Raw genomic sequence first — 135,734 nt, 5'->3', positions numbered from 1 at the left:
TCGTATCGTATCGATCTCTCTCTTTTCTACCTACACCAACCAGCAAGCAACACCACCTCCTCCGCTTCTGCCTGGCGGCCCTCGCTCCCGCCGGCGAGCATGGCGACCCACAAGCTGGTCCTCCTTTGAGCACCCTCACCAACCAGCTCTCTCTACTTCACGCTTGTAACCACGCTGCCACTTCCCAGCACCAAGCTGCATTGTACATCCAATACAACATGTATAGAGAGAGCACATTGTGAGTTTCCTTTCTCTATCCCATCCTGAGTGTGAACCCAAACATCACGTACCCCACACCCTCCTAGAGTCCCGCCTTTGTGAAGACAGTTATCAATGTGTTGTTTATTCCACTTTCTCCTGGGAAGCTCAATCTTGAATTAGTCTGTGTATATAAACTCAAGTCATTCGCCAGACCTTTGTCAACTGAGGGTCATCTTTGAATGAGTAACAGTTAGTTTGTTTGTGATTATTGTCATTGCGTGAGTAGCGATCACTGGCAACTTAGGGATATATATATATACCCGTGCATCGCGCAGGACTAGCGCCAAATCGCCACCAAAGAACTTGCAATCCTAATCCCGGCCCTCCCACCCAGAATTACAAACAATAGCCTTATATCTTATCTACAGACGTCAAGTCAAGTCAATGACTGGCGTCCCCTGACGCCACTTTCCAACGTTTGTTCCAGGTATGTTTATGTGTAGCCATTCAGTTATTCAGTCAATTGTAATGAATATCAGTGTTCATCAGTGTTCATGCTTTAACAGTTGCATTGTCATTCACCCAGTGTAAGAGAAGTAATATAACGTAAATATGTCTGTCGTTTAGACAAGAGAGTTGTTTGTGTTGTCATGCTTCCCAGTCCGTCCCCTGACGCCGCTCTCCAAGTTTGTTCCAGATTCCATTGTGATTCTTGCATCGTTCAACAACTGCCCGGATGTAGTAGATACCCAGCAGGGACCATATATGAAACGATGGCACCGATGCGGCCTGATTAATGTGCTCCACTGCCTCGTTGGGCCAGACCCCAGACTCGCCATGTGTCTGGCTACCACACACAATAACAACGGTCGTGAATCTCAATGTTCTACCCTGGGACGCACCCTGCAAGTATATGTCCAGAGAGAGTGTTGTAACATGTATGTTAGGGATAATTAGTTGGAAATAATTATCCCATGTTGGGTAGTGGACCCAGGTATCTGCTGATTTCATTATTAACGTGTATGTTGAGTAAGGTCTTGTAACTGTACTGAGAAGTACCACTTGGATGTTGAGTAAAGTAATCTACAATGAGTGCCACATACTATGTATATTGTATTGTGAGTAGGGCCAAGGAACTGGTCCTGCTATGCCATGTAATGTAACACCAGTAAGGTTGTGTGCATTAAGAGTGTAAGATCTGAGTAATTACTGTTGAGTAAAGAAATAAGAAATAAGTAAATAAGAAAATAAGTAAAGAAGAAAGTACTGAGTCTGCAATAAGCCCAGGAGTTGAGCCTGGTAGTTATATGATTAATAATATATCTTTTTCCCTTTGATTTCATATTAATAAATTTGTTTTTAGAGCACTTTAGGTATATTCATTTCTCCCACAGTATTTTACCTTTATTTCCGTCCAAGTGACTTGATACCAGAATTACCATACCCATGTGCCTAGACCCTCGACCATGCTACCAAAAGAATGTCCATGCTACCAAAAGAATAGGTGACAGAACCGAGTAAGAGTAAGAACCAAGATAAGAGAAGTAAGTAAGATAAGGGTGGTGTAGGTGTTGGAAAACACATGCGCCTTCACACTTATTAATAACTAATATCTACAAAAGAGGTAGTACTGTACAATATTACAATGCACAATCTTCACAATAGGTTAAGACAAGTTTGGTTGGTTTACTAGATTGTAACGGCACCTTTGCTTTTATAAATATACCCCTAACTCCAAGTTATTTATCAATTTATTTAACAAGTGATTCACCATATTGTTTATGACAAGATCACTGAGGTTGTATTTGTTGTAGGGCTCAAGACAGGGTCATCAGATTGAGTAAACACTGCTCGCTCGCTCCCACTCTTTCAAATCCTAGAGAGGGGCAGTTCTCTCCATAGCACTAGACAGGAAAGTTCATACTTAACAGAAGTGATATTCACAACACTTCCCTGGAGATAATTCACAATATATTCTCTCAGAATATATCTGTGTATATGTCATGATAGTTCTCCGGTGAGTCACTTTCACTACTCGCAGAGGTTTGCAGGGCCGCCCAGACAAACCCCTCAAAGTCCATATCCTCACTGTCACTATCACTATCAATGACTTGGGTTGGGTTTGGTTGTGGTGCGTTGCGAGCGAGGAAGTCCTCAATACTACGTTGACGACTAGCATTGATGTTGTCGAGATAGATCTGGAAATACGGCTCCATAAATTTCATCAGATGGTTATTAGACGCTTCATACAGATGCTTGTCTGGGTCGTTGTCAAGGATGAGCTTAATTTTCTCCAGCAACTCGATGATTTCCTTCACACAATCATGGCTTGGTCCAGGTAATTCAATGTTTTTCTCTGGTGGTGGGGGTCCCTTGGAATCCATTGTGAGTTGTGAGGGGACTAGCGGGCACAAGAGAGAACTGTATACGTGGACTGAGAACAATGAGACAGGCCCTACTAGGTCAGCGACTTCTACCCTCTGGTGGCAGGGCACGTCATGTTACATTAAACCAATAACAGCTAGCGGCGGAGGGAATGCGTGGGTGGTAAAGATGCGTGGCCCAAACACAGTCCAATACGTCATATGACGTCAGCAATGACGTAAGAGCCGCCTAATGCGCACCACTCACCGCCCCGCTTCCCGCATATGGTCGAGAATGGATCGATTGAATAAAAAATGGCGTGGAGCATCTGGACCTCGCCTCGTAAATGACCAAATTTACAGCGTAATTAAAGTATTTACATTCTGGCAGGGCACAGCGTAAATGACCAAACACGTAAACAAAAGCCGCATAAATGCAGACTATACTGTAATTGTTAAGTACTGTCATGAGGTAACAGTCTTTGTAAGGGGCTGATTTCAATTGACCCTAAGAAAACCTCTGCTACAACTATCAACTAACATCCTGGAAGAAGCATGGTAATTTTCAAGGTATATTTTTGTCATAAAAAGTGCGTCTTTTAAGCCAAAAAATACGGTACAGTATTACACCACAATTACCGACATCCTTCATGTTGGGTTGGTTAGATGGATACCAAAGAAATTCTGTAAGTTTGATCTATGTATCAACCCAGCTGGTGCTGGCACTGTATGGTAACTCAACCAACTCAACTTTATAAACAAATCACGGAGTTGACTTGAGGGAAGACACATTTTTACTACATTATATTTTGTTGTAGTGTTTCTTATTACTGTATTTGTGAGAGGATTTCCCCATTACAGTAAGTCTGCACTTAACATCGTCCCGCTTAACGTTGTTTTGGTACTACGTTGCTAACCTTTAGAGAAAAAATTCGCTTAATGTCCCGGTGATCCGATACTCCGTTGTTTTGCATCGTCACAGACTACATTTTTAGGTGCATAACCCTCTCTCGTCTGGCCGCGCTGTTCTTTCGACTTGGCTCAGTGTCTCAGTGACTCACCACCCTCCTCCTCTCCCACCCTCCTCCACTCCCGCCATACTCCTCCCTTCCCGCCATACTCCTCGCCTCACGCCATACTCCTCCCCTCCCTCCCGCCATACTCCTCCCTCCTCCCGCCATCCGCCTCCTCCGCTCCACTACCCACCACACACTCACTCTACCACCTCCGCCCATCGGTGAGTACCAATACAAACTTAGTAGTTGTATATGTATGCATTATTTTCTATAGATGGCAATGATTTTCTGTATATGTACAGTCGACCGCAATTCGGACCTTTAATCCGGATTTCGGATAAATCGGACGAAATCTGAACTGTCCATATCAAATTTCTGGTTCTGGGATTGTCCCAGTTGCAATTGGGGTTGCAATTTCAAATTCTGTGTCACTACTAAGAAATAACAAAATCCCTGGTGCACTCTAAGATTAAGAGAAAACGGACGACTCAGGCGTCCTGAAGTGAGAGAAAACGGACTCCTATGACGGGGCACTCAAATAAAGAGACATGGCAGCATGGTCACAAGAACGTGACAAAATTAAAGATGAATACCACCAGCCTGAGGGCAGCATGGTCACAAGAACGTGACAAAATTAAAGTTAAATACCACCAGCCTGAGGGCAGCGTGGTCACATGAACATGACAAAATTAAAGTTGAATACCACCAGCCTGAGGGCAGCATGGTCACAAGAATGTGACAAAATTAAAGTTGAATACCACCAGCCTAAGGGCAGCATGGTCACAAGAACGTGACAAAATTAAAGTTGAATACCACCAGCCTGAGGGCAGCATGGTCACAAGAATGTGACAAAATTAAAGTTGAATGCCACCAGCCTGATGGCAGCATGGTCACAAGAACGTGACAAAATTAAAGTTGAATACCATCAGCCTGAGGGCAGCATGGTCACATGAACGTGACAAAATTAAAGTTGAATACCACCAGCCTGAGGGCAGCATGGTCACATGAACGTGACAAAATTAAAGTTGAATACCACCAGCCTGATGGCAGCATGGTCACTAGAATGTGACAAAATTAAAGTTGAATACCATCAGCCTAAGGGCAGCGTGGTCACAAGAACGTGACAAAGCATTAAGTATCAAAGGCCTGACATGGTTTTGAGAGTGAACGCTCAATGGAGTGGGTGTTACCGCAAGCAGCAATGAGTAGGATGACACATAAAAAAACATTATGTTAGGCTGTAAGTCATGTCATGTTTATTGGGTGTGCTTGCCCGTATATAGTATGTAGAGTACGAAGATGGTGGAGATGAGAGGCCCAGAAGGAGGTTGGAGTGTGTGAAGGGAGTTTGTTTATGTATAATTATAATCACCTGACTCAGCCATAGCTGATCAGCCAGGGGGCCAGGCTATCGGGTGGGCATTTCAGTGTAGCTACCCATAACTTAGAGGCAACACCTAACCTGGCTTCTCTCTAGACTTTCAACACGTAAGTTTAACTAGTACTTATTGTGTACACAGGTAGACTGTGTCCATTGCATCATTTATCAGTGTGACAATATAGAAATATGGCAAATTGAGTACTCATTGTAAGTGTCAAGATTAGACTTATTACATAGCCATGATTGTTATGTAAATATATATTGGATTAAACATTTATGTAGGAGTGCCTATGTATGACTTATTTGAAATACTAAATGAATTGTATTCAACAGGTTTGACCGAATTATAATGTTCGTGTACAACGTCAGAAGTCTTATTCACCCTTTAACCGCCCGGATGGCGGTTATAGAGGTGATGGATAAGAATGTCTCCGGTGGGTGAGCGTGGTGGATGGTTTACCACACAGTATATGATGAAAGCAGTGCGGCGTGGGTAGGCACGTGGTACAACCCGTACCCATAATGCCTCCACATGAGCTGGGATTTGAACATCCAGGCATGACGGGCATAGTTCATCTTGACAGAAGAGGGCAACGCCCCTTCCGCATCCATGTGAACGAAGGTGATGAAAGAGTTGATATCCCTCAATGTGGCACATTTCAGGAACAATTTGCCAAGCTTCACATATGGCAACGACATTGCCAGCGACTGATCGGACTGTGGTTGCCAGTTCGTCAAATTTATTAGCTAAGGAAGTGACGTTGGACAGCATAAAAGAGCAAAGATCATACCATATTTGAGGAACTTCAGTGTATTGGTGTGCTCTGTCAGGAGTACGTTTCTCTGGTTTTCTAGTGGATGATGGTCCTGATGGGCTTTTGTTTATGACGTCCTTGTCTATGGCTGCGAGCATGGAATATGTTCAGTGAATTAAGTCACGCAATAACACTGACATTAAGATAACCATTCCTATGCTTTAGATTAGAAGGTACAGGGAGCGCTTGGAGTAAGTAATTGGTGGACATCTGTTGATATCTGTTGTTATGGACGGATGGAAGTGTTTGTCCGTGGTGGCCATATACTCACTGGCGACGTTTTGAGGGCCACTGACATTGGTAGACATCAGTTAATATTTGTAGAGTCGTAAACACCACTAGTCCTTGTCTCCGGCACTTAGGGGTCGCCGACACAGTAACCACGGTATACTGTATGTAAACACCACGGAGGTCCTTGTCACTGGCACTTTGAAGGTGACAGACAAAGTGCCCACAGTCTGGTGCTACACTGCTGTGAATCACACTTGTTTTTGTGTTTTTCCTTGGAGTACGCTATCAGATCACTGTTTGGTAACCAATCATTGCACTTGTTACTTGAATGTATTGCTGATAGATCCCAGTGTTGTGAGTTAGCGCCTACAAACACACGTGTGTGTGTGTGTGTGTGTGTGTGTGTGTGTGTGTGTCTTTCACACAGGGTGGTGAAATACATCTAGTTGGCAGCACAATGTTAGTGTTAAGGTGCAAACACTGCTTGCTCCCTCTCGCTTTCAGCTGCCGCCGCTGGCTAGCCCTCATGGCGAACAGGGAAGCAACTTGCATAAGTCTTCCCCTGCCAGTACACAGCCTCCTCACCATCAAGACTCCTACTGTGCCTCCTCGTGGCAACACATGGTAACTGGGTGCCTCGGGGGCCCAGGCTAGACCAGCAGGGGATCTCGGAGTAGCAGTGGGCCCCAGAGGGACGGTACATAGGCCACTGGCATGTGGACACGTTCTGACGCCTACCAGCCATTGCCCCGCTGCCTTGCGGATTAACCTTGGCAGGTATAAGGCTATGGGAGTAAACCCCGAACGAAAAATCTGTGGTGGAGCCCCGCATCAGGCAGACATGCTTACAGAGCTCCAACAAGACCCCAACGGCGGTATAGGCGACCACCATGGAAACCCAACGACTACACTGGCGGACGACGGCAATGCCTGGTGGACAGGCTACTAAGGCAAAACCCAACAAATTGGGCTATTGGCAGTCACATTACAACTCTCCCTCTCCCCAGTCATTGCAACACTTCAACACTTGCACCACTGGATCAGGAAAAGGGAGAGCCAAGATGTGTGGTTGCAGCCTGCGTTCCTCCCTCACCACATAAATCAACTCACGTGCAGCCATCATCCAGCTCATCATACCTCTCATCATCATCAAAACCCCTATACAGTACCCCAAAAGTCCTATGGCGATGGACAAGTGGCGACGGGGACAGGCAGAGATGACTGCTGGGAGTCTCTAGTCACAACTTTGCACATGGGCGGCACAGATAAGATGGTCATTTATGCACTGTCTGTGCGACTGAGCAGCCCTTTCGAGGAGCCACTCTGCTCACCCTACATGGGAAGGGGGCTAGAAAAGGTGCCCTAAACATGGCCTGCCTAAAAGCCAAACCTGACTGGGCAACCGCACCCAGTAAGGTCATCCTTATGCGGTTGAGAACACAACCAAAATCACAGATCCAATTCAGATTTAACTGTTACTTGGTTCATGAAAAAACCAGGTCCAGGTTGAAATATTACAAAGGAAATTGCGATGGGATGAGGGAGGAGATGAGGGGTATACGCTGGCCAGACTCACTAAAGTATAGGAATACAAATACTATGCTGAATATTATAGCCAGTAAAGTGAACCATTTAATAGATAAATATATACCCAAGAAAAAACCCAGTGCCTCCAGGAATACAAGAAGACCACAACACATGAACCATGCAGCAGTTGACAAAGTTAAGAAGAAAACTCAGTATTTTGAGACATGGGTTAATGAGCAGGACAAGAGGATGTATGCCAGATCCAGGAACCTAGCAAAGTCAGAGTGTAGAAGGGCTGAAAAGGAGTTCCAGAGAAGGATTGCATGCGAGGTCAAGTCAAACCCAAAGGCTTTTTACCGCTACGCAAAGTCGAAATTAAAAATGCGAGTAGGCATGTCGGACCCGAGGCTTGAAGATGGTAGTTTTGCAGATTCTGACCAGGATAAGGTGGAGGCATTGAACGAAGTATTTTCCTTGGTGTTCACAAGAGAGAATGTGAACAATCTTCCTGTGTTTGAGAAAAAACAATTTGACACAGCACTGACCCACATCATGTTCTCAGACGAGGGTATAAGAAATAAATTGTCAAAGCTAAAGATTCATAAGAGTCCCAGCCCTGATATGGTACACCCCAGAGTATTAAGAGAACTGTGTAATGAGCTTGTGGAGCCCCTTAAGATCCTGTTCTACAAATGCCTGGATGAGCAAAAGGTCCACGATGACTGGAAAATGGCTTATGGGAGTCCTATATTTAAAAATGGCGATTGTCACTGCATGAATAACTATAGATAGACGGGTCAATATAATATCAGACCCCCCAAAAATTCTAATAAAAGATCTGTCAACGATTTTTGTCCTACTGGGTGTAGTGAATGACAGAAAGAAAGTCTACCCAAATCTGACCTCCGGAAGTGGGTTAAAACTGGGTCAGTTCCAAGATGGCCCCCACTGACCCTGAAAATCAGGAAGGCAGCTGTAACTTCCTTATTATTAGGTGTAGAACAATAATTTTGTATCTAACCTGGGGTATTAAGGGTCAAGGAATTCATTGGTGCCAATAAAATTTCAATCCGACTACTCAGACCCTTAAATCAAAGATTGCGGCCAACAATCATGAATGAAGGTGCCAATACCAATAACTCCCATATTATTTCACCTGACAAGCAGTTTTAGGGCCAAAGAATGCAAATATCTTTTTTTTCGTAAATTTTATTGATATGTTTCAGAATAATGTATTTCAGAGAGTACACTGAAGGATTCAGTGAAAAATCTTATACTGTACATACTAATTGCAATAGTAAAAAAATAAATAACTGTCACTTTCACCATCTCAGTTTAGTCCTCAAAACTGTCCTCTAGTTCCTCTAAAAGCTGGTTGTGCTGATTGCCACAGGACGTAAGTTGGCATGATCCACGTGCAGAAGTACATGGAAGCCCATATCTTCTGCAACGGGGGGTACTGCGACCAGTTGTGCAATTGCAATGTACCATTTTCAATAGAGTGTCAGGTGCGGCATTCATATCAGACATTATGGGTACAAGTTGAGTGTCTTCAAGTCTCCAACCCCAGTTCAAAGGATCAATATCACTCTCCATCCCCATCCATATCATAGTCTGAAAGTACACCCCGGGACAATGGTATTTGGTGGAAGACTCAGTTGGGGAAAGACGTTCGGGCATAACAAATGATTTTGCAGAGACAACTTTCTTAGTGAGTATGTCATAACACAAGGCTGCCAGAGACCATGTGCTTTTCCCACCAAACATAAGAGCCATCGCTTGGCTGCCGAGGTTTTCTATGTCAGTGAGGTTCTTGCCTGGTAAAGTGAATACATTTACACAGGATTGGAGGACTGGATCACCTTTCACAAGTTTTTGGAAGGCCGATTTCTTTGCAACACCGTAAACACGGGACGTTGAATCACATCCTGTGAAAGCATGATGAAATAACAATTGTGTACACAACTCACTGCCAGAACACGCTTAAGGCAATTGATGTTGTACACTTTTGGAATGCCTCTTGACTGACTGTCTGATCTAAAATACAGTGGTTTCCCATCTGTTGTGGCGTAATGGAGAAGAAGAATTACCAAGTCAGTGTCCTCTCCAATCAGCGTGGTGGAATGTGCATATGCAGTGTTAACTGCAGCCTTAGTGATGTCCACATCAGCGTCCCCTTATGCCTGAATGACCGTACAGCCCACCTCCTCAGTTCACACTTATTAAGCTGATTAGTTGTTGCTTGTTAGTTCCCCTTGAAAGGAATTCTTCCTGCTTCCCTTCAAATTCGATTTCACTGGTGAAGTTCAAAACCGGATAATTGATGGTTTGTTCCCATCTCTGGTGTGTGTTATCCTTTATCGAGGGTCCCTGCCCCACACCCGTCAAACACAGCAGTTGCTGCCCCATAGTGCTTACTTGTAAAGTCAGCATATACCTTGGCTATTTTACCATAGGTATCTCCCCTCCTCCACTTCAGCTTGTGTAGTAAGGAGCCTCCGTCAAGCACCTATCTTTCAGTCTTCGGGATAGCATCTGATGTCGCTTCACTTGATGGTATCTTATTACAATGGTCATCGATGGCTTGGGCTAGTTGAGGCTTGTCGGCCTTTCTCAAGATGTTTTTGTCCTCATCACCTCCTCTAGACAGAGGAATTGTTGGAACAGTAAACCAGGATCAACCTTGACAGCAGAAGAATTTCCCAGGGTCTTGGCTTTGTCTTTCCTCTTGAAAGAGAAGGAAAATACAGGCTGTCCAATCATTCTGTCGATGATGTTCCTTCCAACGGATTCGTCTTCATGCACAATGACGTCTTCTTTCACCACCATACCATTGATGATATTTCTCAATGAAGGGTCAGAGGAGAAAGGTGAACATGAAATCAGCTTTGTGCTTATCTTCAAAAGGTCTGATGTGTCTCTTTCAATTCTGGCGTCGGTTGAATCTTTGTGTTGTTCACTTGTGGTGTATGTGAGATCATTGAACTCCTGCATGGCAGTGCTGAAGTCAGACATTATGGGGGCTGACATTGTCCACAATGCTCGCTGTTCTTCTGCCATCTTACTGCCATGAGTCAAGCCGCCTGTGCGTTTTAGCGACTTCGTAAGTGTTTGCTCGATAACTAGATCGCAACCGAGGCCTGCCCAAAACCGATTTGTTCGATGAATGACATGGAAGCCTTCTTGAAACTTCCTGTAAACATCTGGATGTTTGCTCTCCAGTTCACTCATTCCTTAGATGTAGAGATAGGCAGACTTCAGGTAGTTGTAGTGTCCTGCTGCAGCAAATATTGGCAAGACGTCGGAAACGGCACACAAGTGATTCAGCCAAGACTCGGTGCGATCTGCTTTGATCAGCGCTCGTGCAGTACAGAGCATCCGCTGATATCCTAGACACAACTGACTCGTTTCAGATTGAGCACTAAGTTCAGCTTTCTTCAATATTCAAGAAAATAATGCTGAAAGAAGGTAAAAATAACTAATATCTAATAAAGAAAAAAATAGAGAAAACACCACTGTTCTATACCAAATCGTTTGGGAGTGTTGACTGCCATATTGGCCGCCATCTTGGATTTACAGATTCGATGGACCAAGTCATAAATCCATTGGCACCAATGAATTCCTTGACCCTTAAAACCCTAAGTTAGATACAAAAATTAGTGTTCTACACCTAATAATAAGGAAGTTACAGCTGCCTTCCTGATATCAGGGTCAGTGGGGGGCCACCTTGGAATTGACCCAGTTTTAACCCACTTCCAGTGGTCAGATTTTGGTAGACTTTTTTCTGTTGTTTACAACACCCAGTAGGTCAAACAAGCACTGAAAAACCTTTTGTTAGGATTTTTTGAGGGTTAGGGTGTTTTTTTAACAAATTGACCCACCTAAGACCAGTGAGCCTGACCAGCATAGTGTGCAAAGTACTAGAGAGCATCATAAGAGATGCCATGATGGAACATCTACTACAAAACAACCTTGTAAAGGAATGCCAACACGGTTTTATGCTGGGACAATCCTACTTAACACAATTACTCAAGGTACTGGATGTTTAGACTAAAATTCTAGAACAAGGGAGAAATATTGACATTATATAGTCATGCGCCGGTTAACGTCCAACCGAACAACGCCCGATCGCATATACGTCCGTGGCCCCCCCCCACCCCCCTAAAAAAAAACTTCCGTGACTCCTGCTGGACCACCACTCCACGACACACTGACGGAGACACGATGATCCTCCTCATACTGGCCAGATATTATGTGTTAAAGGAATATCCTTCCTTCCTTAGGCATTTGCCTCCAGGTGTAATGTTAACCTACATCTATTGAGGATAAAATCTTTCACCTACAAATTGACAATAACACATTTGCTGTAATCAGACATATCTAGTTGCCTCAACAATTACAACTCCAGTTGCAATTGGGGTTGCAATTTAAATTCTGTGTCATTACTAAGGAATAACGAAGTCTCTGGTGCACAGCACTCTAAGATTAAGAGAAAACGGACGAATCAGGCGTCCTGAAGTAAGAGATAACGGACTCCTATGACGGGGCACTCAAATAAAGAGACATGGCTACATGTCTTGTGGACTACCCACTGTAACAGTATTGATCGTATATTTTTCATCACTTTGTAATAAACCTCGTCATGCCTATGTGTGTTTCTGATAATTTCCATAACATTATATATTTATATATTTAGTGGTTGTACAAACACAAGGCCTAACACATGCCATTCAGACTGACTGACTTGACAAGTTTTACCAACCATAAAGACAGTTGAAGCTTTAAACATCACTCACAATGGATCTTGAATATTCCAACTGTAATCAGGCATATCTAAGTTGCCTCAACAATTGCAACCCCAGTTGCAATATCAAATTCTGTGTCATTAAGGAATAACGAAGTCTCTGGTGCACTGCACTCTAAGATTAAGAGAAAACGGACGACTCAAGCGTCCTGAAGTGAGAGAAAACGGACTTCTTTGACGGGGCACTCAAATAAAGAGAGACATAGCTACATGTTTTGTGGACTACCCACTTTACAGTATCCATTTCATCACTTTGTAATAAACCTCGTCATGCCTGTGTGTGTTTATGATATTTACCATAACATTATATATATATATTTAGTGGGTCTAAATGGTCATAAAATGGGAAGCTTGGGGTTGGGTGCATGGAACCCCTATTAGAATAAATCCCATATGTTTATGTAATTTCAGACAACGTCCATTTCGGTTAACATCACGTTTTCAAGAACGTATCTAGGACATTAACCGGCGCAATAACTGTATACCTAGATTTTGCCAAGGCCTTTGCTGAGAATTAAACTGGAAGCATATGGGATTCGGGGAAATGTCCTAGCGCGGATTGGAGAATTTCTTCACAATCGCAAACAGTGTGTGGTGATTAATGGTATGAAATCGTCATGTGTACCTATGACGAGCAGGGTACCACAGGGCATTGTATTAGACCCATTGTTGTTTGTTTGCTTCATAAATGATATGCCAGAAGCTATACACTCCTCCATACAAATGTTTGCCGACGATGCCAAGATATTTAGGGAAATAAAGAATCAAACAGATTGTAAAGAGCTACAGAAAGATCTCTGTGAGCTTCAAGAATGGTTGAAGTAATGGCTGCTAAGATTCAATTTAACGAGGTGCAAGAGGATGCATCTAGGCCACACCAACAGTAAGGAGGCATATTACATGTCCCAACAGGATGAAGAAAGTGCATTAATTGAGACCGAATGTGAAAAGGACCTGGGTGTGTATGTCAACAAGAAACTTAAGTTCAAAATTACTCTGCTCACTTCTCAGTCACAAAAACATGATAATGATGATTGGGAATCAATTTTTTATGAAAAAACATAAGAAATGTTGCAATGGAAGTGTGATAGGAAATTAGTGGGTCTCATGTTACTGACCTGACCTGATGCAATGTCAGGTCCACCCACTGTAGATAAACTCTTCTCTCATTTGTGGTAGAGGTGGCATGGAGGATTAGTGGTTTCATATTACTAAACTTCTGATGCAATGTCAGGTCACCCATTGTCGGGTGGAGGATCAGATCAAAAGCACTTCAGTCACTAAAACAGAGTACAATGTGAACTCTAGTGATGTCCTCTCATTATAAGGTTAAAAAATAAATCATGATAACCGAGAAATATTGAGCTCCATTTCTTAGACACTTGTAACCAAGAAGAAACAATGCCTGGAATAAAGTTCACCAGATGGCCCCGAGGCAGCAATCTAGTAGATGACACCTCAGCTGACAAATGAAGTGAGTGATGTGTTCCATATGCTGAGTTGGCACAAAAATGTGTATGGTTAATGTGACTTTGTCTACAGTGTAAGTTGAGGAGAGAATTCAAGATATCACCATCCTTAAAGTGAATTATCATAGATAGAGGGATAATAAATAGAGGTTTACCAGTATTCTAATGAACAAATATAGTCAATTTGGTGGATTTATCATCAGTTTAATAGATTCTATGGGTATTTGAGTAATTTAGCAACAAATTTACAATATCAGTGGTGGCCATATAGAATCAAAGATGGCGGCTATCCCAACCATTGTTTGTCATGGCACCCCTTCCAATATGAAAGAGCATGTTTGAAAGTAACTATTGTATGTACCCAATTTAGTGCTTTTATCCAATGTGTCACAAATGGGTAAAAAACTGGTCCTAATAGACTTAACTATAAGAAGGTTTCACACTCGTCACTCACCTTGATACACTTGATCACCTGTGTCTGGTCTCCATAACTTGTCTCACAAAGGGACGGCCCAACATTTAACGATGAAGCAAGAATTGATGTAGGATCTGTTATCCCAGTGATTTGTGATGACTGGTGAACCGACGCTGTTGAGAATGTGTTGGAGAAGGAGGAAGGTAATATTGTTCCTGGTAGAGCATTTGATGATGAAGTTATAATGTTAGCTGATAAAACCATCCCAGAGCCATCATCATTTTCTACCAGAGAATCCACAGGTGGGTGTTTAACAAGAGCAGGTTTAATGTCTGCTGGCACAATAAATGAGGAAGGATTTGTCATCTTTTGACTTTCCAAGCTTTCAGTGCCATCCCCTGAGTTTTCCAGAGATTCTTCAGAACTTTCATTATCTGTAAAATAATAATTGCTTCGGTAATTTATTTTAATTACCCCAGCAGCATTTGGGTTATATATCCAATCTTCCCACTACAACTTTCCTTTGGCCACATTTAACAGCACAAAATACCTGAGAGTACAATATGCTACACAATATACTGTACCTGTAAACACTGTCCTGCTACTTATACAAGTAGTATCTATTGATCTATTTATCATTATATTTTCTCTTACAACTACTTCTACTTATCCATTCTTGTTTAACTTATTCATACATATGTACACACATACTACACCAACTGTCATTACTCTAAACATTTAGGCTTGTCATTACACTACATAAACTAATATACAGCTAGACCCCAACTTACGACGGGGTTAGGGACCCAAATCCAGGTCATAAGTCCGAATGGTCGCAAGTCCGACATAGGAAAAACAAAACAAAAAAATTTTAATAAAAAATCTACAATGAAATACAGTACAGTGAAAGTAATAAATAATAAGGAATGAATACAGTGTGACAGCACTTACCTTTAATGTAGTCAGCTGAATGCACATGGGGCAACCATAATTTTCTAATTATACATGGAGACTACATTAACTGGAAACATTTCGGTTAAGAAAATGTGTGAGTTATTTGAAGAAGAAAAAAATAAATGAATAAATGGTCACAACTGCGGCGGTCGTAAGTCCCGACGGTCGTAAGTCGAAGCAGTCATGGTCCACACACACACACACACACACACACACACACACACACACACACACACACACACACACACACACACATATTTATATATATATATATATATATATATATATATATATATATATATATATATATATATATATATATATATATATATATATATATATGTTATATATATATATATATATATATATATGTTGTTAGTGGGTTCTATTAACGAGCACAATTCGTTCCAGAAGGTTGCTCGTTAACCGAAACCATTGTTTCAATGGGTAATTGGTTCCAGCTCACCGAAAATTGCCTAAAATCAACAAAAAAGGTAGTAAAGTACACTTACTTTGAGGTGTGTATGTAGAAGGCCCCTGGATGATGATGATGATGATGATGGGAATTAGAATGGGGGTGGAGGAGAAGGGAAGGCATTGGGTGGAAGAGAAGTCACCCCATGGTGCCATTTCACCCATAAAATTTTAGTTCTCTTGGTGTAATTCAAGATTATTTTCTTTAAATCAACACTGCACTGCATTATATATTGTCAATATGTAAAATAAATTTCAATTTGACCAATAATTTGCTTGGAAACACAGAAAAAAAGCGTTTAGTTGAAGAGAGTCTCAAGCAAGATGTTACCTCCACTGAAAAGACAGAGAGACTGGCGCCTGTTTGGTGTATTGACAGGCTGTTTGGCGTGCATAAAACTTGTTTCCTGTACTTCATTTATGTTCGATAATTGTTAAAATTACTAAAAAATTTAATATTAAACTTTTAAAATTATTGAATAGTATAAACTTCTTGAAATTTACTAAAATAGTAAGGAATTTAAGCCCTAGAACCAATTACTGTATTGGCGGACTAATACTACAGCTGGTGGACCACCAAATGCAAGCGAAAACATGTAGAGGGTCGCTCGTTACAAACTCGTTAATCGAGGGATTGCTCGTTAACAGAAGGTAAGAATCTTATGAAAGGTAAATCGTTAACCGAAATCTCGTTAACCAAGGCACTCGTTAAACAAGGGATCACTGTATATACAGTGGTCCCTCGGTTAACGAACGCCTTGGTTAACGAAATCTCAGTTAACAAATTACCTTCCATAAGAATCTTCAATTCGGTTAACGAAAAAAAATTCAATTCACGAAATCCTTACGAAAATCACGTTTTGTTTGGAACATCAGCTGATAAGCTGAGGAGGTACTCAGCCAATTCAGTAATCTCTTCCATGTTTACATTCAAATTAATCACTATCTTATAAGAATTCCAGCAATGCAAATTAAATTCACCCCGGTCACTTCTATTAAATTGTATAAGCAAAAAACTAAAATTCAATCTAAAGGACATAAATTAACAATTAAATACTTCACACCAAAGGCGCCAACTGTCAAACATGTCACTGTCACCCCTCCCTCCCTCCCTACCCCCTACCTTCCCGAGAAACGTTTGGGGGAAAGCACTAGGCTTACAGTTTTAATCATATATAATATCTCAGACTAAAGTTAGGAGAATATAATTTGTATTGCTGGATTCCTTGCAAGAGAGCGAATAATTCCAATATAAACATCACATATTTTGCACAAAAGATAAAATTTTTGCTCTCTCTAATAAAATTCTTAAATTAGATCTAAAATTTGTATGTCTAATGCAAATTTTAGCTTCTTTATATTCAAATTAATCACTATCTTATAAGAATTCCAGCAATGTAAATTATATTCTACCTTGGTAATTTCTATGAATTTTTTTAGCTAAAAACAAAAACTCAAGTAAATAAACAAATTATACTTCACCAGAATATAAACATCTTATATTTTGCACAAGAGTTAAAATTAATCACCTGTATGATATTAAAGTAGTGATTTAAGAGTTCTAGTATATATATATATATATATATATATATATATATATATATATATATATATATATATATATATATATATATATATATATATATATATATATATATATATATATATATATATAAAGAGAAGTATAGCACAAGGTGTATATATACAGAGGAGGGTAAGACCAGGTTCACAATGGTCAGGTATAAGGTAATGACCCTACTGATCTTTAAATAGCACCTCAACGATCGGTAGTCAGGTCAGAGGGTAAGGTGACCCAACCTTCTCACCTGGTTACAAATCTTCTTAATTACAAAATTGTCCAGTTTGTACATGCCATTACTCAAATTCATGTTGAATGCTTCGGTATGTTTAATGAGACTAGATTCTATGATGTTCCTACTGTCAATTGAATTACAAGGTAATATTGAGGAGGCATTATCCCAGTCAATGCAATGCTTGTTCTCCCTCAAATGAACAAACAGAGCATTGGATTCCTGGCCTGTCCTAACACTATATTTATGTTGTTTAAGTCTAGTTACAAGATCTTTACCTGTCTGGCCTAAGTAAAACATATTACATTCCTTGCAAGGAACTTTATAAATGCAACCAATTGTGTTGTTGGGGGAGTTCTTGATTAACATTTGTTTAACAGTGCATGAGTTTTTAAATGCCACATTGATTAGTAGGGTCATTACCTAATACCTGACCATTGTGGACCTGATCTCACCCTCCTCTGTATATATACACCTGTTTTATACTTCTCCTTAGTCTGTACCCACCCCTGAAGATGTGAATTACACGAAAGCGCTTGGGAACTTCGTGTTTTCTTCTTTCCTTGTGGTTATCAGCATATACCTAGATCACGCGCACCTACAGTGATTTACTTGCATAAATGGATTCCATGAGCCACTTCTTCTACTTCTCTACAAGCTGTCCTGGACTGTCTCCTTTCGTTACTGAATACTCCTCTTCGATGATCAAGGCCCACAAATTGAAAATACGTTTGAAATTTCTCCACACATGCCTTAGTGAAAAAGTTGTGCCTAGATCAATCCTCCCACAACGTATCCTGAAGATGTCTAACCATGTAATGAGGACCAAAAGCTTTCCTGCCACAACTTAACAACTTAGCTCCCTCGCTCAAATTCACTGTGGAATTAGAGCATGACTGTAAATTGCCATTCCTAGACTGTCTGATACACAGAATACAGTGGTACCCCGATTTACGCGGTCAATTGAACCCACAGGGTACCGCGGAAAGTGAAATCCGCATAAAGTGAACAACAGAACATAAGGGATTAATTCCAATAGAGACTGGCCCGACCCCCAAACTCCACTTTTTGACAACCCAAAGCTATGTTGTAGTAAAAATATTATCTTAACTATATGATGGTATGCACACACAATTAATATAGAAGAGGTTAGGTTAAGAAAAATAAAGGTTAGGTTAGGAAAACTAAAAGTTAGGTGTAACACTTACGCTAGTAGAAGAGATGGGTCGGCATACGGGGATGGAGGCTGGTTCCGAGGCAGAGGGCAGATTACTGGCCCTCAGGTGAATCACCATTACTAGGTGCATCACCATCACTATCAGTTACAGTTGTCAGGGCTTCCCTGACAAATCCCTCAAAGTCACCTTCACTGTCACTATCACTGGCTCTGGCTGGCTGTGGTGGGTTGCGGCAGAGGGGGTAGGGATGCATGGCCAATCACAGTCCGATACGTCATATGACGTCAGTGATAACACAACAGAGACATGCACTGCGCAACCTTACCGCGCGGCTTGCCCAGGCGGAGCCGGGAGCAAGCGGGTGGGGCGAATCTAAAAATAGCGTCGAGCCGGACACTCTGCACGTATATGGGTAGATGAACCGCGGAACATGAAAGTTCGGTTCTGGCGAGGCACCGCGTATATGAGAAATCGCGTAAAGTGAAACCGCGTAAAGCGGGGTAATACTGTATTATTATTATACTTTTTTATTATATTTTCGCCCCCCAGGCTCTAATGTGGGTCAGTGATCTATGTCCAGGTGGGCTAATACACATTAAAAAAAAAAAAAAAAAAACCCTAATCATTCTGAAAACCGAAAAATTACGAAATCCGAAATGCCTCTGGCCCCAAGGATTTCGGATGAGGGATTGTCAACCTGTATTCAGTAATCAATGTAGTGTACAGTATTACATCACAATACTCATATAAATGAAAGACTGATCATGAAATCTCATTTATAACCCAGGTCTGTAATTATGGTAAGTAGGTCACATGGTACAGCAGAGCAGTAAGCCCATGTGCTGGTAACCCAGGCACTGTATTGTACACTCTCACACATTACTGGGTAAGACTAATTCATAAATGAGGTAAACTATTCCTTCAGAACCAAGTCCCTTAGGGAACTCGAGAAGTTAGTCACCTTTTAAGATTGATGGCAATGAGACAAGATGTCACATTGGTATGTGCACACTCCCCATCAGCAATACATTAAAGAACTTAATTCCAGGCTCAAACTTTCAGTTCCAACTGCCTTCATTAACATTCCCTCGTACAGCACAGTTCATCATTTGCTGACGTTACTAAAACAGATTCAAGACGAAGTGATAACAGCACAGCAGCAACATCAGAACAGAGGACAGATAATCTCGATATAAAGATATACTGTACAGTAGTTCATATGCTGACAGATGTTATATTTTAGTGAATTGTTTTCTACATCTTTTAATGACTAAGATACTAATTGTAGCAGTGGTTATTTGAATTTATGATTGAGGGGTACTCGGTAAACAGTGCTTTGTTTGTCCTCCGCACTGCTACCACGTGGTTGCCCAGAAGCTCCACCCACAACTGTGTGACATCAATGACGAACTGTGCTAACCTGATCTAACATCCTCCAGTATGGGGATTCTCCAACAATTATATTCCAACAAAATTAACACCAGAATAATAACAAAGGAGTGAAGGTAAAGTTACCATAAACAGAACTGCACAGTAGTACAGTATAACTTTACATCTAATGCTTGTTATCTTTTTCCAGGTGAACTTTTATTTAACAAACTAGTGTTACAAAATATACTGTATTAAAATTCAGCTGTGGAATCAAGAGCAATACTGTACTAGGCTTCAAAATAGCCCTTGATAAAATTATCAAGAACAATGGAGGGATCCTACTCAGGTCACTGGCCTCCTCCTCTCAGCATGGCCACCTCTAGTGGGTGATCATTAGGTAAATACTCAATGGGTTGGAAAAGCTACAGGTATTAGCTTGTTCATTACAGTAGTTGTTAGTACAGTAGTATATGCCTGTATTTATATTGATGTATGTACTGGAAGCAGTTTTTTGAGAATCTACAAAACAATTCTTTGCATCACTTGTTGTAATTAAGCATAAGAGCATAAGAACATAAGAATGAAGGAAACTGCAGTGGGCCTATTGGCCCATACTGGGCAGTCCCATTTACACCCAACCCCTATTGCTCATATATCCATCCAACCTATGTTGGAAGCTATCCAGAGTATTCGAGTTAATGATGATACTGTATTTGGTAACTTGTTCCACTCGTCCACTACTCTATTTCCAAACTAATGTTTACCATTCTATCATATCACCCTTCACTCTACGTCTCTCGAGGGAGTGCAAATTAAGATGTTTTAACCTGTCTCTGTACTCGAGGTTCCTAATGCCCGGGATTAGTCTTGTCATTCTCCTCTGAATTCTTTCCAAGGATTCTATATCCATTCTGTAATACGGTGACCAGAATTGAACTGCGTAATCCAAGTGAGGTCTCACAAGCGCAAAATATAGTTTTAGGATGATCTCACTAGTCTTGTAGCTAACATTCCTTTGTATGAACCCAAGTACTTTATTAACCTTGTTTCGAGCAAACTTTCTCGCAGTCAAATTTCTCAATAACATCGTTGTTCATCTGGTATCTGGTTTCCCTGTTTACATCTATACTGAGGACTTTACATTTGTCCACATAGAATTTCATCTGCCATTTTTCAGACCATTCGAAATTTTTTTTAGATCTTCCTATAGTTTTGTGGAGTCCTCGTCAGATTTAATTACACGATCTATTTTAGTGTCATCGCGAATTGGCTCTAACAAGATTGATGAATAGAGGAACAATATTTGTAAAACGCGAACGCGTTTGCTCTAACGCGATTCCACTCGAACGGTTGTTGTGGCTTGGCACGGGGTTATGCAGTGTTTACAGTTCACGTTCGACATCACATGTTCAATTGAGTTATGTGTTTTGTTTGTGAACAATTGCAGAAATAATGTATGTAATATTTATGTATACAGTACACCTGTATAGTACAGAATATGTAAATTGTAAAATTATAAATAAGAGAGAAAATCAAATTACATAGCGTTTTAGACCCGCGCTCTCTTTACATCACACACAGTGTTTACAGTTCACGTTCGACATCACATATTCAATTGATTTATGTGTTTTGTTTGTGAAGAATTTCAGAAATAATTTATGTAATATTTATGTATACAGTATACCTGTACAGTATATGTAAATTGTAAAATTTTAAATATGAGAGAAAAACAAAATACGTAGCGTTTAAAGTGTACTGTACAGTTCTGTCGCTTGGCGCGGGGTTATGCAATGTTTACAGTTCATGTTCGACATCACATGTTCAATTGATTTATGTGTTTTGTTTGTGAACAATTGCAGAAATAATTTATGTAATATTTATGTATACAGTATACCTGTACAGTAGATGCAAATTGTAAAATTTTAAATAAGAGAAAAACAAAATACATAGTGTTTTAGACCCGCGCGTTCTGTTTACACCAAATGATCAGTTTGAAACACGTGTGAAGTTTTTAAGCGTCCTCAGTGATTTCTGATTACTGTTTCTCCAATTTTGTGACTATGGGAAAGAAGAATATCTCCGGGAGGCGTTCTGGTGATCGCATTTCCAGTGATCGCATTTCCGGTGGTGATCGTAAAAGAAAGGCTATAACACTTGAAGAAAAGCTTGATGTTGTCAATCGTTTTGAAAATAAGGAAAGAACTTGTGATATTGTGCGTGCAACGGAAATAAAGGAATCTACTTTACGCGCCATTAGAGAAAATGCAGCAAAGATTAAAGCAAGCTGTATTGCTGGAAAAACCTTGAGTGCTAGCAAAAGTGTGAGATCACTGCCACAGGAACTTGAGGAGATGGAATGGCTTCTAAGTGTTTGGATAGAAGATCAACGAAAAAGCGACCTGGGACCAGCTTCCTCACCATTAAAGAGAAAGCCTTGTCAATATATGAGGACCTAAAGAAAAACTGCACCTGATGATGATGACGATAACTGTCAAATCCTGTCTGCATGACACCTCAACATCAACCTTCTCCCCCATCAAGTTATATTCATATTTTTTCAAGGTAAAGTGTAACATTTACTGTATGATTTCATTATTAGATATGAATGTAACATTTATTTAGACTGTGCTATCCTTTGTGTTAGGCTAACTACGAAAAATTTTCGATTTCGAGTAGTAATCTGCACCTAACCCTATTTTCTCCATAAGCCCTGTTATTTCTATTACGCGAATTTCTATAACACGATGTTTTACAAGAACACAACTATCGCGTTATAGCAGAACTGACTGTACAGTATATTATTACCCCAGGTGGGTTCGGTTATATGTTGGCTTAGGTAACAGTCCTGAACTGTTTCAAGAAAATCCTCTGATTCTAAGTTACCCGTAAGGTCGATCCAATCTATTTGGCTAAAGTTAAAGTTGCCTACTGTATAGACTTTGCTATGCCTGGATGCACTGCACATTTCATCCCAAACAAGTTACTCATTCTATCAAGATTACTCCTGTGATTAATTTTTCCCTACCATCGATTAATTCTATCCAAATTGTTTCTGTATTCCGCTCAGTTTTTATTTCCTTATTTATTTCACTTCAGATTATCCCTGACATAGATTGCTACTCCGCCTCCTTTCCTAATCTGCCTATCAGTATGGAATAATTTGTAACCTGCAATTTGGTATTTGACAGGTAACTCACATGAGTCTAGGTTTATCCATGTTTCAGTGAATGCTATTACAGTCATGCACCGGTTAACGTCCTAGATACGTTCTTGGAAACGTGACGAGAACCGAAATGGACGTTGTCCGATCATCACATAAACTTTTTTTATACTTACGTGTATGTGGAATACTATATACGTACATATACAGTGAGTTCTGCTATAACGCGTGTTTTGACAACGCGAATTTGCTCGAACGCGATTTATGAATTGAGGAACGATATTTGTAAAACGCGAACTCGTTTGCTCTAACGCGATTCCACTCGAACGGTTGTTGTGGCTTCAGTTCACGTTCGACATCACATGTTCAATTGAGTTATGTGTTTTGTTTGTGAACAATTGCAGAAATAATTTATGTAATATTTATGTATACAGTAAACCACTCACAAGGTCCTACAGTACCACTAATTATTTTATACTGAAACTTACGTTTGGTAAGCTGGATTAAAATGAAGATTACCGGTATATTAAAATAATAAAAATGTATTATAAACCAGTCTAACATACCGTAATAAACACAGCTGCTATTATCATCCCCCCTCCCCCATTTGCCAGTGACAAGAAAGGGAAAGTGACCTTGACTGTGACCACCTGTGGCTATTTTTAGCCGTCCTTGTGTTCGGGGGTGGTCAGTAATGCATATCTGTATATTTACTGATCATAATACTTATCTCTTATAAATAATTCATTTAAAATTTATTTTTTTGCAAAGAATATTCAGTAAATGACTGCATTAATTCTTGAAACTACCTACAGTGGTAAATTTAGGATATAAATAATGAACAGAAGTCACGTCATGGATTCGGAGTTTGGTCCTTAACGATCACCATAAATGTAGCCTCCCTTTGTCGCGAAACACGTATATAAATTAAAGAAAATACTTGCAGTATATTTAATATATTACAGTATATTATATATAAATAAATAAACAAATAAATTCAAATTCCTTATCATCCTGTGTCATATACAGAAATACTTGAGTCCCTGAGCGAGTACACAAAAAGAAAACGGACATCCTGGAGTGGATAGAGAACGGACATCTCTACTGGGGGACTCAAACGTTTCTCATGTTTTGTGGGCGCTCTAGCATAATATGAATAATATGTAAATTACAATTTACATATATATATATATATATATATATATATATATATATATATATATATATATATATATATATATATATATATATATATATATATATATATATATAAATATATATATATATATGTAAATTGTAAAAATTTAAATAAAAGAGAAAAACTAAATACGTAGCATTTAAAGTGTTAAAGTGTACTGTACAGTGTTGTGGCATGGCTCAATGTTTACAGTTCACGTTCGACATCACTTGTTCAATTGATTTATGTGTTTTGTTTGTGAAGAAATACCTGTACAGTATATGTAAATTGTAAAATTTTAAATAAGAGAGAAAAACAAAATAAGTAGCGTTTAAAGTGTACTGTACATTGTGGCTTGGCGCGGGGTTATGCAGTGTTTACAGTTCACGTTCGACATCACATGTTCAATTGATTTATGTGTTTTGTTTGTGAAGAATTGCAGAAATAATTTATGTAATATTTATGTATACAGTATACCTCTACAGTATATGTAAAATGTAAAATTTTAACTAAGAGAGAAAAACAAAATACATAGCGTTTTAGACCCGCGCACTCTGTTTACTCCACACACTGTTTGAAACACGTGAAGTTTTGAAGTGTCCTCAGTGAATTCTGATTACTGTTTCTCCAATTTTGTGACAATGGAAAAGAAGAATATCTCTGGGAAGCACTCTGGTGATCGCATTTCCGGTGGTGATCGTAAAAGAAAGGCTATAACACTTGAAGAAAAGCTTGATGTTTCATGACTCCTCAGCCTCAACATCACCCTTATCCCCCATCAAGTTATATTCATATTTTTTCAAGGTAAAGTGTAACATTTACTGTATGATTTCATTATTAGATATGAATGTAACATTTATTTAGACTGTGCTATCCTTTGTGTTAGGCTAACTACGAAATTTTTTTTCGATTTGGAGTAATCTGCATCTAATCCTATTTTCTCAATAACCCCTGTTATTTCTATTACACGAATTTCTATAACACGATGTTTTACAAGAACACTACTATCGCGTTATAGCAGAACTACCTGTATGTGGAATACTATATACGTACATATACACTTTTACTCTTAAATCACTACTGTAATGTGATACAGGTGATTAATTTTTATCTCTTGTGCAAAATACATGACGTTTATATTAAAATTATTCACTGTTTTACAAGGATTCCAGCAACGCCAGCAGATGGGGGAGAGAGAGGGTGGGAGCGAGCGAGGGGGCGTGGGGGAAGGGGAGGTAGTACGTTTGACAGTTGGCACAGGCCCAGGTCTAACGTGTGTATATTTATCAGTTCTTAGGTGACTAAGCTTCTCTCTTATAAAAAGCCAGTGAAATGACCTGGGTGAATATAATTAACATAGCTGGGATTCTTTAACATACTGATTAATTTGAATATAAACATGCTTTAATTTGCACTGACAAAACAATTTTAGTACCAATCAAATTAGTACATGTGCACTCCAGCTTTGCACTAAGGTCATTTATTTATTTTACGCTAGTATGGTGTGTGCATGTAAATGGATGAAAATAAATGAAGAAATTTATGTAAATCTACCCAAAATTACAGTTGAAAAACTTTTATAAAATGTACTACAGTATTGTACACTAATGTACTACATTTTTATATCTTGAGCAAAATATATGACGCTATATTCAATAATCTCTGTCTTGCAAGATTTCAGCCATGCAAATTATATTATCTTAACTTTAGTCTGAGATATTATATAAAATAAACATAAAGAAATCACCAATCTTTTATCTTGGAACATGAGGGTGGTGGGAAGACAGGGGGGGGGGGGTGACAGAATGTCTGGGGTTTGTTTGTTTATTTATTTGAGATAAGATTTGACAGTTGGCGTCGGCCTGCCTGTTTATTTATCATTACTTAAGAGTGACTAAGCTCTTCTCATAATTTTCACCCAAACGACTCTGGAATATAACTTACATTGGAGGGATTTTTGTAAGATAGTAATTTATTTGAATGCTTTTTTTCAATTTAAATTTTAATTGTTTATTCCTTGATAGAGGAAGTGGGATCCTAGTGCTGTCACTTGCTACCCCTGTACCATAACACCAGAAGCACCAGTGTCACAAGTATATACAGTACAGTAGAGTCATCCCTTGGTTATCGCTTAACTGGGACCCGCTGATAACAAAAGTACAGAACCTATGGGATTTATTCTAATTGGTTCAGGCACCCAAGACCCAACCCCAAGTTTCCCATTTTATGACCATTTAGACCCACTAAATATATATATAATGTTATGGTAAATATCATAAACACACATAGGCATGGCTAGGTTTATTACAGTGATGAAAAGGGTACTACTAATACTGCAGTCCACAAACATGTAGCTATGCTTTTTATTTGGTCCCCTCACATACGAAGTCAGTCTTCTGTCACATCAGGATGCCTGAGTCCTCCGCTTTCTCTTAATCTTAGAGTGCACCAGAAACTTTACTATTTTTAGTAATGCCACAGAATTTGAAATTGCAACTGGGGCGCAATTGTTGAGGCAACTAGATATGTCTGATTACAGCAAATGTGTTATTGTCAATTTGTAGGTGAAAGATTTTATCCTCAATAGATGTAGGTTAACATTTCTGTAGCAAATGCTTAAAAAGCCTGGCATATTCCTTTAACACATAATATCTGACCAGTATGGGGAGGATTCGCCAGGGGATCGTGGAGTGGTGGTCCAGCAGGCGCCACGTTTTTTTTTTCGGGGGGCACGGACGTATATGCGATCGGATGTTGATCGTTGGACGTTAACCGGCGCATGACTGTACAGAATTTCACTTAACGCGTCAATTGAACCCAGAGGGTCCCGCTATGAAATCCCGCTAAGTGAACAACAGAACATATGGGATTAATTCCACAGAAACCGCCCGACCCCCAAACTCCACTTTTGAAGGTACATACCTATGTTGTAGTAAAATAACATCTAATTTTATAATGGTACATGCACACAATTATACTTAAGAAATACAGTCGCTAGTTAATGTCCATTCAAATAATGGACTCAACTCCCCTCTCTCCACTACACTCCTGGCTCTTCCTCTCAGAGAAATTTTCGGAAAACCATTTAATTTAATAATAATACTCAAACTAAAGATATCTGACATTGCTGGATTCAAAGATCAGGAATATTTTGAATATAAATGTCATATTTTGCATAAAAGATAACATAGTTACCTAGAGAAAAATTTTTATCTAAAATTTGTATGTTTAATGAAAATATATGATGTTTATATTCAAATGATCACCAAATTATAAAATTCAGCAATGTAAATTATATTCTGACCGGTAATTTGTATGAATTTATGAGCTAAAACAAATATCTTCAGTTATAATAAAAAAATAATCTTAACACTATCTGTCAATCAAAGGACCCTACTTGCCTCTTCCAACAGCGCGGTCAGCCAACCCCCCCACCCCCACCAATCCTCCCTTCCAGAGTTTTAACATTTAGTATTAAATAATACCTAGATTGTTAGATATAATTGACATTGCTGGATTCCTTTAAGACCAGGAATATTGAATATAAATGTCATATATTTGCACAAAAGATAACATAGTTAATTTGAGAAAAATTTTTATCTAAAATTTGTATGTCTAATGCAAAAATATGATGTTTATATTCAAAATGATCATCAAATTATAAAATTCAGCAATGTAAATTATATTCAGACCGATAATTTGTATGAATTTTATGAGCTAAAACAAATATTTCAAATAAAAAAAAAATAATTCTTCACTGGGTAACAGATGGTCCGTCGGTCCTCCCCCACCCCCACCAACCGTCCCAAGGGATGTGATAACCACTAAATTTTAATAAATAATACTTCAAACTAAAGTTAGGATAATATAATTGACATTGCTGATTCCTTGTAAGACTAGGAATATTTTGAATATAAATATATATTTGCACAAAAGATAACATAGTTAATTTGAGAAAATTTTTATCTAAAATGTATGTCTAATGCAAAATATGATGTTTATATTCAAAATGATCACCAAATTATAAAATTCAGCAATGTAAATTATATTCTCGCGTAATTTATGAATTTTATGAGCTAAAAAGAGTCAGGCAGGGTGGGGCAACTAAAAATAGCGTCTGGAGGACACTCACGCGATATGTGGAAAAATCCGTGTTAAGTGAAAGTTCAGATCTGGCGAGGCACCAGTATGATAAAACGCGTTATGAAAACCGTTAGGGCGGGGTAATACTGTATATCGATTTTTTCGGTACATACCCTGATTTCATCCATTTTGTTTTTCATACTTCTACTGTTTGTGTTGTAGACATTTAAGTTACCGTATATGGCGGCGTATAAGTCGACCTTTGAAGCCAAATTTTTAGTGTCTAAAGATCGGGGGTCGACTTATACGATGGGTATAAAATGATGACTTCTAAAATCATGACCGTAAGTGAGAGTAATTTGTATTACAACCTTCATATTTACCTTTAATATAATTGCTCTATTACTATTATGGATGAAATAAAGTTTTTCTCAGTAGTTTTATTTAAACACCTTTTGTTATTGATGTTTTAAGAGTGTGTGTGATCAAGTGTGTGAAACCATGCAGTAGGTAAAACAAAGTCCATGTAATCTGATAAAATTGCACTGTATTGACATACAATATAAAAATATCTTAGAAAAAAAACAATGCTATTTTATTTACAAGTGAAACTCTAAACATACCCTATCTAAAAACCTTCAAAGTCAAGTTCATGGCTAGCAGACAAATGTAGGTCGTCATAAGGGTCCGACTCTGAATCACTGGCTTTGTCTTTGTCTTCGTTGTTGTTGTCCTCTCCGTCTGAACTTCTCCACAACATATCGTCGTCTTCATCATCCATCGTGTTAGAGATACCACATTTCTTGAAGGACTTTGTGATAACTTCTACTAGAATGGCATCCCAAGATTTGGCAACAAGTTCGCACGGTGAATCAAGTGGTGGCGCCCGCCTTTTGTGTACATCTTGTTTCCCTCTACCATCCACTTGTTCCACTCGGCACGATCATTTTCTTTAAATGTCTTGTTAATGCTGACATCTAAAGGTTGCAGAATACAATTGAGACAGGATTTACGCGGTTTTCGTTTACGCTTTTTGTCATTTACGTGGTAATTTGCCAGAAGCGGGATGCTTCATTTACGCGGTAAATGTGGTCATTTACGCGGAGAGTGGCTGGTGGTCCTATCGCGCCGCGACATTTTTGGATTCAAACCTCCCGCCACGTTGGGTAAGCGGCGCGAGTAGGTTGCGCAGTGTATGTCTCTGTTGCGTTATCGGTGACGTCATATGATGTATCGGAGTGTGATTGGGCCACGCAACCTTACCTCCCTCGCCCGCTAGCTGTGATTGGTTTAATGTAATATGACGTGCCCTGCCGCGGGAGGGATGAAGCCGCTGACCTAACCGCATCAGTTACTCTCCTCCCAGTCACCCAGTGTATACTGTGTTCTATTGTTCAGATAATCTCGCTAATCTCGTAAGAATGGCTTCCAATGGACCTCCACCACCACAGAAAAACTTGCATTACCTGGACCCAGCCGCCCTAAACCAAAGAAGATACGACGTGCCCTAAGTTACGACGTTAAGTACAAGATCGTACAAGAGTTAGAAAAAGGAACAAGACAGGTTGATCTCGCGAGCCAGCATGGTGTTAACGAATCTACGATCCGGACGATCAAGAAGGATGCAGCCAAGATAAAAGAACACATGAACATCACAAAGTCTGCAGGTGCTTCACTGTTGAAGTACTGCCAGAACAAGGTGCTTCTCAAGACGGATAATTTACTTGTGAGCTACTTGATTCGTCAGGCACGACGGAACATGGCGGTGGACACGCGGTCGGTTTAAGAGTACGCACGTGAACTGTACGTAGCAGTGGCACGTAAGATGGGAATTGCAGAGTCCAAACCCTTCACTGCGTCCTCTGGGTGGCTGAAAGGGTTTAAGAAGAGGAACAAGATCACCAACATTAACATTGTTGGTGAAGGAGCGAGTGCTGACCGTGTTGCGGCTAGTGATTTTCCTCCGTTCTTACGTGACATTATGGAGGAAGGACAGTACACCGACGACCAGGTGTTCAACATGCATGAATCCGGTCTGTTTTGGAAAAAATTACCTTCCAAGATCTTCGTTGTCAAGTCTGCCAGCAAGTGTCGGGGCCGGAAGTTGCAGAAGGAGCGCATCACCGTTTTGTTTACCACCAATGCCTCCGGTACCTGTAAACTCAAGTTATCAGTGATCCACAAAACCCGCAAGCCTACAAGAACATGGACATGACCAAGCTAAATGTCCACTGACTAACCGCACGTAAGGCGTGGATGTTCTCTGCTGTCCCTCTCCTGGTTTGACGACTGTTTCGTTCCCCACGTCAAGAAATTCTGTGAGCAACAAAATGTTTCATTCAAGATTTTGTTGCTCCTTGACAACGCATCAGGACACTCGCCCCTACTGTTGGATCATCACCCCAATGTAAAAGTGGTCTTCCTTCCTCCTAACACTACGTCGTTAATCCAGCCCAATGATCAAGAATTAATTTGTAATGTGAAGGCTGCATTCTCTACAAAGAAATTTAAGCTCCTGAACGACTGTACCAACACCAAGGATGAGTTGCGTAACCTGGGTGACACCGATAGCGAGAGCGACGAGGAACAAGAGTTGGCGGATCAAGAAGTTCGTGTCAAACAGTTTTGGAAGAAATTTAACGTCAAGAAAGCTGTGGACTTCTTGGTGGAGGCATGGGATCAGCTGTCTGTAGCAACGATTCATCACGCATGGCGGCATGTGTTGCAAGGTATCCCAGGTGGGAGGCAGAGTCAACCTGTGACTGGTGAGGTTCAGTCTGTTGCAGTGGCAGTGGACCTTGCCAGAGGTGATAAGGGATCCTTAGGCGACTGCCGACGAGATGTTAGAAGACGATCACGTCAGTGAAGAGACAGGCGGTGCATCATCCCGAGAAGAACACAAGTTAACGCATGGTAATGTTAAGGGTACCATCAAGTGTGCAGAAAAACTGAAGCTCATCCTTTCCAACGACCCTAACGATAACCGCTATGAAGTCTTCAATAACCAGCTGTTGCACACTATGGAGCCGTACATCAAGGTGTATCACAACAACATCAACACTAGCCGTCAGCGTAACATCACAGACTTCTTCGCCCGCAACCCACCACAGCCAGCCCAAGCCAGTGATAGAGACAGAGACAGTGATGGTGACTTTGAGGGATTTGTCAGGGAGGCGCTGACAACTATGGTGGATAGTGATGGTGATTCACCTGAGGGCCAGTAATCTGCCCTCTGCCTCGGAACCAGCCGCCATTCTCGTACGCCGACCCATCTCTTCTACTAACGTAAGTGTTAAACCTAACCTAACCTTGATTTTTTCTAAACTAACCTAACGTAAGTGTTAAACCTTGATTTTTTCTAACCTAACCTTACGTAAGTGTTAAACCTTGATTTTTTCTAACCTAACTTAACCTGACGTAAGTGTTAAACCTTGATCTTTCTTTTACCTGGTACAGTATATTATTCTCGTATTGATATTTCTCTTCTATATTATGTGTGTGTGTGCATACCATCATAAAATTAAGATGTTGTTTTTACTACAATGGACGTATTGTCTTGGAAAAAGTGGAGTGTGGGAGTCGGCCCAGTCTCTATTTCAATTAATCCCATATGTTCTGTTATTTCATTTACGCGTTTCTCGTTTTACGCGGTACAACGCGGGTTCAATTGACCGTGTAAATGAAGACCCAACTGTAGATGTTAAACTTCCTGGTATAACAGCTTGTTTGGTGTTGAGGTGGTTTAGGCACTTCTTGATATCCTTGGTCAAGTGTTGGACATGAACAAAAACACTTGGAGGGAATATTAATTTAGGCATGGTTTTCCATTTGAATACAGGTAGTCCCCGACATACGACTGCCTCAGCTTACGTCCATTGGTACTTACGACCTGCTCTGACCTTACGCCCGTCGGGACATACGACTGCTGCAGTCGTGACCAAAATTATTTTCAAATGACGCGCGCATTTTCTATACCGAAACAATTCGGTCCGGGCGAGAGTGTGGCACCCGCGTGGGTACAGCTTCCACTCAGTGGAGCGCTTAGTTGGTGTTTGGTTATTGTATCCTATACTGATCGCGCTGTGAACTTTCGTTATTATCGTGTTTAATTGACTTTATAATGACTGGAAAGCGTAAAAGTGAGAGTGCTGGTGGTGCTCCAAAGAAAAGGAGACAGGCAATTACTTTTGAGATGAAAATGAAGATAATAACATAGCATGACAATGGGAAAACAGTAGCAACAACCTCACGTGGCCTAGGTTTCTCGTACTCCACCATATCCACTATTCTGAAGGACAAGGAACATATTCGTGATGTAGTGAAAGTAACAACACCTATAAAGGGAACTATAATTTCGAAGAAAAGACAAGGTCCTATTCACAATATGGAAAAATTATTGGTGATATGGATAGAAGACCAGATACAGAAGAGTGTACCCTTAAGCCTTCTAACCATACAGGCTAAAACAAGAAGCCTGTTCCAAAGCCTGAAGGAGCAGGCAGGACATGAATGTGATCAAACTTTTACAGGAAGTCAAGGGTGGTTTGATAGATATAAAAAACGCTGCAGTTTTAGAGGATTTAATGAAACTGAAGTTATTTCGGATACTAGTAACAAGATAGTGGAGTTAGGTAAACAGCTTCAGTTAGAAATTGATAATGAAGATGTTGAACAGTTGGTTGAAAGTGTAGCAGAAGAGCTCAGTAACGAGAATCTAATTGAACTAGATGCACAGAAAATTGCAGAGGAAGAAGCGAGACAAAATGTAGAAGAAGAGCCTGCACCCCCTAAAAAGTTTTCAGAGAAACAAATGACAGAGGCATTTGCTACAATTAATAAAGGAATGCAAATGTTTGATGGCATGGATCAAAATTATGAGCGTTATGCCAAAGGTGACAGAATGATCCAAGATGCACTTGCTACAGAGAAATTTATAATGAAAAGAAAAAGCAAACTGTGCAATCTAAATTGGACATCTATTTCAAGAAGTCCCCCGGTGCTGTCTCCTCACGCCCCAGCAGTGCTGCCTCTTCACTCCCTCAAGATGATCCAATACCTTCAACCAGCAAGTTTCCAGTCCATAAACCTGTCTGAAGAAAGCGACATTGATGACCCACCCAGCCCTGTCTCCTCCTCTGCTTCTTCCAATTAATGTAGTCTCCATGTATAATTAGAAAATTATGGGGGCCCTGTGTGCATTCAGCTGACTACGTGTACATTAAAGGTAAGTGCTCAGTCACACTGTATCCATTCCTCATTATTTATTGCTTTTACTGTACTGAATTTCATTGCAGATTTTTTATTTTATTTATTTAGTTATTTAATTTTATTTTATTTATTTATTTATTTTTATTTTTTATCTATGTCGGACTTACGACCAGTCGGACTTACGACCTGGATTTGGGTCCCTAACCCCGTCGTAAGTCTGGGAGCACCTGTATTACCATAGGCTTCAGTTTTGTACCATCACTCATGAACTCAACACCACAGTGAACTTTGTTTTCTCGTGTCCTGTACTTTTCATCATGATGGTTTTTGCTCCCTTAGAATCAACTGTTTTATTGCCGAGCATATCGAAATATAGAAGGGTCTCGTCCATATTGGCAATTTGACACAGCAGAAAGTTGTGTGTCTTCCGTAGATCGATAATATACCGTTGATAAGCGGTGACTTTGTGTTCGAGGTCAGCTGGAAGTTTTTGAGCTATTTTGGTCTTCTGCCGCAACACCAAATCATGTCTTCTCATAAACCTAGAACACCAGTTTGGGGCAGCCTTGAAATTTTGACTCAAGTCTGGATTTGCTCTTGCCCACTTGGTACTTTCCACACGGATGTTATTTCTCGTTATTGCGATTCCATTCTGTTGGTGTTCACGGATCCACTTGTTCAAATGTTCTTCTATTTCTGGCCACTGAGCTTTGCCATGTCTGAAGGCACATTTTTTCTTTGCCATTTTACTAATTGTATCTTTGTTCTTCCAATCCCTCACAAGCTTTTCACTAATTCCATAATCCCTCGCTGCTGCTGCACAGTTATTTATAGAGTTGGCACACACAATAACCTTCAGCCTGAAACGAGCTTCAAACTTTGTTTGTTTGGCAGGAAGGGTCATGGCTGTCAGCTGTCTGGTCAGCGGCTGTGTGTGGACTGGTAGAATGAGCAGGAAGTCAACTGAGTTCAGTGTTATTGTGATTGTTGGGTCAGTCACTAATGGCGTTGTGTGTGACGTCATGTATAGAGTGGCTTGTTTGACTGTTTATGTATGTGTTTTGATGGATGACTTGGTCCTTCACAACACTTGACAGCTGCTGGAGTTGGGGAGTCGACTTATGAGGTAGGTATACACTATACCTCTATGACCAAATTTTTTTGCTTGAAAAGGTGGGTCGACTTATAAGCCGCCATATACGGTAGTCGTGTTCTGAGTCCTCTCTTTGTCGCGTTTAGGTTTTAACTCCCTGCCTAATTTTGTTTTGTCATCATCCCTAGCACTATTTCCCTGTAACCTTTCACTTTGTTTACCCACTCCCACTGCAGTCTCCTCCACCCCCATGCTCTTATGTTCTCCTAGCAGTTTAAAGACTTCGACATCTTTTGAACTGCCCTCTCGACAGAGCCAGCCAGGGCTGCCACCCCATCCCTAGACAGATGCACCCCATCTCTAGCATAAAGGTCCCTTCTGCCATAAAAGTTGTCCCAGTTGCCAATGAATGGGACTGATATTGACTTGCAATATCTGTCAAGACAACCATTCAATGCCAACTCCCCTTCTAGGCAGGACACCACATATGATAGGGATCCCTCTCTTTGACCTAATATGTTCTATAGCTGTCTTGAACTTATCAAGAAGCTCCTCACTCCTACACCAGCCAATATCATTGCCTCCTGCACTGAGGCAGATACTGGGTTTGTTCCCATTACCAGACAAGATATTGTCCATCCTGTCAACTATATCCCCCACCCCAGCTCCTGGCAAACACACCCTCATCCTATTTTTATTTTTACCACAAAAAGCTCTGTCCAGGTACCGTACCTGGGAATCGCCAACAATTAAGGTTTTCGTACCTTCCTTGTCAGCTTTGTCCCTGACTATGCTAACGTCCAATTCGTCTATCAAAGGACTGAAAGAGTTGATACACTTAGCTGTTGTTGTATCCTTGGTGTGTTTTTTCACCACCAGTTTGGTCGTCCCTCTCCTCACATCCTTCCATTCACCTCAGTTTTTGTCAGACACGGGCTTTCCTCGTCTCGTTTCTTCCTTCATCCTCGCTATCATTTCCTTTAATTTCAAGATTTCTTCCTTGGCCCTATAAAGGGCACAGCCCTGTTCACAAGTAGCACTATTTGCTTGATTTACCTTCTCGCAATGGCCAGAGAACTTCAGCTCATTGTTAACATACAGCTACTCCTCGACTTACGACCTACTCGACTTACGACCACCCGGATATACGACTGCCTCAGTCGTAAAATTTTTTTGTCAAATTACGTATTTTTGAGTCCCAACGTTAGTGATTGCGCTGCGTACTGACAAAATTTTTGTTTGTAATTCACTTTAAAATGGCTGGCAAGCTTAAAAGTGAGAATTTTGTGGTGCTGAGAAGAAAAAGAGACACCCATTTACGATTTTCTATGTATTATTTAATCATTTTCGATTTATTACCAATTCGACTTACGACCTGGATTTGGGTCCCTAACCCTGTCGTAAGTCGAGGAGCAGCTGTACACACCTAGGTCCTTCTCACATTGTCTCAAATAATCAGTTTCTTCATCCCGTTGGGACATATGATATGCCTCCTTACCATTGGTATGCCCCAGGTGCATCCTCTTACACTTAGTGACATTGAATCTCAGCAGCAATTTTATCGACCATTCTTGGAGCTCACAGAGGTCCTTCTGCAGCTCTTCACAGTCCGCTTGGTTCTTGATTTCCCGAAATAACTTGGCGTCATTGGCAAACATTTGTATAGAGGAGTGTACAACGTCAGGCATGTCACTTATGAAACAAACAAACAACAGCGGGCCCAATACACTGCCCTGTGGTACCTTGCTTGTGACAGGTACAGATGATGATTTCGTGCCATTAATCACCACACACTGCTTGCGGTCATGTAGAAAGTCTTCTATCCATGCTAGGACATTTCCTCGAATTCCGTACCCTTCCAGTTTGATTTTCAGCCTTCGTGGGGTACACTGTTGAAAACCTTGGCAAAATCTAGATATATATTGTCGATATTATCACCCCGTTCCAGAATATGGGTCCAAATATCCAATACCTTGAGCAATTGTGTGAAGCAGGAGCGCCCCGGCATAAAACCGTGTTGGCAATCCCTTACAAGGTTATTTCGTAGAAGCTGTTCAATGCTTCAGCTTTATCCTGGTCAGAATCTGCGTAACTACCATCTTCATGCCTCAGGTCTTATACTCCTAATCACGTTTTAAATTTCGACTTTGCAAAGCGATAAAACGCCTTTGGGTTTGACTTGACCTCGCTTGCAACCAGCCTCTGGACCTCCTTTTCAGCCCTTCTACATTCTATCTTCGCTTGGTTTCTGGCTCTTGCATACATCCTCCTGTCTTGCTTATCGTTTGACCCAACCCATGACTTGAAATTCTGGGTTTTCTTCTTAACTTTGTCGACCGCCGCATGGTTCATGTGTAGGGATCCCCTCTTATTCCTAAAGGCACTGGGTTTGGTCTTGGGTATATATTTATTGATCAAATTGGTCATTTTACTAGTTATGATATTCAGCGTAGTGTCTGCGTTCTTGTGCCTTAATGAGTCAGGCCAGTGGATACTCCTCATCTCTTCCCTCATCCCGTTGTAATTTCCCTTGTACTATTTGCACCTTGGCCTGGCCTTATCTTGAACTAGGTAACAGTTAAATCTGTAAGACAACACTAAACAGTGACTAGTGCCAACTGGGGCAAGGTGTTCCAGTTTGGCCACCATACCCTCCTCGTTTGTTATGATGAGGTCTAGTGGCTTGGGTGTTTGCTTTTTAATAACCTCAAATTATTATACTAACATATCTTTACTAATTAATAAATAACTAATCAACAATATTTTGTTGAGTTACAGTAAGAATGCCAGAGGCAGAAGTTGGGGTGTGAGCAGTCAGTTTCTCCCACTAAGGGTCTCCACCCCTCTCCACCACCAGTCTCTGTACAGAACTAAAAGAATTTATTTGAAGTGCCCTGTCACATTCAATGCCATAATATCCTGACCACTGGGGTTAGTTATACAGACTTTTTCCTGTGAAAGTCATAATTTTGAGCAACATATTATGTACAGTTGGTCCTCATATTACGCGGTTAATGTAACCCGGAGGGTACCGCGGAAAGTGAGAAACGCGTTAAGTGAATAACATAACATATGGGATTAATTGAAATGGAGTCCGGGCCGATCCCCAAACTCCACTTTTTGACGACACACAACTATGTTGTAGTAAAAATATTATCTTAACTTTATGATGGCATGCACACACAATTAATAATTAAGAGAAATATCAATAATATTAGGTTTTTTAACACTTACATTAGTAGAAAAGATGGCTGGGCACACGGGGATGGGCGGTTGGTTCCGAGGCAGAGGGCAGATTATTGGCCCTCACCTGTATCACTTGTATCAATTGTATCACTATCCACCACAGAGGCTTGCAGGGCCTCTTTGTCAAACCCCCCAAAGTTCATATAAGTCCATATCCTCACTATAATTATCACTATCACTGACTTGGGCCGGCTGTAGTGGGTGGCGGGTGAAGAACTGGTCATGTTTTGATGACTGGGCGACCTTGTGCGCACCATTTTCGCGCCTCTTACACAACATGGCGGATGGCGGGAGGTTTGGATCCAAAAATGGCGCGGCTTGCCAGCCGCTCTCCGCGTAATGGGGTTCACGACCGCGGAATGTGAAAATGTTAGGTTCTGGCAAGGCACCGCGTTAACGGTGAAACGCGGAATGCGGGACCGCGTAATATGAGGACCAACTGTACTCACTTTGTAATCAAATGTACTAAGCTAAAGGACTAAACTTTTTATCCCTTGTGCAAACTATGAGATGTTTAAACTCAAATTAATTACCATCTTACAAGGATTCCAGTAATGAAAGTTATATTCTGCTAAGTATGTGTTATTTTATAAGAGAAAACTTTAATCCTAAACCACCTTCATCATGTTAATCACTATCACCCACCACCATCTGCCTCTCCTGCTGGCTGGGAGGAGGGGGCAGGGGGAGGTGGGGTGTTGAGAGCATAGTTATCAGTTGAGGGATCAGAAGGGACTCGGGATTATACAAGACAGAGAGTTTAATTTTTTCACTTATTTTTTACTTTTTTACTTTTATCCTCTTCGCCACTGATCGGCTTGTTAGCCGCTTGGGCGATCGGTCACGACTCTTTTCCTTTATATTCTTCACCAAAAGGTCGGCTCGCTAGCCGCCCGGGCGATCGGTCACGTCTCTGTCACGCACTGTTGGCAAATACTGGGCATGCACCGGCTCCTGAATGTACCTGAACCCGCTCCAGTGTTGGTCAAGTCTTCTCTTGAAAGAGCTCACACTCGGTGCCGTCACAACAACAACTTATACAATGGCACTGACTTGACTTAGCAGAATACAACTTGCATTGCTGGAATTCTTGCAGGATGGCAATTAAGTTGAGTATAAACATCCCATAGTTTGCACGAGGCATAAAAATTTTAGTAATTAACTTAGTACATTTGAGTACAGGTTGTGATAATTTATGCATTGTGGTTGCAGTTTTAAAGCTTCATGACATCTCTAGTGTATAATGCATCTCCATATGCCCTGGTTTATTCACTAATCAGTTGTCTAAGTGCAAAAGTAGCCCTGTCAAGCCATCATGCATCAATTAATTTTAAAATATAAATTATAGTCAAATGTTATAAGACAATAGTTTAGTAGTAGTGTTAATGTGTGTGCTGTTTAAGTGTCTTGACATGTCACCTCACTCTTCCCACCCACACACCAACCATGTGAGGATGCGGCAAAACATGGTGTAATCTTTCATGATGCAGAGAACCTTTGTCCCCAGGCCCGGAGCAGAAAGGTTTGGAGTGATTTTCTCGCCATTTTCTCAGATTTTCCGGAAATTACTTTATATCATTATTCATCGTTTTTATACATTTAGTACATTCACCGAAGGCTGAAGTAGGTTGTACTGTATCATGTGGCTGAGGTGTGTCTCCGTAGGTGTGAGCGTATTAACGGAATTAATCTCGATTTAGAGAACTAGTTCACTAAATCGAGTGAAAAATAAAAAATAAATCCCTTTCCCTAAATCAAAAGTTCCCTATACAGTAGAACATCAATTTAAAGCGATTCAATTTAAGATAATTGATTTAAAGCGACACCCACAATTAAGGACAATGTTTTAATTTAAAGCGAATCTTTCCTATTTTGCGTGAGTCAATCTGGCGCATCATATTTTAAAATTCGCACCTAATGTTTCTTTGGGCAGGCTACACTGTCCTAAGAGCAAGCAGTACTGTACATGTACTCAAAATAATGTACTAAAATTTTTGTCTAGTCCAAACTATAGCATGTTTATATTCAAATTAATCACTATCTTATAAGAATTCCAGCAATGTAAATTATAATCTCCCCGGTCACTTCTGTGACATTTTATAAGTAAAAAAACAAAAACTCAATCTAAAGGACATAAATAAACAAATAAATACTTCACTAGACCTTCAGCGCAACTGTCAAACATGTCACTGTCATCTCCCCTCCCTGCCCCCCATCTTCCCAGACAGGGTTGGGTGGTTATAGGCTTACAGTTTTTATCTTATATAAAATCACAGACTAAAGTTAGGAGAATAAAATTTGAATTGCTCAAATCCTTGCAAGACAGCAAATAATTTGAATATACACATCATATATTTTGCACAAAAGATAAAAATTCTAGCCCTTTGTAATAAAATTAATTAGAACTAAAATTTGTAAGTCTAATGTGAACTATAGCATGTATATATTCAAGCTAATCACTATCTTATAAGAATTCCAGCAATGTTAATTATATTCTCCCAGGTCAGTTCATTGACATTTTAAAAGATAAAAACTTCAGTCACTCTTAAGGACAGATAAATTAATAAGCACTAGACCTTGGCATCAACTGTCAAAGATATCACCTCACCCCCCCACCCCCATCGTCCCAGCCAGTAAACAGACCATTTCACGTCCCATAATTTTAGCTGTGTTGATTAATGAGTGTTTGTTTTAATATAATACAGAATACAGCAGTACCCCGATTTACGCGGTTAATTGAACCCACAGGGTACCGTGGAAAGTGAAAACCGAGTAAAGTGAACAACGGAACATATGGGATTAATTCCAATAGAGACTGGCCCAACCCCCAAACTCCACTTTTTCCGACACAATACCTATGTTGTAGTAAAAATAACATCTAAATTTTATGATGGTATGCTCACACAATTAATATTTAAGAGAAATACAGTCGCCAGGTTAATGTCCATTCAAATAATGGACTCAAATCCACCCCCCCCTCTTCCCAGCTCACTAACTCCTACCTCTCTGATTAATGTTTGGGTGAAAACACTAGATTTTAATGTTTAGTAATAAATAATACCTCAGACTAAAGATAGGATAATATAATTGACATTTCTGGATTCCTTGCAGGTTAGGGAATATTTTGAATGTCAACTTCATATATTTTGCACAAAAGATAAAATATTTGCTTTGTGTAAACCAAATTATTACATTAGACCTAAAATTTGTATGTCTAATGCAAAATCCATGGTGTTTATATTCAAAATGATCATCATATTGTAAGAATTTCAGCAATATAAATTATATTCTGGTCGAGTAATTTGTATGAATTTTATGAGCTAAAACAAATATCTTCAGCTAATAAAAAAAAAATATTCTTCACGACACTATCTGTCAATCAAAGTAACCCACCTTGCCTCCCCCCCTCCTCACACTCAGCCAGCTGGGTCGGTCAGTCCCAAACCTCCCCCCCACCCCCCACCTTCCCTCCCTACCAGAGAAATGTTGGGTGAAAATACAGTCGGCCCTTAACATACGCGGGGGTTACGTAACAGAGATAGCCGTGGATGTTAAAAATCTGCGTATATGTGCTGCCCCACCCCCAAAAAAAAACCTGGGCCCCCCCATGTCCTTGTTTACCGTATATACCTGTGTGTAGTTCGACTTTTTAAGACCAAATTATTTTGCAAAAAATTGGGGGTCGACCTCTAAAAGGGTAATAGTTTCGTTAGGTTGAAAAATATTTACCAGTAAACAATGGAAACGACGCACCAACGCACCACCAGCTGTGAGTGTCGGAACAGTCGCCAGGGCAGATCTCTTGCGTCATCATAGCTAGCCCAAAGTAGCCAAATGCATGGTATGGTATACACAGGACGATGTAAAACAAAGTAATCATTTGTTAAAGTTTATTTATAGATACTGTACATAAATTTTTGTTCATTACATTTGAAACTTCAATCTTTAATTAAATTTTATACAAAAGAAAACTACGATACCGTATTTTCATTAAAATATTACATCACAAGTATATTTTACCTTAACTGTGACTGAATGAATATATTCTCAGAAATAAATATGGAAATGTAATATTTTGGCTGAAATGACATACATATTACTGTACAGTGGAAAGTGGGATAAAATTATGAAAACAATGACTTTCGCTTTCTTTCGTTGTTCAAAAGATTTTACCGTAATCGCTTTTCGAATGGTTTTCAGTTAAAAAACTGTTGTACTGTACTTGTACTGTATTACAATAATATTCTATCCTATCATTAGCCTTATAATCCCACAACTGAAAACCATTCGAAAAGCGATTACGGCAACATCTTTTGAACGAAAGAAAGCGAAAGAGTCATTCTTGCGTCACAATTTTATCCCACTTTCCACTGTAATACGTACATCATTTCAGCAAAAATATTACATTTCTATGTTCTCAGAAATAAATGGTAGTTTTGTTGAAACGTAATGTACAGTATTTAATATTAAAATGCAAAAATAGCTATAAAAACAATTAATACACCCGAAATATACTGGCTGGCATCTCCACTCGTCCCTGCTCCTGCTCCCGCGTCCAAGGTCACCTCACCACTCCTCCCAACTCGCTCCCTCCTCCTCACCGTCACTACTGCCGACAACAAACACAAATGTTTTGTGAATAACTGCACCTCCACTTCCTATGTACAGTACTTGTACTGAACTGTACTGTGCTGTGCATTTTTACAAACAATAAACATGGCAAGAAAAGCTATTAAAAAAAAGAGATAAGAATTTCACTTTACTGTACCGTACCTCTCCTCGGCGACAGGGCGGGGGTCATCGGGCTCATCGTCACTCAATTCCATAACAGGTGGTGAAGTGGGGGCGACTGTGGATTCAGCTGCTTCCTCACTGTCGCCAGTGATTGATGGTGTTAAATCTCTCCTTCGGTGATCAAAGAACATGGTGATGGGGAGTTGTCGTCTCTTTCTTTTCATTTCTTCCATGATGTTTTTGTATGGAGCGAAAACGTCATCCATCCCTCGCATGAATTTCAGGGCACGCACCATGGAGGGGTCCATACTATAGGCCAGGTTTTTCAGTGCCTCAATATTCCTGGTCATCTCCCCCAACTTCTCCAACGTTATTTCTTGGTGCTCTTCCTCATCCTCTTTCCCTTTCGCTTCCTCTTCCTTGCCTGAGTCTACTAACTCCTGTAGATCCTCCTCGGTCAGCTCAGTGTCGTGCTCTTCAATTAGCTCCCTAATCTTGTCCTCTGCCATGTCCCGGAAGCCTTCAGCAGCCACTTTCCTTGACAGTGCCAGGGTCTTTCTGAATATTTTCATTAAAATCCATCAAAATCATTTTCCTTGTCATCGTCTTAAGCACCAAACAGCTCCTCCCAGTCTTCTCCTTGAACAGGGCTAGAGGGTACGCGTTTTTCGAATCGTTTTCAATTAAAAAAATGTTACAGCACATGTATATTTTACCTAAACTGTGCCTGAATGAATATATTCTCAGAAATAAATAGTAGTTTTGCTGAAACGTAATGTATTTCAATGTAAAATAGGATAAAATACATGACGAAAACAAAAGACTTTACCTTACCTTCCAATGTTCAAGAGATGTTACTCGTTTTTTTAATAGTTTTCGGTTAAAATACTGTTATATTACAATGATATTATATTCATACTGTGCTTGATATACTACATTCACGGAAATGTAATATTTTTGCTGAAATGACGTACGTATTACAGTGGAAAGTGACGAAAACAATGCCTTTCGCTTTCTTTCGTTCAAAAGATGTTACCGTAATCGCTTTTAGAATGGTTTTCAGTTAAAAAAACTGTTGCATCACAAGTGAATTAAGATAGAATATTATTGTAATACAACAGTTTTTTAACTGAAAACCATTCAAAAAGCGATTACGGTAACATCTTTTGAACGAAAGAAAGCGAGTCATTGCTTTCGTCACTTTCCACTGTAATACGTACGTCATTTCAGCAAAATATTACATTTCCATATTCTCAGAAATAAATAGTAGTTTTGCTGAAACGTAATGCATTTCAATGTAAATTAGGATAAACTACATGAAAACAACAGACTTTACCTAGCCTTCCGATGTTGAAGATATGTTACTCGTTTTTTTAGTAGTTTTCGGGTAAAATACTGTACTCTTATATTAGTGATATTCTATTCATACTGTGCTTGATATAATACATTCACAGAAATGTAATATTTTTGCAACTACAATGCAATGTGTGTGTGTGTGTGTGTGTGTGTGTGTGTGTGTGTGTGTGTGTGTGTGAGAGGTTGCGGGAGCGGGCGGTGTCCCGTGTTCGGTGCCGCGCACGAGTTGAATGGCGCGCGATTTGAATATGCTTCAATTACTTCAATGTACAGAATATTCCTCCGGGGGGGCAATCCGCATATTTGCAAATCCGTGTATGCTAAACCCGCGTATGTGAAGGGCCGACTGTACTAGATTTTAACTTTTAGTAATAAATAATACCTCAGACTAAAGTTAGGATAATATAATTGACATTTCTGGATTCCTTGCAGGTCAGGGAATATTTTGAATGTAAACTTCATATATTCTGCACAAAGGATAAAAATATTTGCTTTGTGTAAACCAAATTATTACATTAGATCTAAAACTTGTATGTAATGCAAAATCCATGATGTTTTTATTCAAAATGATCATCATATTGTAAGAATTCCAGCAATGTAAATTATATTCTGGCCAGGTAATTTGTATGAATTTTATGAGCTAAAAAAAAAAAAAAATTAAACTTCACCGCGTATATGAGTAGATGCACCGCGGAAAATGAAAGTCCGGTTCTGGCAAGGTACCGCATAAATTAGAAATCGCGGAAAGTGAAACCGTGTAAAGCGGGGTAATACTGTAGTCTGGATTTACGCGGTTTTTGTTTACGCGGTGCATTGCCAGAATTAAATGTTTTAATTACACTGTAAATTTCATCATTTACACGGGAAGTGGCACAGGCAGGGTGCACACAAGGTCGCCCAGTCATCAAAACATTGCCGAGTTCTTCACCCGCCACCCACCACAGCCGGCCCAAGTCAGTGATAGTGATAGTGAGGATATGGACTTTGAGGGGTTTGACAAAGAGGCCCTGCAAGCCTCTGTGGTGGATAGTGATACAATTGATACAAGTGATACAGGTGAGGGCCAATAATCTGCCCTCTGCCTCGGAACCAACCCCCCATCCCCGTGTGCCTTGCCATGTTTTCTAATAACGTAAGTGTTAAAAAAACCTAATATTATTGATATTTCTCTTAAATATTAATTGTGTGTGCATACCATCATAAAATTAAGATGTTATTTTTACTACAACCTATGTATTGTGTCGGAAAAAGTGGAGTTTGGGAGTCAGCCCAGTCTCTATTTCAATTAATCCCATATGTTCTGTTATTTAGTTTACGCATTTCTCGTTTTACGCGAACCTCCACGGGTTCAATTGACCGCGTAAATGTAGACTATACTGTACTACAAAAAACAATGTTTTGTTTACTCTAGGAGATGGGCTGAGGTGCATCTGGGTAGACTCTCAGTCTTTTTAGTATTTTGTGTTTCTCTCAAGCACCAAACGAAATTATTCCATTAAAACAACATTTCGACTTATGCGAATTTGGTTTAAAGCGACCTCGCGACCTCTCTTGGAATGTATCTCGCGTTATATCGACGTTCTACTGTATCGGATTCTGTTAAATCGAGAACATACTATGTGTGCGTGTGTGTGTACAGTGGAGTATGGATTTAAGCGATTTTGGTTTACGCGTTTGGTCATTTACGCGATGCCTTGGCAGAATCAAAATGCTTTAATTATGCGGTAAATTTGGTCATTTACGCGGCGAGTTGCTGGAGGGTCCAGACACGCCGCGCCATTTTGGATTCAAGCGGCGCGAGTAAGGTTGACCAGTATGTCGCTGTTGTGTTATCGGTGACGTCATATGACGTATCGCACTGTGATTGGGCCACGCATCCTTTACCTCCCTTCCCCGCTAGCTGTGATTGGTTCAATGTAATATGACGTGCCCTGCCACCACAGAGAAACCATTACCCGGGTGAGTCGCCCTCTTCCCAGTCACCCAGTATAAACTGTGTTCTATTGTTACCGCTAATCTCATAAGAATGGCAGCCTCTGAACCCCCACCACCACAGAAAAACCTTGCATTACCTGGACACAGCCGCTCCAAGCCAAAGAAGATACGACGTGCCCTAAGTTACGAAGTTAAGTACAAGATCGTACAAGAGTTAGAAAAAGGAACGAGGCAAGTTGATTTGGCGCGCCAGCATGTCGTGAACGAATCTACGATCCGGACGGTCAAGAAGGATACTGCCAAGGTAAAAGAACACATGAGCATCACAAAGTCTGCAGGTGCTTCAATGGTGAAGTACTGCCAGAAAAAGGTGCTTCTCAAGACTGAGAATTTGCTTGTGAGCTACTCGATTCGTCCGGCAAGACGGAACATGGCGGTGAACGCGCGCTCAGTTCAGGGCTACGCACGTGAACTGTACATAGCAGTGGCATGTAAGATGGGAATTGCAGAGCCCAAACCCTTCACTGCGTCCTCTGGGTGGCTGAAAGGGTTTAAGAAGAGGAACAAGATCACCAACATTAACATTGCTGGTGAAGGAGCGAGTGCTGACCGTGTTGAGGCTAGTGATTTTCCTTCATTCTTACGTGACGTTATGGAGGAAGGACAGTACACCGATGACCAGGTGTTCAACATGGATGAATCCGGTCTGTTTTGGAAAAAGCTACCTTCCAAGACCTTCGTTGTTCAGTCTGCCAGCAAGTGTCGGGGCCGGAAATTGCAGAAGGAGCGCATCACTATCCTGTTTACCACCAATGTCTCCGGTACCTGTAAGCTCAAGTTATCGGTGATCCACACAGCCCGCAAGCCGCACGCTTACAAGAACATGAACATGACCAAGCTAAATGTCCACTGGCTAACCGCACGTAAGGCATGGATGTTCACTGCTCTGTCCCTCTCCTCGTTTAACGACTGTTTCGTTCCCGACGTCAAGAAATTCTGCGAGCAACAGAATGTTTCATTCAACATTTTGTTGCTTCTTGACAATGCACCAGGACACTCGCCCCTACTGTTGGATCGTCACCCCAACGTAAAAGTGGTCTTCCTTGCTCCCAACACTACGTCGTTAATCCAGCCCATGGAACAGGAGTTGATATGCAACGTTAAGGCTGCATTCTCTGCAAAGAAGTTTAAGCTCCTGAACGACTGTACCAACACCAAGGATGAGTTGCGTAACCTGGGTGACACCGACAGCGAGACGACGAGGACGAGGAAGAAGAGTTGGTGGAGCAAGAAGTTCACATCAAACAGTTTTGGAAGAAATTCAACGTCAAGCCAGCTGTTGATTTCTTGGTGGAGGCATGGGGGCAGCTGTCCGTGGCAACGATTCGTCACGAGTGGCGGCATGTGTTGCAAGGTATCCCAGGTGGGAGGCAGAGGCAACCTGTGACTGGTGAGGTTCAGTCTGTTGCAGTGGACCTTGCCAGAGAAGCTGAGCAGAGTGTTACAGCTGCAGGCTTCTCCGAGACCACCAACGACGACCTTATGGAGGTGATCAGGGATCCTGAAGTGACTGCCGACAAGATGTTGGAAGACGATCACGTCAGTGAAGATGCAGGTGGTGCGGCAGCCCGAGAAGAACACAAGTTAACACATGGTAATGTTAAGGATGCCATCGAGTTTGCAGAGAAACTCAAGCTCGTCCTTTCCAACGACCCTGATGATCACCGCTATGAAGTCTTCAATAATCAGCTGTTGCAGTGCAGTGTAGATTTAAAGAAAATAATCTTGATTTGCATCAAGTGAACTAAAATTTTATGGGTGAAATGACAGCATGGGATGACTTCTCTTCCACCCCAATGCCTTCTCTTCTCCCTTCTCCTCCACCCCCACTTCTAATTCCCATCATCATCATCATCATCAACCAGGAGCCTTCTACATGCAAACCTCAAAGTAAGTGTACTTTACTGCATTTATTTTTACTTTGTATGTAATTTTCGGTGAGCTGGAACCAATTACCCAAAAACCCATTGAAAAAATGGTTTCGGTTAAATTATTTTTCGGTTAACGAGCAACCTTCTGGAACGAATTGTGCTCGTTAACCGAGGGACCACTGTACTGTACATGTATAGAGTGGTGCCTGCTTTTCTGGACTCTTAATTTCTCATTTGCCGGAATAATTTCTTCATTCCCTTACAATGTATCCAGAATACAGTACAGTACAATATGTGAACAGCACTGATACAATATTTACTTCCAATCTGAGCACACAGTACCGTAGATATACTGGGGATGTGTGACTACTGTAATACATTACCCACAATCAACTGGGTGTTCAATGTGCATCTGTTTTATAAGTCTTAAATTGTATGACTATCAATAATTGATGGGATATTGGGTGCAGGACAGAAGACATAAACAAAAGAGTGTAAGTCTCCCATGGGAGTGATAGGAATACAGTAAGTCAAAATCTGGAGAATACTTACCGGAAGAACCTTCAGATCCATGCACAACTTGTGGTGCTGAAGATGGTGCTTTCTCAATATCATGCTTCAAGTTCTCAACAATATCCTAGGTTGTGAAAGAGAAATATTTTTAATAAATCCAAAGATTCATTGGTAACTACTTTCTTATTACTGTACAGTACTACAGGTTGTACCTCTCTAGTCCAGCAACCTTGGGACCTGACCGGTGCCGGACCATGGAAATTCACCCTTTTCCTGGATAGATAGAGACTTGTGCTTATGCTTGGAAGCACTAGCACCACTTTCTCTGCATCATGGTCTCTTTGAAGACATATTGAAGGGTTAAATGTCGTATAGTAGCTTCTCAAATTTCAGGAGTTTTTAATTCAACGTAGTTTATTGGAACACAAAAATAAATAAATAAAAATTTTGACGGCGGAAACTTGAATTTCGACGGGTTTGAACGGCCCGCCAACGCGCAGATGACGTGCATAATCGTGTAAACAGCGTCATTTCTCTTATGTACAAAAGATTCATTATTGTATATTACTGAATGTCTTTTTTATTGAATTTATGTTTAGGTGTGCAAAATGAGCAGTACAATTCATTAATAATACGTAGAATATTAAAACACACGAGGAAATGACGCAGCATTGTTTTCGTTGATTACAAAACCAGTGACTGACTGGTTCTACAAATAAAACTGAAGAAAATAAGACCTTGGTTGTATCTGTAGTAAAATTAATATGGTTGTTTTAAGTAATGTTATTTAATGTTAATAAATGGAACAATAGAAGTAGCTAACGATAATGGTAAAGAAAAAAGAGAGATCGCGTACTGCATGTAAGTGCGCACACGTGAAAACATATCATCATTACTTTACATAAGAATATGAAACAACACTTATTTACTGTTCATATATATTTTAATTAATGTTTCTGAATTTGTTTTTATTGAATTAACGTTTGTGTGTGCAAAATTAACAATACAATTTATTAATAATACGTGGAATATTAAAACACACGCTGAGACGAGACAGCTGCCGGCATTGTTTATGTTAAAGCTTACAAAACCAGTAACTGATTGGTTCTACATATAAAACTAAAGAAAATAAGACCCTGATTGTAGCTGCAGTAAAATTAATGTAAAAAAATTAATATGGTTGTTTGAAGTACCTGTAATGTTATTTAATGTTAATAAATGGAACAATATAAGTAGCTAACCATTAATGGTAAAAAAAAAAGTGAGACTGCGCGTATGTTAGTGCGCACATGTGAAAACATATCGTTATTACTCTACATAAGAATATGAAAGCAACACTTATTTACTCTGTATAGACAAGCAGAGAGAGAGAGAGCAGCCGAACTGCCAGATGTAAACAAACCTTAATTTCCCGCGGCTTTGTTTTTTTTTTTTATGGGGATTAGCCCACCCGGGCATAGGTCATAGACCCACATTGGGGCCTGAGGGGCAAAAATTTAATACTCCTGTAATAATAATAATAATTCAGATAAGTAAAAAAAAAAAAAAAAAAAAGCTGCCTATCTACCTATTGGACAAACTAAAATCGTTCCGGACCACGGGAGTTTCCGGACCACAGAATGCCGGACTAGAGAGGTACAACCTGTAATAACTTTCTTCACCACTATCAAAGTATCTTATACAAATACTTGTGCAGCACTAACTTGAACATTTGTTATTTCTCGGTAAAATGCAATTTCTGTTTGTCCATTTACGTTTAGAAACTAAAACCATTTTTTTTCCAATGGTGACATTGTGAGTATGAACACAGGTAAGCAGCAAACAGAATATTTTTGAGAAACTCTCATTACTGACCTTAAGCTTAGCTATCATCTGCTCTACAATATGCAGGTAAGTGGAGCTGCTACAATTGCTGTCATCCTCACGAATGTCATAAGTTACACTGTGACATTCTACCAAGTTTGTTCCTTCAGCCTGTAAATAAAAGGTATTACAGAAACATAGTTTTCAATTTCTTTATTTTCATTAGGAATGTTACTGTACTACAGTATACAGTACTGTGTACTTTTAACTACATTGAAAAGTCTAGTAACCATAAAATGCATTTTGACAGGGACAAGCAACTTCCTAATAAAGGTTTTTATATACAGTACAGTATCGGAGTCAGTGCTGGTTGAAAAAGCCAAACAGTTCTGTGCTCATTTGAAAATATTACAGCCATATCAGTAGCTACTCAGATGGCCCTTGGTAAACATATAAATAATAAACCCTATTTCAATACAGTACTGCACTGTATAATATTCATAAAACAACACGGGTAAATTTAGGCAATGTTAGGCTAATACTAATATTCTGGGTCCTCTTTCACTTTACTTTTATCCTCTTCGCCACTCATCGGCTCGTTAACTGCTTGGGTGATCAGTCACATCTCTGTTATGCACTGTTGGCAAGTACTAGGCATGCACAGGCTCCAGAATGTATCTGAACCTGCTCCAGTGTTGGTCAAGTCTGGTCTTGAAAGAGCTCACACTCGGTGGCGTCACAACACACTATACTAAAGCCTCAACTCCTCGGTCCCAACCATTGTGTAATACTGTATCAAGGTTTCACTGTACAGGTTGTACCTCTCTAGTCCGGCAACCTCGGGACCTGACCGGTGCCGGACCATGGAAATTGCCGGACCATGGAAATTCACCCTTTTCCTGGATAGATAGTGACTTGTGCTTATGCCTGGAAGCACTAGCACCACTTTCTCTGCGTCATGGTCTCTTTGAAGACATATTGAAGGGTTAAATGTCGTATAGTAGCTTCTCAAATTTCGCGAGTTTTTAATTCTTAACGTATTTTATTGGAACACAAAAAAATAAATAAATAAAAATTTTGACGGCGGAAACTTGAATTTCGACGGGTTTGAACGGCCCGCCAACGTGCATAATCGTGTAAACAGCGTCATTTCTCTTATGTACAAAAGATTCATTATTGTTTATTACTGAATGTCTTTTTTATTGAATTAATGTTTATGTGTGCAAAATGAGCAATACAATTCATTAATAATACGTAGAAAATTAAAACACATGAGGAAATGACACAGCATTGTTTTCGTTGATTACAAAACCAGTGACTGACTGGTTTTACATATAAAACTGAAGAAAATAAGACCTTGGTTGTAGCTGTAGTAAAATTAATATGGTTGTTTTAAGTAATGTTATTTAATGTTAATAAATGGAACAATAGAAGTAGCTAACGATAATGGTAAAGAAAAAGAGAGATCGCATATGTAAGTGCGCATGCGCACACGTGAAAACATATCGTCATTACTTTACATAAGAATATGAAAGCAACACTTATTTACTGTTCATATATATTTTAATTAATGTTTCTGAATTTGTTTTTATTGAATTAATGTACGTGTGTGCAAAATTAACAATACAATTTATTAATAATACGTGGAATATTAGAGGAGACGAGAGGCTGCCGGCATTGTTTATGTTAAAGCTTACGAAACCAGTGACTGATTGGTTCTACATATAAAACTGAAGAAAATAAGACCCTGAGTTTAGCTGTAGTAAAATTAATGTAAAAAATGAATATGGTTGCTTGAAGTACCTGTAATGTTATTTAATGTTAATAAATGGAACAATATAAGTAGCTAACCATTAATGGTAAAAAAAAAAGTGAGACTGCTCGTATGTAAGTGCGCACATGTGAAAATATATCGTCATTACTCTACATAAGAATATGAAAGCAACACTTATTTACTGCTCATATATATTGAAGGGTTAAATGTTGTACTCTGTATAGACAAGCAGAGAGAGAGAGAGAGAGCAGCCGAACTGCCGGATGTAAACAAACCTTAATTTCCCGCGGCTTTTTTTTTTTTTAAGGGGATTAGCCCACCCGGGCATAGGTCACTGACCCACATTGGGGCCTGAGGGGCAAAAATTTAATACTCCTGTAATAATAATAATAATTCAGATAAAAAAAAAAAAAAAAAAAGCTGCCTATCTACCTATTGGACAAACTCAAATCATTCCGGACCACGGGAGTTTCCGGACCACAGAACCTGTACTGTAAACAGTAGTACAACTATTGTTCAATGAAAAAATAAAACAGAAGTAGGATGTATGTATTAATGATGCATTAACAGTGTACAATACTTATTAAACATAATACAGTATTATACCAGCAAACAATATTTATCTTCTAAGAAACAAACCAATTTGTGAACAGGAACAAGTAGGTTCCACCAGGGAAGCAGGGCTACACCTTTGGGCAAAGAAGTTTAAAATATAACCTAAAACTATATTTTGACAAACTCACATGTTTATACAGGAGTTTAATTGAAAAAAAATAGTGTTATGGGGTCTAGAGTTTCTGTGAACATTACAAATTATAATTACAGTATATACGTACTGTACAGTATATCAATTTACTGAATACCCATCATGAAATTCTTTCTCGTTCTTAAATAGATAACCTACAACAAAATGATCAATGATAAAATGAGGGTAAATATTCATTTAATGGCTGTGGATAAAGACATTGCTGAGAGGGCCCGACTGTGCTCGGGAAGAACATCGACTGACCTGGCATATTTCTGAGAATGTTTTTACTCATATCTCCGTTAATACTAATTTGCCCACAAAAGAAATATATTCGTAACATTTTTTAATAATCCAAGGATAACCAAATACGAAAATCTTAACACAGTCATTAAATTAATACTAACCAAAATTATTTCTATGGAACAATATACAGTACTGCACAAAGAGAGATGATGGCAAATAATAATGTACCGAACGGTAATACTTGACGAGAGTGCTCTGGTGTTATAAGCAACCTGACAAAATTTCTCCATAGAAGATAAAACCATACAAAAGATGTAGGAGAAATGCATTTTATGTCATTTCACATTTGACAGGTGAAATGGGAGGAGGAAGACGGTAAACATGAACTTGCCATTAGCGCCAAGTTTAAACTGTAAGAGTGGTTCTTTTCACAGAAAGGAATTTTATTTTATTTTATTAAAATACAATAGGAAATAACTTAAGTATTCTACATTAGGGTAGGTTAGATTTGATAGTTTAGTATTCTTAGTTGGTAAAGGTGGAGGAGACAGTAGGAAATAATAATAACTTATGGAATTGAACCAAAATTTATGGAGATACTAACTGCATAATGCTGAACACAACAATGGAAGAGATAAAGCACACAACCTATTGGGACCTGACCTAACCTACTTAATCTCACCTCACTTCCTAACCTGTGCATTGTTATTTTGATTTTCTTACGATCATCCAAAAAACATCTCTAGAAAAAATTAATTAATTCAATGCAATATAAATCATAATAAACACATCCGATGAGATAGGCGTTCGTTTCTTGACATGTAAACAAAGACTGTGGATGCTCCCACATAGCAGATGATGTGAACCAAAACTTGGTCACAACGGGAGATGCAACAGCGCCATAATTACAGTAAATATTTTATATCTTTGTCTACAAAGGACGTAGAGACATGAAATTACTGCCATAAGATCAGTGTTCACAGTGTTTTTACCCCATTATTTATCTTTTCTTTCATGCCCTGCCAACTAAAAGGTAATTTATGATCGAAGGATCGACTAAATAAGAAAAATACTATGTATAATGTTGTCACTTAGATTTTATTACTCAGTATCATCCAAACAACATCTGAAAATTAGGGGCACTTCCATAAGTCCTTCTAGTGCTAATGGTCTCCTCCACTTTACCTCATGAAAGATAAATTATGTAACATTTGTGGTTACATGCTGAGAGTCAGGGGAGGGTTAATATTGTGGACTGACCAGCAGACAAGTTATTTGTTTTGCAGTTTACTTTCTTACTTTATTTTCATCAGCAAGTTCTGATATAATAATCATTTCTTGTGCAAATGCTTCGTGTGGTAGATAATTAGGCACCTAGGCGCACACTACGTGAACTTTGTCTTCTTGGCTGTAATGCGGCGGTGATGTCTCATCCCAGGATGTAAACGGCCAATCATATTGACGTATTTCAAAACACTCTACCGCCCAGGATGGATCAATGCCGATGCTCAGTGTATGCTTATGAGCCATTCGGCATGGGCGGCTGCTCTTAAGTCCACAAAAAAATACAATTACACTGTATCATAGTAAGTTCTTTCTGTTTAATATACAGGGGAGGGGGACTTCAGGGGACTCCAGGAAGTTAGGTAAGGTTTGGTAGGTTGGGTTGGTGAGGTCTAACAATGCTTCTGCTGCTTGTTTTTAATATAAATGAACGGTTAGGTTAGATTTAATTTAGAAATAACCACTTTTTAACACATTTGCACAAACTACAACAGTGTCCACCATAAAACAGCAAAATTGCGGCATTTTATAGACGTTTTCTATGAAAAATCGGCCACAGGCCAGTCGTCACAAGGAAAACTTCAGCCAAACCATTAGTATCTTAAACTGCTATGGGGTAATGATTTATTGAAATGATCAATAGTTGAAGTGGCGAGTGTGTGGATGGAAGCAGGTACAGTAGGAAGGCTTGACTGGTTAAAATCCAAAAATGAAGAACATGGAGGAGGAAAGAAGAGATCTGGCCATCCTTGGAGTCCTCTTCAACAAGGGAGGTAAGGCAGACCTTGCCTCAGTGTCTACTCCCTATTTCCCATATAACAGGAAAAGGTTAATTTCTGTTTATTTTCCAACAATAAATATATTGATAATATAGAACAAAAGGTAACATTTAAATTTTAATGTGTTGAGTGTTGATTGAGAAACTTGTGGCAGATGTTGATTACAGGAGCGGGGGAAGAGGAGTCACTCCCTCCTCAACCTCTAACACTAACATCCCCCTACACCTTACCTTAGCCTTGAGATCTACAGTTAAGTCAATCACCTTCTGAATAAATTCCGTGATGATATTAAAGGTGTCAAGCACTAAATGCTTCAAAGTTCCCATTTCAGCTCATAGCTTAACTTCCTCCTCTGTCCGGTGTGAGACGCAGCTTAATAAACTCACTTCCAATCTCAGGCAATGTTAACGACTTGTTTGTACAGATATCTTAAAAAAATATTTTTTTTTATAATTTTGCGAGATAAATTATAGTGTATTTTATTCTTACCTTAAAATAATAAGATTAATTTATTATTTTGTACTTATCTCATGCCATCAATGTTGGCCCAATGTTTATACAGGTTAACCAACCCTACCGGGTGTGTTGTTGTGGTGCGGGTGATGGAGGAGAGAGGCCCACGTCACCACCCACGGTTGGCACCCCTGAGCCAGCTGGCCCGCCATGCTGGAGCATCTCGCCACTTAACATACATTTAATACTTTTATAAACAAAATAAATATATTTTATTTTTTACATTTTAATGCGATTAAATTTATAAATTTGTTTTCTTTAAATATGTATTATTTTTATAAATTAGAGGTAATTATATTATTATTAGTGTAGGTTTTAGTTAATGAAAGTTATAGAAGGAATAAGAGTAAGAATATTGGAACTTGATTTGTTGTCGCCGGGTGTAGTGAAGGTGTCGCGCCGTGTGTCTCCACCTGTACTACTACCTCCATTAAGGTGTCGCGCCGTGTGTCTCCTCCTGTACTACTACCTCCATTAACCGCCGTGTGTCTCCCCTCCTGTACTACTACCTCCATTAAGGTGTCCCGCTGTGTGTCTCCACCACCTCCACTCATCACAGGCAAACATGGTCACCAAAGGGAAGCTAACCAAGGAAGAGGAACTTCTGCTTCAGGATTTTAGTAGAAATGTATCCAAGAAAAGCTCAATTATATTCTACTTCAATGCGTTAATTGTGTCTGCCATCCCCATCTGTAAGTACTAGTAAATATTGTATACTTTTGAGAACTGTGATAAAAGTATCCTATCTACTGAGGATTGACATGTTTTCTTACTTTTGATAATTGATGATATTTAGAGTAAGTTTCCTCCAGTGGTGATACTGACATATTAAGCCACAACGTAATGCCATACTGCTACTGAAGGGAGGCCCTGGATATTTGTCCTGACTGGCAAAGTTCGTATTAATGCTATTTAATTATGAGTGTGCTCTGATTGGCTAATCATCCGGTACTATTCCGTTTACACACCGTTCATTCCTACCACTAATCTATTATCATATTCGAATATGACGTCTAATGATAAGATAATTTTCATCTATTACATTACCGGCGGAAATGTATAATACCGGTGATAGCTTTCCCCCAAAAATTCTATTTTCTTCCATTAACCTCCCGCCATTATCGTCTGCCTCTCCCCCAACACTGGGTGTCTCTCGGTCTCCTTCATAAATCATGACGTGCATGCGTACCCTTACACGTCACGCGGCCAATCTAAAGGGTTTTTGCTTTTGGAACCAATTAAAATTATTTTGAGTTTAATTCGGAGTATATTTGGCCCAATCAAATTCGAGTTTTATTTTGGGTCTCATATTTTGAAATCTAAGTTCAGTTCCGACCATGGAAGTCTGCGGTGGATGTCACTTAAAGTATATGGAGCTGATTGAGAGTTTTTGGAGAAAAAAAAACGTAGAAACTATAGCATTTTTTCGATGGCATGGTGTTCTTCCAACCTCAGTAAAGTGTACTAAGAGCAAGGCAATGTAAATATCGCAAAGACCAACATATGTGGCGTTGGGTAAGAATCCCAAAATCCAACGATGAACAAGAACCAGGCCAATAAGCTGAGAAATAGGTGATTCCATCATATGGTGAGAGTCAGTTAAGTTAGGTTAGGTTTTTGTTTTTCTAGTGTTTTATATAGTGCATTATATATTGTCAATATGTAAAATATTTTTCAAAATGACCAATAATTTGCTTGGAAACACAGAAAAAAAGCGTTTCGTTAAAGAGAGTCTCAAGCAAGATGTTACCTCCAGTGAAAACAGAGAGAGACTAACTCCTGTTTGCTGTGTTAAGAGGCTGGATGCCGCGCATTAAACTAGTCACTTTACCTTCAATTATGTTCAATAATTGTTAAAGTGACTAAAAAATTGAATATTAAACTTTTAAAATTATTGAATAGTATAAACTTCCTGATATTTACTAAAATAGTAAGGAATTAAAGCCCTAGAACCGATTAATGTATTGGCGGACTGACACTAAAGCTGGTTGCCCGGTCAGTGCAAGCGAAAACATGTTGAGGTCGGTTCGTAAGAAATTCGTTAACCGAATTTTTGTTCGTTAACCGAATTGAAGATCCTTATGGAAGGCAGTTCGTTAACCGAGGCGTTCGTTAAACGAGGGGTTACTGTATAAATATATATATATATATATATATATATATATATATATATATATATATCTTGATAAAATCACACGGGAAAATGGAAACAACGGACCACCTTAGCTTTCGTCTTTATTCGAGACATCTTCAGAGGCAACTGGATTACATGGACAGAGAGAGGCTTAAATATACAGGGTGACCTTATTAAACATGAGGTCAGGTCATAATGATGTCATCCAATAATCCCCACACCAACACACACGTAGAGGAGCTTAAGAGAAGGGGGGTGACGTGACTAGTCAGGTCAGGTCAGGTCAAAAATAAGGGACCCACAAAATAACTATCATACATCTAGATCAAAGGTTTTCAAAGCATTTTTAACCTTGTGCCACTGACAAATAAATTTATGTAACATATCAGTTTTGAACTGACCATCACTTAGGTTTATTGATTTTAATTCCTTAATCAAACTAACTTCAACCAGAAGTCTTTCTGTGACACAAGATGATTTAAATACTTCTAAGCTTTTTTCCCAAGCAATGGGGTGATTATTATTCCTAACATGAACGAACAAGGCACTGCTTTCAGATGCTGTTCTGATATATATATATATATATATATATATGCAAGTAAATCACTGTACCGGCTCCAATCCTGGCTATAATTTACATTGGTTTTACATAATCACTCCTGAAGATGTGAATTACACGAAAGCGCTTGGGAACTTCGTGTTTTCTTGGATCATATATCTCCATGTACGCATATATATATATATATATATATATGCATATATATATATATATATATATATATATATATATATATATATATATATATATAATATATATTATATTTTATATTATCTGTTATATTATATATATTATATATATATATATTTACTAAAATATATTTATATAATATTTATACTATATATGTTATATATATTATATATAATATACGTTATTCACTGTATATATATATATATATATATATATATATATATATATATATATATATATATATATATATATATATATATATATATATATATATATATATATATATATATATATATATATATATATAAACTGTCTCATAAGTTGGGTACGAGTTATCTTGTACTTAATTGGGTAAGACTTGACATGTTCTGATGGGTACAAGTTGTCCAACACTGGGTGGGTGGAGATTTATTGGTCTAATATCTGTGGCGTTCCTCACTTATCCAATTTTTTCTGAAACAAACATGTTTCCAAGAGTCTTCAAGGGTTGAGGAATGTATATATATGAGGTAGAAATTGGGTAAAATTGCTGTTTTAGCCAATATGCCTAGTAGTTTAGAAATTAGTCTATTCTGTGTATTTTGGGGTTATTTAATCGAATTTGACATTTATTTCCCAGTGAAATACTCGTCTTAAACCCCCCCCCCTCCCCCCCCAATGAATGGAAAAACTTGAAAATTAATTTCTGACATTAGTTATTCTTTGTCCCCTGGTTGAAATGGGGTTAGAAATATTCCAAATAAGTAGATCTATGGGTTGGGGATGGTTAAAACAGTTGACAATAATACCAGAATTTGCCTGAAAGTACTGTAAGTGCTTCTATGCGATTTGAAGATGTGCTGAACTGTATAATAACCGAACTTACTATGATATGGTGTAATTTGAGTTTTTTCTGGACGAGAGACCAGCCGGCAGCATCGGCGCTTATGCAGTCTGGGCGGCAGAGTGATTTCTTATTGAGATGGCGGGAAACGGCAAGCCATGGTGTCGAGGAAGTGATGAATGTTTGTTTCCAATCAACAACTGACTTGGCACACAAATGCAGTTTTATTTCACAATATTGCTGTGAACAATGATTTCTACTTAGAGGAACAATGCCGTGGTCTTTGAAAAACCGAAGGGTCTCGTTGTATTTATCCCTAAAATTGGAAATTACCTCCATAAAAGACCCGCGACAACCTTCACACGTCATGCTGAAAATAGCATCAGCGGGAACTTTGGCTGTCACGGCAAAATATCCATTACGTAAAAAATTAATGATTTCCGCTGGATTAAGATTAGTCAGTGGACATGAACAGAACTCCAAATTCATTTAGTAGTGTATGAGGAAACTGCTACCACCAGGAGTTGTTTGATTTTGTTCATTTTTCCACATGTTCTTATTTTAGTAATTTATTAGAGGAGACTTCTACGTGAACCTAATAGAACCAACCAAATAAACCTAGCTAACTTCCTAGATGTGGGGCTAACCTCTCCCATATTAAAGAGAAAGTACTTATTTTGATATCTGGTACCAAAGAAAGCAACTTTGTTGAAGCATCATGGTGTAATTTTACGTTTTTTATGGATGTGAGAATACAATCGGATCGAGTGGGTTGGTTGTAAACTAAATGAGCAGTTGACCACGCACACACTGACCCAGCAGATTTTTTTAGGAGTATTTATTGTAAATAACTATTTTCTTCATGTGCAAAACACGTATAGACATAATTTTAGTGTCATATGATCAGTTTTTCACCATGTTTTACCCTGCAATTTCCCTCATCCTTCATGCCGTGCCTACAATTAGTGATTTATGGTCTTGGATAGTGAAAAATAAGTAAATGACATTATCACTTGACAGAAGTGCAAAGAATGAAAGTTAATCATAATGATGAGATATATCTATTGCATGTGTTGAAAATACCAGATTTCATGGTTGTACAAAACTGAAATAATACCAAAGTTTTACTTTCGGACAACACAGGAATTTTATAAATTTTATCTTTGCAGTCAGTAGTTTAGACAATTATGACCCTTTTCTTCTATGACGTTTCCCTCACAAATGACCTGACCTGACCTAACCTCTAACTGGGGGGTCCACCCCCCTCTCGACATATGCAAGTCATTTGTGAGGGAAATGTCATAGAAGAAAAGGGTCTTAGAATTGTCTAAACTACTGATTCCATCAGTTAAATTACTAAGATTCCCCAAATGATCAAAAATAAAATACAGTAATACCAAAATCTGAAATACCTTTTTGTTATGGGATTAGCCCACTAGGGTACAGGTCAATGACCCACATTAGGGTGTGGGGGCGAAATTATAATAATAATAATAATAATTAATAAAAAATTTGAAGAAATATTTTTTTTTTTTTTTTTTTGCTGGGAATAGCCCGGGTAGAAAATAAGAGTAAAAAGACATTAAAATACAAAAGAAAAAGATTATATAAATCTACACCACGAAGATGCCGGAAAACCAGCTTTCTGATGTGAGAGATTGTATGAGTATGGAAACACAGAAAAAGGCAGAGTATTCCACAATTTGACTGTATGAGGAAAGAAGGATGTACTATAACAGGTTATTCTAGTGTGATTGACATCCACACAGAAGCGGTGGGCACTGCGAGTAAGACTTGTGTTACAAGCCCACGACCTTGCGGCGGTACACAGGATGCCAAATCCACCGAACATTGCCTGTTAAAGTACCTGTAAAAGAGAGAGAGAGAGTGAAGCAACATTGCAGCGAAGAGAAAGGAAGAGTAGATTATCAACTAAAAGAGGAGAGTTAATAAGACGAAATGCCTTTGATTGCACCCTATCTAATAGTTGGACAGAAGAAGAGCCACCCCAGATATGAGAGTAGTACTCCAAGTTAGGACGAATGAATCCCTTATATACTTGGAGCAACTGCTCAGGAGTGAAGTAGCTATGGCATCTATACAGCATTCCCAGCTTTTGGGAGGCAGCTTTAGCAATGTTGTGGATGTGTGGCTTCCATTATATATTAGAGGAAATGGTGAGGTCTAGCATATCTATTTTAGAATTTGGCATAATGATAGCATCCTGAAATGTGATTGGTGTGAGATCTTCTAATTTGGAAAGTGTATCAGTGGCCCCTCGGTTAACGAACTCAATCCGTTCCAGAAGGTCGTTCGTTAACCGAAACGTTCGTTAACCGAAACCATTGTTTCAATGGGTTTTTGGGTAATTGGTTCCAGCTCACCGAAAATTTCCTAACTTCAACAAAAATGGCGGAAAAATTTACTTACTTTGAGGTGTGTATGTAGAAGGCTCCTGGATGATGGTGATGATGTGCATTTGAAGTGGGAGGTGCAGGAGGAGAAGGGAGAAGAGAAGGAAGTGGAGGTGGAGGAGAAGCATTTTACTGCTTCTTGGAAGGTGAGTCACCTTCCATGAAAATGTCAGGAACCTCTGGACTGACAGATTCTCCACCATGAACATCCTCTCTCCTTCTTGAAGTGGAAGGCTGAGGGCTAGCATCTTGTTCCCTCTGCCTTTTACTGAAGAAAGTGTCAATTGTGGTCTGTGGGGCATCTGTCCTCCTCACCATTAACTTATGTTTAAAGAAGGAGACCACTGAGTCCTCAACATGACACAAAGTTAGTTCAGTTTTTTCCACTTCTGGGTGCTTTGAAGCCAGTTCCCTGAACTTCTCCCAGTGGTAAATCACATCTTTCAACTGTTTAGCTGACATATGGTCATCACTTTCAATTTCCTCCTCACCACTGTCAGCCTCTACCCGTAACATCTCATCCAGTTCCTTCAAGTCATTAGGAGTAAGTTCCTCCTCATGAGACATCACAAGCTCTTCCACATCCTTCTCCTCCACTTCAAGACCCAATGACTGACCAATGGACACAATCTCCTGGTCCAACTCTGTGTCATCCTCAAATCCCTCAAAATCATGGACTACTGATGGCCACAGTGCTTTCCATGAAGAATTGAGGGTTCTATTGGAGACTTCTTGCCATGATGACACAATCAATTTTACAGCCTCCAGGACGTTGAATTGTGTCTTCCAGAACTGTTTCAGTGTTAGTTCAGGATCAATGGAAGTTGCCTGATGACACCTCCTAAACATTTTCTTCATGTACAACTTCTTGAAGTTGCTGATCACATTCTGGTCCATTGGCTGTATGAGTGATGTAGTGTTTGGAGGCAAAAACAACACTTTCACAAAGTCAAATTTATACTCCAAATTTCTGGCAAGGTCAGGGTCATGACCAGGAGCATTATCCATGAGGAGAAGAGCCTTTAAAGGAAGTTTATTGGTGGTTAGGTAGCTCTTGACAGAGGGGCAAAACACATCAATAGCCCATTCATTAAAGAACTGTCTTGTCACCCATGCCTTACGGTTGGACTTCCAATAAACTCCAAGCATTGTTCTTACCACTTTCTGTTGCTTGAACACCCTGGGGTTTTCAGAGTGGTAGACAAGCATAGGCTTCAGTCGGAAATCCCCTGAAGCATTGGCACCAAGCAATAGAGTGAGACGGTCTTTCATGGGTTTATGCCCAGGTAAAGAGGCTTCATCCTTGGTGATGAATGTTCTTTTGGGCATCTTTTTCCAGAACAGCCCAGTTTCGTCAACATTGAACACTTGCTGTGGAAGATAATTTTCTTCTTCCATCAGTTTTTTAAATTCAATTAAAAACTTTGCTGCCCCTTCTTTATCAGCACTAGCAGCTTCACCATGCCTAACAACACTTAAAATGTCACTTCTTTTCTTAAATTTTTCGAACCAGCCTTTGCTAGCCCGAAAATCTTCAAATTCTGTTCCTGAAGAACCAGGTTGATCTGTCTTTAAATGTTCATAAATCTCCCTGGCTCTTTCACAAATGAAATCACCAGAAACTGAATCACCTTTCATCTGTTTTTCCCTAATCCAGATGATAAGTAACCTCTCAGTTTCTACGATTAGGGATCTACTTTTAAACACTCTTGTAGATTTGTCTCTCACGTTCACTTCCTTAAATTTGTCTTTTTGTGCAAGAATTGTCGACACAGTTGATGCCGACATGCCATATTCTTTGCATAGCGCATTTGATTTAATACCTTGTTCGTGTTTTTTTATTATTTCCTGCTTCATTTGGATTGAAATCACTTTTCTTGATCTCTTAGGCCCCATGCTGGATTCAAACAATGGCAACACGTATTTTTCAAAGTTAAACTAGCTGTAAATAAAGAATATTTTCTTTAAAATAACACTGCACTGCACTATATATTGTCAATATGTAAAATAATTTTCAAAATGACCAATAATTTGCTTGGAAACACAGAAAAAAAGCGTTTAGTTGAAGAGAGTCTCAAGCAAGATGTTACCTCCAGTGAAAACAGAGAGAGACTGACGCCTGTTTGCTGTGTTAAGAGGCTGGATGCCGCGCATTAAACTAGTCACTTTACCTTCAATTTTGTTCAATAATTGTTAAAATGACTAAAAAATTGAATATTAAACTTTTAAAATTATTGAATAGTATAAACTTCTTGATATTTACAAAAATAGTAAGGAATTTAAGCCCTAGAACCGATTAATGTATTGGCGGACTGATACTAAAGCTGGTTGCCCGGTCAGTGCAAGCGAAAACATGTTGAGGTCGGTTCGTAAGAAGTTCGTTAAGCGAAATTTTTTTCGTTAAACGAATTGAAGATCCTTATGGAAGGCAGTTCGTTAATCGAAATTACGTTAACCGAGGTGTTCGTTAAACGAGGGGTCACTGTAATTGGTAAATACTGAGTTTTATTATAATTGAATTTAACCAAGTTTCTACCTCCCCATTCGGAGATGCTGCACAGATTCGCATTGATAAATGAAATATCAGCCCAAGAAACAGATATAGTTTGAGAATTCGGGGGAAGGGGAAAATGTGAAGAGTAGAATCATCAGTGTAAGAATGGATAGAATGTCGTAGTGTGAAGTAAATCATTGATAAAAAGGAGGAAGAGAGTAGATGAAAGAACAGAACCCTGTGGGACACCACTATTGGTAGAGAAAGAGCGAGAGATCGATCCCTCGACAACAACTGCCATGGATCGGTTCTCAAGGAACCTATTAATTAGAGAATAAAGTGGGGAAGAGAAACCATAAGAGGTAAGTTTAGAAAGCAAAGACTTGTGCCATACCCTGTCAAATGCTTTGAAGATGTCGAGGGCCACAACAAAAGTTCCCCATAATCCCTAAGAGAGGATGACCAAAGATGGTTGCAGTAGGAGAGCAGATCACCAGTAGATCTCACCTGGCAAAAGCCATACTGATGATCTTACAAAAGAGAAAGGTATTCAAGGTGATGGAGAAAATGAGAGTTTAAGATAGTTTAAAAAAATCTTGAGGGATAAATTTAGGGCAATGGGGCAATACAGTGGGGTATGCTATAACGAATCTAATTGGTTCTAGAACCTTGTTCGTTATAGCATTCGTTCGTTATAGGATTAATCCGTTCCAGGCCCCCAAATACAACCACTTAACACTGAAAAATATAATATAAAATTGTAAAAATTGTAAAAAAGTGCATAAATATGCATCTAAACCCCTGAAATAAAGAATATCATTAATATTTGTAATAAAAAAACAATAAATTAGAAAAAAAATTAAATAATGTTCGTTGTAGGAGTTTCGTTCGTTATAGCATTCTCAATTTTATAGGTAAAACCGTTCGTTATAGGAATATTCGTAGTAGGATCCGTTCGTTATAGCATACCCCACTGTACTGTAATTAAGAGGGATTGAAATGGTCACACTTCTGCTGGATGGGTTGAACCAAGGTGTGCTTCCAAGCAGAAGGGAAAGTTTGGGTTTTGAGGCTAAGGCAAAAGAGGCAACAAGCACAGGGGCCAGAATTTCAGCACACTCCCTCAGAACTCAAGGGGGGTATTCTGTCCGGTTCATGCACCTTACTCACATCCAACCTGGATAACACACCAGCAATCCTACGAGTGGAGATGATAGGAAAGTGTATAGGTTTAGTAGGAGGGATAGAGTTGGAATTGTCTAAGGTGGAATTAGAGGAGAACAAGGTGCCAAAGAGATAGGCTTTATCAAGGGGAGAGTTGGCTACAGAGTTATCAGGTCAGAAAAGAGCGAGTGCAGAAGTTTTTACAGATGGATTATCTAGAAGAAGAGTTAGTCAGGTCAGAATAACCTTACAACATTTTCTAGAAGTAATGAAAGAGGAGTGAAAGTTTTGGTAGAATATGGGATAAGTGCACTCATACCACCCTGTATAACCCCAGAAATGCTGTCAGCACTTACCGAGGCATCCTGAGTGGAAAGGAAACATTCATCCCAATGAAAGTCGGTGAAGAATTCTTGTAAGGATTACCGGTCTGCCCTCCGATAGTGCCATAGTTCGCGTTTAGAGGGGGGTGGGGGAGGTGGTCATGCCCAGTTTGATTTAATAGAAATAAGATTGTGATCAGAAGACCCTAAGGAGGCAAAAATTGGGTATGAATAGTGTGAGGGGTTAGAGGTAAAACAAAGATCAAGAAGGCCATTAAGTAGATCAAGTCGATCTGGAACACTTGTAGGATGTTTAATTATTTGTTCCAAATCATTAGTAAGGAAAAAGAGATTGCCTTAGCTCCATGTGGGTCATCCCTCGCAGAGCCAAACCACTCTCTGTGATGTACAATACATTGAAATCCCTTAGGTAGAGGATCTCAGTGTTGGGTGTGTGGATAGCAACGACTCGTGGCAAGAAATGAGATAGTCAAAGAGTTCCATATAGTTGGGTGAGTTGGGAGAACAGTACAGTAAACCCCTGCTTTACGCGGTCTCACTTTACGCGTTTCCACGTTTACGCGGTACCCTGCCGAAACCGGAATGCTCACTTTCCGCTGTGTGTGTACCCTTTTACGCGGAGAGCGGCGCGAGCAGGCGTGCGCACAAGGTCGCCCAGTCATCAAAACATTACCGAGTTTGAACGCCCACCACAGCCGGCCCAAGTCAGTGATAGTGATAATGATAGTGAGGATATGGACTTTGAGGGGTTTGACAAAGAGGCCCTGCAAGCGTCTGTGGTGGATATTGATACAAGTGATACAGGTGAGGGCCAATAACCTGCCCTCTGCCTCGGAACCAATCCCCCATCCCTGTGTGCCCAGCCATCTTTTCTACTGATGTAAGTGTTAAAAAACCTAATATTATTGATATTTCTCTTCATTATTAATTGTGTGTGCATACCATCATAAAATTAAGAAGTTATTTTTACTACAACGTAGGTATTGTGTCTGAAAAAGTGGAGTTTGGGGGGTCGGCCTGGTCTCTATTTCAATTAATCCCATATGTTATGTTCACTTTACGCGCTTCTCACTTTACGCCGGCCGTCATGGGTTCAATTGACCGCGTAAAGTGAGGGTGCACTGTATAGGAATCAAAGAAAAATAGTCATAGTTGGTAGAGATATTTTGAGCCAGATGACATCATAAAGAAGATTCAAGGTCCGTGAGTCTAGCTATAGGTGTAGTGTGTTGCAGTAGGCACATACACCTCCCTTAGAACTGAAAGAGGTATAAAGGTTGTAATTGGAGACTTGAAAAGGTTTGGGTGAAGCTGTTTTGGTCAGTTGGAGTTCAGATAGTAGTAAAAGGTCTGGGGAAGAGGTTAATAGATGGTGCTCCACAGAAGAAAAATTGGATCTCGGGTCACATATGTTGGAAAAATGAAGTGTGAAAAATGCCGATCCTCCAGCAACCGCGGTGACGTCAGTTGAGGCCCCAGTAGTTTGATGATGATCAGGTCGATCCTGGGGTCCACAACCTTCTCAACCAATGGGACCCATTTGAGAAGGCCCCACTTTTATATTATTTTCAACTGATATCTTAGGAGAAGAAAGAACACTGTAGAAAGAATTGAACAGATCAAGAGTGAGTAAGGTTATATATGTTGTGTTGTCAATAATAAGAGACACAATTGAAACCCTGCAATTGTGTGTAAGTGAGGCAGAAAGACAGATCAGCAACCTGGGACTTGGTCACAATTTTTGTGGTGCCATATGGCAGCTGGGTCTACCATTAGACAACACATTATGTCTCCAATATCTTCCCAGGCAGTAGCAGCAGGGTCTACCATTGGGATAAAAATTAATATTGACCAAAGTATTTTAAGAGACAACAACTTTTTATTTTAATTATAAGTTTTCAATCATAAATCACCGGTTGTGGGCATGGCATGAACGATGAGGGAAATTGTGGGGTAAAACACGGTGGGAAAACTGATGAGATTTCACTACAATGTTGTCTCCATGTGCATGGTACATGAAGAAATTACAAAGTTACCGTAAATACAACTCCGAAAAAATCTGACAAGTCGCAGCATGTTGTCTGTCTCTTTACAACCGACCCGCGCAGTCTGAGCGCACTCTAACATCCACCAAAAACGTAAATTACATAATGATGCTAAAACAAAGTTGCTTTCATTGGTACCAGATATAATAAGTACAGTACTTATATGGCAGGGGCTCTGAAGGACAGATAGCCCTGGCTGGGAAGTTAGGTAGGTTTCTTTGGGTTGGTTAGGTTAGGTTCTATAGGTTCTGGTAAATGTCGCCTCTTTTAAAATACATGCTATAGTGATAAGAACATCTGTGGAAAAAATTAACAAAATGAAACAAGTCCTTCTGGTGGCAGTGGTGTTCTCATACTGTACTTATTTTGATATCTGGAACCGATGAAAGGAACTTTGTTGAAGTGTCATGGTGTAATTTAAAAAAATTTTGGACGTAAGAGTACACTCAGACCAAGCGGGTCGGATCTAAACACAGACAACACCTGGTAGCTCTGTATATTTTTAGGTGAAGTATTAACAATAAATAATTAATTTCTTCACATACAAATCTCATAGACACATAATTTTCATGTCATATGATCAGATTTTCAATGAGATTTACCTCACAATTTCCTTCATTCTTCGTGCCCTATCCATTACAGGTGATTTGTGATCGTAGATAGAGAAAACTGAAAATAAAAAAGGTACAGTACAGATACACCACCGATTATCCGGGAACTGACGGTGCGGCACCTCCTTTAGTCCATACAAAATTATGAGGGGGCACTTAACTTCCCTCCCTCCCAGCCAGGGTGAAGGTAGTTTTAGGTTTAAAGTTTTTATCTTATAAAATGTAGCTGACTAGATTTAACAGAATATAAATTACTGTACATTGTTGGAATCCTTGTAAGGTAGTGATTAATTTGAGTATAGTTTGACCAAGAGATAGAAATTTTAGTCTAGTGTAGTACATTTGTGTACAAGTTTTTTACCTCATATTTTTGGGAAGATATATGTAACTTTCTTCATTTATTTTTTCTCATTTACATGCACACACCATCCTAAATATATACTGTATTGTGAAAAAAGTAAAAGAAATAATTGTCATATGGGTAAACCTGTAATAAATTAATTACAGGAGGAACTAAAAATTGTATTAATTTTTCCACAAATATTCTTATTCATTATACAGGTTGACACCCATTCATCCGAAAAGCTCTGAAAACCGAAAGTTTTTTTTGTGGGGCCAATTTTTTTTTTTTTTATTTATTTATTTATTTATTTTTATTTTTTTTATTTATTTTTTTTTGAACAGGGATTAGCCTACCCGGGCATAGATCACTGACCCACATCAGGGCCTGGGGGGCAAAAATGTAATACAGGTTGTACCTCTCTAGTCCGGCATTCTGTGGTCCGGAAACTCCCGTGGTCCGGAACGATTTTGGTTTGTCCAATAGGTAGATAGGCAGCTTTTTTTTTTTTTTTTTTTTTTTTTTTTTTTTTTTTTTTTTTTTACTTATCTGATTATTATTATTACAGGAGTATTAAATTTTTGCCCCCCAGGCCCAATGTGGGTCAGTGACCTATTCCCGGGTGGGCTAATCCCCTTAAAAAAAAAGCGCGGGAAATTAAGGTTTGTTTACATCCGGCAGTTCGGCTGCTCTCTCTCTCTCTGCTTGTCTATACAGAGTACAACATTTAACCCTTCAATATATATGAGCAGTAAATAAGTGTTGCTTTCATATTCTTATGTAGAGTAATGACGATATGTTTTCACATGTGCGCACTTACATACGAGCAGTCTCACTTTTTTTTTACCATTAATGGTTAGCTACTTATATTGTTCCATTTATTAACATTAAATAACATTACAGGTACTTCAAGCAACCATATTCATTTTTTACATTAATTTTACTACAGCTAAACTCAGGGTCTTATTTTCTTCAGTTTTATATGTAGAACCAATCAGTCACTGGTTTCGTAAGCTTTAACATAAACAATGCCGGCAGCCGTCTCGTCTCCTCTAATATTCCACGTATTATTAATAAATTGTATTGTTAATTTTGTACATTAATTCAATAAAAACAAATTCAGAAACATTAATTAAAATATATATGAACAGTAAATAAGTGTTGCTTTCATATTCTTATGTAAAGTAATGACGATATGTTTTCACGTGTGCGCATGCGCACTTACATATGCGATCTCTTTTTCTTTACCATTATCGTTAGCTACTTCTATTGTTCCATTTATTAACATTAAATAACATTACTTAAAACAACCATATTAATTTTACTACAGCTACAACCAAGGTCTTATTTTCTTCAGTTTTATATGTAGAACCAGTCAGTCACTGGTTTTGTAATCAACGAAAACAATGCTTTGTCATTTCCTCGTGTGTTTTAATATTCTACGTATTATTAATGAATTGTATTGCTCATTTTGCACACATAAACATTAATTCAATAAAAAAGACATTCAGTAATAAACAATAATGAATCTTTTTGTACATAAGAGAAATGACGCTGTTTACACGATTATGCACGTCGTCTGCACGTTGGCGGGCCGTTCAAACCCGTCGAAATTCAAGTTTCCGCCGTCAAAATTTTTATTTATTTATTTTTTTGTGTGTTCCAATAAAATACGTTAAGAATTAAAAACTCGCGAAATTTCAGAAGCTACTATACGACATTTAACCCTTCAATATGTCTTCAAAGAGACCATGACGCAGAGAAAGTGGTGCTAGTGCTTCCAGGCATAAGCACAAGTCACTATCTATCCAGGAAAAGGGTGAATTTCCATGGTCCGGCACCGGTCAGGTCCCGAGGTTGCCGGACTAGAGAGGTACAACCTGTAGTAATAATAATTATAATAATAATAAATATTCATAGTAAATGAAATTTTTAATAAAAATACACCAAAATAAAATAATAATAATAATAATAATAATAATAAAATATAATAATTAAATTAATAATAATAACAATAAAACTGTAATAATAAAATAATAATAATAATAATAATAAAAAAATACAAGAATGAAAAAAAGATCAAAAGTGATAAACACGACCTAGAACTATGAATTATTACTATAATTTTTATTATATTTCCCCCCGGCCCTGATGTGGGTCATTGATGTATGCCCGGGTGAGCTACTACACATTAAAAATGAATAAATAAAAAAATAACCATTCTGAAAACTGAAAAATTCCGAAATCCGAAATGCCACTGGCCCCAAGGATTTCGGATAAGGGATTGTCAACCTGTAGTAAGGGTAAAGATTCATTTTAGTTACACCACAGAAACTATTAACAAAAATAGGTTTTCCAAGTGTATTTTGTATTGTTTCAAGCAAATCTGACCTTCATTTGTCACAATTGAGGTGTTATGGAGTAATATGGGGTAATATGCTAAAAAGAACATGAAACAAACCTTTAAAAACCTTACCCAACCTATAAAAATTCTAAAAACAACCAATATGGCTGGTTAAAATACTGTACAGTTAACCCTCACTTTACGCGGTCCCACATTCCGCGTTTACGCGGTGCCTTGTCAGAACCTAACGTGCTCACATTACGCGGTACGTGAACCCCATTACGCGGAGTGTGTCCGGCGCGACGCTATTTTTAGATTCGCCCCACCTCCTGCCCGCCTGCCTGCCTGTGCTCCTCGCCTCTCCCTCCTCCTCCCTCCGCTTGGGCAAGCCGCGCGGTAAGGTTGCGCAGTGTGTGTCTTTGTTGCGTTATCACTGACGTCATATGACGTATCCGACTGTGATTGGCCATGCATCCCTACCCCCCTCTGCTGCTAGCTGTAATTGGCTTAAAGTATTATGACGTGTCCACCCGGGGGAGGGAGGGAGGGAGGAAAGACGACGCTTGACCTAGCCGCGGCAGTTTCATCCCTCAAGGCCACACCGTGTAATCGTGCATCCATTGTTCGTAAAATGGCTTCCGCCGGACCACCACCCCCAGAGAGAAACCTTTCCTTACCTGGACCCAGCGGCACTAAGCCAAAGAAGACACGACGTTCCTTAAGCTACGAGGTGAAGTATACCATCATCCAAGAGTTGGAGAAAGGAACAAGGCAGGTTGATTTGGCGCGCCAGCATGGTGTGAATGAATCTACGATTCGAACAATAAAGAAGGATGCAGCCAAGATAAAGGAGCACATGAAGATCACAAAGTCTACAGGTGCTTCTATGATCAAGTATTTTCACAACCAGGTGCTTCTCAAGACAGAAAAATTACTTGTGAGGTACTTGGTGCGTCAGGCGCGACGGAACATGGCGGTCGACACGCGCTCTGTTAAGGACTACGCACGTGAACTGTACATGGCAGTGGCACGAAAGATGGGAATTACAGAGCCCAAACCCTTTAATGCTTCCTCTGGGTGGTTACAGAGGTTTAAGATCCGGAACAAGATCACCAATATAAACATTGGTGGTGAAGAAGCGAGTGCTGACCGTGCTGCGGCTAGGGAATTTCCTCCGTTTTTACGTAAGATTATGGAGGAAGGACAGTACAGTGACGACCGGGTGTTTAACATGGACGAATCTGGTCTTTTCTGGAAAAAGCTACCTTCCAAGTCCTTCGTTGTAAAGAATGCCAGCAAGATTCGGGGCCGGAAGATGCAGAAGGAACGCATCACCGTCCTGTTTACCACCAATGCCTCCGGTACCTGTAAGCTCAAGTTATCGGTGATCCACACAGCACGCAAGCCGCACGCCTACAAAACCATGGACATGACCAAGCTAAATGTCCACTGGCTGACCGCACGTAAGGCGTGGATGTTCTCTACACTGTCCCTCTCCTGGTTTGATGACTGTTTTGTTCCCGATGTAAAGAAATTCTGTGAGCGACAGAATGTGCCATTCAATATTTTGTTGCTGCTGGACAACGCACCAGGACACTCGCCACCTACTGTTAGATCGTCACCCCAACGTAAAAGTGGTCATCCTTCCTCCCAACACTACGTCTATATTACAGCCCATGGACCAAGAGTTAATCTGTAATGTAAAAGCTGCATTCTCAACAAAAAAATTCAAACTCCTGAACGACTACACCAACACCAGGGAAGAGTTGCGTAACCTGAGTGACACCACCACTGATAGCAAGAGCGAAGAAGATGAGGATCAACAGTTGGCACAGCAAAAAATACTGTTCAAACAATTCTGGAGAGTATTTAACATCAAGAAAGCTGTGGACTTCTTGGTGGAGTCATGGGATCAGCTGTCTATTGCTACAATTCGTCACGCATGGAGACATGTGTTGCATGGAATACCAGGTGAGAGGAGGAGTCAATCTGTGACTGGTGAAGTTCAGATTGTTGCAGTAGTAGTGGACCTTGCCAGAGAAGCTGCGCAGACTGTTACAGTTCCAGGCTTCTCCGAGACCACCAACGACGACATCCTGGAGGTGATCAGAGATGCTGAAGTGACTGCCGACGAGATGTTGGAAGAAGATCACGTCAGTGAAGAGGAGGAAGAAGGTGCGTCATTCTCCGAAGAACACAATTTAACTCATAGTGATATTAAGGGTGCCATGGAGTGTGCAGAGAAAATGAAGTCCTTCCTTTCCCGCGACAATGACGATGACCGCTATGAAGTCTTCCATACCCGGCTGGTGCAGGCTATGGAGCCGTACATCAAGGTGTATCACGACAACATCAACGCCAGCCGTCAAAAAAGCATAACAGATTTCTTTGCCTGCAACCCACCACAGCCAGCCCAAGCCAGTGATAGTGGCAGTGAAGATGACTTTGAGGGATTTGTCAGGGAAGCCCTGACAACTGTAAGTGACAGTGATGGTGATTCACCTAGTAATGGTGATTCACCTGAGGGCCAGTAATCTGCCCTCTGCCTCGGAACCAGCCTCCATCCCCATATGCCGACCCATCTCTTCTACTAACATAAGTGTTCCACATAACTTTTAGTTTTTCTAACCTAACCTTTATTTTTCCTATGTTAACCTTTATTTTTCCTAACCTAACCTCTTCTATATTACTTGTTTTTTCATACCATCTTAAAGTTAAGATAAAATTTTTACTACAACATAGTTGTGTGTCGTCAAAAAGTGGAGTTTGGGGGGTCGGCCCGGACTCTATTTCAATTAATCCCATATGTTATGTTATTCACTTTACGCAGGACCCTGCGGTTACATTAACCGCGTAAAGTGAGGGTTAACTGTACTCAAAAAATTTAAATTTGCAATGGAAACCTAATAAAGTATTTATATCTTCTTTGCTCTTTCTCCTTATGTAAATATAAATTTCAAGTTCCATGGTGTAACAAAGACGAATCTTAACCAGAGGAATATTGTAAAAGATGCGACAGCTTTTTATTTTTATTTTATGAATTTTTATTTTTTTAAATTTTCTCTTATTAAATCACCTCACCTGTAGTGGGCAGGGCATGAAGGATTAGGGTGATTGCGGGGTAAAAATACAGCGATAAACTGATTACAGTATATGACTTAAATCAGGTCTCTATGTGCACTGTGTGTGAATATATTTAGTTTTTTACCGTAAATAATCTGCCAAAAATTCTGGCTTGTCAGTGTGTGTTGTCCCCAATCGTGAACAAATAAATTCTGAATCCAGTCTCAGTTCAGTTGTCAATAAACTGAGTCGGATATCGGGGATTTTACTACCTTGAATGTTTTTTTATTATCCAGAGTTGTGTGTCAGTAACCTGTACAAATCTCATATAATTTATTTCCACACACTGAGTTCTTTAACCTATTAATTTTCTAAATTATGATGAGAATCTTATTGTTGGAATCGAAACCCTTGTGGGCTTTTATTTATTTCCAATACCTTTCAATTAGCATTGGATTCTAAGTGAACTCTATGTTCATCTATTTATTGTTCTACCTCAAGGAGGATTGATGACTAAGGGAGAAGCCATATTGTTTTTCAATGGCTTCCTTATCACATCATGTTCAGTATCGCATCACAAGTTATCTGTGCTTGCAGAGGGTGAAGACAGTTTCCAAGAATTTGTCAACATTGACTAGTTGGCAGGATGTGCAAGTGTTCAAAATGTGGCAGGTCAAGATAGTTGCTTCCATTGGTACCATGTATCAGAGAAAGTTATACGAAGTATTGGTTATTGGGACCTCAGTTTACTGGGTTTACCAATCTAAAATAAAAAATACCTCTGTACATTAATAGGTTCGAGAAGTTTCATCCGGATTACTTTATGTTGCATCCATGGATTATTTGATTAAAATTTCACAAGTGGGGGCATAATGTGTTTCACAAACTCTGTTCCAACTTGTATTTTTGTTTCCAGGGCTCTTCTGGCGTATTCATATGATGGATCCTCTTTCATCTGCTGCCATATTTGCTCTTGTGACAGGCATTGCAACATACCTTGTTGCTTTTGCTTACATGAACACCAAGTTTGTCCTGAAGCATAAGGTATGTTACTTGTACAGTTGTTTTGTTTTAAGGTATACTCTAAAGATGTTGGAGGAATTGATAGTACAGTATATTGGTATATATTTACTGGTGTGACACTGAAAATTACTTTTTAAATTTTATAAATACCATATACAAAAGAAATGGTCTTAACAGTCTACTGTATCATAATCCAGTCATTTGTTGACCAAACAGGTGGCACAAAAGGTTGAGGATGCTGTTACACGTGAAGTAATGCGGAAACTGGCTGATGACAAGAAGATGGGCAAGAAAGAAAAGGATGAAAGGTGAGGCCAATATTTTAGTTATTAATAATTAAAAAGGCTTAATATTTGGTCACCTGTCCCATTTACAGTGTAAGGTAGATCTCAATTTATAATCTACTTAGTTTGTATCACACATCTGTGCTGTCACGTGATTTAATTAGGGTTTTATAATCTATACAGTATTGATACTTTTAGTATCTCAGTTTATTACCAGTACAGTTATTCTGAAACCTTCATTTTTTTTTTATTATAGCATGCCCTTACAATTCGCAGATATTTAATTTGTGGCTTTCGATTATTTGCGGATGACACCCTGGATGTATCCAAGAATGTCTGCGGTTAGTTTTCAAGTTGATGGCATTTCTGCAGCCGGGATGGGGAACCCGCGAGTTTTATGGCATCCTGCAAGGTGTCTCTTGTCCCTGGCGGCTGGACCATGCGTGCTCACTCCTCTCCTGTCCGAGATTAAACGTTTGTCCTTCACACGTGTGCTACTCTGCTCTCTTAACACCTGCTCCTTGTGCTTGTGAGGGCTCCCAAACGCCCTTAACCACCTTCATCCAGCTGTGGAAGGAACCCAAACAAGTGAAGAGAGAAAGTCATGTATTTCTCTCATACGTACTCCTGGCAATGGAAGCGAGTAAAGGGAGCGAGTGACCGCTAGTTAGCACGTTGTCTGCAGTTGTAATTCTCCTCACTCCCTGCCACATTTCACTGGATTTCCTGTTATTATTAGTGTTTACTGATCAAATAGTGATTAATCGAGGCTTTGTAGCTAGGTTAGCTTGTCATTGTAAACATCAGGCTACTGGGCCAAGCTGTGGTGTGTTATGGTTTTTTCAACTCATATTTTTGTGTCGATATATGTAACTTTATTCATTTACATGCACACACCATCCTAAATACGTATTGTAAAAAAAAGTAAAAGAAATAATTGTCCTAAGGGAAAACACATTTCTTTGCATACTAGTAAAAATTTAACACACACACACACCCCGTCAGAAGGTATTCACGGATTTAGCAATTCGTGGCCATTTTTGAGACCAAAAACCCTGTGAATTTTAAGGGCATGCTGTAAATAGCATAGTGTATGTTTCCATGACAGAATATGGAGGACCAAGCAGATTTTACTTATGCAGATAACATTTCAAAGGAGTTTTAGTTGAACTATGTAAGTGTATTGTTAATCAGTGATTTCCCATATTTGTACTTTTTCTACTTGTGAATTCTTGCTCAATTCACTTTAAAAATATTACAAAATTCTTTATTCACTGCTCAGGGTCTTGTGGAAAAAGAATGAAGTAGCAGAAGCTGAGGCCACCACATTCTCCTTGTTCTACAACAACGCTCTCTTTCTGATGCTGGTCGTGGTGGGGTCCTTCTTGGTGTTCAGGTCAATCGCACCAGCTTACAACTACGTCTTCAGCACACTGGGAGCAGCTGGGGTCATCGCTCTCTTCTCCACCAGCTCCCAATAAGACCAGCCACTTTTCCTCACTCGTTGTTATAATGTTTAAAAAAAGTAGAGGTGTTTTTTTTTCCGTTTCTTTGTAAAGAAATTTATTTATGGTGTTACTTTTTGTAGGTTTTTTTTTTACTACTTGTAATGTGCAGTTATAATTTTGTCTTCTACAAACTTGATATGTATCAATTCAGGCAACCAATTCTTAAACATTTTTAAATTAACTAACTGGCTCTAAAACAGTTAATAAAGTCAAATGATTGTCTTAGTATGGACATCAATATAATTCTTATAAAATATAAAATATAAAAAACTTACCAGTGAACTTTATTAGGGGCATTGTCCTGCTGAAACCTCCTTTTTTATGGATGGATTTATATGAAATTTTATCACATTATTTAGGATCATTCAACAGTGGTCAAGTTTTTTTTTTTTTTTTTAATCAAAATACTGGAAACACTTGTGATTGAAAATATTTGTGGCTTTAATGATATAAAGAGCATGGGCTGGTGATTCTTCATTGTTACAACCAAATATGTATGACCATTCAACGATGATAAAAAAGTAAAACTAAAATAACCCATAAAAATCCTCCCCAAATTATTGGCTTTACCGTCTAATTCGGTAAAGAAATTTTTAGTTACACTCCTTCTCTTATATCATATTCTATTATCATTGGTGAATCTAATACTGTTTGAAAATTAAAAATCGTCCAAGAAACTGCATAAATACTTGGGCAAGGGAGTTCACAAGCTGTGCAACATACTGTAGGTCTACTCTCCATGCGGGCCAGCGGACACTGAGAAGGAATACCTGTACACCTAATGCTCAGCAGACTGGCTGATAGATATTGCCAGATGAATGTTTTAATAGTTTTAATAAATAACAATGTATAACAATAAAACTAAAGATACTATTTGCTCATAATACTACTTTATTATGATAGCAGAAAATGAGAATCGTCTAAAGCCGACTACAGGAGGTAAGGGGTCTTATTTTTTTTTTGGGGGGGGGGTAGATGATATTGCACAGCATTCATACTTAACAGTGATGTAGTAGCTAAAAGTTTCCATAGTTCAGATAAATTTTATTCGGAAAGTCCGATTTTTCATAATTCTTGGATCGTTCACAGCTGGACAATGCCCTTAACTTTCTAGTTCATTCAATGAGTTTTTAAGTTTCTCTGACCACGACAAATGTTATACGAGACCACTCACGTGAGGTCTGGTCATCTTCATTCTGCGGCCAGTTTAACCCACAATAATTTTTTTTTATTTATTTTTTTTTTTTTGCAAGAGTTACATATCACTGGCTTTATTATTGCTTTGGCTTTAACATAAGCAGAAAAAAGGAGACAAGAATGCGACTAACTTTCCAATCCAATTAAAGATAAAAATTTATTTGTTCCCAGCATCATAACTCGTACATTTTCTCACAAACCTACCAAAGTATTATCATAGTTATAGAATAGTGATTTTATGAGCTTTCCAATGATGGCTTTGGAATTTTGATTTGACTAATTGTGAGGAGGGTGGGAGAGGAAAGACAAATGTGACCTACCAGCATGGGAGGGGAGGAAACATGGACAATGCAATCCACCCATGCTCTGATACTTTCTGGAAGCTTCCCTCACAAGGTCATGCAGTCATCGATTACACAAGAAAATTTAATGGAATTTTCTTTAATTATTATTTTTGGGTGAATTTTTTAAGTTTAAACCCGTCATCGATGCAAATGGTGCTACACATTGATTTGGTGCAATTTGCGTCTTGATATGCGAGATGGTTAAGTTAAATCATATTTCTTTATTTGAGGTGGAGTATTATGCTTTATATCCCCTTTATTTTTCTGTGGTATGACATTTCTTCTTGACTGGTGAAATAATTAACTTAAGTTAAGATGTATATTATTTGGTCTGGAGGCAAATGTATAGAGAAATTGGTGTGCCTGTAAGAGATCATAAATAAATAACATTCCCATGGTACATGTATAAGGATGACAGTTTTCATATCAGGTGGTACTCTACTGTACTGTACAGTATTTGAAGGACAGTGCGAATGTTTGTAAAGATGGTTTCCCTTTTTTATAAAATAAATTTCAACAAAGGAATAATGTTTCAATAGCCGCACTTTACATCACATGATGCTTGTTAAATGAATTATTTATTCATCTGAATGAAAAAATAATTTTCCATGCAAAAAAAAATTTCCTTTTGAACTGAAAACTACTTTTAATAATTTTAGTATAATACAGTGCAGTACTGTTCCAAAATAACCAAAAATATATAAACAATTTAATAATTAGTTTATCAAATGTATGTCTTCAGAAGTCAGTAGCACAACGACTTACCTGACTGTAATTACATATTTTTAATCCCAAATCCAAAATTGACATATCGAGTCAAATTTGAAAGGAAATTAATTTTTAAATCACATCAATAATGGTCAATATTATTGCATAAACACCCATACTGCACAATTTTATTGATCATTTAGGGTAAATATTAAAGAATAATGCAATATATGAGGTGCCAAAAATCACAATCGAGAAAAATTTTCAAAGTTTGGAAAAATTCAAAATGACAACTTTTGAACCAATGAAAATACTGAGTTCATTCACTTGGCATTGTGTAGAACTTTTAAAGATGGTTTCACAGATAGTAAAGTGATATTAATTGAAACGATTGTTTATAGTAAAAAATTTACTGTTTTTGATGGGCAGTGTTTGCAGTTTCATTAATATACATTATTGATGTATAATTTTCATTACATGGAAGTTATAATGTATTAAGACCACACCAGAAAGTCAAAGGTCATTGTACTGTTTGTATAAAATTAAACAATACCAGGTATTGCCAATATTTTGACCAGGGGTCAAAAAGTATAATAAACAAATGCAAGTACTGTAAACCCTCGAAGATTTGGACCCTGTAAATACGGATTTCGGAAAATTCGGACAACAAATTTGGGGGTTCTGGTCTAAGAAGCATTCCCAAAACAGGGTGAAGGTAGTTCTAGGCTTAAAGTTTTAGTCTTATAAATTGTCACAGATTAAACTCAGCAGAATGTAAATTGCATTGCTGGAATCCTTGCAAGATAGCAAATAATTTGAATACAGTATAAACATCACGAGATAAAAAAATTGTCTGTTAGTGTAGTACATTTGAGTACAAGTTTATCAACTCATATTTTCGGGTAGATATACATAACTTTATTCATTTATTTTTACTAATTTACATGCACACACCATCCTAAATACATATTGTGAAAAAGGTAAAAGAAATAATTGTCCTACGGGCAAACCTGTACTCAAATATACTAAGTTAATTAGTAAAATTTGTATGTCTAGTGCAAACTATGGGATCATTATACTGTACACAAGTTAATCACTATCTTACAAGAATTCCAGTAATGTAAGTTATATTCAGCCAAGTCAATTCAGTGACATTTTATAAGCAAAAAACTTACTCTCTCTCTCTCTCTATTTGACTGATAACTAAGCACTTGGTAACCTCTGCCCAGAAGTCAACACCAGGGGCGAAGCTACGGGGTGGCCGAGGATAGCCAGTGTCACCCTAGAGTGAAGCTTGGCCACTCCAGTTATGCAAAGCGTAGCAGTCAGAGCAGAGAAAAAATCATAAAAAAAAATAATAATTTAATTCATTTAGAAGCAGCCAACAATAAAAGTGTTTTGTTTTTTGATAGGTGTGTTCGAATCTTGGATTAGAGAGAATGAAAAGGAAAGCAGAAGCTAGGAAAATACATTCCTTTTTTAAAGAGAGTTCGAGTAAAGCAGAAAATGACAATGATGAAGGGAAAACTTCTGCAGAAAGGGAGAATAAAGAAGCAGGAGAAACGTCGTCTGCAGAGAGGAAGAATGAAGAAACAGTGAGAGAGTCTGCTGAATGGGAAAATGACTTGGAGTTTATTGCGTTTTAGCAACATTTAAAAAACTTTTGGGAGATACAAAATTCCTCTGACATTCTCCAGTCTTCATTGCTTGATTTGGCAAAGGCAGTAGACCTTGTAGAGGCACTCAATCACACCTTTGAAAATTATAGAAATGAGGAGGTATTTTAAGATACATGGAAGACAGTTTTGGGTATTGCCGAGCAGTGCAGTGTCTGTACGTAAACTGTTCCAAAACGAAAGAGGAAACTAAGCTCTAAGCTAGAGGCGCAATGTGTCTTGTCCACAGTAGGCAGTCAAACAACTATTAACCGCAAAGATAGTTTCAGAACAGGAATATTTTACCAGGTTCTGGACATGATGCTAAATGAGCTGAGGAATAGATTTTCCAATCAAAATAGTACCATGATGAGAGGTATCCAAGCTCTAAATCCAACTAGTGAAACATTCTGTGAAAAGGATACTCTATTTCCATTTGCTAGGATGTATGGGTCTGATCTAGAAGACATTGTACATGAGCTGTACCAAGTAAAGAGAACTTTACATTGAAAGGTCAAAAATGGCATGCAGAAACCATCCAGCATATTAAAGCTTGCTGTGTTTATTGAGCCATATATGGATGTTTTCCAAGAGTTCTTTAGGCTGTATAAAATTGCAGTTGCAATTCCCATCAGCACTGCTGCATGTAAGTGCAGCTACTGCCTGAAGTTGATCAAGACACATCTCAGAACTACCATGTCAGAAGATAGGTTGAGCGATCTGGGGGTTTTGAGCATAGAATGTAGAAGAGCAAAGTCCCTCAATCTAGATGAGTTTGTGGATACCTTTGCCAGAAATCACAAGAACCGTAGAATTCAGCTGCTATAATCTAGATTATAATATATTTCACAGCACAAGTGAGATGCTAAGTGAGCAGTAAAGATACTGTAGATGTGTGCCTTTTATGCTCAGTGGGGATTCTACAGAGACGTAACTTACGTTTATATTCATTTTGTTTATTGAGAGCCCCATATTATTTTTGTTTGTTATCTGTATAATGCTGTATTATGCACATTTTGACCTTATTGCAAAACTGTCAGCCTTTTTTGTTTTTTCTCTTCTTTTGTTTGAAATTGGAAATAAATTGGTAACGTGACCTTCTCTTGTGAATTGTTATCTATAAAATATTCATTTAATGCAAATATCATTCTAATTGTAATGTTTATAGAGGAGCAGTTACATAAATTTAGTTTGTTAGAGAAGAGTAACAGCAGCAGAGGTACGTGTCTTTAGCTACCTTAGGTGTGTGAGGGATATTCCACTGAGGCCGTACACAAATAGGGGTAACAACATTATGTAATTTTCTGTAGATTTGAAACAGTTATTTTTCACCACCCCAATAAAATCACTGGGTCTAACCTGGTCACCCCAGTAGAAACGTTCTGGCTCCACCCCTGGTCAACACCTCACCTCACCCCCTCCCCACCTCCTCCCAGCCAGGATGAAGGTTTTTATCTTACAAAATATCAGACTAAACTTAGCTGACCAAAACTTACAATGCTGGAATCCATGCAAGATCATGAATAATTTGATTATAAACATCATACAGTTTTCAAAAGAGATAAAAAATTTAGACCTTTAGTATACAGTAGAACGTCGATATAACACGAGATACATTCCAAGAGAGGTTGCTTTAAACCGAATTCGCACTAAATCGAAGTGTTGTTTCAATGGAATAATTTAGTTTGGTACTTAAGAGAAACACAAAATACTAAAAGGACTGACAGTCTACCCAGATGCACCTCAGCCCATCTCCTTGAATAAACAAAACATTGTTTTTTGTAGTATTATGTTAAAACAAACACTCATAAATCAACACAGCTAAAATTAAGGGATATGAAATGGTCTGTTTACTAGTTGGGACAATGCAGGGGAGGGAGGAGGGTGAGGTGATATGTTTGACAGTTGATGCCAAGGTAGGGTTGCCATTCAAAAAAGAGGACGCTCCAGAAGACATCCCCCGCCCGGAACCCACAGGCTAAGATACAACATACATGGTATAGAAATCTTAAAAAAAAAAAAAACCTTTGCTTAAGGCTGAACATCTTCATTCCCTTAGCTGCAGTCTTCTTCCCCCACTGTGTGTGTGACTTGATTTGCCCAGGCATACTTTTCTGTAGAACGGATCTTTTTCAGTATTGGCTGATTGCTCTTTAAAAAGGAATAGAAGTCACTGCAAGGTGTTTCTCGGAGGTTGTACTGTACGGTCAGAATGCCTTTCATTGTTTCAACACTCAATTTGTTCCTGTCCATTGACTTTGCATCAGTGAAAAAAATCTTTCTACATTTGCATTGTGAGATGATATAGCAAAGAAGAATTGTGCAATTCTGAGTGGCATTCAATGTTCTTTGATTTTTCAAAGTATCTGGTCCACTTTTTATGTGTTGGCAGATTACTAAATTCTTCATCACTCTTGTAATTTTCCACAAACTGCTTCAGGTTACTAACTTGGTCAAAACACTTCATCAACTTCTACCCCCTTATCAATCAAATATTTGACAGCTAAGTTGACAACACCGTACAAGTGACTTATTAGCCGACAAAAACTGAACGAGATCTCTACGGTTTCCACCTTCCCTCCCTCTCTCTCTCTCTCTCCCGTCATTACAGTTTCATGTTTTTTTTTTCCCGTGTTGAAAATGATGGAAGCTGAAATTCCGGACTTTTGAAGAATTTTAAAAATTCCTTCCGGACGAAGATTTCGAGACCTAAATGGAGGACATGTCCGGGAAAATACGGACGTATGGCAACCCTATGCCAAGGTCTAGTGCTTATTAATTTATCTGTCCTTAAGAGTGACTAAGTTTTTCTCTTTTAAAATGTCACTGAACTGACATGGGACAATATAATTAACATTGCTGGAATTCTTATAAGAGAGTGAATAATTTGAATATAAACATGCTAAAGCTCGCATTAGACACAAATTTTAGTTCTAATTTATGAATTTTATTACAGGACACATTTTTATCTCTTGTGCAAAATATATGACGTTTATATTCAAATTATTTGCTGTCTTGCAAGGATTCCAGCAATACAAATAATATTCTCCTAACTTTAGTCTATGACATTATATAAGATAAAAACTTTAAGCCTAAAACACCAAACCCGGGCTGGGAAGATGGGAGGGAGGGAAGTGACAGTGACATGTTTCACAGTTGGCACCGAAGGTCTAGTGAAGTATTTATTTGTTTATTTATGTCCTTTAGCTTGAGTGTATGTTTTTTGCTTATAAAATGTCACAGAGTAACCGTGGCGAATATAATTTACATTGCTGGAATTCTTATAAGATAGTGATTAATTTGAATACAAACATGCTATAGTTTGCATTAGACAAAAATTTTAGTAATCATTTAGTACATTATTTTGAGTACATGTACAGTACAGATTTGCCCTTAGGACAGTGTAGCGTGCCCAGAGAAACATTAGGCTCAAAATTTTAAATATGATGCGCCAGATTGATTCCTTAATTGTGGGTGTCGTCTTAAATCAATAATCTTAAATTGAATCGCTTTAAATCGACGTTCTACTGTAGTACATTTGAGTACAGGAAAAAGCCATTTTTTCTAAAAAACAGTTTTTGTGATACAGTCCAGAATGCAACATCTAGCTCTGTACCTCCAGATGTATATGCCTTGCATTAACTCACCAGGCCAACAAACAGGAAATTACTAAAATACAGTATTACCCCGCCTAACGCGGTTTCACTTAACGCGTTTTATCATATACGCGGTGCCTCGCCAGAGCTGAACTTTCACTTAACACGGATTTTTTCCACATATACGCGGTGAGTGTCCGGCTCGAGACGAGACGCTATTTTTAGATTTGCCCCACCCGCCACCCTGCCTGACTGCCTGTTTTAGCTCATAAAATTCATACAAATTACCAGGCCAGAATATAATTTACATTGCTGGAATTCTTATAATTTGGTGATCATTTTGAATATAAACATCATATATTTTGCATTAGACATACAAATTTTAGATAAAAATTTTTCTCAGAGTAACTATGTTATCTTTTGTGCAAAATATATGACATTTATATTCAAAATATTCCTGGTCTTACAAGGAATCCAGCAATGTCAATTATATTATCCTAACTTTAGTTTGAGGTATTATTTATTACAAAAAAGGTAAATATTCTGGTGTTCCCACACATCTGGTGGGACGGTTGGTGGGGGGTGGGGGGGAGGGAGGGACCGACCGACCATCTGTTACCCTGTGAAAATATTTTTTTTTTTTTTATTAACTGAAGATATTTGTTTTAGCTCATAAAATTCATACAAATTACCCGGTCTGAATATAATTTACATTGCTGGAATTCTTATAATTTGATGATCATTTTGAATATAAACATCATATATTTTGCATTAGACATACAAATTTTAGATAAAAATTTTTCTCAAATTAACTATGTTATCTTTTGTGCAAAATATATGACATTTATATTCAAAATATTCCTGGTCTTACAAGGAATCCAGCAATGTCAATTATATTATCCTAACTTTAATCTGAGGTATTATTTAATACTAAATGTTAAAAACTCTGGAAGGGAGGATTGGTGGGGGGTGGGGGGGAGGGTTGGGACTGACCGCGCGGTTGGAAGAGGGGGGGAGGCAAGGTGGGGTACTTTGATTGACAGATAGTGTCGTGAAGATTATTTTTTTTTTTATTAACTGAAGATATTTGTTTTAGCTCATAAAATTCATACAAATTACCCGGTCAGAATATAATTTACATTGCTGGAATTCTTATAATTTGGTGATCATTTTGAATATAAACATCATATATTTTGCATTAAACATACAATTTTTAGATAAAAATTTTTCTCTAAGTAACTATGTTATCTTTTGTGCAAAATATATGACATTTATATTCAAAATATTCCTGGTCTTACAAGGAATCCAGCAATGTCAATTGTATTATCCTAACTTTAGTTTGAGGTATTGTTTATTAAAATTTAGTGGTTTTCCCCCAAAAATTTCTCTGAGAGGGTAGAGCCGGCAGTGTAGTGTGAGAGGGGGAGGGAGTTGAGTCCATTATTTGAATGGACATTAACTTGGCGACTGTATTTCTCTATTTCTCTTAAGTATTAATTGTGTGCATGTACCATCATAAAATTAAGATGTTATTTTTAATACAACATAGGTATGTGCCTTCAAAAAGTGGAGTTTGGGGGTCGGGCCGGTTTCTATTGGAATTAATCTCATATGTTCTGTTGTTCACTTAACGCGGATTTCACTTAACGCGGGACCCTCTGGGTTCAATTGACCGCGTTAAGTGGGGTACAACTGTATGTAATATAAGGACACGTCGCTACCTGGCATTTAATTGCAATTCTCAAAAACTCCTTCCGCACCCTCCATCACGCACATTGCTACCGCCATCTCTTGCCCTAGAGCGAGCAATAAACAAATGTCAACTCTCGAGGCATAGAGATGGGTGGGATGTCGACGTTGCATTCTGGACTATCACAAAAATTGTTTTTTAGAAAAAAAAAACTCTTTTTGTTCAACCCAGAATGCAATGTCTAGCTTTGATTACCCGAGCAGGAGGTGGAGAGGGAGGTGACATTGCATATTAGGCTGTGCTAGCTTAGGTCCAGATAATAATTATAAGCTTGTTTGGAATATTTTCCAATATTAGGAACATTTACCGGAAGGTAAAATTTTAATTTACATATCCCAATTAGGATACTCACTTTATTTTGATGAGGAAGAAGAAGGTCCTGGTTGTGGAGATTGATTAGGTGGGGGAGGGGACCCCAGCACCACCACATGCTAAGCATCTTTAAGAGATAGATGAAGATATAGCTGTTGTGAAAGGTTTTTAAAGATTTCCAAAAGCCTACTTCTTTGATTTGACTGAGGGCAGAAAGGCCACAGACCCTGCATATTTCCTGGTATCTTGTGCCAAAAATATCTTGCCAGGGTCTGCTTGACTCACCAACTGAGATAATTATTTTGTCATTTTACTAGGAGACAATTTCTTATCATCCTGTGATGAGAATACACAGGGGCCTCGATTAAGGAATCTGGTTAACCATTCTTGAAGGTTCTTAACTGGGCACAATATATGAGGAACCCTCGTCTCATCCATTAGCCATTTTATCCGGATAGGTTGAGCTTGAAAATCCTCCCTTTCATTTTTTCTTAGAATCACCGTAGGAAAAAGCATGACAACTTCCTCAGAAAATACCAATAATGATGGATTATTGGAAATTGAAATCAGCTCACTCATTCTCATACCTGTTGCTATTGCTAGAAGGAAGGCTGCCTTCTGGAGCAATCTGTCCCGGGTCAGCTTTATAATGTAATTAGGCCCCTTAAGAAATTTAGTAACTTTATCTAGAGACCAAGGTGGGATTCTCTTAGGCCAAGGGAGTCTCTGAATGAAAAAGGACGATCTGAGCATTTGATAAATTCTTGAGTTCAAAGTAATAGTAAAACCCCATGGCAGAGGGTCAACCAATGCTGATTTATAAGATGCATTTGTAGAACCTTAAAGGTCTTTAACTTTGAACAGAAAATCTAAAAATTCAAACACTACTGTCTCTGACAATATGTTCGGAGCCGTAAACTTAATAAATTGTTGAAAAAGTTTCCAAGCTTTTTCATATTGCATAGAAGTTGGGGCTATGACCTGCTATCACTTGGTTAGCTATATTGGAATTACCCAACAATCTATTTAAATATCTTTTGAGAAACTCCAAGCATGAAGTGCCAAGGTTGTCTCAAACTGAGGGTGCAGTACCTGGTCTATATATCCTTGTTGCAATTGTAGTGGATACTGGCACCATTCCAACAGATCCAGACACCACGGTTGTAGGATTCAATATAGTGCAATTAAGAGGACCTAACCCCTGAAAGGATCTGAAACCACTTTGGGCAACATTTTCACAGGTGGGAACAGATAGATTGAATTCCAACTATTCCAATCTATGAGTAGAGCATTTCCTAAAATATTCGATTGTTCCTTAGAAGCATAAATTGGCATCTTGTGATTGTTTTGTGAGGCAAAAAGATCTATTTGTGGAGTCCCTAACCTCCTCACTAGACTCTTGAACTTCGATGGCCTCAGGGACCATTCTGTTTCCACCGACACTGGCCTGAGAAGGGACACTGCATCTGCCCAAGTGTTTTGTACTCCCAGTGTGTGAGTTGCTTTGAGGTAAAGTTGTTGTGTTACACAAACTTTGAATTTTTTTCTGACAGTGTGAGAAGGGTCCAAGATCTGGTTGAGCCTTGATGATTGAGACAAAACTCTGCCACTCTGTTGTCCATGGCAAACAGAATCGTCATGTTTTCGAAGTTTGGGTTTGCCAACAAAAAGAATAGGACTACTACTAATTCTTTGATGTTTATGTGTTGGTCCCGAAGGGAGTTGCTCCACTTCCCTTGAAGGAACTCTCCTTTTGAGGAATGGAATCCCCATCCTATCTCGGACATGTCCGTACAAACAACCAAATCTGTTTGAGGGGGAACCCAGGGTGATGAACCGATTAGATTGTCCAACCTTGTCCACCATGACAGATGATTCTTAATCTGAATTTGGAGAGAAGAAGCAATATTTCTGTTTCTGTGAAGCAACTTCGACTCCAGATGAGTTAGTTGCTTTTTCCTTAACGTGCCAAATGGAACTACAGTGATATCCGTGTTAGTCGGAACAATTGGTGCAGAGCACTTCCGGGAATGAGAGATTTCCGGCCAACCAGATGACTTTCTCAAACCCGGAAAAATAACTTATCCCTGGAATGTTTTCCGGTTACTGGGAAAAGTTTCCAAGTGTCTAAACTAGACATCTTGCACACACAGACACTAGCCCACAGCCCCAAAATATTTCTGGGTGCTGGGGATGTTTTCCTTGAGTCTAAACTACCGGAGTCCATAAATGCAGTTCTAATTTAGTTATAAACTCCATTTCTTTACTATAATAATCCAAAAAAGTTTATCTAAATGTTTGGTAAAATAAATATATTTGAAAATTAAAAATCAATATGATATGGGCGTGAATGAAACTGTGTGTTACAGCAAAGACTGGTATTTTCCACTCCCATGGAACTGTGGGGGATTAGTGGGTCTCATGTACCTGACCTGACGCAATGTCAGGTGGAGGTAGGGTGGGGGATTAGTGGTCGCATATTACCGACCTACTGATGGAATGTCAGGTCACCCTTTCTTGGGTGGGGATTAGTGGGTTTCATGACCTGAAGATGTCTTGAATAAACACGAAACCTAAAGTATTTTTAGAGATTGTGATAAATATAAGTATAAATGAGCAAAGTTGTATCCCTTCAACATTACATTACATAACATTTCAAAATATGGAGTGAGAAAGCAGAAAGGTGTGGGTAATTAGAGAGATGGAGTGGAAAGGAGTGTTGCCAAGCTCTCCTCAACAGCTTGTAGTGGACCCCATCCCCTACAAGTGACGACTGAGCTCCCGCGCGCCTACCAGCCAATCAGCGTACAGCCAGCAATGCCGGTAGACCTACTCTCCAGTGCGGACGCACACGTAGCAACGCTAGGACCAGAGTGCTGGGTGTGCCTGGCCTCCTCCAGCGCCTCACCACCCAGCTCCCTCAGAAAGCTCCTCGCCCTGCAGGACCTCTGAGCAAGCTACTTCTCTCCTAGTAACTCCTTAGCACTGCACTGTACAACAATATATATACAGAAAACGTATTGCGAGTTTCTATTCTACCTCATTCCTGAGTGTGAGATATCTACATGTACGTACGTATGTGAGCCCTTACAAAGAGACAATAGACAACTAAAGAGAATTGACAACAGGCCACTTACAGTACGCTACAATTGGTGACCCTCGGAGCTGTGAACACCACACTCCCTCTGCTGCTGCTGCCTCACTATCGGAGCTGTGAACACCACACTCCCTCTGCTGCTGCTTACTACTGGAGCTGTGAGGATCGCTGCCTGCTGCCAGTCCGGGCTAACCGCCCTACCTGCTACTCCACATCTCACGACCATAAGGTTTATAACGCATTAGTTTGTTCTTCCCACTGGCGAAGTGAGTGACCCACATCACAGCTGGAGAGCAACTATTGTGCGATATTCCAAACGTGGTTTGAGCTCTTTTGCCTACTCTCCTATTTTTCTTTTGTTTTTTTTAGTTCTGGCCTAAGGACCTGCACCCTAAAAAGTGTATTCGTCCCGAAGTCCCCCCCTGCAACTGTTCACCTCCCTCCCAGGAGAATGTGAACACGGAAGGGGGTCGGAACAAGCTCCCATCCCTCATCCTTCCCTAACAGGTTTGACGCACTTCCACCAGAATGGATGGACGGATCAATCTACCACCCTTCAACCACAATGTCGAGGACTGGCTAGTTCATGTGGAAGCAGCCCTCATCGGCTCACAAGCGACTGACGAGCAAAAGTACGGCGCCCTGCTCTGTGCCTTGCCCAAGGAAGTCACCTCGCAGGTCTCACAGACGATTTCCAACCCTCCAGATGACAACAAATTTGCTACCCTGCGGGATGCCTTGAAGACGTGTTATCAACAGACCAGCCCCAATCTCCTGCAAGATCTATCCTCTATCTCCCTCGGAAAGTCAACCCCGGGACGTCTCTGGGAGGAGATGTGTAGGCTGAACTCCCGTCACACAGACAGACTCCCCGACTCTATCCTGCGCCAACTTCATGCACAGAAGCTCCCCACACTGGTGCGCGTTACCCTGTCCGCAGTAGATTACTCTACAACACCAGAACTCTACGCAACCTCAGCAGACAGGATATTCAACGATTGCGCTGCTGCAGGTCTCGCCGCTACGAACAACCCAACGACCACACCAGTACTTACCCCCGAACTTGTAAGCCGGGTCATCAACCCTCAGCTGAGCCATACCTCACAAGACATCAGGGACCTGTTGCAGACTTTGAACCGCATGATGGACACCATTGAACAGTTCTGCTTCTCCAGGCCTGCTGCTGGGCCTGTTCCCGACTCACGCACCTCGCCCTACAATCCCATGCCTGCTGCTGGGTCTGCTCCTGGCTTACGCACCACGCCCTACAATCCCACGCCTGCTACTGGGCCTGTTCCAGGTTCACGCACCGCGCCCTACAATCCCTGATGCGCATTTCCTGCCCCGGAAACCGCCGCCAGCCCCCAGCACAATGGATCTACCCTATGCTAGTATCACAGACCCTTTCGGCGCCAATGCTCAACACTGTGAGCCCCACTGCACCTACTCGGGAAACGGCAACAACGGGGATTGGTAGACTTCTCAGCCCCCGTTCCTTTAGGCGTCTCACTACTGCACATCACCGACCGCACCTCCAGCATGAAATTCCTCGTCGACACAGGTTCATTGGTCAGCATCATCCCTCCCTCACTACAAGACACGTCAAAGCAACCCTCTTATGACCTGTTTGCTGCCAACGGTACTCCCATCGCCTCCTACGGCGCACGCACCCTCGCCTTAGACCTCGGTCTGCCCAAGACTCTGCGCTGGTTATTCGTGGTCGCAGACGTGTCTCAAAACATCCTTGGATTCGACTTCCTCACCTTCCACAAGCCATCTATGCCTCATCCATGAGCCTACAGCACGCAAGATCCAAGGTTGTCGTGCCAGACACACCGACACTATCACCTGTCTCTCGCCTTCCAACGAGTTCTCCTCCCTGCTCGACGAATTCAAGGAGCTTTTCTCACCCCGAGTCTCTCTACCCCCACCACCTACGTCGGGAATTTTACACCACATCAAAACCGAAGGACCACCAGTCTTCTCACGTCCTCGCCGCCTGCGCCCTGAGCTCCTGAACACAGCCAAAGCGGAATTCAACAAACTACTACAAGACGGCATCATTTGTCCTTCAAAGAGTCCCTGGGCAAACACCCTGCGACTGGAGGGTGTGTGGCGACTACAGAGCCCTGAACCTCGTCACCAAACCTGACAGGTACCCTACTCCACATGTCCAAGACTTCCACCAAAAACTTCATGGCAAGACCATCTTCTCAAACATCGACTTGGAGAGTGCCTTCCACCAGATCCCAGTAGCACCTGCAGATACCCAGAAGACAGCCATCACCACTCTGTTCGGACTCTTCGAGTATACTTTCATGAGTTTTGACCTGCGCAATGCAGCACAGACTAACAGAGGTACATGGACCATATGCTTCGCGACCTTGATTTTGTCACCGTCTACATTGACGACATCCTCGTCGCATCTTCGATGCCTGCCGAGCACCATCACCACCTACAACTCCTTCTCCAACGCCTGCAGAACAACAACATGAAAGTTCATCCTGCTAAGTGCGTCTTTGGAGCCTCCTCCATCGACTTCCTCGGTTACAGAGTCTCGCCCAGTGGTATACAACCTCTACCACAGAAGATAACTGCCATTAGGGAGTTCCCCAAACCTGAAACGGCGAAGAAACTCCGAGATTTCCTGGGTTTAGTCAACTACTACCACCGCTTCATTGCCAACGCTGCCACCATCCTAGTCCCCCTCTACGACCTTCTCAAGGGACTCCCGAAGAAGTCTCACAAGCCTCTCATGTGGACTCAAGAGGCTGTTACGGCATTCACCACTATTAAACAGCACATCACACGCCTCACCCTCTTGGCCCACCCCTCACCTAACGCCTGGACCACTCTCACAACAGACACTTCTTCGACTGCAGTGGGCGCCGTCTTACAGCAGGAGATCAACGGAAATCTCATGCCCGTTGCATTTCTCACAACGGCTTCAACCACCACAACTCAAGTACAGCGCCTTTGATCGAGAACTCCTGGCCATATACCTGGCTGTCAAACATTTCCAGCACTTCCTCGAGGCCCGTCAGTTCACCATCTTCACTGATCACAAGCCCCTCGTCCAAGCCTTCGCTTCAGCATCCCAGTTACATACACCTCGTGTCCCGCGCCACTTGGCTTACATCTCGGAGTTCTCCAGCGACGTCCAACACATTAAAGGCAGCCACAACGAGATCGACGACGCCCTCTCTCGTTGTATATCCAACATTCTTCCCTCATCTCCACCCATTGATTATGGGCAGCTCGCCGTGGCTCAAGAGAACTACGAAGACCTGGCAGCATACAAAACATCCCCCTCAGGCCTCACATTCCAAGAACTCCCTGTTCCTGGCACGAACATAAAATTGTGGTGAGACATATCCTGTGGGCAGCCTAGACCGTTCGTGCGTCACGTCCACCGCCGCGCTGTTTTCAACCGCATCCATGGTCTCAGCCACCCGGGTGTGTGGGCCTCCCAGCGCCTCCTCACGCAACGTGTCGTCTGGCCCGGCATCAAGTCAGATACTAAGAAATGGGCTGCCCAGTGCCTGGCCTGCCAGTCCTCCAAAATACATCGTCACATACGGGCCCCCTTAGAAACCTTCCCTATACCCAAAGGACGCTTTCAAGTAGTACACCTCGACATCGTGGGACCTCTTCCATCATCCTACGGTAGCACCTACATCTTCACCTGCATCGGCCGTTTCACCAGGTGGACAGAAGCCATCCCCATGCCCAATGCTACAGCAGAGTCTGCCGTCCGCGCCTTCATGTCCGGTTGGGTTCCCCGTTTCGGCCCCCCTGCAACTATCATCACTGACCGAGGAGCCCAGTTTGAGTCACAACTCTGGCAGAACCTCCTACAGTTCCTAGGTACTTCTAGGCAATGCAATACCGCATACCACCCTCAATCCAACAGCATGGTAGAGCGGTTTCACAGGCAGCTGAAGGACTCACTCAAGGCACAGCACGACCCTTACAGCTGGACGGATGTGCTGCTCTTAGTGCTCCTCGCCATCCGTGCATCACACAAGGACATGGACTGTAGCCCAGCAGATATCACACTAGGCGAGCCCCTTCGCCTACCCGGAGATTTTTCACTCCCTCCTGACCTCCACCAACCCACTCCTGCCGTTCCTCACGACTTACTCCAAAAGCTACGACAAGCAGTTTCTGCATTCAGAGCTACTGCTCTGCACCAGCCTCCTCGGCGCCCTGAACACATCCCTCCTGCACTACTCACTGCCGAGTATGTTTTCGTCAGGCATTATGCACACCGCAACCCACTACAACGCCCCTACAATGGACCCTTCCAGGTTGTTACCTGTTCAGCGAAGTTCCTGACGATTATCCGGAATGGCAGACACGACACCGTCAGCATAGACCGAGTCAAGCCAGCCACCTTACCCATTGGGTCCCCAGCCCAGCAGCACCCCCCACGAACTACGCTTGCACCAGTCTACCCGCAGTTATCACCTGTAGCAATACCCCGCCCACGACATTTCTGGGCACCCTATTTCCACCCTCAGGTACTTACTGCTCCTGTCGTGGATCCTCCTCCTGACGTGGACCCTGCTGCCGTCGTGGACCCTGTTGCTGTTATGGACCCTCCTCCTGATGTGGACCCTGCTGCTGTCGTGGACCCCGTTGCTGCCGTGGACCCTCCTCCTCACGTGGCCCCTAACCCAGCCAGACCCCGCCCACGACATTTCTGGGCACCCTCTTTCCACCCTCAGGTACCTACTGCTCCTGACGTGGACCCTGCTGACGTCATGGACCCTCCTCGTGACGTGGACCCCGCTGCCGTTGTGGACCCTGTTGCTGTAATGGACCCTCCTCCTGACGTGGCCCCGGCTCCTGACCCAGTCAACCCAGCCAGACCCCGCCCACAACATTTCTGGGCACACTCTTTCCACCCTTAGGTACCCCCTGCTCCTGCCCTGCACCCTGCTGTTGTCATGGACCCTGTTGCTGTCATGGCCCCTGTCCATGACCCAAACTGCCCAGCCAGTGACGTTGCTGCTGCCGCGACAGGAGCACAACAACCATTGCCTGTACAACCTCCTCTAATCCCAAACCCTCCTTCTCCCCCTGATTCTCGCACAGGTTTTGTGTCTCCAGACAGAGTCATCACCCGCAGTGGCTGAGTCGTACGTACACCTGCCCGGTATGTATCACTTGTGGAACGCAACCTTGCCAACATCCAGCCTCCCACCGCGCCCGGAGGGGAAGGGGAGTATTGTAGTGGACCCCATCCCCGACAAGTGACGACTGAGCTTCTGCGCTCCTACCAGCCAATCAGCGTACAGCCAGCGATGCTGGTAGACCTACTATCCAGTGCAGACGCACACGTAGCAACGCTAGGACCAGAGTGCCGGGTGTGGCTGGCCTCCTCCTCTGTGATTGGCTCTCTCACTAAGCGCACCCCAAATCCTGATGTTTCTAAATTGTATAAATACGGCCATGGCTGGCCAGGGAGACCATTCTACTCTGACCTACTGGACCAGCAAGATCTCTCTCCAGCGCCTCACCACCCAGCTCCCCCAGAAAGCTCCTCGCCCTACAGTACCTCTGAGCAAGCTACTCCTCATCTAGTAACTCCTTAGCACTGCACTGTGTACTGCGCACATCATTGTCATTCCTAAAAATCCCATTTAATTCATATTACGCTTTATAACATTCAAATCCACCGCTTGTAGAACCTCAGAAAACGGGAAACATTGATAAAGGACAACTCACCTACTCAATGTTACTAGACTATGTGTTGTATTGTACCCAGGTACAGTTATATCATATTAGTGTATGTATTCATAGCATTAAGGAGAACTCAGGGTATGCATAAGATGAATGTTAAAGTCCAGTTGAGCCGGACTAGTGTACTGTAAGACTAAGTGTGGATCAGGGTTTGAAGGTCATACTATTTACGTCTGTGAGCGTGTAGCGAACATAACTTCCACAGATATCATATGAAAATACATGAGAACAATGATCTGGAAAAAGGATAAATGTATCAGAACTATGTGAGGTGTTGGAAGTGACCCAGAAACTATACTTGTAAGGAAATATCTTGTATGCGTTGGTATGGACTTAATACACCTCGTATCCTCACGTGACATACACCCACGACAGGTACAGTGGTCAGAGAATCTTATGTCTGTATTCAAATAGTGCAATGTGTGAGAGGAGGATCCCTCATTACAGTTTTAAGTGAAGTTGATACACCCCCGCCATGAACATTCAGCCTTTGTTTCAAGGCGCGTCATGTACCCGCCTCGGGTGCCACGTTGTTATTATAACCCCATGAATTTACCCATGAACTAGCAAACCAAGACCTTACCTTAGTGTGTAATTTAGGATTAAAATATGTGTTTATAAGGCATGAGTGACAATATACCGAAAAGTGTTCAGGTGAGAACCATAAGAAACAAAAGTGAAAATTAAAGATTGGAAACTGTAGGCCTACGTGATGAGGAGCGGCGGGGCAATGCCCTCAGTATTCCCCGTTCTACCGTCACCTCAGGTCAGTGTCCTAGCGGGCTATATCCCGCCCTATAATTAAGGTTTATATATAGAAGTTATTACAGTTTAAAGCTTCGCCGGATATATAAGTGTAATAGGAATGTGTTAGGGGGTGGGATAACCGCCCGTCAGGCATTATTTCTCAGTATTCCCCGTTCTACCGTCACCTCAGGTTCCATGAGGTCGGAGTGCCTTGCCGCCCGGCCGCCATTATCCCTTTGAGCGTCACAACAGGTGGTGACTACTCCCCGCTATGCCAATCCACTGTGAACCTGTGGATTTCCAGCACACCACTCCAAATGAATAGTTACAAATAAGGAGACCGTGAGAAACTCTGCGGTCGTCACTTGGAGCGACCTATAATACCAGGCGTAGAAATAGTGCTGGTATGTCTCTAGGTGAAGCCCTCATCTTTACCCACTGAGGGCGGTGTGCGAACGAGGTGCCTGTTGTGTATACCTAAAAGTCACAAGGAGTCCGATACCTGCAGGGGGGGGGGAGTGTAACATGTGTGTTGAGATGGTGCTACTATGTATGATAACCGACGGTGCTATATTCCATACAGGTGGAGCAGTCTGATGTGTTAAGGGATAGTGTAAGAAGGAATGACCGAGGTAAGGTGGTCACAGATTGTTATGCAATAAGTAGGTGGATGACACGCCATCAATGTAAGAGTCTGGGGCCCATCTGGGTAACCACATTTTCGTTGTTCTTCTGAGGAAGGCCAATTCATGTACAGTAATACCCCGCTTAACGCGGTTTCGCTTAGCGCGTTTTACCGTATACGCGGTGCCTTGCCAGAGCCGAACTTTCACTTAACGCGGGTTTTTTCCACGTATACGCGGTGAGTGTCCGGCTCGAGGCGCTATTTTTAGATTCGCCCCACCCGCCACCCGCCTGCCTGCCTGCTCTCGCCTCTCCCTCCTCCTCCCTCCCTCCCGCCTCCCTCCGCCTGGGCAAGCCGCGCTGTAAGGTTGCGCAGTGTGTGTCTTCTACTAACGTAAGTGTTACACCTAACTTTTAATTTTCCTAACCTAACCTTTATTTTTCCTAACTTAACCTTTATTTTTCCTAACCTAACCTCTTCTATATTACTTGTTTGTTCATACCATCATAAAGTTAAGATAATATTTTTACTACAACATAGTTATGTGTCGTCAAAAAGTGGAGTTTGGGGGTTGGGCCAGTTTCTATTGGAATTAATCCCATATGTTCTGTTGTTCACTTAGCGCGGTTTTCACTTAACACGATACCCTGTGGGTTTTATTGACCGCGTTAAGCGGGGTACTACTGTATATGTTTTTTACCAGTATGTTTTATAAGGAATAAATCAATTAAGACATGTTATGGTTTCACCCTTCTTTACCCTTATCGATCTGGTCAATGGAAAACCTAACCCAATGCCTAGTCCACTCTGCACGCTACCTAACGAGCTACATGCTGTCCAGAGGGGGTCTGGTGGCAGCAACCCTTAGAAATTAAGATTAGAGTTAAGTTATCCCCTTAGACTTAGTGACCCCAGAATCTGGCAGTATAACTGTACACCAATATATATACAGAAAACGCATTGTGAGTTTCTATTCTACCCCATTCCTGAGCGTGAGATATCTACATGTACGTACGTTTGTGTGGCCATACAAAGAGACAATAGACAACTAAAGAGAATTGACAACTGGCCACTTACAGTACGCTACAAGTTGATATTTAACTCGCAGTCACACACACGCAGATGTGTCATGCAATAAGACATTCACTCCTTATGTCTACTGTCTTAATTCCCTTATTAGGGGTATGTGAGTGGTGTTGGAGGTTGTGATGGTGGGGTGTGGCTGAAGAGTGTGGTAGATGAACCTTTTTGGGGGCTGAGAGGGCGGGGGGTGGGGGGGGGCGGGGTGTGAGTCACTTTTCTCCCCCCTTCCAAACTCAAGCATGGCAAATTGTGATAGAGATGAATTTGAAACCATAATGATCCTTAATAAATTCTCTACGAAACATTTCCAATAAGATATCCTTAAACAAAATATTTTTATGTGATATAGTGATGGGAATTCCAATCTTATATAAAACAAACGTAAGAAATATTGTTCACGGAGTCAGTAAAATTAGTTCTAAATTGGTTAGCCACCATGTAGTTTTCATCAAAATAATCATGAATACTATCTAAAAGTTTGGTTAAATAAATATATTAAAAAAAAACAAAAGCTCTTTATGATACAGACGTGAATACAGGGAAGACCTATTACTCATTAGTCGCTTCGGCGATTGTCACGTCTCTGTTACACTGCACTGAATTGACTGTAATACATTACTAATCTTGACTTAACACTTGTGATGGAGGTTGGGTGCGAGATGATTGGGTCTCGTTACTAACCTGACCTGATTCAACGTCAGGTCACCCAGTGTTAGTGGATCTTATGACCTGAATATGTCTTGAATGACATTATTTTGTAACTATGAGGTATATGCAGTACATAGTACTATACTGTTTTGTATATGAAGGGTACAGGTATTAATAACCACAAATTATTACAGTAACGTATCTGTACTAATTAATGAAAAACAAATAAACATTGTATCATGAAGAGTGGAGAAACAGTGAGACGACCCATGGCACGGTCACTTTTACCCCCCCCCCGGAGGAGAGATTAACCTTATATAATGCCACTGACTTGACTTAGGAGAATATAACCTGTATTGCTAGAGTTCTTGTAAGATACTGATTATTTTGAGTATAAACATCACTTATTTTGCACCACACAAACACACAAGTTACTGAACCACGAGGCCTACGTGACCTTGTAGTGGATTCCTCCCCTACAAACGCTGTTTGTCGCTGACGAGCCGACCCACGAATCCAGCCGCACCTCGTGTCTAGGTCAACCAGCGCCGCCTTACATGACGGAGGTCAACTATTAAGCCACGCGTACCTCCGCTATATAAGATCTCACCTCGTGGTGACCTACCTCTTTCTACCTACAGCCAGTCTTCAAGCAACACCTCCTCCTCCACTCCTGCCTGGCGGCCCTCGCTCCAGCCGGTGACCATGGTGACCCACACCTCGTGGTGACCACTCTTACTACCCACAGCCACCAGCAAGCAACACCTCCTCCTCTTCCTACCTGGCGGCCCTCACTCCCGCCAGTGACCATGGCGACCCACAAGCTGGTCCTCCTCTGAGCACCCTCACCAACCAGCTCTCTCTACATCATGCTTGTAACCACGCTGCCACTTCCCAGCACCATGCTGCACTGTACATCCAATACAACATGTTTACAGACAGCACATTGTGAGTTTCCTTTCTTCATCCCATCCTGAGAGTGAACCAAATAACCCATACCCCACAAATGGTGACCCCCGGAGATTCGCACTCACACAGGTTGGAGGAGAAACCGATCACTCTCCCAGTCTTCAAGCAACATGGAAGACTGGCTTATCCACACAGAGGCAGCTCTCATCGGCTCTACGGCTACTATCTCTACACCGCAGGTTAGACACCCTAGAGCAGCACTGCTTCTCTTAGCAGACACCAGCTCCTCTTCCTGCCCCAAGCACCTCGTCCTACCGACCACAGCAGGCGCATCTGAGGACTCTGTACCTACCGAGAGGGAAGCACAGCATTCATTGTCCCCACTCACCGGTTTTTTTTCCCTCAGGCACTTCCTGCTACTGTCCTGCACCCTGCTACTGTCGTGGACCCTGCTGCTGTTGTAGAACCTGCTCCTATCATAGACCCTCCTCCTGAAGTCGCCCCTGACCCAGTCATCCCAGCCAGTGACCATGAGGACGCTGCCCCTGCAGCGACAGAAACACAACATTCATCGCCCCTACACACCCTTTTTCTCCCTCTCTTCTCCCACAGATCTCGTGTGTCTAGACAGTTGTCTCCCCTAGCGGCCGGCTCATCCACGCCCTCGCCGTTATGTCTCACATGTGGCATGCACCGCCCGTTCTGCCTCACATGTGCCATGCAACCCTGCAGACAACAAGTCTCCTACACCGCCTCGAGGGAAGGGGGAGTATTGTAGTGGATTCCTCCCCTACAAACGCCGTTTGTCGCTGACGAGCCGACCCACAAATCCAGCTGCACCTCGTGTCTAGGTCAACCAGCGCCGCCTTACATGACGGAGGTCAACTATTAAGCCACACCTACCTCCGCTATATAAGATCTCACCTCGTGGTGACCTACCTCTTTCTACCTACAGCCAGTCTTCAAGCAACACCTCCTCCTCCACTCCTGCCTGGCGGCCCTCGCTCCAGCCGGCGACCATGGCGACCCACAAGCTGGTCCTCCTCTGAGCACCCTCACCAACCAGCTCTCTCTACATCACGCTTGCAACCACGCTGCCACTTCCCAGCACCAAGCTGCACTGTACATCCAATACAACATGCATACAGAGAGCACATTGTGAGTTTCCTTTCTCCATCCCATCCTGAGTGTGAACCAAATAACCCATAGCCCACAACCTCACACAGTATGGCAAGAGACTAGCCCGGGCCATCAGCTGCGAACTATAATAATTTGTATGTTCAGTTCATGATCCTCCTCCTTTCAGTCATGAAAGCTTTTGTTAAATGACCCACCCACCCTATGTCTTTGTAAGTAATAAGTCATTATTGTCTAATGTATATTTTCATCCTTCGGGCTGCAGAACTTTTTCAATAAACCATTAATTATTATTATTATTATTAATATTATCACACACACACACATGCATGCACCCACACACACGCACAGAGCCGTTTCGGAGGGAGGGTGTCGTGGTCACTTTTACCCTAAATAGACCCTTCTCCTTCTGGCTGGGGGGAGGGTGGAGGTGGGTTGTTGACTCTATGGGGTACGGGATGTTGGGTTCACACTCAGGATGGGATGGAGAAAGGAAACTCACAATGTGCTCTCTGTATACATATTGTATTAGATGTACAATGCAGCTTGGTGGTGGGAAGGCAGCATGGTTACAAGCGTTGAGTAGAGAGAGCTGGTTTGGTGAGGGTGCTCAGAGGAGGACCAGCTTGTGGGTCGCCGGCTGGAGCAAGGGCCGCCAGACAGGAGTGGAGGAGGAGGTGTTGCTTGCTGGTTGGTGTAGGTAGGAAAGAGAGATAGGTCACCACGAGGTCAGGTCTTATATAGCGGAGGTAGGCGTGGCTTAATAGTTGACCTCCGTCATGTAAGGCGGCGCTGGTTGACCTAGACCATGAGGCATACACTGGGGAATTCGCGGGGTCGGCTACTCAGCAACAAGCGTTTGTAGGGGAGGAATCCACTACAATACTCCCTCCTTCCCTCCAGGCGGTGTAGGAGACTTGTTGTCTGCAGGGTTGCATGCCACATGTGAGACATAATGGCGAGGGCGTGGACGAGACGGCCGCTAGGGGAGACAATTGTCTAGATACATGAGATCTGTGGGAGAAAAGAGGGTTGTGGAGGCGATGAATGGTGTGCTTCCCTCGCGACAGGTACAGAGTCCTCAGTTGCGCCTGCTATGGTGTGTGGGCCTGGGTCAGGAGCAGGGGCTGCATCAGCAGAGGCGGAGGAGGGGCCGTGACAGCAGCTGGATCCATGACAGCAGCAGGGTGCAGGATAGTAGCAGGGGGTACCTGAGGGGGAAAAGAGGGGTGTGTGGGTCCGCGTCAGGAGCAGGGGCCGTGTGAGGAAGAGCGGCAGGGGGTACTGCTGGGCCGGGGCGGCGTCTGAGGCAGGACGGGTGTGTTGGGGTCGGTAGGACGTGGTGCTTGGGGCAGGAAGAGGAGCGGCTGTCTGCTTAGAGTCGCAGAGCTGCTCTAGGGTGTCTAACCTGCAGTGTAGAGATAGTAGCCGTAGAGCCGATGAGAGCTCCTTCTGTGTGGATAAGCCAGTCTTCCATGTTGCTTGAAGACTGGGAGAGTGATTGGTTTCTCCTCCATCCTGTGTGAGTGTGAATCTCCGGGAGTCACCATTTGTGGGGTACGGGATGTTGGGTTCACACTCAGGATGGGATGGAGAAAGGAAACTCACAATGTGCTCTCTGTATACATATTGTATTAGATGTACAATGCACCTTGGTGCTGGGAAGGCAGCATGGTTACAAGCGTTGAGTAGAGAGAGCTGGTTGGTGAGGGTACTCAGAGGAGGACCAGCTTGTGGGTCGCCATGGTCGCCGGCTGGAGCGAGGGCCGCCAGGCAGGAGTGGAGGAGGAGGTGTTGCTTGCTGGTTGGTGTAGGTAGAAAAGAGAGATAGGTCACCACGAGGTCAGGTCTTATATAGCGGAGGTAGGCGTTGCATAATAGTTGACCTCCGTCATGTAAGGTGGCGCTGGTTGACCCTAGACCACGAGGCATACACTGGGGAATTCGCGAGGTCGGCTACTCAGTGACAGGCGTTTGTAGGGGAGGAATCCACTACAACTCCAGGCAGAGGGGTTTAAATTTTTTGCTTATAAAATGCCACTGACCTGACTTAGGAGAATATAACTTATATTGCTGAAATTCTTGTAAGATAGCAATTAATTTGAGTCTAAACATCCATTATTTTGCACTGTACATAATAATTTTAGTAATTAACTTAGTACATTTGAGTAAAGGTTCAAAGCTTTGTGACATCACTAATGTAGAATGAGTCTCCATATGCCCTGGTTTATTCGGTGATCAGTTGTCTAAGTGTAAAAGCAGCCCAGTTGAGCTATCATGTATCAATTAATTAATAAAAAAAATTAAAATGCAAAATGTTATAAGACAATGGTTTAGTAGTGCTGTTAATGTGTGTGCTGTGTAAGTGTCTTGGCATGTCACATTGTAGTGGATTCCTCCCATACAAACGCCGTTTGTCGCTGAGTAGCCGACCCTTTTCGAATTCCCCAGCCTACGTCACCCCGCTGTGACCACCCTCTTTCTACCTGCGGCCACCAGCAAGCAACACCTCCTCCGCTCCAGCCTGGCGGCTCCCGCTCCCGCCAGCGACCTTGGCGTCCCTCAAGCTGCGTGCCCTCTTCTGGGCACCCTCACCAACCAGCTCTCTCTACTCAACGCTTGTAACCATGCTGCCTACCCAGCACCAAGCTGCATTGTACATCCAATACAATGTGTATACAGAGAGCACATTGTGAGTTTCCTTTCTCCATCCCATCCTGAGTGTGAACCAATATCTCATAAACCTACAACCTCACCACCTGACTCATGAACAAACTCCTCATCAATTTCTTCAAATCCTACAATGTACTTGGCAAGCTTAAAATACACACACACACACTCACACGGGAATTAAGACAACAAGCATCCAGTGAGGGTCTTGTTGTGTGATTGCATGGAGGCGAATTAAAAGATCAGCTGTTGAGCTTATCGCTTGGCAACACTGGTGAATGTTACCACTCCATCTCTCTAATCACCCACACCTTTCTGCTTTCTCACTCCATATTTTAAAATGTTATGTAGTAAATGTTGAAGGGATACAACTTTGCTCATACTTATACTTACCACAATCTCCCTAAAAATCCATTAGGTTTCGTGTTTATTCAAGACATCTTCAGGCCATGAGTTCCACTAATTCCCCCACCCAAGAAAGGGTGACCTAACATTGCATCAGAAGGTCAGTAATATGAGACCACTAATCCCCCACCCTACCCCCACTTGACACTGAGTCAGGCCAGGTCCCCAAATATACTTTAGCTTTCATCTTTATTCAAGACATTTTCAGAAAATGCTCTCAATTTTCAACCCTGGAAAATTTGTTCCCAACCCGGAAATTTTTGGATAATTCCGGCTTTGGGAATGATTTTCAGAGCAAATTTCAATTCTGGCTATCAGAGATTTTCGGGATTGAGGGATTATGGCTAATGGAGATATTTCTTATGGTGGCAAAATTCAACAGACCCAATAGTTTTCCCAAACGTGCCAAGAAATCTCTTGCTTTACACAAAAGGCCTCTACTTGGTTTATCACATCTGTTACTTTTGCTTCTGGTAGACTGACTGACTGCTGATTGGTGACCCAATGGAGATCTAACTTATTCAGTTTCTGATATGGTAGGAGATTTTATTTGACCTGGTTTATCTTTAATCCAAAGTTCTGAAATACTACTAGTGTATGTTGGGTTGCCCTTTGATAATCATTGAAAGATTTTTCCACTGTCAGCCAATCGTCTAGATAAGCAAAAGTTCTTTTGCTCTCCTTAGCAAGGATCTCTCTGGGGATGTTTGCCAGTTTTGTAAACACTTCTGGCACAATTATCAGGCTGAATGGCATCACCGTGAATTGATAAGTTACATCCCCCACTGCAAACACTAGAAACTTTCTGTATCTGGGAGAAATAGGCACATGATAACAGGCATCTTCGCAATCCACCTTCAAGATCCAAGCATTGGGCGGAAGTATATGCCTCAGATGATCATAAGTGAGCATCTTGAAACTTGTTCAGAACGGACAGATCTAAAATTCACCTCAACTTGTCGCTGCTTTTCTTGGGGACTGGGAACAGGCGGGACATGAAACACTTCTCTGATTGCAACAGTTCTATCACACTTCTGTTTAACAGTTGAAATACATATTCTGTGAGTTTCTGACTCCTTTTTGGTAACACTAGCAGAGGAAGCCTCAACCAAGTCCATGTGAGGTCCCCTTTGAGTCTCTTGTACGCCTATATGGAAGAAGCCCACCTGTTTTCCCAACCCTCGAGACGACCCAGCTGTCTGGCTGCATTGGGAGGGAGTGGTCGCTGATGTATAGTGGAATAAGGTCACCTTCCAATTCTGAACAAATGGCCACCCCTACTACATCTTGAATTGTTTCATCCTCTAAAGTTTCCTCTAGGTTGATAACTGAACCTAGCAGCTGGTCCCGTTCCCCTGTTTGACCTTCCTTTTTTAAATTTCCGAAAGGTCTTAGAACTCCTGGGAACCATAATGTGAATAGTTTGCTCGACAGCTGATCTATACTTAACTAATGCTTGTTCCTCAAACAAAGCAGGAGAATGAGGGGACGAACGTTGCAATAAATAAGCACTATCACTTGAAGCATTATTAGTGGCTTGCTTCCTTAGTTGGGCTTTCAGTTTTAGGGCTTTCAACAACATCTCCGTGAATGAGTTGTACAGGGAATATGAAATCCCTTGTATAGCAGTTGAGGTGTATAAGCATCTCAGGGGGCACTACTCAGTCGAGTGTCCTTACTTGGAGCTGGCGAACGCTCGCCCCACAAGGGGTCACAGCTCAAGATTGAAGAAGCCGCAAGTCCAGAAAACTGTGAGGGCAAACTTTTTCGGAGTGAGGGTTGTAAACTCTTGGAACAATCTAACAGAGAGTGTTGTGACGACACCGAGTGTGGGCTCTTTCAAGACAAGACTTGACGAACACTGGAGCGGGTTCAGGTACATTCAGGAGCCGGTGCATGCCAACAGTGCGTGACAGAGACGTGACCGATCGCCCGGGCGGCTAGCGAGCCGATCCTTTGGTGAAGAGGATAAATGAAAAGGAAAAGTAATCAGACACGTGACCGATCGCCCAAGCGGCTAACAAGCCGATCAGTGGCGAAGAGGATAAAAGTAAAAAAGTAAAGCAAGAGGTTTCTTGGTACGATTGGGAAAAACTACTGGGTCTGTTGAGTTTTGTCACAATAGTGGTTCCTTTGGGAAACTTAGGGAAGAAGCAACTAATCATCTGGGCTCAGAAATATTGCTTCTTCTCTCCCTATTCAGATCAAGAATTATCTGTCATGGTGGACAAATTTGGACAATCTAATCGGTTCCTCTCCCTGGGTTCCGCCTCAAACAGACTTGGTCGTTTGTACGGATGCGTCCGAAGTAGGATGGGGATACTATTCCTAAAAAGGGGGAATTCAGTCAAGAGAAGTGGAGGAACTCCCTTTGGGACAAACACATAAACATAAAAGAATTAGCAGTACGTAGTAGTCCTATTCCTCCTTCTAAAACTGTCAGAAAAAAATTCAAAGTTTGTGTAACACAAACACTTTACCTCAAAGCAACTCATATACTGGGAGTACAAAACAATTGGTCAGATGAGTTGTCCCGTCTCAGGCCAGCATCGACGGAAACAGAATGGTCCCTAAAGGTATCAGAGTTCAAGAGTCTAGTGAAGAAGTTTGGAACTCCAAAAATAAATCTCTTTGCCTCCCTAAAAAATTACAAGCTGCCACTTTATGCATCTCTGGAACGATCGAATCTTTTAGTAAATGCTCTACTCATAGATTGGAACCGTTGGAATTCAATCTATCTGTTCCCACCTGTGAAAATGTTGCCGAAAGTGGTTCACAAACTCAGATCCTTCCAAGGCAAGGTCCTCTTAATTGCACCACATTGGATCCTACAACCTTGGTGCCTGGATCTGTTGGACTGGTGCCCGCATCCAATGCAATTGCAACAAGGATGTCTAGACCAGGTACTGCATCCTCAGTTCAAGATATCCTTGGCACTTCACAATTGAAATTTCTCAAAAGAAGTTTAAGTAGAGTGTTGGGTAATTTCAATATAGCTAACCAAGTGATAGCAGGTCATAGACCCAACTTCTATGCAATATGAGAAAGCTTGGAAACTTTTTCAACAATTTATCAAGTTAACGACTCCAGACACATTGTCGGAAACAGTTGTGTTAGAATTTTTAGAATTTCTGTTCAGAGTTAAAGGTGTAGGGGTGTCGAGATATTAATGTCGTCTAGCACTCAGGATGGAAGGAAACTCTAATGTGGTTTTCTTGTATAATATATAAGTTATATGATAGACATTCTGGTGCTGGAGGTGCCGTGTGGTGAGGAGCTGCTCAGTGGAGACGTTCGGTGAGTAGCGTGTTGAAGGAGGTAGATGTGCAGGAGCTTCGTTCGAGAAGATGTTGCCTGTTGCTGGCCTCCTGGTTGAATGAAATGTTAACAGCGTGGAGCTTGCTGGAAGAGATGTTGCTTGTTCAGGAAAGTGGGCAGAATGAAAGTTGGTTGGTGAGGAAGCTCAGGGAAGGACAGCTGGTGAGTCGCCATGCTCGCCGGCGGGAGCGAGGACCGCCAGCCAGGCAGCGGCGGAGGAGGAGGTGTTGCTTGTTCAAGAAGAATGGTCAGAATGAATCTCAATGGAGAGACAGAGCTTATATACACCCAGCAGCAGCCGCCAGTCCTCTATGAGTCATGTTGGGAAAACCCGAGAAGTACCCGGTGACTAGTTCCGTTGCTAAGATATGGTAACATCTGGGGACAGCTCTCGCTTGGTTGCTAGGGGAGGCGGCACATTGGAATGCTATACGCAGTTTGTAGGGGAGACGTCCACTACAAAGGCCTTCAGGGATCGAGAATTGCATCTTATAAATCAGCATTGGTTGACCCTCTGGCATGGGGTTTTAATATTACTTTGAACCCAAGGATTTATCAAATGCTCAGATCGTCCTTTTTAATTCAGAGACCCCCTCGGCCTAAGAGAATCCCACCTTGGTCTCTAGAAAAAGTTACAAAATTTTTTATGGGGCCTACTTACAATATAAATCTGAACTGTGACAGATTGCTTCAGAAGGCAGCCTTCCTCCTTCTATCAATAGCAACAGGTATGAGAATCAGCGAACTGATTTCAATTTCCAATAATCCATCATTATTGGTATTTTCTGAGGAAGATGTCACCCTTTTTCCTACGGAGATCCTCAGAAAAATAGAAAGGGAGGATTTTCAAGCTTAACCTATCAGGATAAAACGGCTAATGGATGAGACATGGGTTCCTCATATATTGTGCCCAGTTTGGAATCTTCAGGAATGGTTAACCAGATTCCCTAATTGAGGCCCCTATGTATTCTCATCACAGGATGGTAAGAAATTGTCCCCTAGTCAAATGACAAAATATATTATCTCAGTTAGTGAATGAAGCAGACCCTGGCAAGAAATTTTGGGCACATGACACTAGGAAATATGCAGGGTCTGTGGCCTTTCTACAGCATATGAGCCTCAGTCAGATCAAAGAAGTGGGCTTTTGGAGATCTTCAAAAACTTTTAAAGACAGCTATCTTCATCTATCTCAGAAAGATGCTTCACATGTGGTGGTGCTGGGGTCCTCTCCCACACCTAGTCAATCTCCACAACCAGGACCTTCTTCCTCATCAGAGTAAAGTGAGTATCCTCATTGAGATATGCAAATTAACATTTTACCTTCCGGTAAATGTTCCTAATATTGGAAAATATTCCAAACGGTTTATAATCATAATCTGAACCTAAGTTAGCGGAGCCTTGTATGCAACGTCACCTCCCTCTCCACCTCCTGCTCGGGTATTCAAAGCTATGCATCGCATTCTGGATTGAACAAAAAACCGTTTTTTTTTAAAGTTTTTGTGATATTCCCGGTAGTCCAGAATGCAACGTCGACATCCCACCCATCTCCACCCCTCGAGAGATGACTTTTGTTTACTGCTCGCTCTAAGGCAAGAGATGACGGTGGCATTGCGTGTGATGGAGGGTGCGGGAGGGGGTTTTGAGAATTGTAATTAAATGCGAGGTAGTGACGTGTCCTCCTAATATTATGTATTAAGTAATTATTAGATGTTTTAATTGCCTGTATGTTGGCCTGGCTAGTTATTGCTAGGCATTAACATACCTAGGAATAAGCTAGGCATCGCATTCCGGACTATATCATAAAAACTGGTTTTTAGAAGAAAAATTACAGCTTTTTTTTTTCTTTAGCCCAAATTATTGCCGTGCAAGTGTTGTGATAAGTACCATGGTAAATGTGGCCATTCCCTCTCCCTCTTGTCTTTTACTTTTTAATTTTATCCTCTTCGCCACTGATCGGCTTGTTAGCCGCTTGGGCGATCGGTCACGTCTCTGATTACTTTTTCTTTTCATTTATCTTCTTCACCAAAACATCGGCTCACTAGCCGCCCAGGCGATCGGTCACGTCTCTGTCACGCACTGTTGGCAAATACTGGGCATGCACCGGCTCCTGAATGTATCTGAACCCGCTCCAGTGTTGGTCAAGTCTTGTCCTGAAAGAGCTCACACTCGGTGTCGTCACAACACTCTCTGGTAGATTGTTCCAAGAGTTTACAACCCACACTCCGAACAAGTTTGCCCTCACAGTTTTCTGGAGGACTTGCGGCTTCTTCAATCTTGAGCTGTGACCCCTTGTGGGGCGAGCATCCGCCAGCTCCAAGTAAGGACACTCAACTGAGTAGTGCCCCCCCGAGATGCTTATACACCTCAACTAGGTCCCCCCTTGCCCGTCTGTAGTATAAGCTAGGCAAGTTCAGGTGCTCCAATCTCTCAGAGTAGCTGAAGTGCCGAAGTGCAGGCACCAGTCTGGTGGCCCTCCTTTGAACATTTTCAACCAACTGACAGTCCCTAGCATATCTCGGGGACCAGATGGGGTGACAGTACTCCAGATGGGGAAGCACTTCACTCCTGAAGATCGTTATAAGGGACGGACCGTCTAGATATCTAAACGACCTTCTTATAAGACCCAATAATTTATTTGCCTGATTTACCTTCTTCTCGCAATGGCCCGAGAAGTTCAGCTCATTGTCAACATACACACCTAGGTCCTTCTCACATACAGTCTCAACTAGTGCAGTTTCTTCATCCCGTTGAGACATATGTGTATGTATATTATGTATGCTGTATGTATATTATGTATGTGCTCCATTTATATACATTATTTATTCAGCCTAGCTAACAGCGTGTGGCAATGTATTTACCATGTCCCACACGCTTAATTAATGCTAATGTATCAATTGCCACATGTCGCATAAAAGGCTAGTTGACCCCCAGACAGAGTAAGGAGCGCCACCTCCCTTGTGTACATATCTGTTTATCCAGTAAATAGAACCTACGAAAACTCTACAGGTATTTGTGTTCGCTCCTGTAGATAGAACTTGATACCCAGAACACATACAATATATATATTATATATATATTATATATATATATATATATATATATATATATATATATATATATATATATATATATATATATATATATATATATATATATATATATATATATATATATATATATATGTAGGCTGTATATATATATATGTATATATATATATATATATATATATGCAGGGAGTGTATATATATATGGCTAACATAGCCTATATATATGTGCTGTGTGTGAGCACTATGTATATATATATATATATATATGCTGCTGTGTTAAGCCAGAGCTGAGCTTTCACTTAACACGGATTTTTTCCACATATACGCAGTGAGTGTCCGGCTCGAGACGCTATTTTTAGATTTGCCCCACCCGCCACCCTGCCTGACTGCCTGTTTTAGCTCATCAAATTCATACAAATTACCCGGCCAGAATATAATTTACATTGCTGGAATTCTTATAATTTGGTGATCATTTTGAATATAAACATCATATATTTTGCATTAGACATACAAATTTTAGATAAAATGTTTTCTCTAGTAAATATGTTATCTTTTGTGCAAAATATATGACATTTATATTCAAAATATTCCTGGTCTTACAAGGAATCCAGCAATGTCAATTATATTATCCTAACTTTAGTTTGAGGTATTATTTATTAAAATTTAGTGGTTTTCCCACACATCTCCTTGGGACGGTTGGTGGGGGGTAGGGGGGGAGGGAGGGACCGACCGACCATCTGTTACCCCGTGAAGAATATTTTTTTTTTTATAAACTGAAGATATTTGTTTTAGCTCATAAAATTCATACAAATTACCCGGTCAGAATATAATTTACATTGCTGGAATTCTTATAATTTGATGATCATTTTGAATATAAACATCATATATTTTGCATTAGACATACAAATTTTAGATAAAATGTTTTCTCTAGTAAATATGTTATCTTTTGTGCAAAATATATGACATTTATATTCAAAATATTCCTGGTCTTACAAGGAATCCAGCAATGTCAATTATATTATCCTAACTTTAATCTGAGGTATTATTTAATACAAAATGTTAAAATTTATTTTTTTCACCCACTCTTCTCTTGAAGGGAGGATTGGTGGGGGGTGGGGGGGAGGGTTGGGACTGACCGCGCGGTTGGAAGAGGGGGGGAGGCAAGGTGGGGTACTTTGATTGACAGATAGTGTCTGAAGAATATTTTTTTTTTATTAACTGAAGATATTTGATTTAGCTCATAAAATTCATACCAATTACCCGGCCAGAATATAATTTACATTGCTGGAATTCTTATAATTTGGTGATCATTTTGAATATAAACATCATATATTTTGCATTAGACATACAAATTTTAGATAAAATGTTTTCTCTGAGTAACTATGTTATCTTTTGTGCAAAATATATGACATTTATATTCAAAATATTCCTGGTCTTACAAGGAATCCAGCAATGTCAATTGTATTATCCTAACTTTAGTTTGAGGTATTATTTATTAAAATTTAGTAGTTTTCCCCTAAAAATTTCTCAGAGAGGGAAGAGCCAGCAGTGTAGTGTGAGAAGAGGGGGAGGGAGTTGAGTCCATTATTTGAATGGACATTAACTTGGCGACTGTATTTCTCTATTTCTCTTAAGTATTAATTGTGTGCATGTACCATCATAAAATTAAGATGTTATTTTTACTACAACATAGTTATGTGTCTTCAAAAAGTGGAGTTTGGGGGTCGGGCTGGTTTCTATTGGAATTAATCCCATATGTTCTGTTGTTCACTTAACGCGGATTTCACTTAACACGGGACCCTCTGGGTTCTATTGACCGCGTTAAGTGGGGTACAACTGTACTTAAATCAGTTATTATTAGAAAAATCACAGTAAGACTCTTTACTCGTACAGGCAGGTACATGACACACCACGTGCCACAAGCCCTAACTCCCACCCTCCTCGCCGTCCCTTCTCTCTTTTGTTTATTTTTCTCTCTTTGGCTCTCACTCCCTCCTTTTTGACAGTTCAAAAAAAAAAAAAAGAAAGGTTCAAGTGTTATTACATAGCATAGCGAATTTATATAAAAATTTTTTTTATATCACGGCTACCAAAATTATCGACATTTTCCAATATATAGCGATAAATTTATTTACAGTAGACTCACAACTTACGTGGGGTTATGTTCCTGGGACCTCACATAAAGCCAAAAACTGTATAAAGTCAGAAACACTCCTAAAAATCCCCTAAATTAACACAAAAATACTAGTGGAAATTTTTTTATATCTTGTGCAAAATATATGATGTCTACATTCAAATTATTCGCTGTCTTGCAAAGATTCCAGCAATACAATTTATATTCTGCTAACTTTAGTCTGTGACATTTTATAAGATAGAAACTTCAAGTCTAAAACCACTTTCAATCTTGCTGGAAGTGGATGGGGAGCGGATGTTTTTGACAGCTGGCGCTAACCGCCCCCTCCCCCCCCCGGGCCAAGGTTACCTAGTGGTATTTATTTATCTGTCATATAGGGGGAGTTTACGTTTTCTCTTATAAAATGTCATTGAATTGACTCAAGAAAATATAATTAACATTTCTGGAATTCGTGTAAGATAGTGATTAATTTGAATATAAACATGCTATAGTTTTCCCTAGACTTAAACATTTTAGCAATTGTTTGTTCAGTACATTTTAGTACAAAGGACTAAAATTTTATCTCTTGTGCAAAATATATGATGTCTATATTCAAATTATTCACTGTCTTGCAAGGATTCAAGCAATGCAATCTATAATCTACTAACTTTAGACTGTGCCATTTTATGTCAAGTTTAGTTACTTTATTGGCTTCCAGAACCTAACCCTATCATTCCCATTGATTACATGTAATTATATATTGTGATTTAGTATATAGCAAACATCCTTGGAACCTGTCTCGCAATATATCCCAACCCTACTGTACTCCCACTAGTAAATAAACCGGAAAATATTGAGTAGCTATGAGCGAGAGAGGCTACAATTGGGGGCTGCGGGCTCCTGTCCCCCTCAAGGTGCAGATCATGTACTGTAGAGGAGCTTTTACCTACCTTCACTAATGTGACTCTCAGCCTTACAAATATTGTACTACTGGGACAGTTTGTGTTTCTGCAGATGGAGGAAAGGTTGAGGAGTACAGATAATACTATAACTCAAATTTTGGGGGTGGCGCTGGGTACCTTGTCGCACTCGGCGCCTCATATTGAAGGAATCAAAATTGGTCGAGTTTTACTGTGCAATACGTGAGAACTCTTTTGGCTCTCTGACTTATATCCTTTAACAAACTTCCATGGCTATATTGATATCTTTTCATGTACGGTCTAATTGTTTCATCCACCGACACTTTTTTTCTTCTGAACACAAACAGCTAATGCAATGGCTATACTGTACATGCCATGTGTGTGTCTGCCATGTTGCCTCTATGAGCTTGGGTGTCATACTGACAAATTTTTGTGCAATAATATAAAGCCATGTATGGGGTGTGCATACTGCCCAATAAAAATGGGTCAATATCATGTGTCAATAACACTGACCATGTAGGATGTAATAGGCCCCTGTCTCATCAACAGAACATATTATATAAATGGGTCAATACATCTGAGATTATATTCAGATTCACCCCCTGTAACTTTCCACTGTCTATGAGTAAGACATGAGTCGGACACGTGAGCGGGCAACTTTCCCAGGAGGGCGAGACCCATAGCTCAGCATTTCTGTAAACCCGCACTGCGAGGTCCTCACAGTGAGTAGCTCACCTCAACTTATATCGTAAGGACGTGACCTAACGTTTATAATACATAAACGCCGTCCCCTTCTCATTCACTCCTAGACAGTGAGACTTACGGTTGATCTACACTCAGGAATTATATATACAACCTTTTATAATAAAACAAAGGAACTACCGTTTGGGTTTCGTTACTTAAAACCCAAATATAAATATATGTGAACGGACTGGTTAATTGCACAAGCAGCCGATTCAAGGAGACACTTTAGGTGTATTCTTGGGGGCATAAAATTTTTGTCTTTTGAACTGAAAATTTTTGAGCTTAACTATTTTAGTTTCAGATTTGAAAAAAAAAATCAGCATTAAAAATTTACTGAAAGTATGTACGTATGAGTAAAATGGATGGTGTATTTTCAGTGGTTATTAAAACAAATAAGATTTCATACAGTACTTAGATCTCTTTATCCCAAATCCTTTACCACTCTGCTCACAAATACCAAGACTCAGATTTTGAAGACCATCAAAATTCTGATGTGATCATTAACTTTCATGACGTTACCAACAATATATGCCTGTTTTATTAAAATTTATATTCAAACAATCACCAAAGTAAAGAATGAATAATTCTACAAAATGACAATACAGGGGGTCCCCGAAACAAACGCCTGTGATACGAACGAGGTTAAACTTGAAATTTACAATATTTTATTTATCTGATGACTTATTTTTTACTTTCATTTACTGTATTTTGTCATTCTATTTCTTCTTTTCTCTTAAATTAAATTATTTTAGATGTATATAAGAATTTAGGCTATGATATAGTGGGATTTTAAACATTGTTCTGTTAGGACAGTATGCATATAGCATGTGTTTCAACTTAAAGACATTTTCGACTTAAGAACGTCCTCAGGAACGGAACCCGTTCGTAACCTGGGGACCCCCTGTAATGGTGAACACTTGTATCTAAATACTGTATTGTACAGTGGTCCCTCGGTTAACGAACGGTTCGATTAACGAAATTTCGCTTTACGAATTACCTCCCATAAGGATCTTCAATTCGGTTAACGAAATCCTTACGAACAACACATTTTGTTGAGAGCATCAGCTGATGGGCTAGTATGCCAATTCAGTAATCTGTTCTATGTTTACTTTCGTTTCCAGTGGAGTATATATCAAGAAAGTTGTGCTCTTAAATATTTTTGCATTGTTTATATTAAAATTATTAGTCATTTTAAAATTTAGTTAACATATTGATAATATATGCACTACAGGGAACTATTTTTTTGTGCGCCCATCAGCCGCTTGACTCAGCCACTAGGCATCAGTTTGGCTTTGTTGACAGTGGAGTGAACATCTATTTTGTTGGTGTCTTGAATATTTTTGCATTTTTACATTGAAATTATTGGTTATTCTGAAATTTAGTTAACATATTGATAATATATAGCACAGTGCAGTGTTGATTTAAATAAAATAATCTTGAATTACACCAAGTGAACTTAAAATTTTATTGGTGAAATGAGGCATCAAGCATGGGTCCCCTGAAAGGTGAATTCTCCTCCATCTCCACTTCCTTCTCTTCTCCCTTCTTTACCCCCACTTCTAATTCCCATCATCATCATCAACCAGGAACCTTCTACATATACACCTCAAAGTAAGTGTACTTTACAGCACTTTTTTTTTACTTTGTATGTACTTTTCTGTGAGCTGGAACCAATTACCCAAAATCCCATTGAAACAATGGATTCGGTTAACGAACGACTCTGTGGAACGAATTGTGTTCGTTAACCGAGTTACCACTGTACAGTATTTTGTCTTGTATGGATATATATTTGTGGAGTTCAAGAAATTAAATGATATTAAAGGAATCACAGTAGAGGACTGTAGTATTTACAAGCTACTGTATTATGGTTCATCTTCCATATAACACTTAATTCACTATGACTGAGAATAATGTGAAACCTTGACAACTGTGCCCCAAACAGATGTGTGGTTGGCAAGCATTCAGAGTGACAATAGCAGCACAATGTGACAGTTTTGTAGTTAAGGGATAAACTACATATCAGATATTCCATCATATTTCTTCCTTCATGTCCACCGTATAACATGAGGAATACAGTACAGGGGGTCCTTGGGTTACAAACGGGTTCTGTTCCTGAGGACGTTCTTAGTTCGGATTTGTACGTAAGTAGGAACACATGCTCTGTGCATACTGTACTTACAGAACAATGTGTAAAATCCCACTATATCATAGCCTAAGTCCTCATATACAATTAAAATAACTTACCGGGTAATTTAAGAGAAAAGAAGAAATAGAATGACAAAATACAGTACATGAAAGTAAAAATTAAGTCATCAGGTAAATAAAATACTGTAAATTTAAAATGTAACCCGGTTCGTATCGGTGGGCGGGCGTAAGTCATAGACCCCCTGTATTTTAAAGTACTTTTCAGAATTCATTAAATTAAAAAAATCAGAAATTTTTATCAGGTAATTTACCTGTCCGATCAGGTTCATTCAATTACGACTATTTAATAATAAGCACCATGTAGAGTACAGTGTAAGGCAAAATTCCTCCATCTGGGTGAAATCTTAAACAAAATAGACAAAACTTTCTAGCAAACTTCTCAAAATTAAGAATACAGATCAAAATGGTTCAATTTGTGGACAACCCTCTTTTATGGATAAACAAAGGGGTTTACTAAAATGTTAAAGGTTAGTGAGCATGAAAATACGTTTACCAATCGTGTATCACATTAAAGTAAAAAACTGAACATATAAATTGTCTAACACTGTACAGTAATGCAGTAAATTATGTTGAATAACCAAATTTCTGATGTGTGTAAATTGAGCAGTACAGTAGTGTACCCATATTAACAAGATATGTTTATGAACACATAACGACTAATGTAGTGTACTGCTAACTTAGGGTGTACAGTATTTTAGATAAAAATATATAATTTTATAGTAAGGCAACCTTTTCACATTCTCTAAGAAATGTCTAGACTTTATTGTCCAAATACACAAGGTGATATATACTGTACTGGAAGTGTACTTGTTTTACCAGAATTTCTGCTGTTCAAGCTGGCATTGTGTAATAATAAATCAGGTGAAACGACGTACTACAGTACTGTATTTCTAATATTTATGACAGTCTCTTTCTTGAGCTGCTGTTCTTCTATTTCTTCTCTGTCACTCAGTCAGTAACCCTTACTTACAACAAATGGAAATATATATGAAACTCACGTTTTTTTTGACAAATGTCATAAATTATTCTTTTATGTATTTATGTAAACAGTGAATTTGAGATATGAATATGAGAGAAAATGCTTTTTGGAGCAGGTCCTGTTCGCTGGGTTCTCATCTCCTCCATGATCTCTGCCACACGCTGCCTCACATCTAAACGACCCAGATCACCTCGTAACAGCAACAGAGCAGTAAGGTGGTCACTTGTCATGTCTGGGTACCTGTAAAAGATACAATACCTCATTAGTATATGTCTTCTTCCAAATATTTTTACTGTACAGTGACCCCTCGTTTAACGAACACCTCGGTTAACGTAATTTCGATTAACGAACTGCCTTGCATAAGGATCTTCAATTCGGTTAACGAAAAAAAATTCGGTTAACGAAGTTCTTACGAACCGACCTCAACATGTTTTCGCTTGCACTGACCGGGCAACCAGCTTTAGTATCAGTCCGCCAATACATTAATCGGTTCTAGGGCTTAAATTCCTTACTATTTTAGTAAATATCAAGAAGTTTATACTATTCAATAATTTTAAAAGTTTAATATTCAATTTTTTAGTCATTTTAACAATTATTGAACATAACTGAAGGTAAAGTGACTAGTTTAATGCGCGGCATCCAGCTTTTTTTCTGTGTTTCCAAGCAAATTATTGGTCATTTTGAAATATATTTTACATATTGACAATATATAATGCAATGCAGTGTTGATTTAAAGAAAATAATCTTGAATTACACCAGAGCTAAAATTTTATGGGTGAAATGGCGCCATGGGGTGACTTCTCTTCCACCCCAATGCCTTCTCTTCTTCCTTCTCCTCCACCCCCATTCTAAATCCCATCATCATCATCATCATCATCCAGGAGCCTTTACAACCACACCTCAGCAAGGAACTTTTCACCATTTTTGTTGAATTTAGGAAATTTCGTGAGTTGAACCATTACTCAAAACCCATTGAAACAATGGTTTTCTGTTAATCTAACTTTTCGTTAACGAACAACCTTCTGGGAAGGATTGAGTTCGTTAACGGAGGGTCACTGTATTGCTTTCTTGGCAGCCCCGGAAATGGGGCAAACTTGTATCTCATCACTATCTTGTTCCATGGCCAGACAGGATTAGTATTAGTATAGTCTGCATTTACGGTCAATTGAACCTTGAAGGTCCCAGAAACGAGAAACGCAAACTAAATAACAGAAACATATGGGATTAATTGAAATAGATCGGCCGAATCCCCAAACTCCCCTTTTTCCGACACAACACATAATGCTGTAATAAAAATAACATCCTAATTTTATGATGGTATGCAAAAACAATTAATAATTAAGAGAAATATTAATAATATTAGGTTTTTAACACTTACATTAGAAGAAAAGCTGGGTCGGCACACGTGGAATGGCAGCTGGTTCTGAGGCAGAGGTTGATTTGTTGCCCTCCGTGAATCACTTTCACTACTGCAGAGGTTTGCAGGCCCCAGACAAACCCTCAAAGTCCATATCCTCACTGTCACCATCACTGACTTGGGCTGGCTGTGGCTGTGGTGGGTTATGGCGAGAAGTCCTCAATACTACGCTGACTAACTAGCATTGATGTTGTTTAGATAGATCTGGATATACGGCTCCCATAACTTTCGTCAGATGGTTATTAGATGCTTCATACCGATGCTTGTCTGGGTCGTTGTCACGGATGAGCTTAATTTTCTCCCCAACTCGATGATTTCCTTCACATTATCATGGCTTGGTCCAGGTAATTCCAAGGTTTTTCTCGGTGGGGGTCCAGCGAAGCCATTGTGAGGGAATACGGGCACAAGAGAGAACTGTATACGACTGAGAACAATGAGACAGGCCCGCCAAGGACAGCGACTTCTACCCTCTGGTGGCAGGGCACGTCAATGTTACAATAGACCAATCACAGCTAGTGGCTGAGGAATGCGTGGTAGGGATGCGGCCCAAATACAGTCCGACACGTCATATGACGCCAGCGATACGTACGAGCTGCCTAATGCACACCACTCACCGCACCGCCCAGCGATGGTCAAGAATGGACTGTGCGTAAAAATGGCGCGTCTGGACTTCCAGCCGCCGACGCCGAAGGATGAAATTTACCGCTTAATTAAAATACCATTCCAGCAAGCAGCCGTATGACCAACACATAAAACAAACCGCGAATCCAGACTATTATACTGTATAACATTTCTGAAGAAGCGACAAGCTCAAGGCTGGGTCCGGCAGTTGTGATGGTTTGATGACTGTGATAGTTAAGTTTCGGAACCAGTTGAGTAACTTGATGGTCCCTATACTAAGCCATGATAAAAAAATTACATAAGTTGCAACCATGCCACTTAACCTTGACTATGATGACTAAATTAAAATGGACAAATTATAAGGAGATGCATCTGGGCAAAAGATACTCAATACGCTACTGGGTATATAATTCAAGAGTTCATTTCATTGTCATCATTAAGTTTTTATTTATACAGTTGTACCCCGCTTAACGCGGTCAATTGAACCCACAGGGTACCACGTTAAGTGAAAACCGCGTTAAGTGAACAACAGAACATATGGGATTAATTCCAATAGAGACTGGCCCAACCCCCAAACTCCACTCTGCCGACACACAACTATGTTGTAAAAAATATTATCTTAACTTTTATGATGGTATGAACAAACAAGTAATATAGAAGAGGTTAGGTTAGGAAAAATAAAGGTTAGGTTAGGAAAACTAAGAGTTATGTTGAACACCGTTAGTAGAAGAGATGAATAAACACTGGGATGGAAGCTGGTTCGAGGCAGAGGGCAGATTATTGGCCCTCAGGTGAATCACCATTACTAGGTGCATCACCATCACTGTCTACAGTTGTCAGGGCTTCCCTGACAAAACCCTCAAAGTCACTTTCTGTCACTATCACTGGCTTGGGCTGGCTGTGTGGGTTGTGGGCGTGCTTTTTTGGCCGGTATTTAATGTTGTCCTGATACACCATGATGTCCGGCTCCATAGCCTGCACCAGCCGGGTGAAGGACTTCTAGGCGGTCCATTTGTAAAGGAAGGACTTCATATTCTCTGCACACTCACCAATATCACTATGACTTAACTTGTGTTCTTGAATACCTTCCTTCTTCCTCTTCACTGGCGTGATCATCTTCCAACATTTTCGACGCAGTCACTTCAGGATCTCTGATCACATCCAGGATGTCCTTGGTGGTCTCGGGAAGCCTTCAGCTGTAATATTGTGCGCACAGCTCTCTGGCAGGTCTCTACAGTCTGAACCTCACCAGTCACAGGTTGACTCCTCCTCTCAGCTGGTATGCCCTGCAACACATGTCTCCATGCGTGTGATCGAACAATAGACAGCTGATCCCATGCCTCCACCAAGAAGTCTACAGCTTGTTTGAAGTTAAACTTCTTCCAAAACTGTTTGGCGAAATTCTTGAGTCGCCACCCATTTCCTTGTCTCGTCGCTTTACTCTCGCTGTCGGTGTTCACCCAGCACGCAACTCATCCTTGGTGTTGGTAGAGTCGTTCAGGAGCTTGAACTTCTTTGCAGTAATGCAGCTTTCACAATGCAGATCAACTCTGGTCCATGGGCTGGATTAATGACATAGTGTTGGGAAGAGGACCACTTTTACATTGGGGTGCGATCCATAAGTATGGGCGAGAGTGTCCAGGTGCGTTGTCAAAGGCAACAAAAATGTTGAATGGAACATTCTGTTGCTCAGAAGAATTTCTTCACGTGAGGAACAAATCACTCGTCCAAACCAGAAGAGGGACAGAAGAAACATAAAAATAATAATAATAATTAATGGTTTATTGAAAAATTCTGCAGCCGAAGGCTGAAAATATACTTGGACATAAATGATTTATTACATACATTGGTGGTTTAACAAAAGCCTTCATTAGAGAAAGGTAAAGGAACATACAGTGAACATACTACAGATTAATGTAGGTGTTGAACAGCAAACTCGTAGTTAGTAACTCCTCCCAGATGGTGTTAGGAGGAACTCACGTGGGTAGTAGTTCCCTCAGATGGTGTTATGGGGGCCTGATGGCGTAGTAATTTCTCGCAGATGGTGTTATGAGGACCACGTGGTGTAGTAACTCCCTCACAGATGGTGTTATGAGGACCTGGCGTGGTGTAGTAATTCCTCGAGATGGTGTTATGAGGAACCGTAGTGTAGTAACTCCTCACAGATGGTGTTATATGAGGACCTGGCGTGGTGTAGTAATTCCCTCACAGATGGTGTTATGAGGGACCTCACGTGGTGTAGTAATTACCTCACAGATGGTGTTATGAGGGGCCTCACGTGGTGGAGTAATTACCTCACAGATGGGGTTATGAGGGACCTCACGTGGTGTAGTAATTACCTCACAGATGGTGTTAGAGGGACTCATGGTGTAGTAATTACCTCATGATGGTATGAGGGCCTCACGTGGTGTAGTAACTCCTCACAGATGGTGTTATGAGGCATCACGTGGTGTACTGTAGTAATTCACTCACAGATGGTGTTATGAGGGCCTGACGGTGTAGTACCCTCAGATGGTGTTATGAGGACCCTCAGTGGTGTAGTAATTCCTCACAGATGGTGTGATGGACTTGACGTGGTGTAGTAATTCCTCACATTTGGTGTTATGAGGACATGTGGTGTAGGAAATTCCCACAGATGGTGTTATATGAGTGAGGTTTGGTCTTAGGCCTTCCATCGAGACGGATTAACACATTGCTGGTTGTTGTTGGGTCTCACGGGCCGTTTTCACTGGTACCTGGGACCTCACTGTGTGGTTAACTTGGGTACGACTGTTACTGCTGAGTTGTTCTCACTGACTTAAGCACTGTTCACCTCTGTTTAACACTGGTTCCATTCCTTCCTAAATGAAATTTTAACTTGCCAGAACTTGTTGATATTCCGTGGGGAGGAGGGTTCAGAGGGAGTTGGTATGGGCCATCCTAATAGTTGACCTGGCTGCTCCGGAGCAGGAGCGCGTAATGCCTTTGAGCCAGTGGACATTAAGCTTTTTCATGTCCATATTCTTATAGGCGGCGGTTTACGGGCTGTGTGAATCGATAACTTTGGTTTACAGGTACCGAGGCATTGGTGGTAAAGAGGACGGTGATGCGTTCCTTCTGCAACTTCCGAACCCTTACCATGCTGGCAGACTGGACAACGGGTCTTGAAGGTAGTTTCCAGAAAAGACCAGATTCGTCCATGTTAAACACCTGGTCGTCAGTGTACTATCCTTCCTCCATAACCTCACGAAGAACGAGGAATCTCTAGCCGCCACAGGTCAGCACCGCTCTCACCACCAATGTTGATGTTGTGATCTTGTTCCTCTTTCAAACCTATGCAGCCAACCAGAGGAAGCATTGAAGGTTTGGGCTCTGCAATTCCCAGCTTACGTGACACTGCCGTGAAAGTTCACGGCGCATTCTGCACTGAGCGCTGTCGACCGCCATGTTCCGCCTTGCCTGACTAATCAAGTAACTCACCAGCAAATTTTCCACCTTTACCAGCACCCTGTTCTGGCAATACTTGATCATTGAAGCACCTGCAGACTTTGTGATTTTCATGCGTTCTTTAATCTTGGCTGCATCCTTTCATTAAAAGTAATCGGAGATTCGTTGGACGCCATGCTGGCGCCGCTTAGATCAGCTTGACGTGTTCCTTTCTCCAAATCAATGATCTGGTATTTCACTTGAACTTAGGCCACGGTGTGTCTTCTTGGGCTTAGGGCGGCTGTCCAGGTAGGAAGGTTTCTTCTGGTGGCGGTGGTAGTCTGGCGGAAGCCATTTCACAGAACAATGGATGCATCGTACACACGGGTGACCTGAGGGATGAAACTAGGCAGTCTTTCCTCCCTCTTCCTCCCGGTGGACACGCCATATTACTTTAAACCAATTACAGCTAGCAGCAGAGGGGGTAGGGATGCATGGCCAATCACAGTCCGATATGTCATATGACGCAGTGATAACGCGAACAAAGACACACACTGGAGAACTTTACCAAGGCTGCTTGCCCAGCGGAGGGAGGCGGAGGCGGAGGGGAGGAGGGAGGAGGAGGGAGAGGCGAGGCAGGCGCAGCGGTGGCGGAATCTAAAAATAGCGTCTCGAGCCGGACACTCTTGCCAGATATGGGTAGATGAACCGCGTTATGAAAGTTTTCTGGCAGGCACTGCAGATATGAGAAATCGCTAAGATGAAACCAGAAGGGTACAACTGTGTTTGAAAAGTGAGCTTGATTCTGAAAACTTACAACAAGCCAATGAAGTGTGATTCCAAGGTAATGTGACCGGAGGCAACACAAAGAACACTACAGTTTACTCCCTCGTGACAGATATCCCTCAAAATGAGATGAAGGTCTGAAGTTTGACCATGGGGAGATAATGAGTTGTGGTGTGGCACAGCTCTGCTAATTTCCCCCCAAAACGTGATTATAAATTAGATTTGTATATTAACATTAAAGATTAGATGGTGACTAACCTTCGCAATAATCGGTGCAACTCTAAGCTGATAAATTCAACATCAGATACTTTTATTACTTCAGCCAATCCCTTCATCACTTCACATGGAGAGTCAAACTTCACAAGATCTGGGGCGACTTGCTCAAACACACTTGACAGCTTTAATGCCTCCTGAAAAAATATGTAATAAGATGAGAAAGGGGGAAAGAGGTGTGCTATCAATAACAAGTTAAGCTGTGAAACCAACCTATGGAATTCTCTTCTTCCCACCTGGATATCTACTTTTATGGCCAACAAGCAATCCTAGGTACCACAAGGCACTACTAGGTCTCAACTAGCACTCCTTGGTACTGTGAACCACTCCTAGGTACCAACAATGACTCCTAGGTATCAACAATGACTCCAAGGTACCACCAAGCACTCCTAGGTACCACCAACAAGCACTCTTAGGTACCATCAAACACTCCTAGCCACCAACAAGCACTCCTAGGTAGCACCAAACACTCCTAGGTACCATGAAGCATTCCTAGGTACCACCAAACACTACTAGGTACCATTAAACACTCATAGGTACCACCAAGCACTCCTAGGTACCACCAAGCACTCCTAGGTACCACCAAGCACTCCTTGGTACCACCAAGCACTCCTAGGTACCCTGAAGCACTCCTAGGTATCATGAAGCACTCCTAGGTACCACTAAGCCCTCCTAGGTACCATGAAGCATTCCTAGGTACCACCAAACACTACTAGGTACCATTAAACACTCATAGGTACCACCAAGCACTCCTAGGTACCACCAAGCACTCCTTGGTACCACCAAACACTCCTATGTTCCAATAAGCACTCCTAGGTACCATAAAGCACTCCAAGGTACCACCAAGCACTCCTAGGTACCACCAAGCACTCCTAGGTACCCTGAAGCACTCCTAGGTATCATGAAGCACTCCTAGGTACCACTAAGCCCTCCTAGGTACCACCAAACACTCCTAGGTACCTGAAGCACTCCTAGGTACCACCAAACACTACTAGGTACCACCAAGCATTCCTTGGTACCACCAAAAACTCCTAGGTACCCTGAGCACTCCTAGGTACTACCAACACCTAGGTACCACCAAGCACTTCTAGGTATAATGAAGCACCCTAGGTACCACTAAGCCCTCCTAGGTACCACCAAACACTACTAGGTACCCTGAAGCACTCCTAGATACCATTAAACACTCCTAGGTACCAATAAGCCCTCTAGGTACCACCAAACCTCCTAGGTACCATGAAGCACTCCTAGGTACCACCAAACACTACTAGGTACCACCAAACACCCTAGGTACCACCAAACACTCCTAGGTACCTGAAGCACTCCTAGGTACTACTACACTCCTAGGTACCACCAAGCACTTCTAGGTATAATGAAGCACTCCTAGGTACCACTAAGCCCTCCTAGGTACCACCAAACACTACTAGGTACCCTGAAGCACTCCTAGATACCATTAAACACTCCTAGGTACCAATAAGCCCTCCTAGGTACCACCAAACACTCCTAGGTACCATGAAGCACTCCTAGGTACCACCAAACACTACTAGGTACCACCAAACACTCCTGGTACCACCAAACACTCCTAGGTACCACCAAACACTCCTAGGTACCATCAAACACTCCTAGGTACCACCAAACACTCCTAGGTACCATCACACACTCCTAGGTACCACCAAACACTCCTAGGTACCACAAACACTCCTAGGTACCACCAAACACTCCTAGGTACCATCAAACACTCCTAGGTACCACCAAACACTCCTAGGTACCACCAAACACTCCTAGGTACCAGACACTCCTAGGTACCACCAAACACTCTAGGTACCACCAAACACTCCTAGGTACCCTGAAGCCTCCTAGGTACAACCAAACACTCCTAGGTACCACCAAACACTCCTAGGTACCTGAAGCACTCCTAGGTACAACCAAACACTCTAGGTACCACCAAACACTGCTAGGTACCACCAAACACTCCCTAGGTACCACCAAACACTCCTAGGTACCACCAAACACTCCTAGGTACCACCAAACACTCCTAGGTACCACCAAACACTCCTAGGAACACCAAACACTCCTAGATACCACAAACACTCTAGGTACCACCAAACACTCTAGGTACCACCAAACACTCCTAGGTACAACCAAACCTCCTAGGTACCACCAAACACTCCCTAGGTACCCACAAACACTCCTAGGTACCACCAAACACTCCTAGGTACCACCAAACACTCCTAGGTACCCCAAACACTCCTAGGTACCATCAAACCTCCCTGGTACCACCAAACACCCTAGGTACCACCAAACACTCCCTAGGTACCACCAAACACTCCTAGAGTACCACCAAACACTCCTAGGTACCACAAACACTCCTAGGTACCATCAAACACTCCTAGGTACCACCAAACACTCCTAGGTACCACCAAACACTCCTAGGTACACTAAACACCCCTAGGTACCACCAACACTCCTAGGTAGCATCAAACACTCAGATACCACCAAACACTCCAGGTACCACAAAACACCTAGGTACCATCAAACACTCAGGTACCACCAAACACTCCTAGGTACCACCAAACACTCCTAGGTACCATCAAACACTCCTAGATACCACCAAACACCCTAGGTACCACCAAACACTCCTAGGTACCATCAAACACTCCTAGGTACCACCAAACACCCTTAGGTACCACCAAACACTCCTAGATACCATCAAACACTCCTAGGTACCACCAAACACCTAGGTACCACCAAACACCCTAGGTACCACCAAACACCCTAGGTACCATCAAACACTCCTAGGTACCACCAAACACTCAGGTACCATCAAACACCCTAGATACCACCAAACACCCTAGATACCACCAAACACTCCTAGATACCATCAAACACTCCTAGGTACCACTCAAACACTGCTAGGTACCACCAAACACTCCTAGGTACCACCAAACACTCTTAGATACCACCAAACACTGCTAGGTACCACCAAACACCCTAGGTACCACCAAACACTTAGATACCACTAAACACTCTAGGTACCACCAAACACTGCTAGGTACCACCAAACACTCCTAGGTACCACCAACACCCTAGGTACCACCAAACACTCCTAGGTACCACCAAACACTCCTAGATACCATCAAACACTGCTAGTACCACCAAACACTCCTAGATACCATCAAACACTGCTAGGTACCACCAAACACCCTAGGTACCACCAAACACTCCTAGGTACCATCAAACACCCTAGTACCACCAAACACCCCTAGGTACCACCAAACACCCTAGGTACCACCAAACACTCCTAGGTACCACCAAACACTCCTAGGTACCACCAAACACTCTAGGTACCACCAAACTCCTAGGTACCATCAAACACTGCTAGGTACCACTAAACACCCTAGGTACCACCAAACACTCCTAGGTACCACTAAACCCCCTAGGTACCACCAAACACCTAGGTACCACCAAACACCTAGGTACCATGACCTCTAGGTACCATGAATCACTCCTAGGTACCACCAAACACTACTAGGTACTCTTGAAGCACTCCTAGGTACCACCAAACACCCTAGGTACCACCAAACACTACTAAGTACTCTGAAGCACTCTAGGTACCACAAACACCCTAGGTACCACCAAACACTACTAGGTACTCTGAAGCACTGCTAGGTACCACCAAACACTCCTAGGTACTATGGAGTACTCCAAGGTACTAACAAGTACTCCTAGGTACAAACAAGCAAACCAGGTAGCATAAAGCACTCCTAGGTACCACCAAACACTCCTAGGTACCCTGAAGCACTCGTAGGTACCACCAAACACTCCTAGGTACCACCAAAACTCCTAGGTACCATGAAGCACTCGTAGGTACCACCAAACACTCCTAGGTACCACTAAGCCCTCCTAGGTACCACCAAACACTCCTAGGTACCATGAAGCACTCCTAGGTACCACCAAACACTACTAGGTACCCTGAAGACTCTCCTAGGTACCACCAAGCACTTCTAGACGCCAACAAGCACACCTTGGCACCAAAAAGCAGTCCTAGGTATCACCAAGCACTCCTAGGCACCAACAAGCAATCCCAAGTACCACTAAGCATTCCTAGGCACCAAAAAGCAATCCCAGATACCACCAAGCACTCCTAGGTACCACCAAGCACTTCTAGACGCCAACAAGCACTCCTAAGCACCACAAAGCACTCCAAGGCACCACCAAGCAGTCCTAGGTATCACCACGCACTCCTAGGCACCACCAAACATTCATAAGCACCAAAATACAATCCTAGGCATCAACAAGCACTCCTACGCACCAATAAGCACACCTAGCTACCACCAAACACTCAGAGGCACCAACAAACACTCCTAGGCACCACCAAGCAGTCCTAGGTATCACCAAGTACTCCTAGGCACCAAAAAGCAATCCCAGGTACCACCAAGCACTCCTAGGTACCACCAAACACTCCTAGGCACCACCACACACTCCTAGGCACCACCAAACATTCATAAGCACCAAAATACAATCCTAGGCACTAACAAACACTCCTAGGCACCACCAAGCAGTCCTAGGCATCAACAAGCACTCCTAGGCACCAATAAGCACTCCTAGGCACCAATAAACACTCCTAGGGACCAATACACCCCTAGGCACCAATAAGCACTCCTAGGCACCAATAAACATCCTAGGGATCAATAAGCACTTGGCATCAACAAGCACTCCTTGGCATCAACAAGCACTCTAGGCACCAATAAACACTTCTAGGCACCAACACACTCTAGGCACCAACAAGCACCTTTGGCATCAACAAGCACTTAGGCACTAATAAACACTTCTAGGCACCAACAAGCACTCCTAGGCACCAATAAACACTCCTAGGGACCAACAAGCACTCCTAGGCACCAATAAACACTCCTAGGGACCAACAAGCACCCTTGGCATCAACAAGTACTCAAGACACCAATAAGCACCTAGGCACTAACAAGCACTCCTATGCACCAATAAACACCTTAGCATCAACAAGTACTCCTAGACACCAACAAGCACTCCTAGGCATCAACAAGTACTCCTAGACACCAATAAGCACTCCTAGGCACTAACAAGCACTCCTAGGCACTAACAAGCACTCCTAGGCACCAATAAACACTCCTAGGCATCAACAAGCACCTTAGACACCAATAAACACTCCTAGGCATCAACAAGTACTCCTAGACACCAATAAGCACTCCTAGGCACTAACAAGCACCTAGGCACTAACAAGCACCCTAGGCACCAATAAACACTCCTTAGCATCAACAAGTGCTCCTAGACACCAATAAACACTCCTAGGCATCAACAAGTACTTAGACACCATAAGCACTCCTAGGCACTAACAGCACTCCTAGGCACTAACAAGCACCCTAGGCACCAATAAACACTTCCTAGGCATCAACAAGTACTCCAGACACCAATAAACACTCTTAGCATCAGTACTCCTAGACACCAACAAGTTTCTAGGCACCAAAGCACTCTTAGCACCAAAGCACTCCTAGGCACCAAAGCACTCTAGGCACCAACAAGCTCTCCCTAGGCACCAAAGCCTTCCTAGGCACCAATAACACTTCCTAGGCACTAACAAGCACTCCTAGGCACCAAACAAGCTCCTAGGCACCAAAAAGCTCCTAGCACCAATAAGCACTTTAGGCACCAACAAGCACTCCTAGGCACCATAAGCATCCCTAGGCACCAATAAGCACCTAGCACCAAAGCACTCCTAGGCACCAATAAGCACTAGGCACCAAAGCACTCTTAGGCACCAATTTAACACCCTGAACCAATAAACACTCTAGGCAACAATAAACACCTAAAGCATCCTAACAATAAGACCTTTAGGCACCAACAAGTCTCCTAGGCACCAATGTGCTCCTAGGGCAATTAATAAGCACTTCTAGGCACCAACAAGCACTCTTAGGCACCAACAAGCACTCCTAGGCACCAACAGCTAGGCACTCAACAAGCACTCTAGGCACCAATAAGCACTCCAAGGCACCAATAAGCATTCAAGGCACCAATAAGCACTCTAGGCACCAATAAGCATTACAGCACCAATAAGCACTCTTAGGCACCAATAAGCTTTTAAGGCACTAATACACTTAAGGCACCAATAAGCACTTTAGACCACACTAGGCACCAATAAGTAACAGGCACCATACACTATTAGGCACCAATAATACCTTAGGCACCAATAAGCACTCTAGGCACCAATAGCACTTTAGGCACCAATAAGCACTCTAAGGCACCAATAAGCACTCTCCAAGGCACTAATAAGCACTCTAACTGCACCAAAGCACCCCAAGGCACCAATAAGCACTCCAAGGCAATTGGCATACTACCAAGGCAATAAGCACTGCAAGGCACCAATAAGCACTCCTAGGCACCAATAAGCACTCCAAGGCACCAATAAGCACTCCTAGGCACCAATAAGCACTCCTAGGCACCAATAAGCACTCCAAGGCACCAATAAGCACTCCAAGGCACCAATAAGCACTCCTAGGCACCAATAAGCACTCCAAGGCACCAATAAGCACTCCAAGGCACCAATAAGCACTCCTAGGCACCAATAAGCACTCCAAGGCACCAATAAGCACTCCTAGGCACCAATAAGCACTCCAAGGCACTAATAAGCACTCCTAGGCACTAATAAGCACTCCTAGGCACCAATAAGCACTCCTAGGCACCATGTCCTCTTACAGAAAACACTTACAGCTGTAATACGGTCAGCCGTCAACTTTCGGTCCTCTTGTGTCTTAAGTGTGAGTCGTTTCTGCAGGATGGCAGTGGTGTAGCGCATAGCGACTGTATTCAGAGCCAATAACACCACATGGTCAAAGTTCCTGTTCAAAGGACAAGTTTATGAGAAGAATAAATAAAAATATAATTTTCAGCCCTGAAAATATGAAAAGTACTCCTAGTAAGTACTGTAACATCATTATTATTATTATGACTTACATTAAATCTATGATATTACTGTATTTAAAATCCTATAAATTTTACATACTATATTTGGAAGGGAGTCAAATTCCCTTAATCTTTTACACCAAATCCAGGGTAATCTTATGTTTTATATATGGTGGCTGTAGCAATTTACTTTTACACACAATGCATCAAAAACTGAGAAGTACAGCAGAGTAAAGGAATATGTACCTCGCTATTTCCAACCCCAGTTTATCTGCAATTGATATTTTAATACCCCTAATCGAAATTCACAAACCGTACCCCGCTTATTTGCAAATGAAAAATTACAATGCCCTTCAGTAATATTTCAAACTGGGTGGGCTAGGAGCAGCTCTCATAATCTGGTGTGAGACCCTCTTCACATGAGCATGTTTTTTCCATGCATATAGACCCATGCAGTTTAGAAATTAATGAAATTCAATTGGACCGTTTACACGGAGCACACAAAGATGCTCACCCCATGCCTGCATCTGTACAGTACCCTTATCTCTCTGTATTTGCGAGGGTTATATTCTTGGAAATTGTCACAAATTGTGCTCAAAGCCGTCATGAAATATCAAAACGGGATTGAGGAGAAATACTTATTTAACACTATAGTATGATGGTAGAGTTGCCCCCACAATTTTACCAACTAATAAATAACAATTAAACAATATTGTGTCAAATTATAGTAGGAATGACAAGAGGCAGGAGTGGGAGACGAATCTTTTTGGGGGGTCATCGGTCAGTTTCTCCCCCCATGGGTCTCTCCCCCCCCCCCCTTCTTAATCCATACTGAATTTTAAAATGTTATGTAATGTAATGTTGACGGGATACAGTACAGGTATTAATTAAAAGAAAAAATATATATAATTTGTATAATGAACATCTGTGGTAAAATGAACAAAATAGAACAACTCCTTCTGGTGGTAGCGGTTTCGTCATAAATTACTGACTATTGAATTACAGTATAGGAATATGATATGAATCATATTAAGATGCAGTGGTCCCTCAGTTAACGAACGCTTCGGTTAACGAATTACTTTCCATAAGAATCTTCAATTCGGTTAACAAACAAAAATTTGATTAACGAAATTCTTACGAAAACATGTCAACATGTTTTCACTTCCTCATCGGCTGGTAGATTAGTCCGCCAATACAGTAATCGGTTCTAGGGCTTAAATTCGTTCCCATTGGAGTAAATATCAAGAAGGTTGTGCTATTCAATATTTTCACAAGTTTTATATTAAAATTATTAGTAATTTTAACACATATTTAACATAATTGCAGTACAGGGAACTAGTTTCTGGTGCGCCCATCAGCCACTTCACTAACCCCAAGGCGTCTGTTTGTGTCTCTGCTCAGTGGAGGTAACATCTTGCTTGTGGCTCTCTTGAACACAGAGCATTTTTACATTTTTACATTACAATTATTGGTCATTCTGAAATTTATTTAACATATTGATAATATATAGCGCAGTGCAGTGTTGATTTAAATAAAATTATCTTTAATTACAGCAAATGAACTTAAAATTTTAGTGGTGAAATTGTATTGAACCCTGAATGGGTCCAAAGAAATCTAGAAAGGCGATTTCAATTCAGGTGAAACAGGAAATCATTAAGAAACATGAAGAAGGCATTAGAACAAATGTGCTTAGTAAAGAATATGACATATTGGCATCAACTGTGTCGACAATTCTTTCGCAGAAAGACAAATTTAAAGAAGTGAATGTGACAAATCTACCAGAGTGTTTAAAGGTAGATCATTAATTTCAGAATGACTGGCAAGCGTAGAAGTGAGAATGCTGGTGGTGCTCATAAGAAAAGGAGACAGTCAAGTACTTTTGAGACGAAAATGAAGACAATAATGCAATATGAAAATGGAAAAACGGTAGCAACCATTTCACGCGACCTAGGCTTCTCGCACTCGACCATATCGACAATTTTGAAGGACAAGGAAAGTATTCGTGAGGTAGTGAAAGGATCAGCACCTATAAAGGTAACAATAATAACGAAGAAAAGACAAGGTCCTATTCATGATGGAAAAATTACTTGGAACATGGATGGAAGATCAGATACAAAAGCGTGTACAGTCATCCCTTGATTACTACGCCTAATTGGGACCGCGCCAAGTGTGTGATAACAAAAAACGCGATAACTAAAGTACAGAACCTATGGGATTTATTCTAATTGGTTCCAGGCACCCAAGACCCAACCCCAATTTTCCCATTTTACGACCATTTAGACCCACTAAATATATATATAATGTTATGGTAAATATCAGAAACACACATAGGCATGGCTAGGTTGATTACAAAGTGATGAAAAGGGTACGCTCAATAGTCCACCTAACACTACCTCTATCATCCAACCCATGGATCAAGGTGCTATTGCTGCTTTTAAAGCGAATTATTTATGTACGACCTTCGCTCAGGCTGTTGCTGCTACTGAAGGTGAGAAAACGCTCAAGAGAGTTTTGGAAGGAGTACAACATTTTGAAATGTATAAAGAACATAGCTGCAGCATGGGATGAGGTTACAGGTCAGTGCATGAATGGAATATGGAAGAAAGTCCTGAAAAGATATGTGAACAGTTTCAGAGGATATAATGAAGATGAAGTAATTTCTGAGATTAGTAACAAGATAGTGGAGTTGGGTAAACAGCTGGATTTAGAAATTGATAATGAAGATGTTGTGCAATTGGTTGAAAGTGTAGCAGAAGAGCTAAGTAACGAGGATTTTATTGAACTGGATGCACAGAAAATTGCAGAGGAAGAAGAGAGTAAAAATGTAGAAGAACCTGCACCCCCCAAAAAAATTTTCAGTGAAACAAATGGCAAAGGCATTTGCTACAATTAATAAGGGGATGCAAATGTTTGACGGAATGGATCAAAATGTTGAGCGTTTTGCAAAAGTTGACAGAATGATCCAAGATGCACTTGCTTGCTACAGGGAGATTTACAATGAAAAGAAAAGGCAAACTGTGCAGTCTAAATTGGACATATATTTTAAGAAGTCCCCCATTGCTGTCTCCTCACGCCCCACCAGTGCTGCCTCTTCACTCCCTAAAGATGATCCAATACCTTCAACAAGCAAGTTTCCCCTGTATGTTAACCTCCCTGAAGAAAGCGACATTGATGACCCACCCAGCCCTGTCTCCTCCTCTGCTTCATCCTGTTAATGTAGTCTCAATGTATAATTAAAAAATTATGGGGGCCCCGTGTGCATTCAGCTGACTACATTAAAGGTAAGTGCACAGTGACAGTATTCATTCTTCATTATTGATTACTTTTACTGTACTGTACAGTATTTCATTTTAGATTTTCTAAGTATTATTTTTTTGCATTTTCGACTTATGACCTGGATTTGGGTCCCTAACCCCAATTATACACGCGCTAGTATGAATACCATGATAAATGTGGCCATCTCTCTCCCTCTTCTCATGTTCATTCACAAAACTTTTCTGGCTTCCGCCCTGGGTTTTCTAATAACTCTCAGCATGAAGGACAGGGTTCAGTTTTTCTCTTCATAACTCTATTTTATTGATGTCCTCAGTAGCGGGTTCAGCCTTTCCAGGCGAACTTCAGTGAGGCTGCTAGCCTTAGTGATCCTTCTGGACGTTGACCTTCCGGTCTTACTAGCAATCTAGAGTTATGTTGGGATGGACCTTGTATCCTCAGTATGGGTTATATGAGAACCATTCAGAGTGGAATTATCAACCCAATACATCTTGCTAGAGTAATGGTGAACGATGTTAGCCAAAGGAGCGCTATGGTAGCAGCTCAGCACTGTCAACCCTTCTGGGTGATAATGCTCACTCAGGCACTTTCGGTAAAGCTAATTAATTGAAGAGATGATGTCTGTGCACCCTGATTGGCAGCAAATAGAGAACTTGATGATCCCTCAAAATAAAAATGCTCTAAATGAAGTTAGTTTGATTAAGAAACAAAGTTCATTGAGCTGAGGGATAATTGAGATAAGAGAAGGGAGAGGTGTTATGATATAGTGAGTTAGTTGTTTATGATTGTCACACTGGTGACTTATATAACAATAAGAGATATTAATGAAACAACTTACTAAAATATCAGTTAAGAGTCATATTGATTATGTTTCTGAGACAATGTAATCTGCCTTGTATTATTATGATGGTACAATGTGAGTCATAGTGTTCTTCCTAGTTTAGATGAGTGATGTGCAAATGGAGGAGACCATGGAACTGTCCCTGGGGAACTAGTGTTGAGTGAGGAGCTAAAGGACTGGAAAGTTCAGCTCATACACTACATACAACGAAATGTCCATCAGTAGAGGATGTGAATTCAGTAGTAGTATTTTTCCCAGGACCCAAGGGGACCTTACTACATGTAATTATCAAGGATGTAGAGCAGCTTGGATTACCAAGTTAGATCCTCATTTGGCTTGCATAATTCATAGCAGCTGTATCTCAAACAACCTGTTTTCACCAATGGATTGTGCAGTTTATGATAAAAATTAAAAAATTAATCAAGCTTCAGGAGATAAGAAAGAATTATTGCAGATCCAAATTAAATATAGGTGGAATAAGGCCTTGAAGAGTAAATTTCTAAATGTAAAACACTGGAAAGATGCCAAGTTGGCAGAAGGTTTAGAAGTATGGGTGATAGATAACAGACTTAATCCCCAATTATACCAACCTGCTTCTGCTAAGAAAAGTAAGTTATTGGATAGTCTAGATAATGAGGCAGTAAGAAGATTACAAGAACCTCTACCTAGTCAGTCTGATTTTAGTGGATTCCAATCAGGATGAAGAAGTTGGCTCTAATCATAGTGTTCAGTCTCTAGAGCAGGGAGAACCTGTTGAGACTGACTTCATCCTGTCCCCATTTTGGCAACCACTTCCACCTGGGGCAAAAGTGTTGCTTACAATGAGTGGAAACAGGTTGCTGTCGACTGCCATGTAACTGATGGATAACATTGATAAGATCTAAGTCTTCTTTGTTTTCGACCACATCTGAGTCTGACTCCTTATTCAAGGTATTTTATGATAATGTTTCTAAACTTCCTGATCTCTGAGCACTTACAAAGAGACAGGAAGGGCAGGCAACTGTGGGTCATCATTCATTGTTTTTAGAAGGTGATACAGGTTGTACCTCTCTAGTCCGGCATTCTATGGTCCGGAAACTCCCGTGGTTCGGAACGATTTTAGTTTGTCCAATAGGTAGATAGGCAGATTTTTTTTTTTACTTCTCTGAATTATTATTAAAGGAGTATTAAATTTTTGCCCCTCAGACCCCAATGTGCATCAGTGACCTATGCCCGGGTGGGCTAATCCCCTTAAAAAAAAAACAGCCGCGGGAAATTAAGGTTTGTTTACATCCGGCAGTTCGGCTGCTCTCTCTCTCTCTA

At 40.9% G+C, this 135,734-nt stretch overlaps 3 protein-coding genes across 3 annotated transcripts in view; 1 reads left to right on the top strand and 2 right to left on the bottom strand.

Annotated features, from left to right (window-relative positions):
* Positions 1–14,231: 14,231 nt before the first annotated feature.
* Positions 14,232–55,461, bottom strand: LOC121873461. The gene is made up of 4 exons (XM_042377046.1): positions 55,308–55,461; positions 50,301–50,420; positions 48,486–48,570; positions 14,232–14,656 (listed from the first exon to the last, which is right to left on the bottom strand). The coding sequence occupies exons 1-4, from the start codon at positions 55,401–55,403 to the stop codon at positions 14,232–14,234; spliced, it is 726 nt and encodes a 241-aa protein (XP_042232980.1). The 5' UTR covers positions 55,404–55,461.
* Positions 55,462–55,946: 485 nt separating this feature from the next.
* Positions 55,947–78,995, top strand: LOC121873459 (translocon-associated protein subunit gamma-like). Its single transcript, XM_042377044.1, has 4 exons — positions 55,947–56,282; positions 75,031–75,158; positions 75,354–75,445; positions 76,704–78,995. Exons 1-4 carry the CDS (start codon positions 56,156–56,158, stop codon positions 76,900–76,902), a joined length of 546 nt encoding a protein of 181 aa, XP_042232978.1. The 5' UTR covers positions 55,947–56,155; the 3' UTR covers positions 76,903–78,995.
* A 37,094-nt stretch (positions 78,996–116,089) lies between these two features.
* The window catches only part of LOC121873458 (exocyst complex component 3-like), a 49,404-nt gene continuing 29,759 nt past the window's right edge, over positions 116,090–135,734 (bottom strand). The window contains exons 3-5 of the mRNA XM_042377042.1: positions 130,125–130,254; positions 123,374–123,525; positions 116,090–117,126 (exon numbers count right to left, since the gene is read on the bottom strand). Of these exons, the coding sequence (XP_042232976.1) occupies positions 116,946–117,126; positions 123,374–123,525; positions 130,125–130,254 (463 nt within the window). The 3' untranslated portion in view covers positions 116,090–116,945. The remainder of the gene's footprint in view (positions 117,127–123,373; positions 123,526–130,124; positions 130,255–135,734) is intronic.

The sequence above is a fragment of the Homarus americanus genome, unplaced genomic scaffold (genome assembly GCF_018991925.1).
Source record: "Homarus americanus isolate GMGI-L3 unplaced genomic scaffold, GMGI_Hamer_2.0 scaffold47924, whole genome shotgun sequence".
Taxonomy (NCBI): domain Eukaryota; kingdom Metazoa; phylum Arthropoda; class Malacostraca; order Decapoda; family Nephropidae; genus Homarus; species Homarus americanus.
This window is presented reverse-complemented; position numbering and strand designations above follow the sequence as displayed.

What these genes read in the sequence shown, in the direction of transcription:
- LOC121873459 (XM_042377044.1), top strand. Translation starts at nt 56,156, where the DNA reads ATGGTCACCAAAGGGAAGCTAACCAAGGAAGAGGAACTTCTGCTTCAG. An exon ending in TGTGTCTGCCATCCCCATCT is followed by an intron (nt 56,283 to 75,030) that starts GTAAGTACTAGT and finishes TTTTGTTTCCAG; the next exon opens with GGCTCTTCTGGCGTATTCAT. An exon ending in AGTTTGTCCTGAAGCATAAG is followed by an intron (nt 75,159 to 75,353) that starts GTATGTTACTTG and finishes TTGACCAAACAG; the next exon opens with GTGGCACAAAAGGTTGAGGA.
- LOC121873461 (XM_042377046.1), bottom strand. Translation starts at nt 55,403, where the DNA reads ATGGGAACTTTGAAGCATTTAGTGCTTGACACCTTTAATATCATCACG. An exon ending in AGATGATAGCTAAGCTTAAG is followed by an intron (nt 48,571 to 50,300) that starts GTCAGTAATGAG and finishes TTCACAACCTAG; the next exon opens with GATATTGTTGAGAACTTGAA. An exon ending in TGGATCTGAAGGTTCTTCCG is followed by an intron (nt 14,657 to 48,485) that starts GTAAGTATTCTC and finishes ATTATTTTACAG; the next exon opens with ATAATGAAAGTTCTGAAGAA.